We start from the raw sequence: 144,179 nt of genomic DNA, 5'->3' as shown, positions 1-144,179 counted from the left end.
AACTCACTCTGTTGACCAGACTGGCCTTGAACTTGAATCCAGACTTTGACTCCTGAGTTCTGGAATTAAAGGCATGCACTGCCACCTCCCAGCTAAGATTTTACTTTTTAATACACAGAATAATATCTTCTTATTGTGATATCATAGATTATTAGTAAAGTTATATAATCAATTTATAATAACCTTCCAGTTTTTTAAAAATAGCTTTTATTAAAGTCCCTACCTCTTGGCTGTCACTGGATTCACTTTGTAGTAGCAGGAGTCATGTACATTGAGCTTTGGATTATTACCGTATTTGGTTAGCTGGAGTACAGTAGAGGAAGAGAACTGATGGAATAAATATGTATCAAAGACAACTTATAATGTTGAATTACATCATACAGTCTAGATAGTCCAACAATAGCTGTCTTACAGGCTGAGAGTCTGTTATTTGCTCAATTCATAATCCTGGGCCATCAGCAGTTGAAGTCTGGCACTGAAAACCATTTCCTGGAGAAATGCCCATTTTTCAGTTCTCATTGGAAGTCTAAAGTTTTGTCTTAATATCTGTGAAGGAATGTAGAAGCAGCAGGCAAAATGTAGATGAATCTGCAAGTAAGAATGAAGTCAAGCAGGCAAATGTGAGAAAATTTCTTTTTCTACCTCCCTTATAACCTAGTGTCATTAGAGGGTATCACACACCCTTAAGGTAGGTATTTCCTTTCCAAATAATCTGCTCTAGAAAATTCCTCAAAATTGATTCCAGATCTTGTCAAGCTGATAACTAACATCAACCAGCACATATTGATTAGAATTTAAATGAGGTCTGAGGTGATTCTGGATTCCAGAAATGGATTGTTACATTATGGAAAATTGGTACTGGAGACATTTAAAGAATAATTAAGTGTAAGCCATCATAACATATAGAATCACACTAAATGGTAGTTTTGAGAGTTTATTTTCTGGCTTCAGCTGTGGTAGTTATAGCAGTGAGCCCTAACATAAAAAGGTACCTTTTGTCTGAGAATGGGACTCCGGGCCAGAATTTTGTTTGGCTTGATCTTGTGTAGGTCTTGTGAAGGTAAGCATAGCTGCAGATTGAATTCATGGTTGCAATACTAATGTCATTTCAGCAGTAGTAGCTGTCAGACGTTTGTATAAATGCAGTGAGATGATTGTGGAAATGAATATGATGGGTACACCTGGAGAGTGCTGCATGGGCTGAGTCTTCAGATAGGTACAGCAAAAAATCCAATGGGAAAGGAGGACACTGAGAGTATAAATGGGTTTTTATGTGTCAAATTACAAGCTTTTTGGTCTTTTATGAACATTAAATGCCAGACAAGAGCAGAATGTATTGAATTGGTGTAAAAGGCAGAGACTAAATTGGTCCTCAAGAAAGGAACTTAGAATTTACTTACTCATTTAATTTAGTAGGCATGTGATATATTCTGTTATATATAATTGTATATATTCTATTATATATTTCATTATATATTATATTCTAATATATATCTATTATATATTTTATTTACTGTTGGAAAGCTTTTTTCCCCTTCCAGTGAGATGAAATCTGACATCATGTAATTTCAGTCCATTCTTTCAGTTCTGGTCAAATATCAATGCATTGATATTTAAAGATAGACTGCATTTTCCATTGAGCCAGGCATCTTAGCTTTGTTCAACATGACTGCAAGACAACCAATTATACTTGTGTTCTCTAACAGCTACCATGACAGAGAAATTTGGAGAGGAATAGCATGTCAGTGTTGGAGAAAGGGAATAATTTAGTCTTGGGCACCAATAAGCTGGACTCATCACCTACACTATAAAAATCATCTTTGGGTAACTGGAACAAACATTTGATACAGGTTCCTTCAGGTTCCATATGAATTAAAGAGAGGTTTAGTTTGCTTCTAGAGGTTCAACCAAGTACAAGACCTGGTAGCCTCAATGTTTGGATCTCTGAATACAGTAAAATATCAAGATGGGAACATACATTAGAATGAAGGTTCACATCTATAGTCAAGATGTAGGTGGACAGGATGTGATGAGTAAAAAGAATCTTCTACTGAGTATCACTTAAAACACCATTTATGAATCAGCAATGACATTTTAATCTAGAAGAAACTGAGAGGCTCTTCCAATTGACCTGAGCCTATAGAAATGGCAAGAAGCCACTGGAACACCATCAGATGTTCTTTGGTGTGTTTCTCTCTATGAAGTCATGACAAATGATGATCAGCATAGAGTGTCAAGGTGAACCAATACCACACATTTTCACCACTGAAGATCAGAGTCAGCAAAGCCCAAATAAGACCAGCAAAGAATGGCAAGGTGAACCAATACCACAATGTGATCCATGGCTTGTCAGGTTATATTTATACCCTTTTCAAACATCACATGTTCTGTCAAGCATTTGCTCTAGCAAAACATCATGCACCTGCTTTACAGGCGGCTTCCAGAATCACATCATGTGTCTGTTCTCAGCAAAATAGACTCCCATGTGTCTGCTTCAGTAACACCGGCCTCTCATAAGAGTTTCTAGAAAATCGTCACATGATACAACTGAATCTTCAAAGAAACCAGATATGTCTACTTTAGGTGCAGCTCAAAAGTTTAGTATTCTGAAGGCCCTGAATGAAGAGTTGATCTGTCTAAGAAGGCATATGGCACAATCCTTGGAAAACTCTACTCATTGTGTTTTCTGAAAGTTGGATTTCAGATCATAGGCCCTCATGTTGTCCTGAACTTTTGTGAGGACCATAATCATACTTTGTTGCTTAAAGAAGAATAGGAATCTCATGCCTAGTGGCAGAAGCTCATGTCATTCCTAAATGCTTGAAATGAAATGCATTGGAATGAAAGCTTTTTTCTCTATTAACCTTTAGCAGCATAGCATAATGACTATGTTAAATCAAACCTCATTACAATGTAATGAGGCCTGACTGAAATACTGCAGGTATGATGCTGAGTAATTCCATAAATTATTAAATGGTAATTGAAAGTAATATGGTAGAATACATTTTACTCTTGAGGGGAAAATACATAAGCCTTTTGAGGGAAATCAAGTGGGCTAAAATAAATTTCAAAAGAAACAGAGACAGGGCAGAAAGTAGAAAAGAAAATTCCGAGTAAACTCATTAATATTGGGCATTAAGTTACAGCATTTTGATATTGAGAGCTTTCTGGAATGTTGAGTGTTATGTCCCTTTATTATGTAATGCAGACACATTGATTCTACTTATTTCCTGTATCTGGAGACAGGTCCCTAAGGCTCAAAGGTCAAATATCCGTTATTACATTTCATTTAGATTTTTTTCATATAATTGAAACATATTCTTTCTTACCCCCAACTCCTCCCAGGTCCTCCCTAACTTCTTATCCACCAAACTTTACAAAACTTTTATTTCTTTCTAAAAGACAGAAGACAAAACAGAAAATTAAAAAACCCAAATAAGACAGAAAAATACTAAATCCAAACATACGTGCACATGTGCACGTGTACACACACACACACACACACACACACACACATGAGTTTATTTTGCATTGGCCAACTACTTTTGGGTATGGGGTCTGCTCTGGAATGTGGTTGATATACTCAGTGTCATTGTAGAAAACTGACTTTCCCTTTCTCGACAGCTATTAATTGCAAATAACTTCTTGGTTAGAGGTGGGAAATTGTTTGCCTACTTCCCCTTCTTGGTGCTGGGATTTTGTCTGGTTTGAACTTGTGCAAATGTTGTGCAAGTGGCATAGTCTCTGAGTTCTGAATGTTTATCAGCCCTATTGTATCTGGAAGACACTTTTTCTTGGAGTCATCCATGGTCTCTGGTTCTTACAATCTTTTTACTCTCTCTTCTCTGAAGATTGCTGATCATCATGGAGAGGGCTTTTATAAAAACATCTTATTTAGGGTCAATTGCTCCTCTGGCTCTCATTCTCTGCATGTTGTCCAGTTGTGAGTCTCTACATTTACTACCATCTACTGCAAGAATACAGTGTTATAAAGAGACAAAGGGTAAACTAGAATAAAAGGATTAAGCAGGGAGGGGGATAGGAATATCGGGTAGAGGAGAAATTATGGTAAGAACCAACAAACATTAACAGGCAATTGAAAAGCAATATGGAAACCTACTACCAAACAACCATTCTGAAAAATAAGCATATATACAAGGAATTTATAATCACTATATAATGGAGAAAATGATCCTCCAACTAGACATATTGTGCCACCAGTAAATCTCCCTGCATCAGGAGTTATATTTTGAGTTGCTTGACAAAAAAGGTCTCATAGAGCCAGACTCCCAAACATCATAAGCTGTTATTAAAGGCTATTGGTTATCTGATGATAAGGTACTTTTGTTGAAGACATCACTTATGTCATGAAATTTGGGTAAATTGAGCTGGCCAACAATTAAGCCGTCATTTATATATTCAGTTGACTCCTGGTTTTGTTTGTTGGGTCGCTTGTTTTTGGCTTTTGTTTTATGTTTTGAGCCAAGGTCTCACTCTATAGCCCAGAATAGCCTTGAATTCACAGTGATCTTTCTTTCTTAGTATTCTAGGTGCTGGAATTATTGGTACGAGCCACACATTTGCCTCTTAGACTCTTAAAAAGGCATTTATTCTTTAAGAGTTTTATACCTGTTTTTAACAAATTTTCCTTATTTTTATTTATTACCCTTGCATATCTTTTACTGACGCACCTCTTACAAGTATCCTTATTTTCATGTCAGAGAGAGAGAGAGAGAGAGAGAGAGAGAGAGAGAGAGAGAGAGAGAGAGAGAGAGAGAGAATCCTATTCAGTTTAAGTGAATTTGCTTGTATGGCCATGAATGAATCATGGTTAATTTATCAGTGGTTACAGAGGGACTGGAGGGGCACCATCTGGGAAGTAATCAATTAATTGCAGAAGCAGCAGCAGAAGTAGAAAAGGAAGAAGAGGAAGAAGAAGGAGGAAGAGGAGGAGAAGGAGAAGGAGAAGGAGGAGAAGCCTCTCCCAGCTACCATTAACTACCAGTAACCCCCCAGGAAAGGGTTGGGCCTCATGAATTCTTGTTTCTGTAATGAAAGTGTGATAGCAGAGTTTCATTAAGTTTTTATGTAACCACAGATGCAATGAGTGTAACTGTATGTCATATCCTTAAGTTATACTTCAGAACTCACGCATCCTCTAGCTCAGTGGTTTTCAACTTTGCTAATGCTGCAAGCCTTTAATACATTTCCTTATGCCGTGGTGACCCCCAACCATAAAATTATTTTTGTTGCTACTTCATAACTGTATTTATTGTTGCCATTGTGAATTGTAAAGTAAATATCTGGAGTAATATAAATGTTTGACCCATGAGAGAACTGTTCACTCTCTGAAGGGTTACAACCCTCTGATTGAGAATCCCTACTCTAACTTTCTTATTCTTTTGATTTGTGGTATTTTTTGAGCCTTAGGGTATATGTGTTGTGATAGTGATATATTACTACGCTCTTAGGCTGTTGTTTTGAACTATCATGTATAGTGCTTTTATAAGCTTATATCAATATATTATATACATATAGTTGATTATATACATTTTCTGAAATTGAAAACATACCTTATTGATACTATCCACAGTTTTTTCCAAGGCAATTGCAGGTGATTTGTGTCTTTACAGACACTGATAAGGGAATCAATAGCTCTACATCTTTGTTTACAATTAGAATATAGCTTATTAGAAAGATTTAAAAGTTTAGTCAATTTTGTGAGATCTAGAATTGTGGCACTAGTTATTGCTTTCCTTATGAATAGAGATGTGGAACACCATTGCATCAATTTGAGATTCTTCTCTGAAAAATGTCCAGATGAGTCCAGCTTATCTGGATACTTTGATGCTGGATACTTTAGCATTCTGCTTAGGAAATGTTTATATTTACCAAAGACATTGTTATCTTGTATTGTCACTTGTATACTATTAATTTATATATCTTTAATAGATCTCTGATGAATCTGAAATTTTTTTCCTGTGTAGAATGTGAGGAAACAGATATAGGTATAGTTAATTTGATGCCTTTTGATGAAAGGCCAGTGCACTTCATGGAAAAATTCTGTGATCAGTCAAAAGTCTGTACATGCATGAATCTGGATCTGAAGTCTACTCTCCTTTCCTGCATCACATCAGTCCTACAGAGAAGGTAGTTTTCTTAAGAGTTGTTATCTGATAATATCAGTCATCCAGCTTTGGTTTTCTTCAGGGTTATACTCATGTTGGTTAACCCTTTCCATTTTCACATTTATTTTCTTCTTTAAAATAAAGATTTAAAAATTATGTGTATCTTTTATGAGTTTGTTTTTCATGTGTGTGAATGCCTATAGAGTCCAGAAGAGGGTGAGTATTTCAGGCAGTTGTGAGTTATCTGATTATGTGTGTTGGGAGTCAAACTTGTATCATATGGAAGAGCAAGATAAGATCTCAACCACTGAATTATCTTTCCAGCAACTACAAATTTATTTTCGTAAATATATAGTTATAAATTCAGAAAATTGCTACTACTAATTATTATTGTGTATTATGTGTATGCATGATATATTCATGTAGGCACAGCTGAAATGCTGCTGGTGGTCATGAGGTGTCAGTGGATGGAAAATTGCTTTAAGGGCAGAGAAATACTCCGCTAAGTTGAAGCGAAGGAATTCTTGATGAAGGTAAGCTACAGTGAACAGATATTATCTGGTGTGTGAGATTGTGTTTCATGTATTATAGATTGTCAGAACATGGTCCAGGAATGAAATCATATGAGGAGAATTCTCAATGCTTGTGAGAAAATTCCAAGAAAACAAGACAAGAGGCTAGTGATCTCAGCTTCTTAAAATCATGGAATGGTTCTTGAAATGTGCTTTTGTGCTTCTACCAGATGTAATGGATAGGAGTGAATTTAGTTCAGATTATCTATTACAACTATTGTTATTTGTTTACATGCCTCTTTGGAAAAACATTTTTGTTAGGTGCAGTGTGTCTGCTACATGTTGTTTGTCCCTATGATTGCACACTTTACTCATGAGTTCTTAACTCTCCTAATATGAAGAGCTTGGTGCTCCAAGTAAAGTTGGTGATTGCATGAGACTTTAGTCCCCTGCATTTGTCAGCTCCATTCTTCCAGGTCCCAAAATTGAGCCTGGGCAAGCAGAGGGTTCACAGGAACCTACAAAAAGTCTGATATGGAGAGAACCCCCCAGTGCTATCATTTCTTTTCTTTTTTCTTCTGTGCTGTTTCATACACACACACACACACACACACACACACACACACACACACACACACACAATCTTTGTTTACTTCCAAATGTTTTCCCCTAATAACAAGGAAAGCTCCTAGGATTCCATCTTTCATAACATGATCACTATAGACTTGTTTTAAAGAAAGGAATACTTTTTCAGTATAAGAGAGTTTATTTCTGTTTTTATCTTTCTAAAGCATTTTAAAAAACATAAATGCATAGTGACTTATTAATTTTTTATTGGATATTTTATTTATTTACGATCTTTATTCCTTTAAACCTGTATTTCTGGTTATGTTTGCATACATCTTTCATGAATTCCCTTATTTTTGAGACTAGCTATAGTTGTTCTCAGCTGAAGATCTGAGTTTCCTCCAAATCTTTAGCAGAGAATCTTTGTTGAACAATAGATGCCAGTTATAATAATGATCCACAACTAGTCACTATGTGGAGAATTAGGGAGTAAGGCACATCCCATTCTAAATGGGATCTCTGTATCACATTCCCTCCCTTTAAGGTTCAGGGATCATCATGGAAAGGGGACAGAAAGCTTGTAAGAGCCAGAAGTGACGATCTACAGAAAACAGGGTTACTGTGCACATGAACTCAGACAGGAAACCTCAGAATTGAGCTAGCCAAAATTCCGTTATTGGTTGGGGAAGACCTCATGATATTCCACCTCTGTATGAGATACTGAGGAGTGAGAGAGAGTTAGTTTTTTTCAGGGCTGTAGCTCCTGAACGTCTACCCATACTATGGTAGATGGTCTTGCACAGATTCATACACAGGTAGCATCAAATGGACTCTGTTGGTTTAACAGGGGGTAAATGGGCATGAAATTGGGAGAAAGAGGAAGGAAAGACAAAGAGGGTGGATTTGGTAAAGATATACTGCATGGAAGTATGAGATTCTTAAACAATAAAAAGCAAATCCTTAGCTTTCTCTCAGGAGTTTACTTTCTTCTCTTGTGGGCTCTGGACTGGACTTTTGAATTGTCTACCAACTAAGGATTGCCTAAATCTCTGCTTAGCTTTTTTTCTTTTAGGGGCTTAGCAGCTGATTTCTGCTTGATTTTTCTTCATGGACCTGTATGACTGCACAGTTTAGAAGTCAGAAAACAATTTTTGGGGGCAAATCACAAGTGTAATTTTCTTCTGTGACCAGGGTCCTTTCTGTCCTAGCTGCCATAATCATTATTAATTCTCATTTTCGCTCCCAGTCTAGTGAGATTTTGATACCATCTTCTCTGTGTTCCTGTGCTTCTTGCTGCAGATTGACAAGATCCCAAAGGAAAACAATGGCCTTGGCACTGGATTCATCTCAATATTTTTCCTGTTGAATTTCCTGTTGAATTCCTGTCTGGAATTTCCCATTGCCGCCTCCCTTTTTCCTTATATGTATTCCTATTCCTCAATGTCTTCAACAAGTGCAACTCACCCCCACCCTCACAAAATGAACAAAACAGAAACATCGGGTGGTTTAAAATTTACAGAAAGATATGCAGAATGCTCCCATGTTTCTGGAGCTTGCTGGAGAAGAATGATTGTAAGGACTGAAGAACCTATGATTTATCAGTGCACCAGGAGCCTGTGCTCACATTAGAACTTCCTGTTGGATTGCACATACCTTGGGGATTGATAAATGTACAAGGACACATATTCATTGTCTATGATCACAGAGAATGGTTTCTCTGATTTAGGAATTTTCTGTGCTCCACCTATCTTTCACTATTTAACTCATCTCTATCCTTTACTACTTAACCCCAGCGGTCACATATATCTTTCTGTTGTCTCTCCAGGTTTGACTTTTACCAAATATTATGTAGCTGGAATCATGGCGATTCTAGCCCTTTTAAATGGGCTCCTTTCACTTGGTAATGTGAACTTAATTTTTTCTGTTGTTTCCATAGATTGATAGCTTATTTATCCTTTAACCTAAATACATCATTCCACTGCATATATCTATATAATATTTTGTTTATCCACTGAGCTACTGTGGGACATCTTATTTCTACATTTTGACATTTATGAATAATGCTGCTATAAACACTGATGTGGAGGGTTTTGTGTAGACACATGTTTTTAACTTCTTTGCCCTCTTGATAAATGCCAAGAATTATAAAAACCTATCTGTAGAAAATATTTTGTCTGATTTACAATTGTACTTAACAGAAGGATTAGTGTGGGACAAACTGCTCAAAATAAATGGGTCTATTTTATTGATTTTGAAGAATACATAGATTAACATATTATTCTATATAATCTATGTATTCTATCTATTCTATATAGAATATAACACAATCATTTACTCCTTCTTGAACTTCAAGTATTTTTACAATCATGAATTATGTTGTATAGAGACTCTTCTAACATAATTCTATGAAAATAAAGCATAGAATTGCTTTATTTGGCAATGGTGAGAACTCAGTTCTGTGTCTTTAACTCCATTACAACATATCCTGCAAAATAGATTTTTGAGTGCATCAGCTGCGAAAATTCTGTGGTGAGCATAGTGCTGTGCTTAAGGAATTTCTGACTATTCTTTCTGTGTTCAATACCATTTGTTACGAGGCACCAGTGCATCAGATATAATGGAATATTGGTCTGTACAAATGTATTAGGTTATAGTAGCTTAAAGTAACGTAGTTTAGTATTTAAGTTACTTACATTTTTATTTACAACATGAGAGAGAGACAGATGTGTGTGTGTGTGTGTGTGTGTGTGTGTGTGTATGTGTGTGTGTGCGTGTGAGAGAGAGAGAGAGGGGGGGATATAAATCTTCACATTTCGTGCCTCAGGCTGGACAACTCTTTCTCCTCTAGCTTTATTTTGTTTAGAACCATTGAGCTCTGTCTCTGCAGAGGCAACAGATTCTTGAATGACAAGACTTGAAGTGCTAAGAGCCTCCTTAGCTCCCAGCCAGAAGTTCCAGGTTAGGGCTTCTCAAGTGGATCTCTTGAGAGTTGTTTGTTTTAATCCATTCTGAGAGGGAGGCCTGAGTGGGAGCCCCACAGCCTGGCGTTTCAACTCTCCTTTTCAGAGGAACAACGTCAAGTCCTCGTCTGGTTTTGTGTCAATCAGTTGTTTGTTCACACACTTGGAGTTAATAAGCCCAGGATCAGAGCCTTACTGTGGATATCACTCCTGTGTGACTTCTAGGAATTAATATCAAGTCAAACATAATAGGAGCCATTTCTGGTGTCAAATCTGACAACTATTTAAAAGTTTATACTAAGAAGCAAGCTGCTCAATTAGGATTCCATTTTTGCTATTTGTAATTCCGGGAACTAAGGAATGTTGGTTAAGTTATTGGCATATCAGTCTCCAAGTTCTTAAACTATAGAAGAACAATATTGTCCCTAGACATCTCTTGAGAATTAAATGAGATGATCAATGTGAGAAGTGGTTTTAATATTATCTGGCATGTTATGAGTCCTGTATGAATTTAGGTTAGCTTTGTAAAAATAATTATTTATTCATTCATTGAATCTATATAATATTTGAGGTATATAATAATCTTTTCAGATATTTTACTTTTTTTTTATAGATCAGAAAATTAAGGAAGAAGGAATGGTGACTCATTCTTTTTAACCACATATGTTTGGAATTCAGAACCAGGCATTTTGAATTAGTAGCACCAAATAATATGGAGAATGTAACACTTTGAACTAAGAAGAGTTAGATGACATTGATTGGATATCCCAGTATCATATGACTGCTTAACTTTCCAGATTTAGCGAAGTGTGGGTAACTGACAAAACCTACTTAATTTTGGGTATAATAGTCCAGGGTCTGTATTCAGACAGTTTTGGATATTATAATTATCAGATTATAATAATTCACTATTATTATAACTATTATCAGATTATAATAATTCACTATTAATTGTTTTGAATTTTGAACAGTTTAGGTTTAAATTTTTTGATCTTCAACATCCTCTAATCCTGTGTTATTCAGTGTGTGAACTATTTAGCAAAGGCCATGATGCATTATAAGCTCTCGAATGTTGGCTGCTACAGTAGATTGTTAAGTGGCCCCAATTCTGACATCTTTAACCATGTAAAATTATATTGCTTTGAACTCTAGTCTCAGCCATGCAACTGGTTAATAGGAAGTGGGTAGAAATGTCAAGATTCCAGTTGCAGCTTGGGAATTTGTACCATGTGGAAACTATTTGATCATTCCACTTCTTGAAAGAGAAGGAGGCTGGAGATTGAGACTGACTATATGTCATTGAATCATGCATATAAAGTTAATCACCATTAAACCTGGGACAGTGAGGCTCAGTGAACACATTGATGTAAGTTGGTGGTGGAACACATATTATTATGCCAGGAGAATGTCCTGAGTCTATAAGTAGAAGGCAGGGCAATTGTATTCAGGATTCTTGTAGATGTTCTATAGTATAAGAATAACACTTTTCTAAGTACTAGCAAACTTCAGGTATACCATAATAATTGCCTCGATTTGTAGCCAGCTGAGAAGTGCAGGTGGCCCAGAGATCCCTGGATTTGGCTGCTATCTGCTTGGAGAAAAGTTTGTTGGCCCTGATGGCTTTAACTATGAGGTTTGAGGACTGGTATTTTAGCTGCACAATGCTACTAAATGCACATGTGTATATATATATGTATAATTTTTTGTTAAAGATGAGGTTTTAAAGACTTAAGTATCTTTCATCCATCCTCCGAATTTAAGTTTCCTTCCTTTAAAAATAAACCATCTGCATACTTACCCTCTGCTCCTCACTCTTTTAAAATTTGTTTATGTACATAAGAATTCATGGCCGACACTGGTATTTTGTGTTTGCTTTTCTTTTGATATGAAAAGCAATATATTTTTACATTCATCAGACATTTGAGTTTTTCTTTTACTCAGAAATGCTTTCTGATCATCAAACATTTATAGTTACCTCATTAAAAATAGAATAACATCAACAACAGCAAAACCTTCTTTGCCTATCCAGTCCCCTCTTGATGGACATGGAGATTTCTTGCTAATTTTAGCCTCTGATTCAAATTGGGACGAACCAAGCATTAATACTTGTTTCTTAGACTATGCCGGAGAATGTTTCCAGGCAAAGTATCTGTAAACAAATCTGCTTTGTGCCTTTGAGAAATTTGGCTGACCTTTCAGTTATGTTTTGGCCCCATTGACAGTCATTTATTTCTAAGTGATAGTTTGCTGATTGGAATCAAAGCTGAGGAATTCTTTCAGTAGATAACCAGTAGGAGCAATTGAGACAGAGGTCACTGTCAATTTACCAGCAGGGATAGAAGTCTGTTTTTTAACTGGAAGAGAACATTTATTTAACTTATTGTAAGTTTAAAGAATGATTATTTTTAAGAAAATGAACAAAACTTTTGTGAGTTTTGTTATTTTATGAATTGCATTAAATTTTGCTTACATATTTATATGTGTGTGTGTGTGAGTGTGTGAGAGAGACAGAGAGAGACAGACAGACAGACAGAACACAATGGACTTATACACTCAAGAGAAGGATGGCAATTTGAAGACAAGGCTCTATAATTCTGCATTTCTTCCCTAATTCTTCACAGTAATAGTCATAAATATATGTTTAGACTGCTATAACAAAATTCTGGTGGTGTAACTTAAAGAAGAGATATTTACTTCTTTTTGTATTGAAATTAAAATACAATTGCATAATTTCTCCTTTCATACTTCTCTTTTTTCTCTTAAATTCATTACTTCCTTTTTATTAATTGCTGTTGTTTTACACACACAGGAATCTTTTTTTTTATTCGATATAATTTATTTACATTTCAAATGATTTCCCCTTTTCTAGCCCCCCCCCACTCCCCGAAAGTCCCGTAAGCCCCCTTCTCTTCCCCTGTCCTCCCTCCCACCCCTTCCCAGTTCCCCGTTCTGGTTTTGCCTAATACTGTTTCACTGAGTCTTTCCAGAACCAGGGACCACTCCTGCTTTCTTCTTGTATCTCATTTGATGTGTGGATTATGTTTTGGGTATTCCAGTTTTCTAGGTTAATAACCACTTACTAGTGAGTGCATACCATGATTCACCTTTTGAGTCTGGGTTACCTCACTTAGTATGATGTTCTCTAGCTCCATCCATTTGCCTAAGAATTTCATGAATTCATTGTTTCTAATGGCTGAATAGTACTCCATTGTGTAGATATACCACATTTTTTGCATCCACTCTTCTGTTGAGGGATACCTGGGTTCTTTCCAGCATCTGGCAATTATAAATAGGGCTGCTATGAACATAGTAGAGCATGTATCCTTATTACATAGTGGGGAATCCTCTGGGTATATGCCCAGGAGTGGTATAGCAGGATCTTCTGGAAGTGAGGTGCCCAGTTTTCGGAGGAACCGCCAGACTGCTTTCCAGAGTGGTTGTACCAATTTGCAACCCCACCAGCAGTGGAGGAGTGTTCCTCTTTCTCCACACCCTCTCCAACACCTGCTGTCTCCTGAATTTTTAATCTTAGCCATTCTGACTGGTGTAAGATGAAATCTTAGGGTTGTTTTGATTTGCATTTCCCTAATGACTAATGAAGTTGAGCATTTTTTAAGATGCTTCTCCGCCATCCGAAGTTCTTCAGGTGAGAATTCTTTGTTTAACTCTGTACCCCATTTTTTAATAGGGTTGTTCGGTTTTCTGGAGTTTAACTTCTTGAGTTCTTTATATATATTGGATATTAGCCCTCTATCTGATGTAGGATTGGTGAAGATCTTTTCCCAATTTGTTGGTTGCCGATCTGTCTTCTTGATGGTGTCCTTTGCCTTACAGAAACTCTGTAACCTTATGAGGTCCCATTTGTCAATTCTTGCTCTTAGAGCATACGCTATTGTTATTCTGTTCAGAAACTTTCTCCCTGTACCGATGTCCTCAAGGGTCTTCCCCAGTTTCTTTTCTATTAGCTCAGAGTGTCTGGCTTTATGTGGAGGTCCTTGATCCATTTGGATTTGAGCTTAGTACAAGGAGACAAGGATGGATCAATTCGCATTCTTCTGCATGCTGACCTCCAGTTGAACCAGCACCATTTGTTGAAAAGGCTATCTTTTTTCCATTGGATGTTTTCAGCCTCTTTGTCGAGGATCAAGTGGCCATAGGTGTGTGGGTTCATTTCTGGATCTTCAATCCTGTTCCATTGGTCCTCCTGTCTGTCACTGTACCAATACCATACAGTTTTTAACACTATTGCTCTGTAGTATTGCTTGAGGTCAGGGATACTGATTCCCCCAGATTTTCTTTTGTTGCTGAGAATAGTTTTAGCTATCCTGGGTTTTTTGTTGTTCCAGATGAATTTGATAATTGCTCTTTCTAACTCTGTGAAGAATTGAGTTGGGATTTTGATGGGTATTGCATTGAATCTGTATAGTGCTTTAGGCAAAATGGCCATTTTAACTATATTGATTCTACCGATCCATGAGCATGGGAGGTTTTCCCATTTTTTGAGGTCTTCTTCTATTTCCTTCTTCAGAGTCTTGAAGTTCTTGTCATACAGATCTTTCACATGTTTGGTAAGAGTCACCCCAAGATACTTTATACTGTTTGTGGCTATTGTGAAGGGGGTCATTTCCCTAATTTCTTTCTCAGCCTGCTTATCCTTTGAGTATAGGAAGGCCACTGATTTGCTTGAGTTGATTTTATAACCTGCCACTTTGCTGAAGTTGTTTATCAGCTGTAGGAGCTCTCTAGTGGAGTTTTTTGGGTCACTTAGGTAGACTATCATGTCGTCTGCAAATAATGATAGTTTGACTTCCTCCTTTGCAATTTGTATCCCTTTGACCTCCTTATGTTGTCGAATTGCCCGAGCTAGTTCCTCAAGTACAATATTGAAAAAATAAGGAGAAAGGTGGCAGCCTTGTCTGGTCCCTGATTTCAGTGGGATTGCTTCAAGTTTCTCTCCATTTAGTTTGATGCTGGCTACCGGTTTGCTGTATATTGCTTTTACTATGTTTAGGTATGGGCCTTGAATTCCTGTTCTCTCCAAGACTTTAAGCATGAAAGGATGCTGAATTTTGTCAAATGCTTTTTCAGCATCCAATGAAATGACCATGTGGTTTTGTTTTTTGAGTTTGTTTATGTAGTGGATTGTATTGATGGATTTCCGTATATTGAACCAACCCTGCATTCCCGGGATAAAGCCTACTTGATCATGGTGGATGATCGTTTTGATGTGTTCTTGGATTTGGTTGGCAAGAATTTTATTGAGTATTTTTGCATCGATGTTCATAAGGAAATTTGGTCTGAGGTTCTCTTTCTTTGTTGGATCTTTGTGTGGCTTTGGTATCAGCGTAATTGTGGCTTCGTAGAAGGAATTGGGTAGTGTTCCTTCTGTTTCTATTTTGTGGAATAGTTTGAAGAGTATTGGTGCTAACTCTTCTTTGAAGGTCTGGTAGAATTCTGCACTGAAACCATCTGGTCCTGTGCTTTTTTTGGTTGGAAGACTTTCTATGACTCCTTCTATTTCTTTAGGCTTTATGGGACTGTTCAGATGGTCTAGTTGGTCCTGATTTAATTTTGGTATTTGGTATCTGTCAAGGAAATTGTCCATTTCCTCCAGATTCTCCAGTTGTGTTGAGTACAGGCTCTTGTAGTAGGATCTGATGATTTTTTGGATTTCCTCAGTTTCCGTTGTTATGTCTCCCTTTTCATTTCTAAGTTTGTTAATTTGGATACTTTCTCTGTGCCCTTTGGTCAGTCTGGCTAAGGGTTTATCTATCTTGTTGATTTTCTCAAAGAACCAGCTCCTGGTTTTGTTGATTTTTTGTATGGTTCTCTTTGTTTCTACTTGATTGATTTCGGCCCTGAGTTTGATGATTTCCTGCCTTCTACTCCTCCTGGGTGAAATAGCTTCTTTTTGTTCTAGGGCTTTCAGGTGTGTCATTAAGTTGGTAATGTATGCTCTCTCCATTTTCTTTTTGGAGGCACTCAGGGCTATGAGTTTTCCTCTTAGCACTGCTTTCATTGTGTCCCATAGATTTGGGTATGTTGTGTTTTCATTTTCATTGTGTTCTAAAAAGTCTTTAATTTCTTTCTTTATTTCTTCCTTGACCAAGGTATCATTGAGTAGAGTATTGTTCAATTTCCACGTGTATGTGGGTTTTCTATTGTTTCTGTTGCTCTTGAAGACCACTTTTATTCCATAGTGATCAGATAGGAGGCATGGGATTAGTTCTATCTTCTTATATTTGTTGAGGTCTGTCTTGTGACCAATTATATGGTCGATTTTGGAGAAGGTACCATGAGGTGCTGAAAAAAAGGTATATTCTTTTGTTTTAGGATAGAATGTTCTATATATATCAGTTAAATCTAATTGGTCCAAAGCTTCAATTAGTTTCTTTGTGTCCTTGTTTAGTTTCTGTTTTCCACAGGAATCTTTTACACACACACACAAACACGCACACACATACACACATGCACACAAACTTTTTAAGTTTATTTCAGTTTATTTATTGTTATTTGTGTGTATTTGATTTCCGGCTTGAACACTTGGTATTGAATAACCAATCAGGGGTCTCATCCTTGGAAAAGACCTTTTCCCATTGTCAGTGCACCTTAGATGCCTGTCCTTTTTCTAGGTATTCTCCCTTTCCATGTTAATGTGTCTGTTGATGTTGTACCTGCTCAGGTCTGAGTTAGGAAGCCAAATTGTTGAAGTATCCTGAGTGAAACTCCCTTGTCTTTTCTGGGACACACACTTTCTCATAGCAGATTTCATGGTCCTCTGGCTTTTAGAATATACCTCCTTCTTCCAGATGTTTGCCAAGTTTTAGGTGTAAAGCTTCTATTGTAAATGTGAATGAATCAGATATTATGAATTTTGAGCAACTGTGATATTGTGGCTTTCTGTAATGGTCTCTATGTGTTGTGAAAGAAAACCAAAAACCTATTTTTTAAATGAGGGGTGAGAACTATACTTATATGTGTTATGAATGAAGATAAATATTTAGAATTTAGTTAGGAATTATGCTGGTTTAATAAAGTGGGAGAGGTAGGTTCTCCTCCAAAATTCATGACATCACTGGCCCTGGGTATTTGGCGCTATAGATTTTCAGTACTATACCTCTTGTTTAGTAGTGCTTAAATCCAATTAGACAGTGTTGGTTATTACCAATGTGAATGCCAACTCTGCTCACTTAGGAATATCTCACCAAGCTGGTCACTGTCGTGGTTCTTAGGCATCAGAGCTGGACAGGACTGTTGGTTGCTTCCTTCCCTGGAAAGTTTGCATAGCACTCTGTCTGATACTGTGAACACTAGTCCTCTGTGAGCAGACTTTCAGTTCAGGTGCCATTAGCTCCTGGTATTGGAGTTCCCTTTGATTGTTTATAGCTCTTTTGTGATCAAGGCAAACATATGTTTATTTAAATTATAAATGTATATAATATGTAAAATTTATATGTATTATGTAATTTTAGGTAAATAAAAATTAGCATAATTCCTCATGGCCTTTTTAAGTATTCTTATTGTTATTTTTTCCTCCTCCATCCTTTTCCTTCATATTGACTTCCCACCCACCTCCCCACTTAAAGGCCAGTGTTTTCCCCATCTCTAGTGCTACTCTCAGATACTTACTTCTATAGTAGTAAGCCTAGAAAGTCCAACACACTGGCAGCTGTTTGGCTCCTGGTGAGGGAGTCTTCTGTCTCTTTCTTATATGTCGTCTCTTGTAGACATCTGTCCTCCCATTGTATTCTCACATGGTAGAAAGAATATTTAGTGGTAGATTTTTCTTTCAAGAGCATATATATATAAAAGATATATATTATCTTATAATAATAATATATATATATATCTTATTATAAGAGAATGAATTCTACAGTGAGGTTATATTCTCAGGACTTCATTTAAACCAAATGGTTTTCTAAGAGCTCAATTTCTAAATGCCATATTGTGGGCTAGAATGTCAACATATGAACAAGGACTACAAACACTAACTTCAGAATTATGTACTTAGAGTCACTCCCAGCCATAGAAGGATAGCTGTAGTATTCCCTTTTGTAACATGTGCTCAACCATTTCCTCTCAGGTGATACACTGGCATGTGTTGGTGATTTCTCATCATCAAGTACCTTCTATCGACTCTCCTGTTCCAGGCATAATAAGTATTCTGCCTTTACTGTGTGTATGCATGTGAGCATGTATCATTTCTATGTGTGCATTTGTTTGTTCACATGTATGTGTGTGCATGTGTAGGCCCATGCTTACCACTGGGAATATTTCTCAATTGCTCTTCCATGTTACACATTTATCACCTCTCAATTGCTCCCTGAGCTAGCTGACATGGCTAGTCTTTCTAGATAGTTTGCTGCCTTCCCTGACCCCCAGGCTCAAATTCCGGGTGACTCAGCACATTTCTGTTATTACTGTGGATCCAAACTCTAGTCTTGCATGCCCAGCTAATACTTGAATCACCAAGTCTTACCTCCAGTTTCTCCTACCAGATTTCCTTCTTAAGTCTCCAAATGATGTCATCCTACAGATAGCTAAACATCATGATTCAGTCCCAGGGGAATTAATGCTTTTATTTCTAAGTTTACAGATAAGAATCATATAGCTTTTCAAGGCAGGGAAGGTTTTCTTATCTTAGCTTTAGAGTAACCACATTTGATAATAATGTTTCTACACAGTGCTTATTGCCAGACAAGGCTTCTTGTTTTATGGATTTTTATTCTTCTCTTTTATTTCTCAATATAATGATTTTTTTTTACCATCAGCTCTTTGCAATACACTTCTCTAATCTTATGTGATGAAAACAAGAGTCATGCTTAAGTCTACAGTCAGGAGAGGAGGTGCCATGTAAAGTCTGCAACATCTTCCTTTCAGAAAGGAGTGGGAAACTGAAGCTTGGTTGACAAAGACTACCCCCATGTTTGCTTCCTCTCAATTTTTTGATCCTCTGGCCACCTATTTTCTTTTTCACTGGCATATTTCTCATTTTTTGCAAATCTCTCTTCTTTCTTAGTAAACCCATTTCACGACTTTTGCCTCTGTGAAACCAAGATAAGATCAACCATCATGATTTATACTAATAATAACATTTACAAGTATCCCATAAATTAAGGAAACTACATATTTTCATTTAATTCTCACACTGATCCAAATCCTTCAAGGTTAAAATAATCAAGACAATTTTTCAACAAAATTATTTTACCCAGGGTCACCTACAACTGGAAGAGCCAGTAGCATCCTAGCGTCCTTACTGCTCTTCCTTAGCTTGAGTCTGCTTGCTGCGGTGGATTGAAGTCTTAAGGTCTTGTGTCTCAAACCAGAAAATGAGGTCTGAAATGCAGAATAAGATTGTTTCATTGACTTCATCTTCCTATTCTTATTTCTGTGACCTTTCAGGTTCTGTTACCACTACTCCTTCAATAGTGTGTACCTCAGTGTTGACCCAAGGTCTTCCTGTCCTTTGCATTTGACCACAAAATCCGTGGCCAGTCTGAATTTTAAAGTCATCTCAAAGCTATGTTCAAATCTCCAGAGTCCTTGCAGCTTTAAGAGTGCTGGATCTAATTCTGAAATGATTTATCGTTGCAATTTGTGCTAATATCATTATAAATCATAAATTTACATAGACTGGAAGATTTGATTAATTCAAATGTATTCATTTATTTTAGATTAGTATGCACCCACTGGCTAACATCGGTGTTCATTTACACACAGGATTAAAAACAGATTATTATATCCAAACAACTACCTACCACAGACTTGCCCATTTCCAATGACTGCAAAATACTTGAGTGAAAGTTATTACCATCTTACAGAGTGGAGGGGAAACGTGTTAGGCTTGGCTCAGCACTTTAACAGCAGGCTTTCAGCATCTTGTTTTGCACCATCATGGCTCCGCTCATGGTCTCTGGGTATACTGATACTTTCCCACAATTGGCTTTCAGTCTACAGAGAGATGGACAATCTCAGAAAACTTACTGCATGTCTGATCTGGAATAAAGGATGAGCCTTTATAGATATTAAATCATTCCATCTTTGCAGCATCCCTATGAGGCGAGTGCTAATGTTCCTTAACTTATTATGATTGTTTCATTTTTTTTTACTTTTATTTTCACCCAACTATCCTTTGAGACTTTCATACATGGATATAGTAGTGTTATGATCATATCTGCTCCCCCATTTTTCCCGCCTACACTTTCCTGCCTTCTCAACATATTTTCCCTCATTGTCACATCCTCCACCTTTTTATAAAGCCCTCAATGTGTCCATTGGTGCTGTCTCCATACAGAGTGTAGAGCCAGCCACTGGAGTATTGGTAACCGGTGGCTACATCCTCAAGTAAAAACAACTACCCATTCACAGAAGCTGTCACTTTTAATAGCTCCTCAGTTAGGACTGAAGCTCTGTGCACTACTTTTTCAGCCATGTTGAAGTTTTGACTGACATGATCTCGTACAGGTCTTGAACAAGGAGCCATGGCTATGGTAACACCCATGTCATGTCTAAAAGATGATATTTTACAGTATTCTTTCCCACCCTGAATCTCTTATATTCTTTCTACTCCATCTACTGTGATGTTCCATAAAACTTCATGGGTGCATGTGCCAGGCAGTTAATATAGATTTCCCATTTAGAAATGAGCACTAAAACAGTCATTTATTCTCAGCAATCTGATCAGTAATAAGCCACAGCCCATTACAGAAAGAAGCTTTCTCTGACTACAGTTGAAAACAACACAAATCTATAGGTAGGTATGTATGTGTGTGCATATATATATATATATATATATATATATATATATATATATATATATACATATATAAAGAAGCTTGACAAAATGTTTGTTTATTGAAGTGACAATAGTAGGTAGGGTGTATAACCACTCCATCTGTGGGCTTTGGCCAGGTTTAGAGTACTAGGTTAAAATCCTTCCTAGGGGGAAAGTCTCATATCCAATCAGAAAGTGGTAGACTACTCCTCAGTCATGCTACTGTATAGATAGCCTGGCAGGTCAGGATTATAGCATATAGAGTCCTGTGCTGGGTAAGACCATCAGTATCTTTTCTTCTCCAGAATATGCATAGTACTTTCTGGCACATGAAAGCTACCCAGCAAGGAAGAACATTTTCAGGTCAGTTCAAGACCAATTTCTTTTTTTTTCTTTTTCTTTTTCTTAGATATATTCTTTATTTATATTTCAAATGAGTTCTCCTTTTCTGCCCCCCCCCGAAAGTCCTATAAGCCATCTCCCCTCCCCCCATTCTCCAATCAACCCCCTCCTACCTCCCTGTCCTGGTATTCCCCTATACTGCTGCATCTTGAGCCTTTCCAAGACCAGGGACCTCTCCTCCCTTTGATGTCCAACAAGGCCACCTTCTGCTGCATATGCAGCTGAAATCATGGGTCCCTCCATGTGTACTCTTTGGTTCGTGGTTTAGTTCCTGGGAGCTCTGGGGGTACTGGGTGGCTCATATTGTTGATCCTCCTATGGTGCTACAAACCTCTTCAGTTCCTTGATTCCTTTCTCTAGATCCTCCATTGGGGGATCCTGTGCTCAGTTCAATGGCTGGCTGAGAATGTCCCCCTCTGTATTTGTCAAGACCAATTTCTTTATAGTGAACACAATGTATGGTGTCTTCAGCAGTAGGATCTTATCGTTTAGTTATGGTGGGCCACCAGGAGAAATGGCAATAATCTATGTTGATTTGGGAAACCCTCTACTGCTTTAACAGTAACAGGCAGTGGGATTTCTCATACTTGGCACTGAGATTTTTGTTGAGTAATCTATGTCCTCTGGAGCATTGTCCGCCTTTGCAGGGCACTTCCATATAAAGTCCTTTAAATTTTATCATGAAAATTTATTATATCACATAGAGATTTCCAAAATACTTGTTCATACCCAATTTGTTTTGGTTAACCAATCTCCTATCTCATCTTCACATTCCCTCACATTCATCCTTACTTCAACCTGTAACCCCTAAAATTACCCTTTCTTCTTTAAGATCACAGTTGTTCCATTTCTGTTAAATCTATTTTTAAGTTGGATTGCAAGGTATTGGGTTCATATTTCTTTGCCACAACCCTTCATTTTGTTTACCCCTGTACCTGCTGTGTGTGTGTGTGTGTGTGTGTGTGTGTGTGTGTGTGAGTGTGCCTATGTGCACAGAAGCTACAAGAGGATGTTACTCCTTTATTCTCCACTTTATTCTTTTGAGACAGGTAGGCTTTATTCTCTCTCTCTCTCTCTCTCTCTCTCTCTCTCTCTCTCTCTCTCTCTCTCTCTCATATTGATCTTTGAACTAGACTGGCTATCAAAAACTGTCCTGTCTCTGCTCTCTTTCCCCATGGTGCTAGGTTGCAGGCATAAAAACATTGGCCTTGGCTGGCTTCTGTGTGGGTTTTGGGGATTTGACCTCTGATGCTTGCACAACAAGCACTTTTACCTGAAGATTCATTTCCCAGCCCAATTACTTATTTTCAAGAAGAATGATTGCTCAGAGACTAAATAACTAATTCATCTTCAAGATCATGATTGTTTCCTGAATCTCTGAGGAGTTGAACTACGAAAATCTCTATCCGGGTTCCATTATTGTTCATTATTCTGCCAGACAGTATTAAATCTATCAGAATGAAGCAGGAATGAAAGGAAATTTGAAAATACATTTGTAACATTTCTTAAGCTAATAAGTGCAGGAAGTGATAAACACTTTTAAAATAGTAAGACACTTTACTTTATCCAAGCTGGGTGAAAGTCAACTGCTCCACCCAAGTAGGTAAGGAGAGACTGTTCTTACTGAGAGTAAGAACTGAGCTAAAGTCCTTACTTCATATTCTGGAATTGTGAAAAATGTGTCTGGTCTCCATTTCATTCAATTCTCTGTCCGGTCACTGTATGCGCGATCCCCAGAAAGCCCCTGTTTCCTGCTGAAATGGTAGTCTTGGTTCCCTGGCTGACTTCTTTAGGCTCAGCCTTTTGCACTTTAAGAACATCTGCTTGATTCCATGGTGAAGTTCATGGGCAGTCCAGGTCTTCATTAGCCTGGGCCAGAGGAACAAATCTGCTATTGCTTTTCCCCAAGTGCCTTGCTGTTGAAGGAGAGTCCAAGAAGCAGGTCACCTGTTTCCAATCTATTAAAAGTTTACAGATAAAGGCATTGAGTTGACTTTGAGCACAAAATATGATTAATGATTTGAAGTACTAATGGAATGTTGGCCCTGTAAAAATGCCTTTCACATATATTTCCTAAAAAACCTTTCAGACCTAAGACCTTGAGTTTTAAATTATATTTCTAGGTCCACTTTTTATATCCTGAACATGTCTGACAGCCACCTATTGTGTGAAAAACATTTTGCCTGCCGGGATGGGAATGATATTAACAATAATAAATACATCATGTGCTTGTAGAACAGAGGTCTTCACGTGCTTCATCATAACTTTGAAAGATCAGTGAAATGCACCCAAGGATTGAACCAAACTATGCCATGACTGATTGACCTTAGAGAGGTCACTGTCCCTTCTTTACTGCCAATATTCCGATGTAATTCAGGAGCACAACTGGTGAACCTGAAGTATAATTTTCTATGCCTTATTGCTACTTTGCTTTAGAGTAGTTATAGACTCTCAAGAATTAAACATCACATACAAGGGACTCAATCGAAACTATTTTAAATAATAGACCTTGGCATCAGGCTACTGGCACTTCTATCTTGGCCTGACTGTTTACTATTGGGCACATTCTTTGATCTTTGTCTTGACATCCTCAAACTAGAATTTTAATGGCAGCCATTTCACAGGTCAGGCTAAAGTAGACCAGCTAATTAACAGAGACTGATTGAACAATGCCTGTGTTTTCATATGTGCTTAGCAAACAGTTTCCACTATGGTTTGGGTAAGAAATTTGGAACTCATTCTCCACACAGAATGCAAAACCACCATGTGTGTGTATGGTTTTGAGACACTCGCTTCCAATGATGAAGTAGACATCAGAAGAAGATGGATCCTCTGAGCACATCACTGAGTTTAGGAGCCAGAAAAGAGCAACATGGTCAGGTTGCAACTTTATCATGGATATGAGCATTTTTGTAGGGCAGATTTTGGAGCTCAGAAGTCAAGCCCCTTACTCTTTTTTTTTTTATATTTTTTTATTTTTTATTTGATATAATTTTTTATTTACACTTCAAATGATTTCCCCTTTTCTAGCCCTCCACTCCCCGAAAGTCCAGTAAGCCCCCTTCTTTCCCCCTGTACTCCCACCCACCCCTTCCCACTTCCCCGTTCTGGTTTTGCCGAATACTGTTTCACTGAGTCTTTCCAGAACAAGTTTTTTTTTTTTTTTTTTTTTTTTTTTTTTTAAGATTTATTTATTGTTATATGTGAGTACACTGTAGCTGTCTTCAGACACACCGGAAGAGGGCATCAGATCTCATTACAGATGGTTGTGAGCCACCATGTGGTTGCTGGGATTTGAACTCGGGACCTTCAGAAGAGCAGTCAGGGCTCTTAACCGCTAAACCATCTCTCCAGCCCCCAAGCCCCTTACTCTTTCTTCACACATTGTTCCACTTCTGATGATACAAAATGTTAAATTTATTCATATGAAATTGATATATTTCTTCTTGTTAAAATATGTTTTATGGGGCTGGAGAGATCGCTCACCTGTAAAGAGCATGTACTACTCCTGCTGAGGTTCTTAACTTGGTTCCCAGAACCCAAGTCACATAGCTCTACCTCCAGGAAGTTCCAGTGCCTGTGGCCTCTGCAAGCATGTGCATGTGTGTCATGCACGCGCGCACACACACACACCCACCCACCCACACACACACACACACACACAACCCAGACATACACAGAGACAGACAAATAAGAAAGACAGAGAGACACAGAGAGAAAGGCATATACAAGGATATATGTGTATTTACATTTAAGAACCATATTTTCCAATGGCTTGATTTTTTTCAATACTTTACAAGTTTTTAACAGTTCTATTGTCATCTCTAATGGCCATTAGCATTGTTATACTTTCTCATATTTCAGCCTTTAGTAGGAAGTTTCATCATCACATGTCCAAGAAAACACTGAATCCTATGACTTCTCCCTTCCCCTGAGCACTTTCCTCTGTCTCCATGTTGTCAATTTCCCACTCCAGGTCAGGATCACTTTGCCCTGACTGAAACTGGTTCTCTCACCAACCTCTCTGCCTTTTGATGAGAACCTTTTATGATTTCAGATCTTGTATTCAGTAATTTTACAGTGTAATAGAAATCTGTGGTAGGTTTCCTGCATATCTGAGCCTTAGGTTCTTAGAATAAGTAACTCTCCTTGCTCAATTTTCTAATTCCTCCAATGTATAGCTCGAGAGTAATATCTTCTTCATAGCATTGCTGTGAAGATAGTTATCTATGCTAAGTTTTTAACACAGGATCTGAGGTCATCCTTAAAACTCAACTCTGCATTATTTGTAGTAATACTACCTCCTGGTGAACATCAACATTATGTAAAATGGCATAGGAGAGGATAGATTGTAGGTGTTATTTGCTTTGCTCTTTCCAGGGTCAGACAGTTGGAGGAGTATCAAGCCATTGCTACTGAATGTAAAGGCTATCAGCACCTGCAACTCAACAGATGAAATATATCAAAGAAGGAAAATGGGGAATCTGGAGAAGTGACCTGGAACATGTCCACATACTTACAAGCCTAGGGAAAGGGAATTGAGAATATTAATAGTAGCTAAAAACATTTATAGGTACAGAAAGTTAAGACTAGCTTTATTGCTACAACTACTGCTGTCACCACTGTGGGACCAGGCATTGTATGAGGTCATGGGTCATCAGTTTCCCCAAGAGCTGAGAAAGCTGAGCCAGCAGAAGGGACTATACCATACTGGATTTCTGTTTACCTTAGTCTTCCCAACAACTTTCCATTGTAGTATTTTACACCTCACAAAGTCAAACATGCCAGAACTCTTCTCAGACACCATGACCCCTTCCCTAGAATCACCTGGAGTTTTTTCTGATAATATATTAGATTGTACATTGGAGGAAATAAGCTGCCATAGAGTGTAAGTAGACTCACTTAGTAGAATAATTGAATCCCAAACAAAATCATAGGTAGAGTTTCAAACACTGAAGGGAGACAGAAATGGGCTTTATCATTATGGCCTAAGGCTGGGAATCCAAGGCTTTGTAAGATAATGCCTGTGGCTAACATTGTTGAAGTGCTTTGGGTTTGTTTTTATATAATTCTGTATTAAAAGAACTCTTCTTTGATTCTTAGAAGTTCTATGCCACACTCAAATAGAACCTTCAGTTGGTGAGTTCTTGCCCTGTAATATGCTTGATTTGTTAGTGACTATTACCTATAAATCCTCCTAATGAAAGTTCAGGGCATTTGACATCCACAAAACTCCACAGAGGGGCATTTTCTTTAGCTAAACTCTGAATTTTCTAACCTCCTGTAAATATTCGCTCACATGAAGCAGTTAATAGTTTTACTCATGCAGAACATTCTTGGCCACCAATGGGGGAAAAATATCTAAAAGATGGATTGCTTTCCCGTGGCTTCATGACAAGTGCTGATGGGAACCCTTATGCTGCCTGACACCCCCAGTTTATAAATATCAAGCCCCAGAACACCAATTCTCAAGATCATTGACAAGCGATCTGTAAGTGGCCCATTTTGTTGTCCTTGAGACCTCAGCTCTGCTAGCTGAGAATTAGAGGCACAGGTGATGTGCTGCAAGCCTTTCTTTGCAGTAGAACCAACAATCTTCCCAACTGCTGAATCCAGACTGTATTTCACCGATGCTTGTTACTACATTTTCCTGCAGGCAGTGTGACCACTGTTCATATTGGTTATATCCCAGATATCAACAGCATAGCTACTAGCAATTCAAATTTATCTCCAAGGCAACCAAAATTGCATAAAACCAAAAATTTGAAGTACTCACTGATCACACAAGCTTAGTGGACTTCTGGGCAGCGGGTTTTAGAACCCTCTTATGTCTTAAGACATTTATTTTTGACAGAATTGGCTTTGAAGGGTTTTTAAATGTAGAACTGGGGTTTAAACACAAACTCTTCAATATTCTTGAGTAGCACGGTGATTTGTGAAGCAAGCAAACAGTGTGCTGTTCACATTATATATCTCCACACCCTATGTAGCTGATAGATACTAGCAGGACATGCAGGGTGATTATAAATGCTGATGAACCAGAGCTGAAATAGGTCATCTGCTTCTGCCCAGATGTTACCACGGTTGCTGCAATGAATGTGTGTCAGGGATCAGATCTAGGTCTAAGTCCACATTCTCTCCCTTTATTACATGAGTCTGCTTATTCACTTGTCTTAGAAGTAGAGTCCTTCAAAATCATCTCAGCAAGATTATTCCAGAGAAACTGCCTATCCCTCAGTGGATCTTTTAAAAGAACTGCCTTCTTTATTTTGTAAACCACACAGTCACTCTGTGGGTCCTTACCAATGCAGTTCCTGAAAATGGTTCTGTCTATCTATCTACCTATCTATCTACCTATCTATCTATCTATCTATCTATCTACCTACCTACCTATCTATCTATCTATCTATCTATCTATCTATCTATCTATCTATCTATCTATCTGTCTGTCTGTGTCTCTGCCTCTCTGTCTCTCTGTCTCTCTATCTCTCTGTCTCTCTGTCTCTTTCTGTCTTTCTGTCTATCTCTCTGTCTCTCTCTGTCTCTCTCTGTCTCTCTCTCTCTCTCTCTCTCTCTCTCTCTCTCTCTCTCTCTCTCTCTCATGTGCAGGAGCACATGAGTTGGCTGGCAGAGCAGTCTCCAAACTGCATAAGAAAAGCAGACGGAATATTTAGTGCAGTTACTGGAGCCATAAAAGAGGAAAGAAAATTAAGCATGCTTATTAGGCTTCCTGTTTCTTCTCTCCCATAAAGTGAGCAATTGGTAATAAATGCCATTCTGCTTTTTAACAGATGAATGGCCTAGTTGTGATAAATCCACCAGCATTTTCTGGGGGAAATATATTTTACTCTAGACAGATTTAGTATGGGACTATATTTTTCAAATGAGTGTGAAGACATTTTAGTGAGGGTTAAACTTCCCACACTAGTGTGAGGGCCTGGCTAGGGGCGATCAGGTACCCTTGGGGTTAGATTCCATAGTCAAGGGGAAAGCCACTTAGTTTTCTGGCACAATATTTGCTTATACTACTTCCATACATTTATTCGGTCTCACATAGCCTACTACTACTACTACTACTACTACTACTACTACTATTACTGCTACTACTATTACTGCTACTACTACTACTATTATACACACACAGGGAGAGAGACACAGAGAGAGACAGAGACAGACAAAGACAGAGACAGAGAGACAGAGAGAGACAGAGAGAGACAGAGAGACAGGAGATACAACTGGTTTACTTAAAGTCATCTACCTCTGGGTTAGAATTCTAGGTGGCAGCATATTGCTTTTCTGTTCATTTTATTCCATTGAACTTTTGCCACACAGAGTGTGAAGAAAGTACAATGTTCTAGAAGTCTGGACTTTACCAACTGACTGGGCAAGGCTACTGTCTCACATGCTTTGTTTTACTCTCTATCACATGTGAGGCTCTGGCAGGCCTAGGACTGAATGGCAGCCTATGATATAGAATTTTCAGTCCTAAAACCATAAACATCCCATGCAAAGCTGAGAGGGATCACTTTCCAAAGTCTCAGATGGGAGATGCTTTCCTGTCTTAGGACTCTCTCATTCAACAGCCTCATCTTCTATTCTATTATTTTCAAGCACCACCATGGTCTTAGACATCCATTCTGTTTTCTTCCTCATGTGTCTTAGCTCCAGTCTATCTGCCAGGGCACACATCACAAAAATTTTATGTTCGTGTGTCTAGACTGCCTTTATCCCCATTTCTACCATCCATCCTTGTCCTATCTTCTCTAACTTCATCCTCTGTCACAGTGACACCACAATGTTCTATCGTCCAACTAGCTAGTAGAGAGATATTTCAATGTTTCTTTTTACTACCTTATCTAATTAGCTTGCAGGTAATGTGGATATTCTCTTCCATCTATTTCTTGAATCTTTCTTCTATATGTCTCCATTCTAGCAATATCTTCTTTAGTTCAGGCTCTTATAACCTCTTGCATGGATTATCTATCACATCTTGTTCTAAACCATGTTCATACCTTGTTCCCTACCCTATTTGATCAAATACTTCCATTTTTCCTCCTGAGTCATTAAGAATGACTGAATGTCTCCAAGCCAGTATCCTGCCCATCCAAAAGATATATTATGACTATCCTTTTGAAACCTTCCTCTTCTCCAGAAAGAAGCTGGTATTTGGTTTCACGACTGGTGTCTAGAACCCGGAATAGGGCTGGGGAGATGGTTTAATGGGTTAAGAATTTTCAGTGCAAGTACAATGGCCCGAACTTAGATCTCAGCATTTACATAAAGGCTCATGGCAATGTTCATCCATGAGTCTAGTGTTGGTGCAGAAGGCATAAATGAGCAGATCTTATAGCTCACTGGGCAGTTAGCCTATCCAGTTGGTGAGCTCTACAATCAGTGAGAGACCCATATACAATAACAAGATGAAGAATAACTAAGAAGACATAAAATTTCTAGCTTCCACACACTCATTCACATACATGCAGATAAATGTGCCCTTCCCTAAATAAAAGAACTCTAATGAACACACTATTCAGTAATTATTTGATCATTTGTTTCAAAGAAGGTTTTCAATAGGACAAAATCTGAAGGTGGAGGCTGAGGTTTGATCTTGCCATCTGGATGAACATCACAGGGCCAATATGAGACATAGATATGGCACAGCAGTGTCTTTAACTTGCTGAAGCTCTTTATTGAATCTGGAAGTGATCAAGCAACACTTCTAGTCGCATGTAATGTGTTATAGAGTCATGAGAACTTTTTTCTGACCTATTTGAGACACTTCAAATAAATAGTTTATTGGCAGATTAACTAATCTATCTAGCTCTAGTTATTCAGCCTGTACATGAGAAGATAATAGGTGTTAAGAAGCCATTCTTTATAGGGTGGGTGTAGAATTTCTTCACAGAGTCGCACTGCAGTCAATTATGCATTCTGAAGAGGCAAGTTGGGTGCAGAATTCATGCTTTATATATATTCAATGAGCTTTTGATGAGGAGGCAAAAAGCCCCAGGGTCTGCTTTGGAATGGAATTGTCTTAGGGTTTCTATTGTTGTAAAGTGACACCATGACCACAGGAACTCTTATAAAGGAAAGCATCCATTTAGAGTTGGCTTACAGTTCATAGTTTTAGTCCATTGTCTTCATGGTGGGAAGTATGCCACACATAGGCAAATATAGTACTGGAGAAGGAGCCTAGAGTTCTACATCTGGATTGTTAGGCAGTAAGAAGAGAGAGTGACACTGAGCCCAGCTTGAGCTTCAGAAACACCAAAGCCCATCCCCAGTGACACACTTTCTCCAACAAGGTCACACCTCCTAAAAGTGCCATTCTCTATGAAACTATGAGGGCCATTTTCATTCAAACCACCATAGGAGTGATTGATAAAAAGGATAATAAAATAATAGAGTTTTCAGCTTACTTTCTGGTTTCTGAGACACTCAAATGGTAGAGCACCAGTGATTGAGCTGAGGATGATGGTTGGAGCCTGGTTACTGAGACTGGATGAGATAACAGAGAGAAGATCAGTTTGAAGACTTCAGGTCTCAGCAACCTGATATGCGCTGTGCACTTCAGGAGAATGATGGCCTGGGAGAGTTGGGTGATGAGCTTTAGAAACAGCAAAGCATGCCTGAGAATATTTCTCTTCTGGCCTAAGCTGCATTCCTTTTTTTGTTGTTGTTGTTCTTGGAATCTTCAATTGAATCTGTCTCTCATTTTGGCATTGTGTTTGGGTACTCTGAGGAAAAAGGAAGAAGGCTTCATCCATTTGTGAGGTGAAGACAGAGGTGAGATAGAAAAGGAACTAGCTAGCATGAACATTTGAAGTGATAGAATCTAACCAGGAGTCTGAGCGCACCAAAAATTACTCCCTACACAGAATGTAGAGCTCAGGTGTATTCAAGAGGCCTTGCCTTTCCTCAAGTTGTGCACAGTAGAGCTTGAGTTACCTCATTTATGAATTTGGTCCTGTGAAGGCTTGATTCCCCAGAATAGGGGAAGGCAAGTGAGCAGGGGGATGGGGGATAGCATAGGGGGTTTTCGGAGTGGTAACTCAGAAAGGGGATACCATTTGAAATGTAAATAAAGTAAATAATAATAAAAAAACACTAAATTAAAAAAATGAGAAACTGAGTCCAGAAGGAGACATTCAAGTTTCATTTATGCCCGGATTACTGATCTGTTTACCAAAGAGTCTCATCTTCAGTTCATGTTAGATACTTTCTATGTCTCATTTCATGGGAGTTCTAGTGGCACAGGCAAGAGTTAGCTATGCAACAAACACCTGTCAGTAGAAAAAGCAGAACCGTGGAGAGCAACTGTCTAGGTCTGCTTCTCACAGGCAGGTGGGAGGAGGGGTATCTATCTACAAGACTCAACAAGAACGTTAATTTTCCTTCAGCTAAATAAGCTCAGTAAACTGCACCCTTTATTAAATGAATGGTGGATAATAAGATGATGTGTAGTTGCTGCTAGGGCCTTCAAAAATGCAAGGCCTTGTATCCATTGTTTTATTTTCTGGGCATCAAAAAAACCAAGGTAGAGGGAAGAATGACAAGGAGACTGTACCATTGCCTGGACAAGCTGGCTGTACTGCAAAACTGTGACGCCTTCACTTCTGCAACTGATTATAATTTGACTAAGTGCTTCCCAGATACTTTTGTTGAGTGGGGCTTGTCTGGCATGCCATCACTTACTTGAAATTGAACAGTTTTTTAAAAAGATTTATTTAATTATATGTAAATACACTGTAGCTGTCTTCCGACAAGACAGAAGAAGGCATCAGATCTCATTATGGATGGTTTTAAGCCACCATATGGCTGCTGAGATTTGAACTCAGGACCTTCAGAAGAGCAGTCAGTGCCCTTAACTGTTGAGCCATCTCTCCAGCCCAAAATTGAATAGTTTTAGGACTAGAAATTAATGTTCACTCAACCCATCCCTTCTATCTACTGCAGACATATTCTGTTCCTAAGAAGATATGTTGACCTTGCATTCCTTTTAGGCAGGAACAATTCTGGTTCACCAAACTTTGAAGGTAGGTTGGTGACCACATCCCTCCACTGGGGACCCTGTATGTCTACTAGAAGTGGTCCCTTTACGTTCCATTTCCCCACTGCAGAGATTAAAGAAAAGGCCATCCAGTGACTGGCCCAACTTGGGATCCATCCCATGAGTGGCACCAAATACTGCCACTATTTCTGAGGTCATGAAGAGCTTGCAGACAGGAGCCTAACATGCCTCTCCTATGAGAGGTTCTACTAGAAGCTCACTGAGACAGATGCCGATGCTTACAGCCAAGCATTGGACTGAGGTTGGGAACCCCTATGGGAGAGTTAGAAGAAGGATTGAAGGAGCAGAAGGGAATGGCAACTCTGTAGCAAGATCAACAATATCAACTAACCTGGACCCCTGGCAGCTCCCTGAGACTAGGCCACCAACCAAAGAGTATACATGGGCTGATCTATGACCCCTGGCACATATATAGCAGAGGACTGTCTTGTCTGGCCTCAGTGGGAGAGGATGAGCCTAATCCTGTAGAGACTTGATGCCCCAGAGAAGAGGGATGTAGAGGGTGGGTTGGGGGTAGGGAGGAGCATCCTCTCAGAAGCAAAGGGGAGAGGGGATGAGGTGAAGAAATGTTGAAGAGGGGGGGCCTGGGAAAAGAAGCCACATTTGGTATGTCAATAAAAAACAATTTAAAATTTTTAAAAAAGATATGTTCATCTTCTAGTCCTAAGCACTGGTTCCTGTGACCATGCTTGTTAGTAGTCTTTGCAGATATAGTTTGGGACACTGATCTAAGTTCATAGACTAGCCCTACTACAGCATGACTATTGTCCTTGTAAGAAGCAGAGATTTTTCAGGCTCATGGCAACAGAAACAGAGACTGAAGGGAAGGCAGATGGAAGCCCAGGGCCACAGAAGATGCTCAATTTTAGCAGGGAAGCATTCTGTCCTGAGTCTGCAAAAGAGGATGGCTTATCTGGCATCACTGCGAGGGAAACCTCTTGGTTCTGTGAGTCTTGATGACCCAGGATAAGGGAGCGCTAGTCCGATGAGGCTGGAGTGGGTGAGCACTGCAATAGAGGCAGGGGAAGGGAGGAGAGTGTAGGGGACTTTTGGAGGAAAAAGGGGGGAAGTAGGATAACGTTTGAAATGTAAATAAATAAAATAACCAATAAAAAATGAAAAGCAAAAGGCCAAGGCCATTAAAAAGTATTAAGTAAAAGAAAAAGAGGTCTTCTTTGAAGGTCTGATAGAATTCTGCACTAAAGCCATCTGGTCCTGTGCTTTTTTTTTTGGATGGAAGGCTTTCTATGACCCCTTCTATTACTTTAGGGGTTATGGGACTGTTTAGATGATCTATTTGGTCCTGATTTAATTTTGGTATTTGGTATCTGTCTAGGAAATTGTCCATTTCCTCCAGATTCTCCAGTTGTGTTGGGTATAGGCTTTTGTAGTAGGATTTGATGATTTTTTGAATTTCCTCAGTTTCTGTTGCTATATCCCCCTTTTCATTTCTAATTTTGTTAATTTGGATACTTTCTCTGTACCCTTTGGTCAGTCTGGCTAAGGGTTTATCTATCTTGTTGATTTTCTCAAAAATCAGGCTCCTGGACTCGTTGATTCTTTTTATGGTTCTCTAAGCAAATCAGTAGCTTTCCTATACTCAAAGGATAAGCAGGCTGAGAAAGAAATTAGGGAAATGACCCCCTTCACAATAGCCACAAAAAGTATAAAGTACCTTGGGGTTACTCTTACCAAACATGTGAAAGATCTGTATGACAAGAACTTCAAGACTCTGAAGAAGAAAATGGAAGAAGACCTCAAAAAAATGGAAAAACCTCCCATGCTCATTGATTGGCAGGATTAATATAGTTAAAATGGCCATTTTGCCAAAAGCAATATATAAATTCAATACAATACCCATCAAAATCCCAACTCAATTCTTCATAGAGTTAGAATTCTCAAATTCATCTGGAATAACAAAAAAACCCAGGATAGCTAAAACTATTCTCAACAACAAAAGAAATTCTGGGGGAATCAGTATCCCTGACCTCAAGCAATACTACAGAGCAATAGTGTTAAAAACTGCATGGTATTGGTACAGTGACAGGCAGGAGGATCAATGGAACAGGATTGAAGATCCAAAAATGAAGCCACATACCTATGGCCATTTGATCCTCGACAAAGGGGCTGAAAACATCCAATGGAAAAAAGATAGCCTTTTCAACAAATGGTGCTGGTTCAACTGGAGGTCAGCATGAAGAAGAATGCGAATTGATCCATCCTTGTCTCCTTGTACTAAGCTCAAATCCAAATGGATCAAGGACCTCCACATAAAGCCAGATACTTTGAAGCTAATAGAAAAGAAACTGGGGAAGACCCTTGAGGACATCGGTACAGGGGGAAAGTTCCTGAACAGAACACCAATAGCTTATGCTCTAAGATCAAGAATTGACAAATGGGACCTCCTAAAATTACAAAGTTTCTGTAAAGCAAAGGACACCATCAAAAGGACAAATCGGCAACCAACAAATTGGGAAAAGATCTTCACCAACCCTACATCAGATAGAGGGCTAATATCCAATATATACAAAGAACTCAAGAAGTTAGACCCCAGAAAACCAAATAACCCTATTAAAAAATGGGGTACAGAGTTAAACAAAGAATTCTCACCTGAAGAACTTTGGATGGCGGAGAAACATCTTTAAAAATGCTCAACTTCATTAGTCATCAGGGAAATGCAAATCAAAACAACCCTGAGATTTCACCTTACACCAGTCAGAATGGCTAAGATTAAAAATTCAGGAGACAGCAGGTGTTGGCGAGGATGTGGAGAAAGAGGAACACTCCTCCACTGCTGGTGGGGTTGCAAATTGGTACAACCACTCTGGAAATCAGTCTGGCGGTTCTTCAGAAAACTGGGCATGTCACTTCCAAAAGATCCTGCTATACCACTCCTGGGCATATACCCAGAGGATTCCCCAGCATGTAATAAGAATATATGCTCCACTGTGTTCATAGCAGCTCTATTTATAATAGCCAGAAGCTGGAAAGAACCCAGGTATCCCTCAGCAGAATAATGGATGCAAAAAAATGGTATATATACACAATGGAGTACTATTCAGCCATTAGAAACAATGAATTCATGAAATTCTTAGGCAAATGGATGGAGCTGGAGAACATCATACTAAGTGAGGTAACCCAGTCTCAAAAGATCAATCATGGTATGCACTCACTAATTAGTGGATATTAGCCTGGAAAACTGGAATACCCAAAACATAAAGCACACATCAAATGAGGTACAAGAAGAACGGAGGAGTGGCCCCTTGTTCTGGAAAGACTCAGTGTAGCAGTATATGGCAAAACCAGAACAGGGAATTGGGAAGGGGTGGGTGGGAGAACAGGGAGAGGGAAGGGGGCTTATGTGACTTTTGGGGAGTGGGGGATCAGAAAAGGGGAAATCATTTGAAATGTAAATAAAAAATATATCGAATAAAATTTAAAAAAAAGAAAAAGAAAAAGAGACAAAGCAGACCTAGTCCCTCCTCCCCCACAGAAAAGGCGTGGTATTGCTGACACCTTGCCCTAGGACTTGTGTCCTCCAGACATCCTAGTAGGCTTCCATCCAGGAGGCTTTCATGTGCTGCAGTGGAGTGCAACCTCTGCCTTCTCATTTCACACTCTGCAAGGATAGCTCATTCTCATCCTTTTCGTGTAGGTGCTGCTGTGCTAGGTGCCTTATGAGGGGTCCAGTGAACTCTAAAACTGGGTAAGAAGAAATGCACAGGAGTGCCTGAGATGGTAGCTAGAGTGATTATCTGGGTCAGTCTTCAGTATCAGATGTTTTTGTGTGATACCAAGTGGGGCAGTGGACACAAAAAACCCTAGAATAGCCTGACTGGGTAGAGCCTCTGCCTTATTGTACCTTTCCTTCGATCTCTCTGGAAGGGCTTTCCTCCAGCCTTCTGATACATTCTACTGTTTGCTTTCTTCATGGCTCTCAGATCCAGAAATGTTTGTATTTATTTTTTGTTCATTGGGCGTAGACCATCTCATTGTTCATGGGGTTGAGGTCTAGCTTCAGAGAAATTTGTGTGAGGCTGTCCTGGAAATTGTAGAAAGTATGTCAAGATACCTGGCCTCTTCCTACTAGATGCCAGTAGCACTATGCTCTTCATAATACTAGGTTTCTAGGGACTGCTAAGTATCCATTGAGGGGAAAGTCCTGCTCTGCTGAGAAATACTTATAACGGGGTTGTTTCTCAAAGCAAGCATTGTTTGTCTTTTTGTTTACTATCTTTCTAGCTCCTAGCATAGTTCTAAATAAACATGAGCTGTCAAGTCAAAGAAGTGCTGCCTAGGAGTTTAGATTGCTTTTCTATTAGAACTTAGAGGACAAATGTTCCATTTCTGGTCTGAAAACTTCCAAGGTAAGGCAGCACTAGGTGAGAATACTCCATATCAGCTTCCTTTATCCTAGCCAGACACAGGCACTGGGATGCTAGGCTGTTGGTCAGTTCTAGTAAAGGAGAGGCAGACCCTTTACTAGACTACTTTAGGAGACTAGATCATGGGATTTGGGTAAAATATTACATGGATGAAGGATAGAAAGAGGAAAAATTTATGGTGGGCACAGGGCATGTGATAGCATACTAAAGGCCTAGACTGAGGCTGCAAAAAAAGTAAAAGTTTCACTCTAAGATGTCTGCTTAGTGAACTTTCCTCTGAAGTCATTACTATGCCTGATTATTCCCTTGATTTGTGCTTCTTGCAGACAGATTAGAGCTTCATGAAATGCCATTATCCCTTTAGCTTATATTTCATTATCTTTACTTTTGCTCAACAACTATCACGTTTGATCATTTTTACATTAATTGTACACAATACTGCTTTGCTTTAAACATATTATTTTAAAACATTTTGCTTTACAGTTCACTTCCCAGCTAGAAATTCTGTAGACAGTGGCCATAAATCTCTCTTGAAAGAAAACGAAAGTTGTCTGTTTTAATTTCATATCAATTCCCTGCAGCTTGGGCAAAGAGATGGAGGACAGAAAAAAAAATCTCTCAAGCACTTGCAATTATCTACATTTATTCCCTACTAGTGGGTTGCTGTTTTTAAGCTGAATAGATTACTTTCAAAATGCATTCGTTTGAGGTTATGGTTTGAAAATGTATTTTGGGACAAGGTGAATGATTCTGAAAAGAAATAGCAATTGAATTTTGGGACGTGTCTGTGACCAAAAAGATAGTAGCAATGAGATTTATAAAACAGCACAGGGCCCTGCCAGATAGATTTTACTAAAATTCTACTTTCAGTGCCCTGGCATTCTACAACCCTGATGACAGGGAAGTGTGGTCAATCACTCCCAAAACTCAGTGCCATAAAAGAGAAACAACAATAAATTATTTTTCTCACAATATTTTTTTCATCTTGGGCAGGTATCAATATAGATGAGTTGCTTCTGGTTCTCATGGCAACAGATGCTAGGCTGAGCATCTTGGATAAGGACAGATTCATCCTGAGTTAAAGGAAGCATTTTGAACATGGTATGCTAACTCGGCTGATGAGTTGGCGTTGACTTGTTAGTGATCTCAGTTAAGTGCCAGCAAGCAGAATCTCTGAGTGTGGACCTCCCAAACTGTTGGCCCTCAATCATTGCATCGTTTTCATGATGTAACTTCTCTTGGAAGGATTAAAAAAAAGAGTCTGCCCAATTCCAGTGCAGGAATTTCACATCATGATAGGATCTGAACAAAGTCACATTTAGAACATATGAAATGAATGATGCTATAGTTATTGACAAAGGATGCAGAACACAAACATCTTTGTATATGATATGCTGAAACAAATGCTGTAATAGTCAGCAGTAATAATCCCCAATTCTGTGAATTAGGTTTTTTTGGTAATAATTTTATCTTTACTTACAGTTCAAAATATATTTCTTCAAGCCTAAGGATTGTCACCTATCATATGGAAGGCTTATGGGTCATCCTGTTACATTTATACACCCAGAAACCACCCTTAACTCAGGTCTGTTTTATCCACATTATAAATCAAATGCAACACAAACTTCCATTGTGTTTGCCTCTCCAAGAGTTCACAAATCTGTGCACATTCCTTTGTCTGGTTACTGCCCTAGACTAAGCTGTCACAATATGTTGCCTAACATATTGTCTGTCCAAGTCAGCCTTCCCCAAGTCAGCTCCCTATTGTAGCATCCGCCTAGAAGCAAGTCCAGTCATGTAGTCACAATTACCCAAAATAAAACCATGCCGATGATATCTGAGTCTCATCAGGATCAATCCCTAGATATAAGTGAGCTCCAGACACAGGAGCTGATTTCCTGTCTTTCAACCAAACCTGTGTCAGTACTCACCCCTCCTTCCTCCCTTTGAGATTCAGTCACGCTGGATTTCCTTTCTTTTCTAAGACTCCTGGACAGAAAGAACTCAGTGTCTGTTTTGCTACAAGGACTTTTTAGGTGCTGGTGTCTCAACTTGGATGCTATTTCTCTTGGTCTCTACAGTTAAGCAGGTTGCTTCTCTTTATTCCTTGGTGTAAGATGGGTTGTATAAGGACAATAATATTGTATATCATCTGGTATAGCAGTAAGCCAAGAGGCAGGGGAGGCTACAGAAATGCTTATATCAGTTGTTTAGCAATGCCATCAAAATCTTTCAGAAATGAAGATCTTTTAGGTCTCCCATTATTTACTCCTTACATTATGTTCAGCCTAAACAGACTCATGTGTACAGTATGGCTGCCAGCAGCAGTGGAGGCTATATACCTGGTTCTGTTTACCTCAATATGGTATACACATATTGTTTTTCAGCATGAGCGAATAGTTCATGACCAAAGCACTCTGAATGTCAACATGAGTCAGCTAGAAGATAACAGGGGTAATTTATTTGGAAGCATTTGTACTCACTAATAGTTGGTGAAGAGGCATTAGCAACTTCCGAGTCTTATAACAATGTGGAGAATAATTAAAACAAACACAATAATAAAATTTGGGTTACGTTAGGTAGAGAACAGTGGGGGTTAGATGTTGGGAGGAGGGTGCCAATGGTGGTTATGTTGAACACCTATGCCTCATCTTAGTATAAGTTACCATAAACTTTAATGCAAAAGTTTAAAAGCTGTGCTGAAGTACACAAAAACACATTTTGTTTTTTTTTTTTTTGAGTGTAGATGTAATGACATCACATATGTCAACATTGTAAACTCATACTCATGCATCTAAAAATGTATGGCTGTCATTGCAAATCACTGCAATACGTGCCCATCATCCCCACTCAACTAAAGAACTCTTCATATTGCCAAACAGAAACAATCTATTGTTCAGCATCCTCTCTCTACCCCACCTCTGGTAGGCATTGCTACTTTCTGTCTCTCTGAGCATCTTTACTCTAAATCCCTGATATGAGTGGAATCATGCACTGTTCATTTTTCCATTACTGGTTTATGCCACTTAACACAGTGGCCTCAAAGATCATCTGTTCATCCATCAGTATGTCGAGATGCTTTCCTTTGTAAATCTGAACACATCTCCTCACTCTGTGTATAGCACCTTTTCTGTATCTGTTCATTTATGGATGGACACTTGGGTTGCTCCCACCATCTGGCTGATGCAAGCAATGCTTCTGTGAGTTTGCTTTGTAGTTAGTTATTCTTGGGTGTCTTCAGCATGTGGTTTGCTTCTTTCAACTCCCCGTGCTGTAGTATCAGGTATGAACTGTGCCTTCTGCTTCTCCTTGGCACTGTCTGTCTATGACCCTGAATGATGTCTGTCAGGATACAGGTGTTCAGCCTTTTATATGAAAATACAACATTTAACTGGCTCTATGGAGAGATGGAAAAGGAAATTGAGTTACATGATAATACCATAACAAAGGGAGATTTACTTTCCTTTGTTTTGGGCAACCATGGCACTATAGGATCACATAGGTTAGGTATTAGCAATAATATTTGAGGTAGCTTTTAGATGTCAGATTTTTGGGATGTGATAGAAGGGCTTTCATTTTATTCAAACTCCATGAAGTAGAGGCATGTTCTAGTTCCAATTTCAGCTCATGCCCTGTCACGAAAACACTGGAAGAAAAACTTAGCCGTTCTCAAGGAGGAAATAATCAGATCGTTTAATATTTTGTCTAATTCTATTCATTTTAAGGTTAGTTAATATTTATAAAACTTATTATGGAACTTTTCAAAATAGTATTATAATAAACTCCTATGGACTCACGATCCCATTATAACCATGATCAACGCAGAGCTCATATTTTGTCTTCTGTTGCTCTGTCAACACTCCCTTTACCCAGATTATTTTGGAGTGAATCCCAGACACAATATAATTTAATCCATATGCATTTTTCTATGTATTTAATAAGCACCCATAAAGAAATATAAAAACAATGTTATTTTTTATAACAGTAATTTAAAGTAATTTCTTATGATAATGGGCCATTGAGTCTGCATTGGGATTTTTATAGTTATTTTATGTTTTCAAATAGATGGTTTTACCTGTAAGTGGCCTGTACTTCCTAACTTGTCTCCAGGCCTGGAGAATGACCCCCAGCCCCACTCCCTTAACCACCCTCTCACCAACACTGCAACTTACTTGTCAAATAAAATGGCTGATGTGGCTTGTAAGTGTTCCCGCATTTACAGTGGCATCATGCAACCCATTCTGCCATCCCTGCTTCCTGTAACTTGGAGGTTGGAGTTTGAAACTTGATAAATCTAGGGTGGAGTTTTGGGGGAAAAATCCAGAATATTCAAGATTTTTCCATCATGTTTAAAGAGGTCTTTCTTCATTATTAGAAACCTTTGTGGCCATGTCTAGAAAAATTCATCAGGACTTACAAATGTGCATTTCTAATTTCATCGCTTCCCCCCGCCCCCCAGTGACTCATATGTGCTTTGCAAAGCACAGTGAGGGCGTGTGCTTGGCTGTTTTTGCTCTCACTACATTTCAAAATTGTGAGCATGGCAATGCGTTTCCCCCTTCTCTCCTGTCCCTCCATGTCTTTCTGGACATTTCTACCTATTTTTTATTACCACATTAAAGATGACCATATGCCCTTAACAATCTTTATTAACCTGATCATATTTTATGCTCTCCACATGGCCTTCTGCCTTTTAAAGTGTATGTTGACAGGAGGAGGGGAGATGATGGCTTATGGGATCTTCTGGGGGGAAATCACAAAAGGGGACAACATTTGAAATGTCAATAAAGAATATATCTAATAAAAATAAATAAATAAAGTTTATGTTGATATTAGAAAAATGCTTATGGTTTCTGTTAACACTTTCCTTGTATGTTCTTTGTTCACTAATTGTTTGAAAATTGAGACTGACCGACCCTATACTGTGCCAGTTGATTTACTTAGTAAACATTTCATTGAATAAAGGCTTCCAAGGAAACATATTTTCCCCACAAAAGAAGATAAAATGGGCTGGGCAGTGGTGGTGCATGCCTGTAATCCCAGAACTTGGGAGGCAGAGGCAGGCAGATTTCTGAGTTCCAGGGCAGCTAGGGCTACACAGAGAAACCCTCTCTCAAAAAACCAAATCCAAAAAAGAAAACAAATTGTAATGCCTTCCTGCCTTTTTCTTTTCCTTCGTTCCTGGGATAAAGATGGGGCAAGTGGGGTAACAGTAACTATGCCACAGGGAGTATGGACACTATGTGCACACTCAGATCTCAGAATGGAAATAGTTTTTAGATGATGCCCTTAGCTAGTGACTCTTTCTTAAGCTCCCTCTGCCTGATTTCTTGTTATATGATGTCAAAACCCCTTTGCTTTTTAATCCATTATTTATGCAGCTGTCTTCATTGATACATTTTTCCAAAGTCAAACACCTAACAAGTGGGCCAGCTGGGTTTCACATCCAGATTTGGTAATATGTGATGGTTATGTCCTCTTGTTCAATAATGTAGAGAACCCATGGGCAAGAAATACAACTTAATCTCTAATACAGAGCATTCCCTCATTAACTCTCAAATTAGTCTCACCAGTTCTTTGTGCCTCAAGCCATGTTGTTCCTGTATTAACACACCTTTCAGCTTGTCCTCAGCAGGGGAAGGGATGCCTCTGGCCCACACAATGGGCTGATGAAGCACATAAATCTTTTCTTGCTTCTTGTCAGATTATGTAACCAAGCTTTCTATACCAAAGATATCTTTTAAAAGTTAATTTCTTGTATGACACAGTATTCTTATAAAGATTTGCTAAATAAATATTTGATAATAATAATTGATTCATCCTATTTTAATTTATTTAAATATAAGCTTGATTTCTGATCTACAGGAATGGTGTTCATCCCCTGAAATGGTTCTAATTTCAATTAGAAATAAGCAAACTCTGATTCACCAGTTCACCCTCAAATTCTACTAGCATTTTAAGACTGATATGACTATTCCGTGATTCCATGATCAGCTTTGTTGATGTTGATAGGTCTGGAGAATTTTCTAGGATCAAGGTTCACAGTCCTTCCTATAAAGCATGGTGGCAAATAGGCCAGCCCCCTGGCTGGGTCTCAGTGAAACCACAATAGATGTAGAAAAGCTTTCCAGGCAGAAAATGGATGTAATTGTGCTACATGTTCTCTCAATACCACAAACTTCTGAGCTGAGAACACTGTAATCCTCAACCATCCAAGGTCTCCAGACTCTTATGGTTCTTAACTCCATTTGGAGTCTCAAGCCAGACCAGGCCACTGAAAACAGAGTGACACTGTTTAGATATCCAGTCTGCTTGCTTTGTGCTCTAAGGGTGTTTTGACAATCCCCCCTCCTCTTTCTTATCATGTTGTCATATCCGTAATGCTTGACTTCTATTTGTAAAGCATTTACCCAGAACATGCATGAGGCAGCAGTGTTAGGTGCCAGGCTCTAAAAAAGTGAATAAGCTTCTGCAGGTTGATAACCAGGTTATCTACTTGAAAACTTAATCCACCCTTCAGTAGGGTTTATGAATAGCTAATGGTATTCTCCTCTATTTGTGGTTTAACACTCACTCACTGATGGGACCAACTGGAGTCCAGATAGTCTCCCATGACATTATCCTCAAGACTGTGACTCCCGCCTTTCTGTTAGCAGACACATTTTTGATGTATCTTTCTGACCCGGTTCAGATCTTATTTGTTCCTAATCTATATGGTTCTCACCAACCAGGTAAGGAGAAGAAATAGTAAGAAGACTTCAGGAGGAAAGCGTGTCTCTGGATAACTTAGTTGCAAAAATGAAAGCTTAATATTCTGGCTATATGAAACCCCAGATTACTACTTGGCCCATTGCAGTTACCCACCCCGCATATGCCCCTATACCTCAACAGCCAGTGTAGGAGCCCTGAGTGCATTTATTTTTGTTAGTCCCTCCCCATACTCTGTCACTCAGCCTTCTGGCCTTGATCTCATGCTTTGTCCTTCCCTTTTTATCTGCATTGCCCCTGTGTCCTCCATGCCCTTGGAAGGAGCCTTAGAAGACTGCTTCTGCAGCTCTTTGCATGGACTTAGCTACCTAGCTAGAGCTTCTACTTAATTTACTATTAACATTTCAAACTGATGAGTAGGGGTTCTCATTTGGGAGCCCCAAGTGGAACATTTGGGAGTACACATGCTTTGGAAGCATATGTGGAAGACAGAGGAAAGGGAAAAAGAAAGAGAATAAAATGAGAATTATTTCAGTCATGTAAGCCATGAAAGTGCTCACCAGGCTGTTCTGGTTTTGTTTGTTTTAAAAAATGACTAGAGGCCATAATGTTTGAACTTTCCATTGTCAAGTCTGCTGAGAATTCAAGCAGGGTTGACCCCCGGAGACTTCTCTTTCTTCAGTTCCTGAGATGGAAAAAATGAAAGCCTGAATCTTATTAAGCAGAGCCACAGGACTCGAGTAGAAAGAGAGATGAAAACACAATTCTGTGATCAAGCCTGGAAAGAAAAATAACTTCAGAGGGAGCCAGACATGCTTTGGAATTCTATACCTACATTGTCAGATGAAGACAGCTTATGTGTGTATAGTAGTGGTTGTGGTGATGGTGGTGGTGGTGGTGTGTGTATATGTGTTTGTGTGTGTGTGTGTGTGTGTGTATGTGTGCTTACAGGAGATGTTGTTTTCTAGAATGACTATAAACTATAAATAAATCACTTTTAAAAATGGAAAGGACACATTTGTGGACCCCCAAACCCTGGGAGGAATGCTTCTCTTCTCTTCCCTTCCCTGACCTCATAGTTCTACATCAGTAGGGCTTCCCCTAAGCCTTGTATCATTCTCTTTCTTTACTCAAGCTATACTAGTCTACCTAGAAATCCCTAACAAAATACCAAAGACAGTGTAGCTTACAGCCACAGAAATTTATTTTTCATGATTCTGGAAACTAGATATCAAGGACCAAGGCGTGAGGATGGGCAGGGGCTGATGCTAACCCTGCCTTCAGAGCCAGAGCACTGAAAAACAGACAGAGGATGATATACCTTAGTGGAGTTCTTTTTCCAAGGACACTAACGCCATTCGGGACAACTCCACTCTCATATCCTAACTACACCTTAATGGTTCCACCTCTTCATACTACAGTTTTCAGTGTCAAGGCTGGTTATAGTTTAGATATATGCACTGCCCCCACACAGGCTCATACTGTTCCTGCCTGGTGGCTGCTTAAAAGGCTGAGGAGGCTTTGTGACAGGAGATATAGTTGGTGTAGGCAGGTCATCAGGGGTGAACCTTTAGACATTATAATGTAGCATTGCTTCTGGCCTGAGCTTTCTTTTGCATGACTGTCCAAGTTCAGAATAAGGCACAAGTGCTCACCACTGTAGAACTACACACAACATCATGTTCTCTCTTTCATGATGGACTGTACATATTATTGGCTTGTGAAATGAGAAGGATTACAGTGTAGATGGACATAGATGGATAGGATATGGTCAGTTCTGGAAAGCTCAGCTCAAGTTCCCGAGCATGGGAGCCTTTATTTGTCTCCCAGATATGACACCCAAATATTTCACTCTTCTTACCGAGAGTGGCCTCAATATATGAATGCCTCTAAACTGTCATTCAAGTTCTTGATCTCTGAAGGTCTTGAAAGAAAATAACTGTGATTCCCTTGGAGCCCCCTGGCTTAGTCTAGACATATTTGCAACATACCTTGCATGCAAACAACTTATCTCTCCTTGTTTTCTGTCTCTGTGTTTTGGAGAAAGATCTTTACTTTTTCTAATTAAGATTCTCTCTAAGTATTTTTCTCTAAACCATGTCTTCCATCATAAAAGAATTTGAGTCTCTTCCTCAAAGAAAGAGAAACTGCTGGCAGCTTTCAGTTGTCAGGGGCATGTTTCTGCCTGTCAAGATTCCTAAACACACATGCGTGAGATGCTGCTGGTACGGCACAGAACATGTCAACAATCTTCTGCCTCTCTCGTTCCTGCACCATCACTAAGGCCTACATTAGCATGTTCTGCTGCATAAAACTGATGAACCGATTCTAACACAACTATTAATTGAAATCTGTTATTTACATCAGCTGACTCTATCTCACAGCTCATCAGATTTTGACAAATAAAAATGCATCTTATGTATCTGTCATTTTAGCATCAGAATACAAATCTTCCATACAAGCTCACATTGCCTTAGTGCAAATAAAATCTCACTAGAGATTAAAGGAAAGTACTTATCCAAAGATTGATTTCTACAGTCTCATCAGGAGCTCATTTATTAGATGCTTGAATATTGTCACAGTGAGTAGCTCCCTATCTCCCAAAAAAGCCCCTTGTGCTCCACATGTTTCATACCCTACACAACTGCCCTATTATGCTAATCATATAGTTTTAGCTTTCCAAGAATGTCGTAGGGATTGGATTTTTTTTTTCTAAAAGTACAGTCTTTGCAGTAACTTCAATTTAAAAAAATGTTAAAGTAATTCTGGAGCTTTGACAATGTTATTCATTCTTTTTGCTTTGTTCCTTGCCTTCAGTTGTTGTATGGTCTATTCTGAGTCTTTCATTTTTTTGTATAAAGTTTAGAACAAGTTCATAAATATCCAAAGAATAGCTTGTATTGGTGAGCACAGATACTTGTCAAAGAATAATTTGCTGATATTTTGAGTAGGGCAATGCTGATTCCATTGACATAGTTGAAAAGAATTGACCTTTTTACATTGTGGAATCAACTGATTCCAGGGATATGGAATGTTTTTCCATTTACTTTAATCTTCCTTGGTTCCTTTTGTTTGAATTATAAGTCTCCCCATGTGTAGATTGCATACATATTTTGTTAGATTTATACCTATGAATTTTTGGAAAATGCTAATGTGAATGGCATTCTATCTTTGATTTCAATTTCCAGTTGTTCATTGCTGGCAGGCAGATTTATTTATTTTTATCTGAAAAGAAAAAAAATCTTCCATACAAGCTCACATTGCCTTAGTGCAAATAAAATCTCACTAGAGATTAAAGGAAAGTACTTATCCAAAGATTGATTTCTACAGTCTCATCAGGAGCTCATTTATTAGATGCTTGAATATTGTCACAGTGAGTAGCTCCCTATCTCCCAAAGCTACTCAATGTATTTTCAACAACTTTACTTTTAGATCGTATTTCTCTATATTTGATTCTTCATGGGTGAGAGCTATCACTTAATTATAAAATGATAAAGGTGTTTGCCACTGAAGGTAAGCGCGTCACCCGCACTTTCAGCACTCAAATAACAATTGCAAAGGTTTGATGAATCCACGGAGCCCTGGAAGCTCTGGAGTCTGACTCTAGAGTACCAACTGAACACTTGACTTCAGGTTTGGATTTCCCACTTAGCTTAGTAACTTTAGGTAAATTCCCTCTCCTAGTTGCTTTATGCCTATGTCATATCCCCACAGTATAGCCATATAAGCAAATCAACAGGCACTGAACAGGAAAGCAGTTATGAATTCAACTGTTCAGTGGGTACATGATTTTGAACCCAGCATCTCCTACTTTCCTATTACTATCCAAGTTTCTAAATTATTATTTGTACATAGAGAAGCAGAGAGAGAAGCAGGTGTGGCATCCTCACACTGAGCCTCACTCTTCATTTTCAAGCTTTGAATGTCTTGGCTAAAAAACCATCAACCCGTAGCTTAGTTTAACTCTTTTATTTTACTGATGAGAAAGTCAAGACAGCACCTCCAGCTAAGGATACAGGCTATTTAGTTGCTAAAGTTAGAGAAGTCCTAGTCTGGCTCTTAATACCAAGGTCTTTCTCTTAACTCACTCAACAAAAAAGACATGTGGATATTCTCCACCAACTCTGGCACTACCCTTGGTTTCCTGGTTCCCTAATGCTGAGGTACTAGTTTTCAAGTTGCAGCTTTCATAATGAAGAACTAGTAATGGCTGCATGGGGAACATTTGCCTTACTCCATCTTGTACTGGTAACTGAATACCATAAGCTGGCTCCTACACAGGTAAAGGACCTTGTTTTACTCGTAGTCATGGGAACTAGGAATTCAAACATAATGTTGCACCTAGTCAGAGCTTTCTTTCTGTGTTGTCTTGGACAAGTGGCCAGAAGGACAGACTTCATAAGAGAAAGCAGGACAGCAAGAAGGAAGCAGGTAACTGGGATTTTATAACAAACCCACTTCCTTAGTAACCATCCCCTTTCCATAACACTAATCACTGCTGGAAAACACATTTAAATTATAGCAGCATTCCCTTCCTAGGATATGGGCATGAAAAAAGGTACATAGATGTTAACAGTTGAACAGAAAACTAAGAAGGAAGTGCACATGTCCCTACTGTTTATTGATACAGGTGCTGAAGACACACAAATGGCCTCGTCAACAACTGGTGCTCAGAACATCGGGCATATATCTGCAGAAGAACTCTAGTCTAGACTCCTGTCTTTTACAAGTCAGAGGTCTCTCATGAAAATAAAACCAAAATTCACTGGGATTTAAATATAAGACAAGGAGCTAGGAAACTCACAGAAGAAAACAACAGAAATGACTTAGGACACTGGCAGAGGTAAGGAGCTTTTGACAAATTATAAAAACAAATCATAGTGAGCAAAGGGAGATACGTTGAGATGATATATTTCACATTAAAAGGGTTTCTGTTCAGTGGCCCACAGTTGTTGGCGTGAAGAAACTTTTCAGATTAGAAAGATTTGTAAACTATACACCTGAGGGGGGTTGAATGTCCAAGCAATAGGAAAAGTCAACCTCAAGTGAAAGAACAACCTGATTTAAAATAGACAACATACCTAAGCACATGGAATGACAAATAGCCAATAAATAATATGCCTAAGATGACTAATGACCTGGGAAATAGAATGTAGAACCTCAACACCATTGCTTCATTTTGATAAGAATTATTGTTATCCTAAAGACTAAAGATGCTACCTGCCGGCAAGGATGAGCACACAAGGGAGAACTGGTGGGGATCATGCAAACTGGCTTGGCCATCACTGAAATGGGTAGGGAGTTTCCTAAGACAGTTAAATAGAAGTGACATTCCATCAAGCAATCCCACTCCTGTGTGTGTCTAGGGATGGGAGGGGACATGACAAGGCAAGGCCAGGAATGACCACTTTGTATTTATTTGTGTATAGAATCGTCAAAGAGCAAATTTTTACCAAAAACACACAAGAAAAATTATACAATCTGTTTTGTGTTAGCCAACTACATAACATATAGTAATGCAGAGGGTCTGTTCTAAGGTGTGGCTGAGTCACCCAGTGACACCCCATTTTGGAAAGATGATTTTATTTTTCCCAGCAGGTGTCAGTTGCAAATAGCTTTCAAAACACAAATTTAATTTAAAAAAATCAAGTAAATCCTTCACAGAGAGGTTTGAATTTCTGTGGTAATTTCAGGACTATTCACCATAGTGAAGAAATGAAAGTTACCTAAATGTTGATGGCTGAATAAAGAAAATGCTACATACTTATAAAATTAAATAGTATTAACTTCCCCAAATAATGAACCTTTGTCATGTCACTTGCAAATGATATACAGGAACTAGTGATGATTATGCTAAATTAAATAAGCCAGGCATAGAAAGAAAAATGTTACATGATCACACTCATTCATGAAACCTAAAAGTTAAATGTACAATGGGGACTTCGAGAGACTAGGGACAGGTGAGGTAGGTGGTGGTGCAGCAGCAGCAGGCAGAGGAAGAGGAGGGAAAGGAATGCTTGATCATTGGCTACAAGATTTATTAGTGATGTGTAACAAGGTGTGGTATGCTCTTGCAAAATAAAGTAACTATGGATGAAATATATTAAATATTTTTAAAATCTTAAAGAAATAATTTGAATGTTCCCATGATAAATGAAGGTATAGATATATTTAACCTGATTATACAACATACATGCATTGAAACGTCATATGATACTTCATAAATACCTCGATCTTTTTAAAGATAGGGTTTGCTGTGTATTGCTTTAACTGTGTATAGGTATGGGCCTTGAATTCCTGTTCTTTGCAAGGCTTTTAGCATGAAAGGTTGCTGAATTTTGTCAAATGCTTTTTCAGTATCTAATGAAATGATCATGTGGTTTTCTTCTTTGAGTTTGTTTATGTAGTGGGTTGCATTGATGGATTTCCTTATATTGAACTATCACTGCATCCCTGGGATGAAGCCTACTTGATCATGGTGGATGATTGCTTTGATGTGTTCTTGGATTCGGTTGGAGAGAATTTTATTTAGTATTTTTGCACTGATATTCATAAGGGAAATTGGCCTGAAATTCTCTTTCTTTGTTGGATCTTTGTGTGGTTTTGGTATCAGCGTAATTGTGGCATCATAGAACCAGTTGGGTAGTGTTCCTTCTGTTTCTATTTTGTGGAACAGTTTGAAGAGTATTGGTGTTAGGTCTTCTTTGAAGGTTTGATAGAATTCTGCACTAAAGCCATCTGGTCCTGTGCTTTTTTTGGTTGGGAGACTTTCTCTGACCCCTTTTATTTCTTTAGGGGTTATGGGACTGTTTAGATGATCTATTTGATCGTGATTTAATTTTGGTGTTTGGTATCTGTCTAGGAAACTATCGATTTCCTCCAGTTTCTCCAGTTGTGTTAAATATAGGCTTTTGTAGTAGGATCTGATGATTTTTTGAATTTCCTCAGTTTCTGTTGTAATATCTCCCTTTTCATTTCTAATTTTGTTAATCTGGATACTGCCTCTGTGGCTAAGGGTTTATCTATCTTGTTGATTTTTCTCAAAGAACCAGCTCCTGGTTTTGTTGATTCTTTTTATGGTTCTCTTTGTTTCTACTTGATTGATTTCAGCCCTGAGTTTGATGATTTCCTGTCTTCTACTCCTGCTGGGTGAATTACCTTCTTTTTGTTCCAGGGCTTTCAGGTGTGTCCTTAAGCTGTTAGTGTATGCTCTCTCCATTTTCTTTTTGGAGGCACTCAGGGCTATGAGCTCTTAGCACTGCTTTCATTGTGTCCCATAGATTTAGGTATGTTGTGTCTTTCTTTTCATTAAATTCTAAAAATTTTTTGATTTCTTTCTTTATTTCTTCCTTGACCAAGGTATCATTGAGTAGATTATTGTTCAGTTTCCACGTGTATGTGGGGTTTCTGTTGTTCTTGTTGCTATTGAAGACCACTTTTACTCCATAGTGATCTGATAGGAGGCATGGGATTAGTTCCATCTTCTTATATTTGTTGAGGTCTGTCTTGTGACCAATTATATGATCGATTTTGGAGAAGGTACCATGAGGTGCTGAGAAAAAGGTATATTCTTTTGCTTTAGTATGAAATGTTATATATATATATATATATATATATATATATATATATATATATATATATATACATATATTAAATCTAATTGGTCCAAAGCTTCAATTAGTTTCACTGTGTCCCTGTTTAGTTTCTGTTTTCTTGATTGGTCCATTGAGGAGTGTGGAGTGTTGATGTCACCCACAATTATTTTGTTAGGTGCAACGTATGCTTTGAGCTTTAGTAAAGTTTCTTTTAGGAATGAGGGTGCCCTTGCATTTGGATCATAGATGGTCAGGATTGAGAGTTCTTCTTGGTGTATTTTTCCTTTGACCAGTAAGAAGTGTTCCTCAGTGTCTCTTTTGATGACTTTAGGTTGAAAGTCAATTTTATCTGATATTAAAGTGGCTACTCTAGATTGTTTCCTGAGATCATTTGCTTGTAAAATTGTCTTCTAGCCTTTCATTTTAAGGTAGTGTTTGTCTCTGACACTGAGGTGTGTTTCCTGTATGCAGCAACATGTAGGGTCCTGTTTATGTATCCAGTCTGTTAGTCTATGTCTCTTTATTGGGGAATTGAGTCCATTGATGTTAAGAGATATTAGGGAATAGTGATTATTACTTCCTGTCATTTTTGATGTTATTTTTTATATTTGATTGGTTGTCTTCTTTTGGGTTTTATTGAAAGAAGGTTACTATCTTGATTTTTCCAGGGTGAAGTTTCCCTCCTTGTATTGCTGTTTTCTTCCTATTATCCTCTGTAGGGCTGTGTTTGTGGAAAGATATTGGGTAAACTTGGTTTTGTCATGGAATATCTTGGTTTCTTTATCTATGGTTATTGAGAGTTTTGCTGGGTATAGTAGTTTTGGCTGGCATTTGTGTTCTCTTAGAGTCTGCATGAGATCTGCCCAGGATCTTCTGGCTTTCATAGTCTCTGTTGAGAAATCTGGTGTGATTCTGATAGGTCTTCCTTTGTATGTTACTTGGCCTTTTTCTCTTACTGCCTTTAATATTCTTTCTTTGTTTAGTACATTTATGGTTAAGATTATTATGTGATGGGAGGTATTTCTGTTCTTGTCCAGTCTGTTTGGAGTTCTGTACACCTCTTGTATATTCATGGGAATCTCTCTCTTTGGGTTAGGGAAGTTTAATTCCATAATTTTGTTGAAGATATTTGCTGGCCCTTTAAGTTGTAAATCTTCACTCTCATCTATGCCTATAATCCTTAGGTTTGGCCTTCTCATTGTGTCCTGGATTTCTTGTATGTTTTGGGTTACAAGCTTTTTACATTTTGTATTATCTTTGACTGTTGAGTCCATGGTTTCTATGGTTTCCTCGGCATCTGAGATTCTTTCTTCCATCTCTTGTATTCTGCTGTTGATATTTGCATTTGTGGCCCCTGTCTTCTTCCCAAGGTTTTCTATCTCCAAAGTTGCCTCCCTTTGCGATTTCTTAGTTGTTTCTACTTCTGTTTTTAGATCCTGTATGGTTTTGCTCAGCTCCTTCACTTGCTTGTTTGTGTTTTTCTGTAATTCTTTAATAGATCTTTGTGTTTCCTCTTTCATGTCCTCTGCCTATTGACCCAAGTTCTCCTGTATTTCTTTAAGTGATTTTTGCATTTCCTCCTTATTGGCTTCTATCTTTTAACTCATATTCTCTTGAATTTCTTTAAATGATTTTTGTGTTTTCTTTGTACAGGCTTCTAACTTTTGGTCCATTTTCTCCTGCATTTCTTTAAGAGATTTATTTATGTCCTTCTTGTGTTTCTCTAACAGCATCATGACCAGTGAGTGATTTTAAATCCAAATCTTGTTTTTTCTGGTGTGTTGGGGTATCCCGGACTTGCTGTTGTTGCAGAACTGGGGTCAGATGCTGCCATATTGTCTTGATTTCTGTTTTTCTGTTGGTAAGGTTCCTATGTTTGCCTTTAGCCATCTGGTTATCTCTGGTGTTAGTTTGTCTTGTTGTCACTGGCTGGTGCTTGAACCTCCTGTTATCCCCTAAGGCTATTTCCACACCACTGGATGACTGGGTTTCCCCTGGCATAGATTGCTGATATGCTGCCCTCCTCTTGGGTGCTGTTGGAGCCATGGTGTGTCCTGCCCCAAGCAATGTTATACTTGGGTTGTCTCTGTAGACCAAACCTGATGCTGCCCATCTGCTTTCTCAGGGAGTGAAGATGGCAGCAAAGATCCTGCAGGGCACAGGACCCACGCCTGGCTGGCACACAGATGAACCGCTGCTCTGCCCAGGTCCTGGGCATAGGCGGCAGCCAGCAGTTCGGCTGTCTGCATCCCCAGAGGTCCTTGACTTGGGATAGATATCTCAGTACCTGGGGTCACCTCTCCCATCTGACTGGTGGCCAAGATGGCGTCTCCTGACTTCTCTGCTGGGCACAGGACTGCTTCTCTGTCCAGGTCCTGGTCTTAGGTGGCAGCCAGCAGCTTTGCAGTCTGCATCCCCAGATGTCCTAGACTCAGGATATCTCAGTACATGGGGTTACCTGTTCCATCTGACTGGGGCCCAAGATGGTGGCTGCTGACTTCTTGACTGGGACCAAGACCCACACCTGGCAGTCACACAGATGAACTGCCGCTCTGCCCAGGTCCTGGGCACAGGTGGTAGCCTGCAGCTTGGCAGTCTGCTTCCCCAGAGGTCTTAGACTTGGGATATCCCAGTACCTGGGGTTGCCTGTCCTGTCCTACTGGGATCTCCACATTAATTTCTATTGATCAAGAAAACTGAGTTCCATTTTGGTTAGCAAATCCTCCATGGAAACTAGGATTCAAATGTCCTCTAGAAAACCTACACTATGATTTTCTTGGAGGGAAAGATGAGGATGCCATTAAGCATTTTATGTACTACTGAGTATACAAGTATGATGTAGTCTGAAGCCTTAAGCAGCTCATAGCAATGTATCCTGACCTGTTACATTTTATACATACCAATCTTCAAGGGTTGTTCAACCTTTGACTTAATAGATCAGCTTTCATCATTTCTAAGACAGTCACGGTGAGTGTATACAATCTATCATACTCTACTGTGACAGTATGGATAGAAATCTCACAACTCAATACCTGCAGAGCAATAGGTGGGTGTTCAGACAAAGCTCAAGAGCTCCCAGACCTCAGGCTCTGGAGTCACACCCCACATCTAGGAGATTTGGAGATTTGTGTTTAGCCTGCTTTTCCTAGAGACATCAGTTTCTCTCTGTTCCCTCCTTCTTTCATCATGATCAGCTATTGCTTCTCCTCTATCCCTGTACTGCTCTGAGGCAGTAGGCATTGTGTTTGTTTCCCAATTTCTGCAGGGCTGGGTCTTGATGGATTTTCTAGGCATTTTTCACCTGTGGTCCATAGGCTCGATGCTTTGCATGGTAGCTATGAATGTGACCAATACTAAATTATAAATTTATTTAAGATATTATGTATGTCTTGTGTGTGCATGTGTGTGTATGTATGTGTATGCATGTGTGTGTGTGATGAGATGACCCAGTTTTGAAGAGTTTCAGGAGAGTTTCTAGATACTTAAATAAGAGAGTACTTGCAGAATTATTTTTCCTCCAGAAGAAATATTCAGTTATAACTTGAAGATCTGTGAAGGCAACTTTAACTGAAATAAGACTTACAGATGTAATTGCATTAAGATGGAATTATTACAAGGTAAGATGGTTCCTAAACCCAGGATGACTGAGAGGAAAAGAGACAGATTGTCCTGTACATTGATCACTTTCAAATTGAATTTCTTTTCTACTGAACAGAGAATGGAGATTGTAAGTCTCAGGATAAACAATACTTAGACATCTTGGAGAGATGGGAAGAAAAATATTTATAGGAGTTCTTCAACGTCATGCAAACCTAGTGATTGCTGGGGAGCGGCAGAGGAGGGAGAGACCCTTTCCAGCTTGTCAGTACATAATCCCTGCAAGGAGCTCCAAGGAATCCTACTTTGCAAGCCTGCTGGGGTGGGCTTTTTTGGTATTCATCAATGTTCTTACAAGCAATGCTTCACCCATACTCTTGTAACCCAGTAAACTCAAACATTTACTAAACTGACTTTGATTGAATAATTTCTTTTTGTCTGTTGCTGCTACCTTATTTGATGTATATAAATTTTGTTTTTCCATTTCTTGAAGAATAGGCAAGCAAGACAAACATACAAACAGAGAGACATACATACAGAAAAACAAAATAATTACTCAGAAACTGAAGTGATCAGCACAGATCACAGGCCTTCACCAGAAGGTTAGGAGAGCCAAAGAAGTGTCAGGTCTCAAACCATGGACAAATGACTGAGGTGCCTATTTAATATAGCAAAGTGAACCTGGAAGTTAGGTTCTCCCAGCATCCCTCAAGCCCTATGTGTGACAAGGTATGCCTGTCATACCTAGCCCTGTACCCTTAACATCTCCAGTCTAGGGGCTGGGCTGTCCTTCTCTTAGCTTCCCTTCCATATTTAATTCAAACATTTTGGTTATCTGTCCTTTTTATCTACCCTTTGACTCACCTAGCTGTCCTACCCTCTCTCACTTGGCCTGGCACATGGTCATATTCACTCTGGACTTTCCCAGTCATCTCTGTCCGGCTATGTTCTGTTTTATCTACAACAGGCTTTTTTCTACTATACCCAGAAGCAGAAGCAGAAACAGTCTTGCCACTCCCTTTTTTTCTTTTTTCTTTTTTTTCTTTTTTGTCATTCATCTGGTGCTGATGATACCTGAGATTGCAGGTGAGACTGCAGCTCCTGGGGAGGCAAGAGAAACCTAGAGAGAGACAAGAAAACAGGGGAAGGGGAGATGGAGGTGTTTTTAGTAGAGATATCTAGACTGGTATAGCAGGTCAGAGGCAAAAGACTGCAAATTAGTGCCACAGAGGACATCTTGGGAGAGCATAGAAGGCTCCAAGGCCTGGAGAGACACTTGTGGCATAGACAAGAAGAGGAATAGTTTGAGCCTGTCGGGGAGAGAAGTACCTGAGAAGGCAGACTCTAGAATTTGGGGTCAAATTTAATGGATGGCAGGAGCCAGGGGAAACCATAATTTGTACATACCTTAAGACACTCAGATCAGCAGCTTGGTTCAGAGAGGTTGAGTCTCTTGGAAGGGAACTTATGTATGCCAACCTGGAATTTGACACCAGATGAATGAAAAAAAAAAGAAGAAGAAAGGAAGGAAAGATATGACTGGTTCTAGGTATGCTGGAAGAAAAGATTTATTGAAGATATGAGGGAGACCATATCTAGAGGAAGGGATACCCAGGAGAGTCCAGAGTGAGAATGAACCTGAGTCAGGCCATGTGAGGAAAGTGTAGAGCCAGGAGACCAGGAGACTCATAGACCAAGAGGCCATGAGAGTAAAGGGCGGACAAAAAAGGGTAACCAAATGGCTGGACTATATAGGGTAGGGCAGCTGGAGACAGTAAGAAGCTGGGCTAGAGAAGTTAAGGGTATGGGGCTGGGTGTGCCAGGCATCCTTGTAACAGATAGAGATTAAGGGATGCAGGGAGAGCCTGGTGGTCGGGTCCATCTTGCTATATTAAATAGGCACCTCAGCCATTAGTCCTGAGTTTGAGATCAAACAATGTTGTTTTCTAGATCCACAGTCCTGATCTTAAGTTTTCCAGCTTCTAGAACTATGAGGCAATAAACTTTGGTCTCTTGGATTATGGCTCTTTGTCACCAGCTGTCCCATGATGTGTATATTACAGACAACAAGTAAAGATGTGGTCTTGCCCTCTCCCTTTGTACTGTTATGTCTGCATGAGTCTCTGGGAAACCTTTACAGCCTTGTTGCAGATTTCCAGTGTGAAATCTATGGGGCCTGGGGAACTTAAATCCAGAAGCTTCCACCTGTTTTCTTCAATTAGGTAATACATCTGACCCTCTGTTTAAGGCAACATGATTTGATTTTTCTTTTGTTTGCAAGTAAAATTATCCTAACGCATTCAAAAAGGCTTTCTCTCTTTCCTTGCCTTCTTCCACTGTGAATCCACATTATAGGATTTTTGTGAGGGCTTAATTAGGTAGAGAATGAGCCAGATTGTTTTCAGTTTGTCTGATTTTCATTAATTCCCTGTTAAATTCAGCTACTGTTATAATTATTCAGTGAACAGTCGGCAAATGCTCACTTCTGCATGGATGAATGAACAGGGTTACCCTAATTCAGAAAGGAACGAGAGGATGATCATCAGGGAGAAGAAAATGCAAAAGTATGGAGAGTCATTAGGCTCCAATTCTAAAACAAACAGGTAATGCTTAGGTCAGCCAGGACAAGGACTCAAAACCGGCAAGTATGGTGTTGAATGCAAGATATTTGACTCAAAGAATGCATTCAGGATGTTTGCTGATGTGTGAGGGTAGGACTGGCTGGAGATGTTATGCTCAGAGGCTGCATTCCAAATCTACAGGCCCACAGTGCCCAAGGATTAGGACAGGAGATGTGTGTGGGCTTTGTTAGGTGTCAGAGTTAAGGAAAGGGGCTTGCATTTTGCCTGAGGGAGAACAATTCACTGTTTCTCCCAAAGACCTTGTTTGAAATTGAAGTCTTGGAACACTGGATTCAATTAACTACCAGTTTAGGGACCTTGGGGATTCTAACTTGCTGTGTGCTTCATTTTCCCTTACAAATCATTCTCTGGCTTCTCGCTTCCTTGCTTCTCCCACCTACAAAAAAATCAGTCTGTGGGGCTGCATCAAAACTAGTTTCCCTCCTCTCCACGTTAAAGCGAGGAATAGAGGCCACACACATTTTGCCTTCAAAAATCAAGGTTGCCATCCATGTGGCCTAGAATAAAGATCTTGAGAATGCATACCAAAATGTAAGACAGTACACATAAGTATATGGCATGTGTGAGTGCTCACACATGTGTACATGTTTGTGTATGCCTCTGTCTGCATGCATACATCTAGACAGTATTTTGAAGAGTCTTACATATTCAATTTGCTACAACAAACACAAAGTCCCCATCTCCAACTCATCTCTGACTTCTCAGTCAGAGAGGCATGCAGTAGTATCTGTTTCTTTAGAAGCTTTCAGTCTATGGGAGTACTGATGATTGATGAGTGCCTGGATATGTGCAGGTGCTGCAAACAAGCACGGCATTAATGTCTGCAGGACAATCAATGGACTTTGAAGGGAGACAGGCTGACGGTACTGAATAGGGTAGAGTCAGAATAGCTTCTCAGAGGGGTCGTACTTGGCCACTTTCATTTGCAATGTGATTAGGACTTTGCCCTGTGCAGGTCTGGACAAGTCACAGGACAGCTGCTCTGCTCTATGAAGCACACAAAATATCTCTAGAGAAATTTGTATGAGGTGACAGTTGACCCATATCCCTTCACGCTTCCATGTGTGCTTGATGGCATGCAAATTCACCTTTCTCTTAACTTCTGAAATACATTCCTTACTTTGTGTTTGGAAACTGTCTTCTTTGCCAGTCACCAATACATTTTCATCCTCAACACAAAGGTTTTTGATCCCTTAAGACAGTATTAAGAAGCACAAGGAAGGGCATTTGGGATAGAAAGAGGGCTGAATATATTGCTGTATATCAGGGAGAGGGAAAAAAAAAAGCAGGGGCGGAGTGCCTGAGACTGAATAGAATAGCTGGAGAAGGGCCAGAATTATGATGGCAGAGAACATGTCCAAAAGTCTCAGGTCAGAGCATGGGCTTATTTCCTGGACATGTGTTATGTAACAGAAATTCCCCTCACCTTTTCAATGAAATGCTGAGCTGTGGACTAGATTCTATATTCTAACTGATATACTTACAAGAATATTTGCTTTTAAGTTCCATTTCTTCTCTCCCTCCCTCCCTGTGCCCTCTCTCTCTCTCTCTCTCTCTCTCTCTCTCTCTCTCTCTCTCTCTCTCTCTCTCTCTCTCCATTGCCTTCCCCCTCCCTTCCTCTCCCCTTTCTCCCTTCTCCTCTCTTCCTTTTGCTGAGACCAGGTTTGTAGTGGTCTGAATGAAAATGGCCCACATAGATTCACATGAAGTGGCATTATCAGAGGTGTGGCTTTTTTGGAGTAGATGTAGCCATGTGGGGAAAGAGTGTCATTGGGGGCTGGGTTTTGAAGTTTCAGAAGCTCAAAGCAGGCCTAGTAGCTCATTGTCTTTTTCTGTAGCCTGCTGATCCAGATGTAGAATGATCAGCTATCTCTTTAGTACCATGTCCACCTTCATGGTGCTATACTTCCCCACTAGAATGACAATGGATCAAAACTCTGCACTGTAAGCCAATCCCAATTAAATGATTTCCTGAGATTCTACCTTGCACAAATTAGAATGATTAAAATGCAAAACTCAAGTGATAGCACACGCTGGTGAGGATGTGGAGAAAGAGGCATACTACTCCATTGCTGGTGGGATTGCAAGCTGGTACAAGCACTCTGGAAATCAATCTGGAGGTTTCTCAGAAAATTAAAATAGTTCTATCTGGAAACCCTCCTTGGAGCTATACCACTTCTGGGCATATACCCAAAATGATGCTCCATCATACTACAAGGACACATGTTCCACTATGTTCTCAGCAGCCTTATTATTAATAGCCAGAAATTGGAAGCAATCCAGATGCCTGTCAACCAAAGAATGAATACAGGACTGTTCCATGAATGGATGTGGTCTGTTTACACAATAGAATTCCATTCCACTATTAAAAATAAGGACATCATGAATTTTGCATGCAAAAAGATGGAACTCGAAAATATCATCCTGAGTAAGGTAACCCAGATCCAAAAGTACATGCATGGTATGTACAAATAGGTAGATATTAGCCAAAAAGTAGAGAACACCCATAATATAAACTCTAGACCATAAGAAGTTTAACAAGAAGGAAGGTCCAAGTACAGATGCTTCAATCCTACTTAGAAGGAGGAATAACAGAGTCATAGGAGGCAGAGGGAGGGAGTGACCTACATGGGAGAGCAGGGGCAGGATCAGATATGTGTCAGACAGGAGAGAAGTCCTGACGACCAGAAGAATAAATGGAAATATGCAGTTGCCAGCGGTGGAGGTAGAAAATCCCATAGACCTGGATGTGAGAGGCTCCCCGGACTCAGTTGGGATGACTTTAGCCAAAACCCCAACAATGAGAACATGGAACCTGAAGAGTCCACCTCCAGTAGAGAGGCAGACCCCCCAGTGGAAGAATAGGATCACCAACACACCTCCAAAATTTTTTGACCCAAATGCTTTCCTTTATAAGAGTAACTCTAACTTAGATAAAGGCTAACCTGGAATTATATATTCCCCTGCCTCAGCTTTCTCAGTGCTACAATTATAGGCATGAACCATTCTGCCTGGCATAGGCTTTCTATTTAAAAAACTATATGTGTAGGGTGTATGTGTATGCTGACATACCCATATGTAGATGGTAAACTTGGGTGTCATCTTCATGCCACTGCCTATTTCTTTTAAAAGCAGGTCTTTCATTGGCCTGGAACTCATCAATTAGGCTAGGCAGGCTGGCTAGTGAGCTCCAGGTAAGCTCCTATTTCTGTTACCCAGCATTGGAATTACATGTGTGTGTGTCATTATGCCAAGCATTTTTCCATGGATTCTGTGGATTGAACTCAGGGTTTGTTCTGTCCAGATAAGATTTTGTTTTGTTTTTTCCAACAGAGCCCTTTTTCCAGACTAGGAGTTTTGTTTTCAGAAGAGAAGGGGATAGGGGATATGGAAGGCACTTTGAGAGTTATGGGCATCTGGGATGGAGAGCAGTGATTGAAATGAAAATCAATAAATAAATCAATTAATGGAAAAATACAACTACCCACAACCTAAAGAAGACTACATGCATTTGACCCTGTAGTGACTACTGAGTGTCTTCCCTCTACTGATGATAAATACTGAAAGAAATGTAAGAATATTAGCTTATAGGAAGTCCAACCATCTCATTTAAACAAGTGGAGAAATGGTCTGTGTAGAGGCCCTGAAGTTGTTGTCTTCCATTTGGTGTTTGTAGTAGATGGCTTTGCAGTGCTGAATGTAACAATGTGAATCCAGGTGAGTGGAATACAAGGATAGAAGATAGGCAGGAGCTGGGTCATTGTTTCCATGAATGGATGTAGAAAGATTTCTACTTATCCCTGGAAAGTCACATTGAAAGTCATATTGAGTTTAGAGAGCTACTGCAGGGGAATTGCTTGTATCATTTCAGATTTTGTAAGGAACATTTTGGGTCTAGAAAGTGAAGATAATTCTTTCCAAAGATTCTCAGTAAAGTCTGGCAGACTCCCTAATGTTGATTTCTTTCCCCTAGTTGCTTCCTGCTGTTCCCTGTAGTAATTAACAGAACTGCATCCTGAGGTGTTTTCTAATGAATGTGCCTCCTAGGTGGCTCACAGGCAGAGTGGGGCTGATGAATCTGTTTGGGTTCCAATTGCATCACTTGATAGCTGAGTGTAGGACATCTAGTGAATCTCCCAGTCTTCCTAAGACTCTTGACTAATACAGGTTTCTGAGACATTCTTAAGACATTTAACATTCAATAACAGTCGTGCAGACAAAACTTCCCCAGGCCAGCATTTGCCTCCTTATATCAGAGTGTCTTTCATCCCTGAAGGGCAATACAGCATGAGGTCAAGCCTGTGGCTCAGGTTCTGGCATACAGTCTCTGTTGTTCTACTAAGCAGCTCTGTGATCGTTGACAGTCTATGGCACACTAGAATCATTCACTTGTTATTTCTACTCTTCGTTGTACTCAGCCCAAAACATGCAATCTATCCTGTGCTTAGCAAATGTTTATTGAATGAATAAATGAAAAGGCAAATGAAAACTAGTTCATTGTTGAGTGTTTGTTGAATGCACAAATGAATAATTTAAAAGATTTGGAGAAAATTTGTCAAGCACAGTTCTTTTTGCTTATAGTTGATCTACATGTTTAACTTTCAGGCTTTTCTGAACTCTCAGTTCCCTGCCCTCTGTCATAGTCCTCGCTTAAAGCCTTCCACGACATAGGGCAATAACATGGTATCTGAGTAGAGTCCTGGTATGGATCCAGTATTGATGGTATAGCAGAAGTCAGAGGCATCGAGCAAGACCAAGGACTCATGGGAATGAACATTTGTAAGGAAAGATGTCTAGACGAAAGGGTAGACACACTGTGACACATAACAGCTTTTACAATAAGGAGGTTTTTATGTTTTATTTAGTTTTTACTTTTGTTTTTATTTTCCTTTGGGTGGGATGTTCCAAGGGTAGAGAGCAGATATGAAGGGACAAGGGATGGGCAGGCGAGTGGGATTCAAGTGTATGATGTGAAATCACAAAGAATAAATAAAAAGTGTTTTTTTTAAAAAAAATTCCACCCCAAATAACAAGGATTATATAAGACTTTCCATTTCAGAGGGATTCTTAAGCTGTGGGAGTGCCTCGAGATTTTTATGAACCAAATAGAGACTGTCTTGCTGGTCTATAGTGTTGATTGGCTGACCATAAGAGCATCCTGCAGTACTGTGGCATCTGAGTTGACAACACAGAATTCAGTTAGGGCACTAAGCATCGCTAGCATATTAGCTCTGCCTTCAGAAACAACTAGAGATGGCTAACGCTGTCTTCTGGAGGCTAGGGGACGCTGCCCTACCTCCCCTGTCCTCAGCAAGCAAGGGAGGTTCCACAAGCTGGATGGGCAGTTGGATCACAGCTTCTGCTGCCCCCAGGATACATCTTTCATCTTAATGTGCTTATTCAGCTGGGGGTACGAGTTGGTATCTAGCTGATTTTTGAAAAAGTGCAAAGGCACATTCAAAAACAGAAGCAAATTCTCCTTTTGAGATAGGGGCCTGGTATGGGGGTAGGGAGGGAAGGATAAGAAACATTTCCATCTTCTTTCTGATAGCCTTTGCTTTGTGACTGAACATTTACAGGGATGCCTGCAGGCTGTTCTCCAAACCCTCTCTTTGATCAGAATCAATAAATCTCTCAGTGTAGGAAGTTCTCTCTCACAACCAGCTTCATACTTTGTGCCTCCTTGTGGAGGTAAGTCATCTAAAAATCACATAGCCACGCCTCCATATCTGTCAGGGTCTGCTCACAGCAATGGTGGCAATTATCAGTCCATTAGCCATGAATGAAGTAATTTCTATTTGCTAAGCTCTGAACTCACTGCATTTTCAGGAGAAATGGATTCAAAAAAATTCATAGAAATAATAGCTATCATTCATTGTGTGTGTGTAGGGGTGTGTGTGCCTACTCACATTCTTTTGTGCATTCTTAGTAAGGAGAAGCATAGTACAAATTATGCTTGCTATTTTATGAAAATATGGAAACTCAAACTGTGCAAATGAAATAATTTGCCTGAAATCACAGTTTCCCAAAATGCATGGGATTAACAAGCAAAGACATCTAAAGAAGAAAAAATAGGTTTGAGAGAGGTAGGGGGAAGAAGGACCCATCAGGTTTTGGAAAAAGTGATGTGCTATTGTCTTCTGGACTCTCCTAAGAGGGTTTGAATAAGAAAGCAAGCTTGGGAAGATGAAGATGGCTTAGGAGAAAGGTATGGAATGCCACTGTGGTTTCTTTTTAAGCACCTGGCTTATTGCTGTTACCAGCTGTAATATGGATTAATTGTAGGTAGGGCTGAGGTAATAAGCATAATCAATCAAACAATCTATCAGTGACTTTATTGTGTTCCTACATTATAAATGCAATATATATTCATTATAAACATTTTGGAAAATGCCAAAAAGTAAAAGGCAAGAAACACTGGGCTTTAAGTCACTACCCAAGGCAAGTAACTACTACGCATTGGTAGATCTCCTTTTTTTTCTAGTGTTGCCTTATGCAATGATGCATATATTGTATATAAAATCTAGCTTCATGTTCACTTAGAACAGTGTAATGCAACTTTTATAGATATTATAAAGTCTGTAAAGATATATACAGTGAATTGGGATATAACAAAGGGTCCCAGTACTTGCCTACCATGTACAAGGGCCTGAATTTAATCCCTGGCCAAAAAGGTTTGTAAATATTATTGTGCCCCCTAATTGAATATATCAAATTTTATGTAAACAGGATCTTAGAATCAACATATTTGATACTTTTTATGTTAAATAAAGTTTTCTTGAGAATCTTGATATTTTAAGATTTTTTTCAAAGTCAAAGTAACACATTTTTTTAAATTTAAATTCAAAAGTGTGTGTGTGTGTGCACGCGTGCGCACACGTGCACACGCGCATACACACACAGACACAGACACACACACCAATGATTTGTGTCTATGACTAAATCAGTAAGAAAACACAACTTTCAATATTGGGAGGATGCCCAGGAAGACACCTGGCAAAACATTTTCCAGAACTCTAAACATATTAGCTGTTGGTCATTCTTAGCATAGATATTGTATATTTTCAAGATCTACTTTGGTCTAAGACTAGTCCTCCTAATGCAGAGAGGCAACCCAAACCACAAAAGGATGGTATGTGTTCCTGAAAGTCATAGTCATTTGATTCACAGAAGGCTGGACCAAGATTTCCAACAAGAAGAGTATTGTTTGTAGAAGGTTTAATTCCTTCTACTGGCAGGGGACACATCCTCTTCTCTTCAGGTCATACCAACTCAATTAGATTGCTCCAGTTTTCCCCAATAACATCTAAATGGAAACGTACTGGAGGAGGATTGTAGATGCTTTCTCTGTTCATAAGAAAGAACAATGTAGAAAGAAATGCCTTCTCTTCTGTTTATTCTTATGACTGCAAGTTTGCTTGGAACTGCAGCAGCAACTGTGACCAAGAAAGAGGCTATGAAAACTCGATAAGGATTTTAGAATGGAATGGCGGGCCTTGGATTGTGTTCTGAATCAGTAACTTGATTTTTGAGGCCTTATATGCATTTCTTGTTATGGGAGATAAACTTTGCTCATTGTTTAACTGAGTTGATGCTGTTTTTTTCTTTGTTGGAAGTTCAAATGGAGTGGATTCTTACCCCAAGGTCTGCGGCCATCACCAGGAACAATTTCCCCCATATGAGAGGCCCCTGTACTTCAAGAATAAAGCAGTCTAGAAAAAAGGTTGACAAAAATAGTAGCTATAGTTCTTTTCTGAATGTCTTCATATATGTCAGATGACTTTCTGATATCTTAAATATGAATGGAAGCCTCCACTATTGAGTGACCAATCTGGACAAGTTTATAAATTGACGAAACATAGCTTTGCTATCATTTTTACAAGAAAAAGAAATCATTTCCTGATTTCTGCTCACCCTTAAGCTTCATTTGGCTTACCTATCTCTTGAGTTCTCATAACAGACACTTTGATTTTATTGCATAAATAATGTTTCTGCCTCCCCACCAAGCTATCCATGCCTTGGGGATAGTTGGAGTCTAGCATTCATCTTTGTGGCTGCATACTTAGAGTTCAAAATGCAAAACAGAATGAACACACAGCTCAGGAGTTCACTGAAGCTTCCATTCCCATGAAGGCGCTTAAGTGATGAGCATTTATGATATTTTTAATGAAATTTCTTATCTGGAGGTATTGGTATGCCTCTTGCATTTTCTTCTGTGTTTTTCATATGGAGACTATTTCTCATAACCAAATAGAGTTGAGATGAAGCTCCTGTGCTTCCAGGGGGACGTATGGACTCAAAAGATCCTGCCTTGTTTGAGAGGCAAGTTAAAAAGCATGTGGGGAAAGGATTCCTGTTCACCGTGCTGAACAACTCTCCCAAAAGCTGCTGGCTGCAAGGTGCCTGTCTCTTAAAAAACCAGACTGTGTAGCTCTGGGGTGTGGCTGAAGCCATGCTAGCCCCTTGGTATTTGAAAAGTCACTTTCTACTTAGAAGCTTAGAAATTCGTGATCTGTAATTTTTATTGGATGACTAAGCTAGAGCATCCAGAAGCTCACTGATGACTAATAATTATTCTCATTCCACAGTGTATAGTTTGCAAAACAAAGAAAGCAGGGCCTCTGCCCTTTTGTCCTGTGACTCACTCTTATGAGAAAACTGATCATAAGGCTTTGAGGACACCAGCAATGCCCATGCTTGCTCTCTGCCACAGGCTTCATCTTCCCACCATCTGCAAGTCCAGTTTTCTAAAGATAGAAGAGAGGTGATGTGCTGTGGTTAAGAATCAGACTTTGCATTTTAACTTGTTAGTTTGTATACGTGTTGCTGCCATTTCCCAGATGTGTAGCCTTGGGCCAGAGGTTTAACTTTTCAGAGCCCCACTGGTTTTCACCTCTTAGGCAGAAGCAATGACAAAAGTTATAGGTTGTTATGGAAATGAGTGGCTATAAAGAACTTAGTACACAGTTGGTACAGGCAGAAAGATGAAGACATGGTAATTATTATCAAGATTAGCTGCAGGTTTTCTCCAGGCGATTTTCAAAGAGTGAGCTACACATACAGTTTGGAGACTTAAAAAAGAACTTTCTCTGTTCTGTTGTTTATTCATTTGAAAACCAATTACAAAAATTTTGACTTTTCAGCTTTTAAAGGGAGCAGAGCAGGATGCGCTGGTATGTTAGTGCTGTGTGCTTGCTTTAACATACATGTTCTTTACTTTCTCTGTAGTGTACTGAGCCACCATGGTATGTCCAACATTCTAATGTGCTTCCAGATCTTCATGGTAGAAGGTATTACTTTTTACTCTTAATCATAGTGTGTGTGCACATGTGTGTGTTTGTGTATGTGTGTACGCATGTGCCTATATGTCCATGTGTGCACATGCAAGCCAAAGGACAACCTTGGATTTCAGTCCTGGCCATCTGTCTTTTCTGAGATAGATGTTTATTAATTGATAGCTACTGCATTCACCAGGCTCCATGGCTTCCTTCACCTTCCATCTCATCATATGGACATCGAGGTTACAGTTTTGTGGCACTTAATCTGGCTTTGTGTGATCTTTGAAGATCTCAACTCAGATCCTTATGCTTTTGTGATTAACCCTCTACTCACTGTGGGATCTTCCAAGTTTGAAATGTTCACTTTTTTAAAAAATTTAGCCCAAAAGGATGATTTGAAATGCTAGCTTATAGATGGGCACTAGCTATTTTACCATCTTGAGTGAGAAGAGATAGAAATCCCTTCACAACCAATGACCATCAGAAGGGCTTCACGCCACTCTGTCCATTAGAGAATTATAAACCTCACTTGACTTAGATAAACAAAATTATGTGGCGTTTCTTGGATACTAACATGAAATAGATGCATAATGACTGTGTTTAGAAGAAACATGAAAAGTAAGGCTTCATTAGCAGGATTTAGAGGCTAGAAGCAGAGTGAACCAATGTGGTTCTGTCTGTCTGAGTGAGACATGGAGGCTTTAGGGCTCCAAACACCACAGTTACAAATTTTGGGGTGTGGAACCTGGACTGAGAGAATGATCAGAATTACCATCTTGAGACTTTAAAGCAGGTCAATTAATGTTTTAGGAGCAGTTTTTTCATCAATGAGGCATGGTAATTATAAGTATTTCTCAAAGTTTTTGATCAGAAGAGTCATGTGATAGTATCAGGTCTAGCTAGTATAACTGGTCAACCGACTGCAATTATTTTTTGTGTCACCATGACTGGGTAGCAGCACCGAAGAGGGATTTATATTCCCCTTGTTGCAGTTTTTAAAGGATGCATTAGAGGTAAGCTTGAAAACTCGTCAGTTCTACCCATACTATGCTTGTTAGCATTCAATCCAAATGTTTCTGGGGTATGGTATAGCCAATTATGCGCAGGCTTAGAAAGAATCCTTTGAGATTAGGCATGCATTTTCATAGAGACGCATTGAATACAATAAGTTCTGAGATGTAGAGAAAAATTGGAAGGACAAAAGTCAGGAGAAAGGCCGTTTGGAGGGAAAATATTAAGGTGTTTTCCTTAGGGGGTAGTGATGCAATGGGATGGAGAGTCAGCATTTTTGAAAACTAGAAACATTGAAGATTCATTTATAACACTCACTACAGATCAAAATACATTTTATTCTTTTACCAAAATAAGTCATGTTGCATACATTGTTTTGTTCCCGTTTTTCCTTTGAAGATATGAAGGCTCAGTTTAGAATAGGAGAAAAAATAAAAACAAACCTGTAAAGATTTGGAGGATTTTCTTTACTGCTTATTATGCTTTATTTTGAGAAAAAAATCCGTCTGCTTTGAAAACATTTCTAGCCACAGGTAGATTTGGGAAGGGGTGGGGTGGTGCTTCATGCTAGAGTTAGCATGGGTTAATAAGACACCTACCTTGTCTTCTGTCTATTTCAATTAAATATATTTTTATTTCACTGAAATTTGACATAACTCAATACAACCCATTCCTTATGCACTAAGTATACAAGCCCAGATAGGCTTTTTTTTTTTTTTTTTTTTTTTTTTTGGTCATAGCAGGGGCATGAAAGGAATAACTTCAGTGTTTGCTGGCTTTATGGTTCCTCTGGGTAGGACTGAGGCTCTGGCTATTAATGCGAGTATTCAGAGCAGCTGGGAAATCAAACAGATGCAGGTGTGAAGAGCCCGATGAGCATATTCTAGCTCTTCTCATAGTCTATTTTCTCATTTTCTCTCTGGTAATTTTTCAAAGTGATTGTATGAACAATGAAGAAAATGTAATAATGTGGAAAAATGTTAAAATATCTCTATAAGTCACAGAAATAGGTCAAATTCTACACGTTTAGTACCCTCTACATTTTTTTTTGTACATACCTATAAGGTAAGGCATGAATCATGGCTATTATTTGGCTCTAGTCCTCATACTGAACAATACATACTAAGTTTTCATTTTGTAAAAGTACATGCTAAACTATCTGCTAAGCATTTGCAAAGGAAGCAACATCCAGAGCGTTCTTTCATTATTAACTTGTTGTCCACCTCTATGCAAAGGATGCTAAGAATTATTGGGAGTTTGAGTATTTAGAAAAGTATTTTGGAGAGAATTATTGCAACTAAATACTCCATTCTTGTGTAAAGCAATGTGTACTAGTCAGCTTTTACAGTAATACCATGTAAGAAATCATACAATTTCATTAGTTTACAACAATAGATATTTATTTTAATAGACTTTCAAGTTGACTGCAATTCAATAGCTCTCTACGGGGATCATCTGGGACATTGGATTGCTCAGAATGATTTCTAATTACATATTGAGTTCAAGTATATCCTAGGAAACTCATCACTCTTGGATGGATGCAGTGGCACTCCAAAGCATTGTTTTATAGTCTCTCTAATCTGGAACCTCACAGAGATCAGACTCTGGAATGTAAGTTCTTGATTAGCTAAACTGATGCACTCTAAAGCCCTCATCTACTCTAATGTTTCAATGAAAAGCAAAGGACAAGAAGCAAGTCAGAATGGAAAAAAAAAAACCTGACCTTGAAGCCACTGCATCTTTGGTCACTCCAGTTCTCTAGCCTGGGCAGGTGTGTGGGATCAGGAGAGAAGGAGCTTCAAATGCCCAAAAGGATTCATGAAGCTTCACTGGACTTTGCCATCTGTGAAAGTGTGTACAGAAATCATTTCATCGAGATGCTGATGAGAGGGGTTCATGGAGAGACATCAGCGTGTGCAAAAATATGCTTTTGGTCCAATTTTTATTTTGCTCAGATTACTTACTTGCTCATATATAGTTCTATGCTGCTCTGTGTGTTTAGGTTTATTGAAGCATATCAGGTTGCTGGGTTACAAACATCAAAGACTTCTCATCCCACCCACTGTTCTCAATAATGATGCATTAAACTTCATTTGCCTGTGGTGCAGCATGCTCCATATTTTCACATTGCTTTTTGTTTAAAGCAACTTCTTCCAGTTTAAGAGATGAAATTTGTCTTCTCTTTCTCCAGTGCTGTCAGGGCTTGGGAGAGGGGAGGGGAAGGAAGAGGGGAGCCTCAGCATTCTCCTCTCTTTCCTTCTCTTCTTGCTCATCTAAGTGTCAGATGCCCTGCCTGTAGGGAGGGGAAGGGAGGAGGGTAGGCAGGCACCAACATCACTTATTAAGGTAGCCATTACTGCAGTGAACTCTGTTGGTTGTCACTGCTTCTATGAGTCCCACTGATGGGACTTTAAGTGTCTCTCTGCAGCAGATTGTCATCTTTGTGGCTTCCTTACATGTTGTCTTAGTTGTCTTTCCATGTTGTTATAACAACATATCCCCTTAAAAGCATCTTAAGAGAGAAAGGGCTTATTCAGGCTCAGAGTTCAATGGCACCCTCCTTCATCCCCAGAGTGGGGAGTCAAGGCAGCAAGTGCTTGACATAGCTGCTCTCACTGGATCCGCAATCAAGAAGCAGAAAATGGTGACAGTTGTCGCTCAGCTTCCTTTCTCCACAGGCATAGTCCAAGAGCCCATCCAGGAAATAGTGCCTTGGGAAGAGAGTAGGCCTCTATACTTCAATTAATGGAATCAATTTAATCTCTAACAGGCATGACTTGAGGTCCATTTCCCAGCTGTTTCTCACGTTTGTCAAGGTGTCAGTGACCACTACCCATCACCGATGCATGGATCCTTTCCTAAGGTTTTTCTTAAGATGTCTTCTAATGATAAGAACTCTTCCTCCACTCAAACCCCCCAGTTGGTAAATTCCATGCTTCCCTCAGATACTCTGTAGTGGGTTATTTGCAGCTTCAGGCTGCTCAGCTCACCCCACTCTTTAGCCATGTAATGTCTTGAATGGCGTCAAGACTTTCTGCCCGTGTCTCCTGAACCTCCAGGAGGCTGCTCCATCTCTACCAAAAACAATTAGGGGAAGACACTATCGCAGGAGTGTCTGTACTCTTTGCACCCCAAGGATGTGCTTTCCTATTGAGGCAGGAACAAAGCAAATCAACAAAGGTGCTGCCCAATCAATTGCACAGCCAGGGTACATAGAGCCAGCATTCAGTTCTTGAAAAGTTCTCCAGTATTTTTTTCTGTTATTTTATTTTTTGGACACATTACAGAGGTATATGAGATATTCACATCTCAAATGTCACTGATCCCCATTTGGCTCTTGTGCATGCCTTAGAGAAGCATTACCCCTCAACCTCCATAGGGGGCTAGTTTTTCCTCTCTTTGATCTGTTTTGAAAAAAGAATAACATGAGCTGGTATAGCTAGATAATGGTTGAGGTTAGCAGTGAAGTCCATCTACCTTTTAACTTATTAACTTCTTCCTAAAACCTCATTCTTGATTGAGGTTATGATTGGCATATACAGACAGATTTATTGAAAACAACTTGATGCATTTTGTAATAATTGTATATCCATGATTTCTACTACTGGGATAAAACACCATGAACAAAAGCATCTTAGGGGAGGTATGGGTTTATTTAAACATGCAGGTTAACAATCCATCATTGAGTTAAGACAGAATAGACCCTCAGTCAAGACCTTTGTGCATAAACCATGGAGGAATAATGCTTGCAGGCTTACTGAAAAGCTTGTGCTCAGAAAACTTTCTTGTACAGATATGGAATGCGGCCACCTACAGTGAGCTAGGTCCCCCTATAGGAATCAATAGTTAAGACTATCCACCATAGTTTGCATATAGGACAATATGATCCAAGCACCACTCAATTGAGACTAACTTCTTAGATGACCCTATGCTGTGCCAAACTGACAAATTGAAGACAAGCTCATAAACATGCCTATGACTCCCAACATTTCAATTTGCTGTCATTACTACTAATACTACTACTACCACCACCACCACCACCACCATCAGTAACCAGTAATACTATTACTACTACCACCACCACCACCATTACTACTACTATTGTACTAGAACTGTTTACACAAAATTTATTCTTGCAGAAAATTTAAAAAAATGTAATACCCCCAGTGCTGGCTGTAGTTACTCAGCCAGAGGTCAGACCTTTGGATCTCGTTTTGTTTTCATAACTGAATCCTCATGCCATTTTACCAACATCTCTCGTTTTCTCTTTTCCAGAGCCCTGGTAAGGGCCAAATAACCCTGTACTTTCATGTGTTTAACTGGTTTGCTAGCTTATACCATATAAAAGTGTGATTGTAAGGGATTTGTATTTCTGTGCCTGGTTTTGTGATGTACTTAGTACAATATGCTACCGTTTCTTTTATTTTGTCACAGGCTGAAGAAGAGTACTCAATGCTAGGTTTTTATTTTTCCCATCCATTTAGTTATCCATTGTGGAATGTTGAGACTCTTTCTATGTGCTGCCCAATAAACAATACTGCAATATACACGGAAGTAAAGATTCCTCCCTAAGGCACTGATTTTCATTTCCTTTAATAACTACCCAGAAGAGGGGTTGCTAGATCATATACCTGTTATTAAGGTTTGAGGAAGAAGCTAGTTATATTTAGGTTTATCGTACTTACTTAATATCTCCTTATTCAAAACTTTGTTAATTCTGGAATATCAGCTTCCACATTTTATATAATTATAACACACTGTACATACCCAGACAGACAACAACAGAGAACACACACACACACACACACATTCTCTCTCTCTCTCTCTCTCTCTCTCTCTCTCTCTCTCTCTCTCTCTCTCTCTCTTCTCTCTCCCACATTTACAGTTCATGGGGTGGGGGACAGAAGAGGAAGAAAGAAATATTCATAATGAAATGCTCACAGTGACTACCACTAGGTAAAAAGATTAGAAAATGCATTTTGTGCTACATGTCCCTCCTTTTCTCCAAGGAAAGCACACATCTCTCAAAATAAGGAGATGAAGTACAATAAACATGATTTTCAAAATAGTTCTGAGCTATGGTACATTCCACTGATGGGCCAGATGTGAGGGGCAGGGGCTTGGGTTTGCTGACCTCCTGGGGCTCTCTGCAGGCTCAGGATTTTATGAAGCCTCAGCTGTTCTGCATTCCTGCAGCACCTGCCACAACAAAGGGAGGCCTTCTGCTGAGCATACTAATGTGGTTGTACATGCCTTCAGAGAACAAAGAAACCCAGATGAGCAGGTCATTAGCCTCCCTTGGACAGTGTCCATCTTATCCTTGCCTGAGCCCTCTGGAGGAGGCCCAAATCCACCTGCAAGGGAGGATGTCTCTTATTGAGTCCCCAGCACTTCCCTTTGTCCTCTCTGGTGGTCTCATCCTTCCTTGTTTTGGTCTCTGTTTCTCATTTGGCTTATATCATGCTTCTATCTTGTTCTGAGACCTGGTTAGCATCTGTCCCTCTGGCCTTGCCTCTGTATTCTCTCTAGAGCACCGATGTAGCCCCACACATCAAGGCTATGTCTAAATGACAGGCTGGCTCCTCAGGGGGCCAAGGACAGAATGAATGGGCTCCTCTTCAGTCCTTATAGCTTCTTCCTTCTCATCTTCCCTACTGCTGAGTTCTCTCACATTCGAACTGATCTGCCCCTTTCTTGGCTCCCTCCAGAGAAGCCACAGTGAGGTCTTCATATTAAAGTTTCCTTTCAAACTCTACCCAATTCCTGCCATTTTTCCCAAATGGTGATTGTTAAGGAAAGAGAGTAGATTCCTCATCCTCTCCCCACCTCTTTGGGTCAAAAAGAGGAATGATTGTTTGGATGTTCTCAGCTGAATATCTACCTGAGATGTGTTTTATACGCGGATGAGATTACAGGGCATATTAGAAATAAGGTAGAAAAGGGAAAATCTATACTCTTCTCTGTGCTTCAACACAGTGGTTTCTCTTTTGTTTCTGCCTTCCGTGTTGTTACTGCTCTCTCATGAGGATCCTGTCCTTACCCAAGAGAACTTGGTGCACAGTGAGCCATAACTTACTTTTCCTTTTGACTGTGAGGTAAGGCAGGATGGTTATTCTTACCTGTGTAATTGCTTGGCAACATGCACAAAAAGAGTGGTGTACAAATATAAGGGTGTACACATGAGTATATGTATTTGATTTCATTTGCTTTGCTGAGTTTGTGAGACAGGGCATTATGTAGCCTAGATGGGCTTTGAAACTTATATGTAGCCAAGGCTGGCCTTGAACTTGTGGTGCTCTGGCAATTTGCTTCTTCAGTGCTAGAATGACACTGTGGGCTACCACAACTGCATGTTAAAAATCTTTAATTTATTTTCTAGTACATTTGAACTTGTTATTCTCATGATTTGAAACCTAAGCAACTCACTTAAATCCAGCCTTGACCCAAACCCAACACTGGAGCTCTAGTCTGAAAACCTAGGGACTAAGTGGTCCCTAAACTAAGTGGTAAGTTTTCTGTTGGCCACTGTGCCTTTAGTGCAAGCATAATGTGCAGGTGAGAGAGAGGGGGAAGGCAGAAGGGAGGGGGGAGAGGGTAGAAGAGAGGGAGGAAGAAGGAGAATGGGAGGGGAAGGGAGGAAGAAGGGGAGAGAGGAAGAGAGAGAGAGCATGACTGTGCTGCTTAGTTGAGGGGATGAGGCAGATTACTGTCCACAGGAATGCATTATCTTCCCCTAAGTTGATTGTGGACCAAGTTGCCCTCATTCTGCTCGGTCTCCCATTCATCCATGGGAAAACGCCACTGTAGAGACTTGGTTCTTTTGCAGTAGTGTCTGAGACTCTCACACTTTCTCCGTGCTCTGGGACCAGCTTCTTTCCTGACAAACAGCAGGATTTATATGAAGACATACGGGTGCTGTCGTAAGTAAATGAATCACACCATATGCTGTGTTGAATCCAGTGTGCCCAATGAAGAATAGAATCTGTGGTCTCCTCTGAATGTTCTGTAGTGAACTAAGCTTGAAATGGTTTGGTGGGAAGTGAGGAAGGTTATAAAAAACCTAGCCATATACCCTCACTATGAGTCACTGAAGGAAAGCAAAGCCAGGTCTTTTAGGAAGCTTGGATCCTTCTAGAATCCTCTTGGAAGTATGATAAAAGAGTGTGATATTTTTCATTAAGAAAGGTATGCTTCATTACCAACAAGGAGCATCATGGTTATAGATGCAAAAACCCAGGATTAAAGAAGAGGACAAGTAGTAAGAGATTAGAAATTGGGCTCTGGATCCACATGAGATAGGTCTGAAAACAGATTTGTTTAGTATCACTGCAAACTTGGCCAAGTGACTCAACCTCTCTTATTATTTCTGTTACCATTATCATCATGTCGTGATAAATGAGAGATATTTATGAATAGCCTATGAAGTTGTTTAAAGGATAAAATAACTAGATAACATATTCAAAGTTATTCAGCATAAGCCTGGACATACTGTAATCATCAAATACTGTGAGCTAGAATTGTGGCTCATTATTTTATTATAAGCCCATTCCATTTTCTCTTTATAGGTTAAAAATGGAATGCAAAGAATAAGTTAATGTTTCAAAAGCAAGGGATCAGAAATGGAAGCCAACGGTAGGTCAGTGTGGTCTGGGTAGATGCTTGTGGTCAAAGGTGAGAAGATATTCAGGACATTGAACTGTTTTTAGTGCATCCTCTTTGATCTTACCAGGAAGTTTTGTAGAGGTTCTGGGTAGTAGATTTACCTGGAAGCAGGAAGAGGCAGTAGACATTCCCTTGAGAGGTTGCATTAAGCTAAGCTTTTTCCCTAGCATGCTTGGTTCCTAGGGTGTATTGGAGTGGTGGCTTTGGTTCCTAATCCATTTAGCTTTGCAGAGATCCTCTGATAAAAGATGGAGTCTTTGTTCATGTCTCAGATCTGGGATGGCTTTGTGACTGGTTTCCCAGTTCAAATCTAGACATCAAGAGAGCTATGTATTTCTATTTCTCAACTCTTCCGCCATGCTGAGAAGAACAGGCACAGTTGTTACTACACTGAGTATGAGAGACACATAGACTAGGACTGAGTCACTGAATTTGAAGTCTGGAACAAGAGCTATCTTCAGGCTGTATGAGTCAGGCAAGTGAAGGGGGGGAGGTGGGAAGAGTCATCCACAGAGACAGCCTGAACACAAGCATAATAAATGCTTCTGGCACAGGAGGTTGGCTGCATTTTTTTCAAATGTCCCATTACTATGTAGAAAGATAAATTAAAAGTGACCTTGGTAATAGACTTTCATGTTAGTCCTCACCTTTCCTTTACTCACTCATTCACATGCACTGACTATATACCATGTGTTAGCTTGTACTAAGCATTGTTGTACAATCTAAGAGGCAGCATTGTCTTTAGCAGGAAAATGTGGGTAGAGACTACGCTGCGAGAAGAGAGATATTTCTACTTTATTCACCAAAGCATTTTGATGACCAAGAGCAGAGAGCTGTAACTTAGTGGGTATTTGGTAAATATTCGTTTTCTTAGGCTAACACAATACATATGCATTGTCACGTATGAATGTGTGTACATGTGTGTGTGCGTGCGTGCGTGTGTGTGTGTGTGTGTGTGTGTGTGTGTGTATGTGTGTGTAAGTGTGTGTTCCAGGAAACTAATTTACTGTTTGACAAGAATAGGTAGCTCCATTTCTCCTGTTCTGATCTGCGATGGTAGGAATGACTTGCCCTATCCTTTTATCCACTCATTTTTTTCTTCCTACAGTGTCACAGGAGAAACTGCGCTGTACTATAAAAGTACCTCCATAATAGAGTATAGATGCATAAATCAAAACAGCTTCTAACGGTTGTCTGCAGTAATAAATGCTATGGAGGCCGCCCAACTGGCAATGTAAGGGAGATCATATAAACCACTGACTGCAGAAAACACAGCATCGTGAATAAACTCAGTCTTGAATTATTTATATATTTTAGGCTCTATTTTCTCTCCTCTATTCTGAATGCATGAGCATGATTTTCAATGAGAGCTGGGAATGTCTGGGCTTGGCTCTAAAATAAAAACAACTACAGATAATTGGGGGCTTAGCGTCAGGGTGTGGATGACTATGTTCTGTGGAGAACAGGGCAGGCAGTGTGGAGCAGTGGGTGGCTACTTCAAAGTTGTCAGGAGTGGTCCACTCTTAGCAATATGGATATCATCAGAGCTTTGTGAACCACCTAAGGAATGTGCTGGTGTGGGAAGAGCCGCAGGACCTGTCTCCTCTTTCCTCCTTTTCCTCCTCCTCCCCCTCCCCTCCCTTTCCTCCTCCTCTTCTTCCTCCTCCTCCTCTTCCTCCTCTCTCCCTCTCTCTCTCTCTCTCTCTTGCTCTCTCTCTCTCTCTCTTGCTCTCTCTCTCTCTCTCTCTCTCTCTCTCTCCTATAGTGCTGTGGTCTAGTTCACTTTCATGCAGTAGGTTTCAACTTAAGATTTTACTATATGCTAAAAAGAAAATAAAAACAAACAGGAAAACCCACAATGATTTTATGTAAAAAGAAAATTTGTAAAGCACTAGCCTTCCTGATCTCTGAGGCTTTTCAAGTGAGCCTCTTGTCATGCAGGCCACTCAAGTCTTTCAGAGCCATTCAAAATGTCAGTACCAGAACCTTGCTCTGGATCCAGTGCATGGTTAATGTAGATGTGTCTCAACATCAAGACTTTTGTTATAGTTTCCTGGTGCATTGTTTACTCTTCATGACAAGGTACCACCAACTGGCTTATCACAAAGAAAAGAGTTCTATTTTGGGTCATGGTTTATGTTCAAAGCTTAGGAGTCTGCACTTGGGAACTGCTTCTTGATAGTAGCACCCTTAGGAGGCTCAGGATGTCACTTGTTAAGAGGACCAGGGGAGTGACCCAGTGTTTCCCCCTTTTTCATAGAGAGCCAGCAAAAGTCAGTCTCTGGATTATGAGGTATTACTCGGATGATCTGATCTAATCTTAATTATTCCTAGAAGGCTCCACCTCTCAATACTATCTTCTAACTGCCTCCCTTGGGTTTTAATTTGAATATAAGCACTCAGCAGAGATCAGGTAACAAAGAGGGAATGAGACAGGCTTTATCTTAATAAAATTTGCTGTTTACCAGTAAGGTCCATGAAATAAATACTTAAATGAAATCTGGGAAATGCATGTTGATACAGAAAAGTGAAATGCTGTGGGGTATATGTCAATGATGATAACAAAATGGATGCTGTTTATGACTAGGATAACATCATCTAAGTCAATTAGACTGAGGCACTGTGTTAAATAGCTCACACAAAATCCACCAAACTCGCACCACAATTTTGAACATATATTCTCTAGAGTGGAGAAATGACTTATCCAAGGTTGCCCAGTGCATAGAGGAAGAATGGGAGGTGTATACTTTACTCACTGAGTCACAGTGATATTTTCATGCTTCAGATCTCTCTGGGTGCTCTGCAGAGCTGCAGAGACTGGGAACTGTAGGAGCACATACCAAGGAAAGAAATTTTCCTAAGAATTGCAGCTGCCAAAGGTGAAGCCTTGTGTATACACACACACATGTGCATGTGCACACACACACACACACACACACACATTTACACATATACACATACATTCACAAACTGTAATAGGTAGAAATGATTGAGCAGTCATGCACATAGACAGCTGATGGTACAGGCCATGCCATCCTGACATGAGAATACCATTTCTGATTCTCCCTCAAAGAGTCTTTTTCTTGTGTGTGTGTGTGTGTGTGTGTGTGTGTGTGTGTGTGTGTCCTGGTAAAAGCCAGAATAAGGAGTCAGGACCCTTGGAGGTGGAGTTACAGGCATTTGTACACCACTGATTACTGGAATCTGAACTCTGGTTCTCATGAGCCATCTCTCCATCTCCTCTCTCAAGGAGTCTTTCCTCACACAGCTTTCACTGAATGACCTTGATTACAATTTCATAAATTCAAAGCTAGCTGAATAAATGCTGTCTGGTCTTGAAGTGCATTACTCTGCAGGGACCATGATCCACCAAACTTTCATTTCAAATTTTAGAGGCCCCCTTTCTTTCCATCAGTAGATGAAAGAAAAAATTTCGCAAGGCATTCATCCCTTCTTCTTGTTTGGAATTGGTACTCTCTTCAAAGATTTTTAGCAGTCATTCTCAGTAGTTCTGCAAGAATTCTCTCAGGTTGATAGAGATATTGCTACTGTTAAAGCATTTGAAATACCTACATAGTTTCAGGACTGATGGGATACTCTAGGATCTCAGTGGCATGCTCATAATTGTGGGATGCTAGAGACTGCTGATGAGCTCCAAGGTGCCTGCTACCTCCTCTCAGATGATGTCTTCAACAGTTCTATCCAGAGTTCTCCAGTTGTACCTATTGTTAAGCTCAGTAATCTTCTTCCATTCCAAGCTAAGTTTATCTAGAGAACCTAGACACATGAGTTAGGACTCTCTCTCTCTCTCTCTCTCTCTCTGTCTCTCTCTCTCTCTCTCTTCCTCTTTCTATTTCTGCGCGCGCGCGCGCGCGCACACACACACACACACACACCCATATACATCAGAAAAGGAGAATTTGATTTAGAATAGCTGCTGCTGATGATCCTTCATCACTACACAGTTTTATTTATATTCTGTCTCTTCAATGCTTGACACTCTGCCCTTTGAACTCTCACCAACACTTTATCCTAGGCAATATAATACAACAATTTTGAGGACACAGGTGAATTCTCAGCTCATATTGTCTGTAAGACCTTAACGATGTTTTGCAGACAGGCAACAGCTTTAGGGACACCCTATACTCCAGTTGTCAGGGGACCTACATAAAGATTATGCTGCACAACTCCTACATATAGACATGACCTTGGTCCAGACTGTGAATGTTCTGTGGTTGGTGGCTTAGTCTCTGGAAACTGAGAAATTTTAAATATGGTTTTGAGCAGTATACTGGCATGAATGAAACACACTTATTACATAAATGGGATAACATGAGTGATGAAACCTTCCATTGAAGTCATTGATAAACAAGATTTAGATATGTTTTCCCATTCTTTGGCACAGCTTGATTGGAAGAAGACAGTTCAGAGAATCAGAGATAAATCTTTGAATTTTCAGTTGTTGCAACTTTGAACAAACACTTTTTGCTATTCCTTCCAGGGATAGAGTGCAGATTTTGTAATAGTACCTGTAGGAACTGCAGGCCTAGCATTGTGTATGATACTCTAAGAATCAAACAGAGGCTGGACCTCTGTCATAAAGCTCCCTGGGTGGTGACACAAGGTACTCTAAAGCCAGAACCCTAAGGAAAACAATGTTTTCTGGGGAAGAGAGGATGGGGAGCCTTTGCTACTTCCAATAGATGATTTTCCTACACTGGGAATCAGATGAGACTAAAAGACCATCATGATCATTTATTGGTTTTATGCAAACGAGAAGCTGTTTCTGCAACCAGAGCGTCCAATGTTTGAAATAAATGATACTGTTGAGAAGTATGCCTGCTGGTAATAATAAAATAAACATATTTTACAATGCTATTTTGGAAAGTCATATCTGCTGTTCTCTATTTCGTATTGAGGGACTTATATTGTACTTGGAATTTCTGCTGCCTTTTCTCTCCTGTTTTCAAGAACATAAAAGCTGTGATTCCTGCTGGTCTGTTCCTGATGCCTCCAGATCATGTTCTCAGTCTCTTGAGTCTGAAAATCCTTTCATGATCTTCAGCCAGGGAACTGGGAACAGTACACATGACAACTGGTACTAATCTGCCTTTTTTGAAAGGGACCTGGACTGAAACCTCCAGTTGTATGTAGACTTTCATATAGCCATGCTGGGGAAGTAATATGTTACTCTACCAGCTTGCTCAGGCTGCCGTAATAAGTATCCACATGGGAGGTAATTTTAATTGTAAAATTTACCCTCTCACAGCTATGGAGGCCAGTTATTAGCCATACTATGATCCCTCCCCAAGCACCAGAGAGATATGTCTCTTTTCTGTTTTCTGCTGGCTGCCCACCAACCTTAGTACATCTTGAAGATGTGCCACTCTAACATCTGTCTTCAATGCCACAAAATGCTCTCCCATGTATCTTTGTGCATGTATTTATAACCAACTTTCCCCCTTCTTACAAGAGGTAATGATATCTGTAATTACTCCTTTTCCAAATATGGTCACATTGGCAATGGAGTTTTAGAATTGAAAGTATCTCTCTGAGAGATACAATCCACCGTAATTTATGATAAATAGTGGAAGTGTCATCTAGCTTTATTCTCTACAGACAGCCATATTAAATGTTAGCTCATTCAATATTTTTCCAGGTTAAATTTGCCAAAAAGCAATACTTTGCAAGCAGAGCCTGGGCACAAGGGTAGGGCATTCAGGCAATGAGTGTTAGTTACCAAGATGCTTTATGCTGTGGCTGGTGTCTTCTTTGTCTGAGGCAGGTGGCTCCTGTCTCTGCAGTTGGTAGGCTGCCTACTCACTTCTGCTCAGTTGTGGGGTTTTCCTTTGGACTCACAAGGCTTGATAGCACTTCATAGTGGCTTACTAACTCCAGTCTGCTCCAGTGGCCTTGTCATCAACTTCTCATTGGAAGAGATGAGAAGAATGTTTGTCTTCTTATTTATTGGCACATATATGTGTTTGTGTAATTGTTTTATTATTCTTTTGGGTTCTTATACCATTACTATAATTCCAAAGCTTATTCCACCCCAATCCCTTCCAACACCCCACCCCAATCACTAGGAAGAATACAAAGAAAGTTCGAGTGGAAAGGGGATATAGAACTTTATAGGATACTTCCTGATTATTAGGGTCATTTGGTTCCTTGCGGGCAAGTCCAATTATTGTCATCAGAATATCCAGCTGACAAGCAAATCAGCAAACCAGCAAACCAGCCATCCAACAATAGAAGATGTGCTGTTCATTTCTAGAAAAGGATATGGTATCTGGAATGTATTCCTGTAGAGGTCGTGACTCTTTATTCGTAATCAGATATTACCTCTGATGCCAATACCTTCATCTATTCAGCAATAAGGCAATGATGCTATGTGATGATAACATTATAGCCTCTTGAGGGAGCTCAAGGCCTTTTACCACCTTCTGCATCCACTCTGCAAAGAAAGAGGCAATCTGTGAGATTAAGGATTAAGTGACAGACATATACAGAAAACTACATGCAAGATATATGGGAATATTTAATGAGAAAGAAAAAGAAAAAGCTTAGATTTTCTTGTAAGGAGAATAGTTCATCTTTAAAGAGGTCATCTTTAAAGGGCCAGAGAATGGTGTTTTTCCTATTTGTCAAGCAGGAATCTATAGATCAGATGTCTACCTATAGAGGGGTAGGAGGCAGTTGAAGTCTGTTTTCCCCTAGTTTGGCACAATGACAGGAGAGGAGTTTTGATCTTTTTTTTTTTCTATTTCTTGGAGTAGAAAGATCTGAGGTCAGACACAGGGTTCAAGCTTAAAGTCATAGTATTAGTGAGAATCCCTATGGCTAGTCTGTCCCTGTGTTACAAATTTTTCCAGAACTTGTGTGAATTTGATGGGACCTAGGTCCTAATCAACTCTCAGCCCTATGAGAATACAAAACAGAGGCATGAGAACATGCAAAATGAATCAGTCCGTTTTGTCACAGACTGTAGCTTTGCAGAATTTGAGTTTCTCCAACTATAATGTAAATATTATACCCAGCTAAAAAACTATAAGTAGATTTATAAGAACACTGGGATGTGTTAGGAAACACCTAATCTGCTGCACACACATGGGCACATGCACACATGTACACGAGTGCACACACACACACACACACAGAGAGACACACACACACAGACACACACACACACACACAGTGTAGTTGCTCATCAGGTGTTGGGTACAATAACAGGCATGGGTCTGGATACCTAATGATATTGGCCGCTCTTGATGAGCCCTATGTGACAAGATGATTAATACCATGTTCTTTCCTTTTATCACTTCAGAAGTTTCACTAAGTGTATCCCATGTTCTCCAAATGCTGTCACAGATGCCAGAGAGGCTGAGGGACATTGTGGGATCACACAACTAGTAGATGTTTGAGCTGGAATTTGAATTTGCATGTTGATCTGTTATGCTGTGCCAATGCTTTCCATGTCCAGAGTCCATCAGTGGCAAATTCTAGCTCCTTTACAGAGGCTACCATTGAACCTTGTATGCTAAGTGTCCCATAGGGAAGTAGGGTCTGGACTGAGGGTATGGTGGTGGCCAGCCTTAGAGCATTCCAGAGATGCATGCCTCTGCTGCAAGCGTCAGCTGTTGAATTGTTCTCTTCTCCATGCACTCAGAAGATGCTGATGTATCTGAGTGCCACTTTTTAATCAAGGAGACTATCCATCTCCTGTTGTCATTTGATCTTTCTTGAAACAACAGTCACAAATCTCCAGGCAACACAGACGTGATGCAGGCAAAATGAAAGAGGAGGTGGTAGCATCTTGCTCTCATTAAGGGTTGAGGAGAAAACACACAGCCCTGCCTCAAGTGTTTGGGGGAATGTGTTATTTTTAGAAAAGAACATTTTGTGATTTTAGTTGTTTGATTTCTGAGAAGGCTCTCTTTTCAACTTTTCAGTAAGTTGCAGGATCAAAAAGGGATGATACATTGAGCAAAAACAATCAATCAGCAAACACCGATTGAGACTCTTGTGTGTGCAAGCACAGAGGTAGAAACAGGAAGTTATTAGGCTTTGTCCTTGCTCTCTTGGGTGCTTCAGACTTACTAAAAAAGATCACTGTTATGCCATAATGTGTATGCATAGAGTCCAGGTAAAGCAATTGAATTGACTCTGTTCATTGCAAGAATAATATCCAGAAAGGTAAAAACTGTAGAGCCTTGAAAAATGGTTGGAGTTGTTTATTCATGTGTCCTTCCAATGAGTATGCATTGAACATCTTCTCTGTGTATAGCAGAAAAGAGAAAAAGGAAGGCGAATAAGACCTTGCTCCTACTCTTGAAAAGTTTGTATAGCAGTGACAGACAGAATCATAAACCAAGATTGCCATGAGATACAGAACTGAAATTTGCATAGGTATTAAGGGTCCTCAGTGATTGAGCAAAAACAGTCAGTCAGTAAACACATAGTGAAGCCCTTCTGTGTGCAGAGCATAGAAGTAAAAACAGAAAGTGGTGAGGCTTTGCCTTTGCTCTCTGGGGTGCTGAAGTGGAAGACACAATATGGTCCACCTAGGAAAAGGAGGGCCCAGAGAGACTTTATGGAAGAGAGACAGCATGATGGATATTGAAAATGAAAACTGACCAGAAAGAAGAAATACTGGTTAGACAAAAGAAACAACACATGCAAATATCCATGAACCCAGAGCCATGTGGCTATGTTTGGGATGCCCAGATCTTAGAATGGAGAAGCAAGAATAAAGAGGCAACTGGACAGTCCCAAGTCTGGATAAACTTGGGATATTTAAAGGATAAACACGATGAGTGACTTGGTCAAATACATGTTTTGAGAAATAACAGTCACACAGTTTGGGAGCAATGCCTAATTAAGCCACCAAAAAGTGAATGTACACCTCAGGATAAGGGTTTGGATGCTGGTACAGTTTTTAAAACATATATAGTTTTGGATACAGGATTTAGCTGGTAGAATTAGGGCCATAGGGGTGGGACTTAAGAGTTCCAGGTTGTTTCATTTTCTATTTCCTAGTTATCTACTGAGGTGGGAGCAGGCTGCATCACATGTTCTAGCCACTATAGACTCCATCATGCTTTTTGCTGCCTTGGTGGGCTTTATGCTCCCAAACTTTCAGCCAAAATGCTTCTTTATCCTTGTCTCTTAGGTATTTTGTCTTAGCAATGAGAAAGCACAAGACTGGTTTGAATTACTGCAGGAATTCAGAAGAAAAAGAAAAAACCCTTTCCAGCCCTAGTCTGGTTACTGAGGACTTTTCAGAAAAGGTGACTCCTGAGGGAGTTAGCCTGGAGGGGCAGGAATGAGTCAGAAGAATGTAGCTTTACAAGGAAGGAGAGAGATTTGGAGACAAGTTCTATGTGACTGGAAGATGGGGTGCGTGTACAGTTTGGGGGTCACCAGGAAGGAGGGATAGGACTCTGTCACAGCTTAGAAAGCCCTTGTTACCAGCCTGAAAGAGCTCGAAGGGTTTTAGGTAGCACCAAACTAAGAAGGCCTTCTGGTTTGTATGCAGGAATACAAGGGGCTTGGGCTGATGTGGAAGAACAGGGAAAGGGATTTTTTGCATGGGTGAGGGTTGGCCAAGGCTTACATCCGAGCTAAGATAGGAGATATAAAGAACCAGGATAGTGAAATGCATTTAAGAGCAGGTGTTTTAGGGGTAAGAAGAAATGAAATGATATTGTTGGCATGGATTGGGATTCTGGGAAAAGGCAGAAAACTAGGGATGGAGAGAATTTCATGAAAACTGGGAAAGGGGTAGAGATGGTAGCATTTATCATAGAGATATAGTTCACAAGATGAGGCAAAGTATTATTAACAAAGACAACTGGTGGTGTTGAGGATTGAAGGGGAATTAACAGTTTTAAATAAGCAAGCAAGGCAGGAATTATGTCCCCATCCAATGCACATTATTTGAGTCATCATCATACCCAGGTATCAGGCTACCTTCGGCATGAAACCCCACTAAAGACATTTTTAAGAAATCCTGTAATATAAGAGGATATGTAACATAACAACTGAAGAGTCCAGTTGCTATGAGAAAATAATCTAGAAGAATGGTTAATCAGAGATGATTTCCTGGAAATCAAACCTGCAACCAGAGCACAATGAAAACCCATCTATATGAAAATCATGAAAAAGAGCAAGGGGTAGATCCCATGGTGATATCTGAGGGTCACTCAGAAGACCAGAGAAGCTTGGCTGTAATCATAAGAGACTGGTAGCAACTATAGACAGGGAGTGGTAATTGGAGTTTTGTAGGTCTTTAAAAACAGCTCAGAACATATCATGTTTCCAAAGTGAAACAAGGAAAGAAGTAATGCTGAGGGCATATGACCTGACATGTTTACCAAGACCTGTACCAAGTGTCTGCTCTGTGGAACATGTGTGTAGGTTTTCAGGAGTGTAAATGGGTAAGTTGATGATAACTGATAGTTGATGTTGTCAGGGCACACTGGACCCTCTTGGAGGTGTCTGGGAGTAGACAGGACTGGCATGGTAAGCAGAGGCTTTCTGGAAGGGAGGCCATCAGAACGTAGCCTTAAAGGGGTGAGCTTTTAGGGAAACTGCAGAATGGAAATGACATTAGTAGCTCTGAGAATGGAGGAACAATGGGGGGGGGGGGGGCATTTTCTAAAATTGTTTCAGTAAAACACCGAGCCAAAGCAGCTTTTAATTTAGAACCTTTTATGGGATAGACCATGGTTCAGAAGAAACCAAGGACATTGGCAGGTGAAAAGTACTTAAATCAGAAAGACATCACAGTTAGGGAAAAGGGATCAACCATCGCTTGCTTAATGGCAGGGCCATTAACTGGATACTTCAGAGACTGGGGCACATAAATGAAGAGAACATAGACTTCTGCTTTGTATCCAAACTGGAGTCATACTGTGCTCTATTCTGCACTTGGAGACTCGGGGAAAGTGTTGTTTGGATGGTCTTAACACTTGTTTTTCAGAACCTGCTGTTTGAAAGTTCTTCTTATGCTGAAAAGCAAAACACCAAGCCTCCACATTCACAACAAGGACACCAATAACTAAAGCATAGCCCAGAGCCCCAAACACCTGGCAAGGCCATTCCATCCACCACCCAGCAGGTCTATTGTTAACAGCAATTTCCTTTCTTGTATTTGTCTTGGGTTTATACCTTTGAAATACATTTCTGCCTCCAGACTCTTAAATTTATACACAGGTCAAGTACAAAAACAATATGTTGCTGTGTAAACACAGCCCACAGGAGGATTTTTGGACTTTCCAAATTAAAAATACCAGGCAGTTTCGTATGAAAGTACATATTTCCTGTTTCTCTTGAAAATTCAAGTGACTCAACCACTCTGGCTCACAAAGAACAACAAAGAGGTAAAGATGAGCGTGGTTTCAATTTATTATACCTTAATGTCCATATTATCATTTTATTTCCCTTTCTTGCTACTTGCCTGAGCCAGGAGGTTTCCAAATTAGAACATATGCAACATCATTTTTCTAAGACACAAATATGATTGTTTCAGATTTTTCTTTAAAGTTCTTCATTAGCCTGCTAGCCCAGAAAAATCAAAGTCTTTTAATGACTGTAGGCTTAAAGGGTCTCTGTAATTTTATATCATTGACTCTGTCAGCTCTCTCCCTCCTCCCTTCCCTCTCTCCTTCCCTCCATTTCTCCATCCCTCCTTCATTTCTTCCTTCCTTCCTCTCTCCCTCCTTCCTGTTCACCACTGAGCTAAATTCCTTGCACCCTCCATGGGTCTTTCTAACCAGACCCTTCTCAGAAGCCATGTTGGAATTCTGTACCCAGTTGTATACTCTGTCCTCCACATATGATAACTCTCCTCATAAAGGAAAAAATGTTGCTTTCTTCTCTACCCACTTGAACATCTACCCTTCATCTTTAGCTCAGTCTTAACTCCTATGATTGCTACTTTAAGGTTACCTGATTCTCTGTATCCTTGCCACCTTGGTAGCAGCTGTTATATCTGTCCGCTGTCCTGCCAGTTACAGTTCCTTCTCCTGTCTTGGCCCATAGGTTTATAGCCATTTTTACCTTTGAAGTTCTAAGGCAAGACAAATGAGTAATATTCACAATGGAATGGAGCAATAGTTCTCTTGGCAGAGGGTGACAAAGATAGTGGCAACCAAGTGACATCTTTCATAAAACTGTTGACAAAGCAAACTATAAGGTAATATATGAATTAGCCAAATAATACAGGAAGGATACATTCTTAACTTGCTTCAAATGATTTATTACATTATTGCCATGGAAAAGAGCAACTCAAAAGTCAGGGTGCCCAGGTTATACATCCAATTTCACTGCCAATTACCTGAGTGGCTTAGGGTGAATTGTTCTCGCTTTCTAAACCTCTCTGCAGAGCTGCACTTTGGAAGCGCTGCAGTATTTCTTTTCTCATCTATACACTGCTCTAGGAGTAAGGGAATTATTCTTCCTTTTTATTTCTTTTGTTTTTGAAGACATTTATTCTCTCATTTTCCGGGAATGTTATCTGTAATTCAATAATGAATATACAGTAATCAGGGTTTTTTCCACTAAATATACAAATCAATGGCAACAGCGTGTGTGCATGGCTAATTAGCAACATTTTCATAAGCTGGCATTGTTCTTATTATCTAATCAACATGAATTCAGAGTACGGAGAGTACAGAACCCGGGGATCTCAGCCCTGCAATATGAAGTCCCTCTCACTCTACTCCAGCCTCTTGTTCTGTGGGCATGTGGCAACTCCATATTACCTTCCCCATCTGTCTGATGTCACCCATGTGATTGACAGATTTGCAAGAGTTGATGAAAACAGGGAAACTGAAAAGATACAAGGCCTTTGCTTCTTAAAATTTCTACTTTCCTTCTTGTTTTCTAAAATTAATTCACTCACTGCTGCTTTAAGATAAAGTCAGCTATAGGCTCAAGCATAGATTCCCAGGAATGCACAGTAAAGTACCTGTGAAGGCTTAGAGGAAGACGTGAATGCAGAAAACAGCTACAAAACTATGCCTGCTAGTCACCTATATCTTTATCTGGATAAGTATTTTCAAACCATGCCAGTAGGTTATATGAAGTGGGCACATCTAACAGATGATGAGAAGGTTCTCTGTGAGGCAGTAGTAGGAAGTCACTAGTCATTTTTCTTTGGGTTTCTGCTAGGCGTGCTGTCCCTACACTTTACATGCCTGCACTGATGTACGGGTGGAAAATCATGGCAGACGAAACCTCAGTGCCTGACCTCACTTGGAAATGGATTCTCTAAAGCAGTAATCAAGGAAGGCTCAAGATGAGGCCATACTGGATTGAGGTGTGTCCTAAGTCAAATAGGAGTGTCCTTAGAGGATACAAGGAAGCTTGAGATGTGTGGAACATGATGGGCATGTAAACACAAGCATAGAGACTGAAGTGGTGAAGAACCAAGCCACAGAATGCCAAGAACTGACAAAGCTTAGAGACAGAGATGGGGATGCGTTGCCTGTATATTCTTAACTACATCAGCGATGGTCATTCTTCAATGGTCAGTGGTCAGAGTCTGGAGGGCAACAACAGGGAAGGTAGGGATAATGGTAATGGCAGAGTGACAAGGTGGAAAAATGAAGTTCTTGTACCCTTGGCAGTGGAATGAAATAGAGACTCTGCCTGTATTGGTAGATGAGAAGGACAGTTCATCTCAATAGAGTTCTAATAGGCAATAGGATAGAGTTTTATTGTCCAAGTACAATAGAATATGAAGCTTGCCTAGGATGTGCAGATGGTTATACATGGCAGAGTAAGGGTCAAGCAGAAGCAATAGGGCTAGCCAACGATTTCTCCCTGAGATCTCCCTGCAAACTCTGGACTTGAATACTTTGTTTTATTTTAAATTTGGAGATGGGAAAGCTATAAAACATGAAGGAAATTAGCTTTGACCTTCCATAATTGTCTAGTGAAAGAAATTGATTTGGTTTAGAAAAGTCTTTAGTGTCTTAAAACGAAGTGCAAGGCAAGATAAGCCTCTCAAAAACAGGATGTCATGAAGCGAGAAGAAAGAACAACCTGATGGGATGGAGAAAGAACTGGGCAAGGGGAGGAGGAAAGGTAAAGGCACAACAGCAAAATTCCATTAGCACTGAGATGGTCAAGGAGATAATTGGGCTGAGGGGAAATCACACCATGGGGTGCGTGTTAGGCATCTTTTACAAAGTGTGCTACACACATGAAAAATGGCAAGAGACTGGGCATTTTCTGAGAAAGTTTAAAACAGGAACTTTAATGAGGAACTATAAGCCTGTTCTACTTGACAGAGAAAAGAAAAAAGATATATTTAAAGAAAATTTGCTGCTTAAAAAAGTTGATGTAGAAGCTATTTGCAACTGATACTAGCTGAAAGAGAGAAAAAAATCAGTTTTTTTTCAATAGAGTGACAGTTGGTGTGTTAGCTGCACCCTGGGGCATGCTTCATGCTTACAAGCAGTTGCTTAATACACGCATGACTCCATTATTTTTGGTATGAATTTTTTTTTAAAGAGAAAAAGACCATAAACTTGGGTGGGTGGGAAGAGATGGCTATTTGGGAGGAGATTGGGGAAAGGAAAGAACATCATCAGAATGTACTGTATGAAAAAAAAAATCCCTTTTTCTTAATGTAAAAAAGATCCATTTATGTGTAGCACAAATCTTACTAACTGCATCAAGCTTCCAAAGCCAGAGGCCAAAGAAGAAATCTACTTAGTAACTTGGTCTCCATTAGAGATTATCCAACCTTTAACAATGAACCATATAAAATCATTTAATGTCTTTGTGTACATGTGCATGACTATGTTTCTGTATGGGGTGGGCATAGATTCTAGAGCTTTATACTTGCTGGACCAGTACTCCAGCACAGAGATACTCCTGTGGTCCAGTTCCAGGAGTTTTAAAATGACTTTTGACTTTAAAATGAATGTGCAAGACCTCTCATCTTAAAGTCGAATAGAAATGATCAAAAAAAAAAGACAAAAGAAAGAAAGAAAAGTGGTCTTTAGAATTTATTTATTTATTTATTTATTTATTTATTTATGTTTACATTACCAACATTAACAGTGAAAGGAACAACAAAGAAAATGAAGAAATGAAAAATCACCCAGACATAATTACATTAATTTCCTACTTGTCTTAATTACAAATTATAAAATGTACACACATCCTAGAAGAAAGTAACATAAAGAACACAAGGTGATCCCTTACCAAAGGTATGGGTATTAAGGAATGACCAGCACCCTTAAGCATCTTTATCGTGAATCAGCTGTCCCTCCAAACATTGTTGGTTTAAAAGGAAAAGGTTCTTGCACCGAACACCCATCTGTGCTGTGTCTTTCACCCTTTTCATGTTGCAGTGCATCATGGGCGTCTACTGTCAGAACATAGTACTCCTCTGACCCATATCTGAAGCCAAGAGGAGCATCCTTATGGCCATTTGTGCTGTAGCTCCTTCCACTATTAATAAGCAGTTTCTCTCATTTTCAACTCCAAACAATAATGTGCGAGTATTCTTTCCTTTGCACATTATTTACAGTTAGGCTTTGCTCAACAGTCCAGAAAAGTTTCTCTAATACAAAATTACCCTGATATTTAAGTTTTACTTAAAGATATAAACAAAGGAATTTTGCAGTGATACAGGGTAGGCATGAAATGAGGCAGATAAGCTGAAGTTACCAAACAGATTACTTACAAAGAAGCAGAAATCAAGGCTTTCCTTTGGAAGCAGTGAAGGTCAGAATGTGAATAGACTCACCATCTACAGCAATTTCAAGAGGAAAATCAGTATTGTGTACAAAGGATATGGTTTTCCTCCAAGTAGTCTTTTGTATAGAAAAAAATATCACTCTCTGATAGCTGTGTGCTGCCTGATGGGGTGACCAAAGGGAATGACTGAGGGCTTGTCTTTTCCCATTATCAATAGCTAATTACAAATGAAGAATCAAGGATAGGAAAGGCAGGGCAGATGATGATGATGATGATGTTGGCAGCTTCCTTTCCTCAGATTGGGCCACACTCCGGAGACAGCTGTGGCATGGAGCTGTGCACTGGGGAGCATCCAGTCGCTGTGTTGTATTGCCCTCACTGGCTCATCTTTTTCTCCTATTTCCCAAGACACATGTACCCAGAATCCTAATTTTCATCAATTCAGGTAGAATCTTTGTCTGTGACTGATGCCCACTTGGGACAATAATTCTCACTATTTTACCGAAGCCCTTGGAAATGATTGCTAAAATATGAAGACACTTAAAACACCACTGAGAAAATTAATAAACAACAAAACAATCCATTTCTTCTCTATAAAATTTGAGCTGCAGAGTGGCATATAACTACCCTCACTGCCACGGAACAGGAATAATGACTTCCTCCTTCTTTAGAATGTATTCTGGAACTAGGAAGAGCCTACATTTTTTTTTTGAAAAGAAATAAACCACCCACTGGCAGATATTATCTGTCATTAAGCCACTCTTTATTTTATTTTCCATCCAGGAACTGTGGAACTGTGAACATGTCTGAGTTCTTTATGCTTAAAAGCAGTATTATGCCATTATTTCAAGCACATTAAAACACGCAGAAAAACTGTAGGACAAACACAACTGGCTATTTTTGGTTACCATTAGTTACACAGTTGATTATCACTTTTTCTAAAAAGTCATATTGTTCATTTTATCCTTTGCATTTTAAATTATTTTTCTACACAAAGAAATTTGCTCTATTCTAATGAAAGTTAAGTGGACACTATCAAAAATAACTTTAATTTTAACATACAATGATATGGTGACTAAAAACATCATCATTCAGGCATGAATATTAATATGTGAATATTAACAGTAATTGTCTGAATAATGAAAAGGGGAACTTTTATTATTTCACAGATTATCAAGAGCCTTGCTACTTTAGATTGTGGAAAATGTTTAAAGTTCTCTCTATATTAAGGTGCACTCAGCAAGAATTTTTGTAGACACCTATTGTGAGATCATCTTTTCAGTTAAACAGGTAAATGAAGCATGCTACATTGTTCTAGGACTTCCTATTGTCATGGGCTATTCATTTCTTAATTGTCCATGTTGAAAGGTGAGAAGGGATGAAATACCATTCATTGATGGAGAAAGGCCTCATAATGGGTTTTCATGTCTAGCTGAGTTGGCCTGGAATAATCCACTAAGCATATCCTAGTAGGAAACATCATGAAGTGTAGAAACCATGGTCTGTAGTATCAGGCCTATTTGGATTAGAATTTTCTTTCTTTGCAGGCTCAGCATGTGACCCTAGATTTGGTTTCCCCATATCTAAAATGCAGAGACTAAAACTGAAATTTTTGGTCAGGTCATTGAGAATGAAATAAATGTAAGAAATTGTGCATCACAATGATGAGGGGTTTTTGATATCTGACAAAATCATATCTTTTGTACTTTAAGGTTTAAAATGGTAGAAAGCATTGAATCCAGTGCTTTACTGTTTGCAGCTGAATGCCACATCCAGTCCTCAGTCTACAAGTAGCAGGGACCACAGTAGATTGCATGGAGATTTGGTGAGGTTAGACAATAGCACATCAAGTTGAAGGATAGGCTTCCAAGAGAGATGCGCAGGCTTTGTCTCCAGGTTCAGAGGACCATGTCAAAGGCAAACATGGGTGTACATTTTCCTAAGCAAAGAGTCTAAGTGTGTTCTTTTAATTAAAAAATACTGCATATTTTTTAGTTCTATGTATAGAGTGGGCCTGTTTGACATTTTATGTGTTTTGACATGGGAATTTTGTAGGCTTTCTGAAACACCCAGAGCTTATTGTAGCTGGAACAGAGGAGAGGGTTTTGGGAAAGGGTGTCAAGGTGTCCAGTCCTGAATTTCCTTGTGGTCCATGACTCTAGTTTTCATTCTGGGTGAGATGGAAACCTGAGTTTCCAGGCAACTCACAGGCAAACACTGAGTGAATAGGCTGTAACTCATACTAACAGGATCACCATGACAGATGTGCTTGAACCAAGGCAGAATAATTGTCACAAGTAAGTAGATAGAGAGAGCTCCCATCCTTGTTTGATCCTGGCCAAGTTGTGGGATATAGACTTGGGATTCTGATTGGGCCATAGTCTTTATATGGCCAAGGCATCTGTTAGAGAACAGGCCTCAGAAGTCGATCCTTTTGGGGAGAGTGCAACTGTTTTTCCAGTTGACATTTTCCATGCCAGTCAGGCACTTTCCCTGGAGACACCTAGGCACTGTGGATGTAAACATAGCCCTCAAAGCTGTTCCTGATGACCTTGAACGAATCTTTTTATGTGAATCCCTGAAAGAAGTGCCAGCATTGCCAAGCAACTTTGCATGAATATCCAAAAACATCTGCCCTCCCATGAGCTAAGACTGAGAAACCTTTAGCTACGCATTATTTCGAGTTTGAAGAACAGCTTTTAGGCAAAGTTTCTCAACCATCCTTGATTGTTTTTACAATAAGCCTGAATTTTTTTCTTTTTATTTAAAGGTTTTCTAGACTTTACCAGTTATTTTACTTTTTATTTAACTAAACAGTTGTTATGTGCTTCTAATATTCCAGGCACTCTGGAAGGAAGGAAGTGAAAAGGAAAATATGGACTAGTGGCTGACCAAGATGGCTACACAACAGTCATTGGCTTTAATTTCAAGGGTAAATACGCCATGCTTGAAGGTGATTTATTCTCCCAAGTGCCTTGTCTCACACCTTATTCTCTTATTTCCCTCAAGGAACTACCTTTTATTAAGTGTTAATATTCACAAGATGTAAAACTGATGGTAGGACTCAATCTTGTTTCTACATGGCATGTTCAAGAAACTCCAAAGACTTTGCTTTTCCTAGGTGATGATATCTGTGTAAGATTATCAAGTTCAGTACAGACCACTTAAATCACTTTCAATTTCAGATAAACAAAGTAATTTTTAAAACTACAGTGCACCTACATGTCATATGGGACATGTACACACAAAACATTATTTGGATGTTATTATTATTTTTTTTTTTGCTAAATCTCAAAGTAGTCCCTATAAGATAATCTTGAGAAATTTTGACCCATATTAGAACACTTTCTAAACTCTCCTAAGGAATCTTCCTGTTTTGTTGCTGATATCAAGGAATAATTAAGATATGCGTGTTAGAAAAGAAAACTCTCAGATTTGGAACTTACAAAGCTAATTGTGGCTACAGTGGGAATAGCTGAGAGACAGAGCAGAGGTACCAGAACACATGGCCTGTTTTGTTGACTAGTCATCCCTCGTCCCTTTCTGTTTTATTTCCAAGAATTTAATAGCCTTCATTTTCTATTGGATATTTTATATATTTACATTTCAGATGTTAGCCCCTTTCCCAGTTTCCCCCCAGAAATCACCTATCCCATCCCCTCTCCTCCTGATTCTATGGGAGTGTGCCCCCAACAGCCCATCTACTCGTGCCTCCCCACCTTTGCATTCCCCTACACTGGGGCATCAAGCCTTCATAGGACCAAGGGCCTCTCCTCCCATTGATTCCCAACAAGCCCATCCTCTGCTACATATACAGCTGTAGCCATGGTTCCCTCCATGTGTACTCCTTGGTTGGTGGTTTAGACCCAGGGAGATCAGGTTGGTTCATATTGTTCTTCCTATGGGGTGGCAAACCCCTTCAGCTCCTTCAGTCCTTTCTCTAATTTATCCATTGGGGACCCCATGATCAGTTCAATGGTTGGCTGTGAGCATCCACCTCTGTAGATCAATGGAATAGAACTAAAGACCCATAAATGAACCCACACATCTATGGTCACTTGATCTTTGACAAAGGAGCTAAAACTATCCAGTGGATAAAAGATTGCCTTTTCAACAAATGGTGCTGGTTCAACTCAAGGTTAGCATGCAGAAAAATGCAAATCGATCCATTCTTATCTCCTTGTACAATGCTCAAGTCCAAGTGGATCAAGGACCTCCACATAAAACCAGACACACTGAAACTAATAGAAAAGAAACTGGGGAAAAGCCTTAAGCACATGGGAACAGGGGAAAATTTCCTGAACAGAACACCAATAGCTTATGCTCTAAGATCAAGAATTGACAAAGGGGACCTCATAAAAATAGAAAGTTTTCTGAAAGGACACTATCAATAGGACAAAACGGCAACCAACAAATTGGGAAAAGATCTTTACCAACCCTACATCCGTCAGAGGGTTAATATCCAATATATACAAAGAACTCAAGAAGTTAGACTCTAGAGAGTCAAATAACCCTATTAAAAATGGGGTACAGAGCTAAACAAAGAATTTTTACCTGAAGAATTTTGAATGGCTGAGAAGCACCTTAAGAAATGTTCAGCATCATTAGTCATTAGGGAAATGTCAATCAAAACAAAATGCAAATCAACAGCAAAAACTATGAAACCAAACCAAACTATACCAAAGTATGAAGTCTGTTTGTGCTGCTCAATAACTTGAGGGCATGGGGCTTGTCCTGACTGTGGTTGATACACCCAGATTAACAGTTCATTGGAGCAACTATTCTAGCTGTTATCAATGGTTAGTAGCTTCTTGGATAGGGGTTGGTCTCTTGACATGTACTCCAGATAGTTCTGAGCAACTCTGGGAATCCTTAAGTATTCAAAGTTCAACTCTTAGCCCTCCAATCAGAGTATTTTCTGTTTTGTTCTTTTGTATCAGTATTTTGGGCTACTAAGTTCTAAGTTTTGCTTTATTTTTAGCTGGTTTAGTCTTGACACATGAAGGCAGACTGGTAATTATAGAGAAAATATATAATTATTTTCTCACAGTTTTGGAGATTTGGAAGTTCAGGGTCATACAGTTGTACCTGGCAACAGCATGCTTGTTGCCACTTCTTATGGTAGAGGGCATTACAAGGCAAGAGTGAGCATATTAGAGAGATATCGAAGGGTACAGGACTTGCTCTTCTGGCAAGCCAGTTTCCTTATAGTTAACAAATCTACTTCGACAATTGCAATGCCAATTGACCCACAGGGACTAAGACTACCTAGCCATCATTTCCCAATGCCTTTGCAATGACAGTTAAATATCTCCCTGAGTTTTGGAGGACACAAACATTCATACTGGGATGGACTTCAATAAAAGATCAACCATAAAAGTAAGGATTCATGGATTCAGTTTTTATTACATACTGCAAATGAATTTTTTTTAAAAAAAGAGTCAAAACTTGCTAAAAGACCAAGTCCTATTTGATCAACCTTAATGATTAGATAAGAAGCAATGAGCAGTCATAAGAATAAGAGGAGTTTGGCACCAAAGCATAGTTTTTATCATGGCTGAAAATATCTGAATATCTTAAATATATTAATGAAATTATCTAATATTATATTTGCTATCAATATATTTATTTAGAAAGAATACTTATATACCAAACTAAAATTTTAGAAGCATAGAAAAATAGGTGTGTGATATGTGTGCGTAAATACATGTACTCACATATTTGCACACACATATATAGCACTAAGTTTTTTAAATTGCATCAGTGGCTACACCTGGATAAAGAAAAAGAACAGATGCAAACTGGTGCTAGATGACTGATAAGTGCTGCTCTACGAGTGTGATTGATTTGTACCTGTGGGAGACTGCTGTTATTAGATGATAAATACTAATACTAAAAAAGAACTAACTCATGACTTTGCAGCAAGGTGAGAAGAGAGCAGGAGTTAAGCAGTGTAGACAATGTAACAATTCAACAGAAAACGGTACGTTGGAAAAAGGATGAAGATATGGTAGGCACGATACCAATAATATAATTCTGCGTCTGAGCAGGAGCAATAAAACTCTCATTTATTAGCAGCAGAAATGGATGGTCTCTTGGAGGACAGCAAAATGGTCTTGTTTTATGTGCAGTCTGGGAAAGGAGACTGGGAAGCAGAGCCATGAACATTTATAGAGTGCACACTGAGCTTAGATGAGGTTACGATCATTCATCAGCTCCCAGGTCCAGCTCATTGAAGCCTTTCCTCCAATCACTCTTTAAGGACAGAGTTTGGTCATCTCTGCTTCATGCCTGAAGACACCGATATTTAGAAAGTTTGGAAAACTTTGTCCTTCTTCAAAAATGAAGGAGGAAAACTGACTGTATTTGGAATCTTGTCTTAAAAATCTATGCATTTTCTTCTTTTCCAAACAATAACCTAGAGTGCATGCTTAATATTATTTTTTTTCCTGCTGCCCTTGGTCTATGAGGGCAAAGAAGAAACATTTTTAGAATTCTATTATTGTTACATTGTTGTTGTTGTTGTTGCTGTTGTTGTGAAAGACAATGAATTACTGACTTCACAGATGTCCCCGGAGAGCCAAGCCTTAGCTTATCAGTACTGTCTCTACTTACCATAGGATATCTGTACCTTGAAGATCATGGTCTTCATAAACTTGTGCACACACAGCAGTTACTGGGAGGACTCTTTCCTTTTGAATTTATTTGTGGTGCTGAACCTTAAACTCAGGGCCTTATGCATGCTGCGCAAACACTATGACAATGGTACATTTCCCAACTTTTCACATCTGAGATGGAATACCCCTGAAATCTTACAAAATGTCTAGGGATCAAATAGGGATTAAATTCTTTAAGGAGATAAGGGTATATATATATATATATGTATATGTATATATGAACATATGTAACATATGAATTTATATAACACATGTGAATATAATTATATTACATATATGTGTGATATATCACATATATATTACACATATTATATCACAGATATACATATATATATATACAAGCATATATGCTTACATATATGTTCATAAGACATTTCTACATCTATTATCTATCTGTAAGTATGTATACATGTATGTATATATATCTATGTGTGTGTTCATATACAGGCCTTATACATGAAAAGTTCCATTTTCCTTATGTCATTATTCAGCATTATCTACTATGCATTGACGATTGTTTTACGCTTTACATTTTCAAGCTTGAAATAATTTTGTCTACTTTTTTATTTTGAAAACTGAAAAAGCTGAAATATATCTAATACAATTTCAATTTTATAACATCTGAATTGGTTTATCTGGGGGCAGGGCAGTTGGTTTTCCCTAGCAAGCTCTTGGATCAAGTCCAGGCCATTAGGTGTCTATCTAACATAAGTTTTATTGGAATACTGATATTTACTGTTCACACAACATCATCTGCTTCTGGACTGGACAGATGGCTTAGCAGTTAAGGGGCTGTGCTACTCTTGCAGAGGACGTGAGATTGGTTTTCCTCAGGTTTGTTGCATGGCTTATGACTACCTGCAACCGCAGCTGCAGGGGATCTGCCACCCTCTTCTGGCATCCAAAGACACTGCACTTACTTGCATAAACCAAGACTCATGCCAATATATACACATAAGTTTTAAAAAACTTTTTAAAAAACCACATTGTTTATATTTATGTTTGTGATTAATGACAGTGATGGTGTTGTAACAAAGACAGAACTGTCTGCCTGCCTGCCAATATTTACTTCTGACCCTTTTGGTTATATGCTGCCATCTGGCCTATGACAATAGTAGATACTTCAGTGTAATTTCCATTGAGGCTTTACACCTGACTTTTAATTCTCTCTCTTGCCAGAGAAACCATAATGTCAGAGACAAAACCTGTGACAACAGCTTAGTTATGTCGGCGATTTCTTCATCAGAAAATATGTATTTATTTTTGTAGGTTTTGTTTTAGTCAGGGAAAATATTTCTATAAAATGCTTACAAAACACTGTGGTGTGGTTATTATCTCCATTTTGGCGTGAAAAAAATATTTATGCATAAAGGCAACATTCATTTTTAAAAGTTCAAGCAAAGCATAACTGGGCAGAGATTCTGTACACATTCCTCATTCGATGAGCAGGGCGGAGGGAAGCCGAATGCCTTTCTTTGGAGAGATGACTTTGGGTCATTTCATTTGCCCCAATCCATTCACAGGAAGCAAGAGTCAGCCTATGAACCCAGATTTACATGGTGCCAAAATGTCTTCAAATGGGCTTTGTGCATGGAAATGTCTGAGGCCCTTTCCTCAGAGCATTCGCTCATTATGGGCTAAGGACAGACAGATATAGCAGTGTGTCCTCGGTTTTACTGGAAGAAATACAACTTTAACTTTTTAATGTTAAGATCAGTTTGTCTGAAGGAGATCACAAATTTCAAAGGAATTTTAAAGATAAAACAAAGACTTTAAATAAATTAAAGCTCACAGAGCCTCTAAGAATGAAGCATTATCTCTGGGATACTCTTCTTGAAAGAAGAAAAGAGAGAAAGAATCACGTCCTTGGGGGGAAATGCACAAAGGGAGCCCCACACTAGCTAGTATCTAAGTAGAAAGATGAGAGAGAAAGTTTGAAGAGAGGCCTCAGATACAAACTTGAAAATGACTTTCTCACAAGTGTCTTTGGTCGCTCTGCCACCGAGAAGCCTAATTAAGACATCTGCTAGGAGTTACCAATCGATGACGGTGGTCTTCCTGCCACGCCATTTTAATTGACATGCTGTGATTTTGTTCCAGATTAACTTCATAAGTGGCCTCCTAATAGAAAGATCACTTAAATTAAAAGTGGGCTGTAAATGGGGATTTGTGATGGTAATAGGCCAGTGTAACCTCTGTGTCATTTACATACATTTCCATTTTTTCCCAGTGCTTATTTGCATATATTGGAGGAAGTCACTGAAGCTTTTATGTGGGCAATATTAGTATGGTAATGAGCATCCAACTGGCACAGGGTCCAAGGAGTCAGTTTTTTGACCTTCCTTCAGCACTAATTTTGGAGATGCCTTTGAGCTTGCAACATTAATAATATTAAATCTATGTTCCAAAAAAAGTGTTCAGGCTATTTAACCAGGTACAATAAACGTTAAGAAGACTAAAGAGAACTGAAGCATGGAATGTTTCTAACACTTGTAGAGCTGCTCAATACATTAAGGATGCCAAAAACATCTCCAAACACCTTTGCTCTGAGTTAGCGCATTAGTATCGTTCAGTGTGGTGGTCCAACACAGCATGCCTTCGAAATATGGCAGTTAGGTTTCAAAGGTTCAGAATACAAGTTTTGCAGTAAGGGCAATGGAGTGGGAGACTCTCAGACATTGTTCTAGCCAGTCTCTGATTTTTACCAGGCTGAATCTCAGTTCTCCATTTATAAATGCCACATAATAATGACTTTCTGTTTGTGGTTGTGACAACAGATGTCAAAGTACTTTATGTCAGGTTGACTGTATGAATTCAGAATCTAGCTCCAGGTAAACAAAGCGAAGATGAACACAGTAGACTGTGTAATTAGTTTACCTTGATCAATCAGGAACTAAAGATGGGGAAGAGGAAGGGAGGGAAGGAGGGGATGGTTACAGGAAAGGAGGGAGAAGAAAAGAGGTCATTTTAGTGGGATTTCCAATGTGTAGTCTGAAAACTAAGTTAATCAGGTGCATTGTAACTATGCAATTAATTTCTCACTTTTCCTTGTCTTTTCTATCATTGAGCTATCCTGTCTCAACAGAGGAAATCTTTAGGACCAGAGAAGCTTGAGTTGAAAATTGCTGTCAGGATACAAAGGATAGGCTAGATTGTGCTTTCTTATGCAATTCTATTAACTATTATTTCTTTTGGGGGACATCAAGCTTCATGCTTTAAATATTACAGATGGCAGTGAAGACTGGAAGGGGCAGGAGTCAGAATGGCATTAGATTGCCACCTGGATGTATTGGTGCTATATAGAAGGTACATGATTTTGTAGTGTCAATACCCTTTAGAGATTTAGGAGGCATATTATTTAACATAATACATTATTATTTAGTGTTAATCTTATCTTATTTGTGTGCATCAATTTTTTTAATGCCTTTTCTTCTCGTTGCTTTGAAGAATACCTCTATAATCCATACCACCTCCATAGAATATGGAAATTGTTCTTTCCTTACTGCAAGGTGGTAGGACATGTGGGCCAGACTGGGCTAACTATGCTATCCTTGCCTGAGTGTCTAACTGCTTGTGTGCATATGAGCCAAGCACACTCAGTCAGGGGATTTTCTGGAAGGAGCAGAGTTCTTTTTCCATTGGAAATATGAAACTAAGAAATGTGGATTTAGAAATGAGGGTAGACCTGGGGCAACAGGATGAAGACAGCTGGGGCTAAGACCTAGAGAGGGAGGAGAATATGCCAACAGCTTTGTGCCAGAACCTTCCACTTATATAGACCATGGAATTCCTCCCCCCCCCACATTAACTGTTCAGAGCTAGGAGTCTGACATGTAACTTAAAGCCAATTAAGACTCAAAAGGGGAGGAAATGATAGATGTGCAACAAAACTAATGAAGTAGGAAATCAAGTGTTAATGGAAGATATCAGACCCAAGGGCCTGTAAGAGGTCAGGCTGTGTTTGGCATTGAAATAAAGCTTGTTCTGCTTTTCATTAACCTTTTCTTGCTTTTCTTCTGTGAATATCATGTCATGATTTTTATCACTGAGTTCTCTACTTGGTATGTAAAAAAAAAAAAAAGAAAAAAGAAAAAGAAAAAAACCTGCTGTTGCCAGACAGGGCTCTTGCTCCCACCTTCAAGTCTTCTTCAAACAATGTGACGCTGGAGAGAGCAAATCTAAAATCAATGTGCTATCACAGCAATTAAACTGGCTGAGATTGGAATAAACATTTTGACACCAACTTAGAGGGCACTTATTGTGGCTCAGACCCTTTATGTTTCTAAAATGAAATTTAAGGTGATATGAGTAGTCATTCTTATCACACATGTTCTTCATGTGAATACTGTGTGAATATGTGGGTAACTTTCATCTTAGGCTGTCTTAGTTTTCTAGGGTCATAGCATGATGCGTGATTGTATTCTGTCTTTCCAGAGGAGAAATGAACTCACAGACATAATCAGTTTGGTGCGTAATTCATGCCAGGATATCCCAGATATCAATTAACCAGAAGCTTCCAAATACTCAGCCTAAGTTGATTAATTTAATCTCTCTACTCACACAAAGGACAATAGATAGTGTTAATACTTATTTCTATAAAGGAAAGTTAAAGTTTTGAGACATGGAGGCATTTTCTGAGGACTTTGGACAAAAGTGAAACCAAGGTACCCAGCACAGTGATGTGCATTGAATTCTACCAAGTGAAAAATGTTGGTATGTATAATGAAACCCAAGGCAAGAGCCTGATTTACAATCTACACAGAGAGAATGGAGCATTGAGATCTGACTATCCTTCCTTATTCTACTTGAGAGGTTGGCGTTGAAGGAATTCAGTGGGTTCAGGGAGTAGAGTGGTTGCCAAGGGGAGAAGTCAAGTTTGCAGCCCTGGAAACACAAACCTGGGACATTCATTTTCAGGCTCTGCTGGAGCTTGGCTGCTGGCTTTGCCTTCCTGGGAGACCTGTCAATAAGCCATTTGCATGACCCTTTACAAAGTTAAGCCTATTATTTGGACTTCCATGCTGCTTTTATACAAAAATCTGTGACAGACACAGTAGGAATAAAATAATAAATGTCCCCATGCTGGGTGCCTGCTTAGAAATTAAAAGTTTAAACCAGAGAAACTTTACAGCCAAAAGTGGTGTCTGGCCACAGCATACTAAATATTAATATAGTCCAGGCTTCATCTCGTTTCTCATGGCTGCCTCTCTGCCAGTGGGTCTGGCTAGAGTTTCTACCCAGCAGATCAAAGTAGGAGGTCCAATTAAACGTAGGATTGGCCATAGGAGTGTAACAGACTATTTTACCAGGTAAGAAACCTTGAGAACTCATGAATGGCTTAAGGTAACATTGGCAAGTAGAGATGACAATTCTCTCTATATATACAGTCATGAGCAATGATCACAAATACTCTCCAAGATACACCTGAAGTTGTTATCTGCCTGTATTAGTTTGGGATCTCTAGAGTCACAGAACGTATGGGTAGTCTTTATATAGTTAGGGAATTTGTTGATAACTTACAGTTTATAGTCCAACTCCCCAACAATGGTCAGCAGCAGCTGTGGATGTCCAAGGATCTAGCAGTTTCTCAATCCCATGAGACAAGCAGGCAAGTAAGAGTGAGTAAATTTTCCTTCTTCCAATGTTCTTATATAGATCTCCAGCAGAGGGTGTAGCCCAGATTAAAGGCTGTAGGTCTCCAACAGAGGGTGTGGCCCAGATTAAAGGCATGTGCCTCCATGTCTTTAATCCCAGATGATCTTGAACTCAGAGATCTCCTTGTCTTAATCTTCTGGAATTCATAGCCACTATGCTTCAAGATCTTCATGCCAAGATCCAGGTCAGAAACTTATATCTCTGAGCCTCCACATTATGATCATAGGTGAGCCTTCCAATTATAGATTGTAGTTCATTCCAGATATAGTCAAATTGACAACCAGGAATAGCCACTACACTGCCTGACCAGGTTCCCAAAGCAGAAGGGGAAAGATATGAATATATTTAAAAAATGGCAGAGATTTAGATGAGCTAGCAAACTAGAAGCTGATATATATATATGACATTTTTGCAAGATTGTCCTTGGAGTCCTCATCTTTAGAAGAGAAGGAAGCCAGTGGGCAGAAGGAGAAGTTGAGCTGTAGCATGAGCATAGGACCGATGTTGACCAGAACAAAGGTCTACTCTTTTGAGAGTAGCTTATCAAGGCTGTCTCTTGTTGGGATGACATCGTCAGGCATTTATTTTCCCTTATCAGTTATAAAAAGTAGGCAACAAAAGTATGGCTTCAGGCGAGATGACAGTGTGCCTTGGAAGCTATGGTGCAGTTGGATGACCATTGGAGACCATCTATTTCAGCAGCTGGGAGAAGACCTGGAGCCAGATCAAAAGGTCAAATGTCACTGACCTGTGCTCTCTACTTCAGCTTGGCATTGCTCCGACTTGAAAGGCCGCTTTGGGGTTGAAAAGAACATAAGAGCTGGCTCAGAAGGCTTCTGGGGTTGCCCTCAAGTTCACTAATTACTTGGATATTCAATAAGAACTGTCACTTCCCTGTCCTTAAACAAAGAGATATGCTAAAGGCTGAGGTGAGTGCATTAGACATTGCAGAGCTAAAGCAAGGCTTAGAGTTTTGTAAAACTTCCTTCAGTTGCTTTAAGAACCCAGGTATCCCTTAACAGAAGAATGGATACAAAAAATGTCATATATATACACAATGGAGTACTATTCAGCCATTAGAAACAATGAATTCATGAAATTCTTAGACAAATGGATGGAGCTGGAGAACATCATACTAAGTGAGGTAACCCAGTCTCAAAAGATCAATCACAGTATGCACTCACTAATAAGTGGATATTAGCCTAGAAAATTGGAATACCCAAAACATAATCCACACATCAAATAATGTCCAAGAAGAATGGAGGAGTGGCCCCTGGTTCTGGAAAGACTCAGTGTAGCAGTATAGGGCAAAACCAGGACAGGGAAGTGGGAAGGGGTGGATGGGGGAATAGGGGGAGGGAAGAGGGCTTATGGGACTTTTGGGGAGTGGGGGAGCCTGAAAAGGGGAAATCATTTGAAATGTAAATAAAAAATATATCGAATAAAAAAAGAATGGTGTACATTTTCAATAAACATAGTCGCCTGCACTTAGGTTATCTATTTGGTCTCAGTGGGAATTACAGTTGGAACCCAGATATAGTCTTTTAGAGCTGAGCTTAGAGGTTCTTACACATGGTTTTTACATTAAAAGAGTGCTTACAAATCCCCGGAGGAATTCTAATTTAATTTGAGGTCATTCCTAGGTTCTAAGAGCTCCCTTGGGAAGTCTAAGGTACAGTCATGACAGAGAATATGGATCTAATTTAGCCTTTAATTTTTCAGCTCAGGAAACTAGGATTTGGGGTACAAAGGTGAGTTGTCCAAAGACACATACCTGCTCCTCAGGGAGGGAGAATTAGTGCCCATTCTTCTGAATAAAGTCTGGACCATTTCCCTGCATCTCATACAGTATTTAAGTTTGTGTGGGAAAAATATGAAGCAGTTGAAAGTTGAAAGTGCTGACATAAATTCTAACTTTGTGTTTGTTCTCTGAAAAACATTTATTGCTTCTAACTCATTTATACTACCCGATGCTGCCTTCTCTTTCCTTATTTCTGTAATTGAGATTGCAGGGAATTCAGGAAACAAATGGTAGAAGGGAAAGGAGACCTCACATATAGCTAGGAAATTCTTCATGACATTGCTTTCCAGACTTTACTGTTTCTCAGTGTACGTAGTAGTAGTCATACAGTTAATGGCTGTTAATGACTGACTTTCTTTCTTTCTTTCTTTCTTTCTTTTTTCTTTCTTTCTTTCTTTCTTTCTTTCTTTCTTTCTTTCTTTCTTTCTTTCTTCCTTCCTTTCTTTCTTTCTTTTAATTTTTATTTTCTATATTCTTCGTTTACATTCCAAATGATTTCCTCTTTCCCGGATCCCCCCTCCCCATATGTCCCATAAACCTTCTCTCCATCCATTCTCCAATCACCTCCCTCCTTTTTCTCTGTCCTTATATTCCCCTCCAATGCAAGATCCATCCTTTCCAGGATCAGGACTCTCTCCATACTTCTTCATGGGAGTCATTTATTATACAATTTGTGCCTTGGGTATCTTTCTTTCTTTCTTGAATTTTTTTGAATTTGCTAGTATTTTTCTTTTTAATTTTTTAATTAGATATATTCTTTATTTACATTTCAAATATTGTCCCCTCTCCTGGTTCCCCTCCTCCACCCCCTGAAAATCCCATAAGCCATCTCCCCTCCCCTGTTCCCCAATAAACCACCTCCTGATTCCCATTCCTGGTGTTCCTCTACAGTGCTACATGGAGCCTTCCCAGGACAAAGGGCTTCTTCTCCCTTAGATGTCCAACAAGGCCATCCTCTGCTGTCTATGCACCTGGAGCCATGTGTAACGCCATGTCTACTCTTTGGTTGATGGTTTAGTCCCTGGGAGCTCTGGGGGTACTGGTTGGTGTTGCTCCTCCTATGAGGCTGCAATTCCTTCAGCTCCTTCGGTCCTTTCTCTAGCTCCTCCATTGGGGACCCTGTGTTCAGTTCAATGGCTGGCTGAGAGTGTCTCCCTTTGTATTTGAATGCCTGACTTTCAAAATGAAAAGAGTTTCAGGTGAGTTTGGTCAAGTGCTTGGGAGCTCACAGGTGGTAAGTGTTATGGTTTAATAGGAAGTGTCTCACAAAAGTACTGTGGGAGTGAATGTTACTCTGTTGTGAGGACACTGACCTTGACAATGGGTGAACCCTTTGAGGGTCTCACAGTTAAAGTTCTTTTAGGGAGGAGGTCCAAGTGGGCAAAAATAGGTTACAGGGGTTATGGTTTAAAGGAGGCTCCTTGTCCCCAAACCTTCATCCCTTTTCATCTCTGGCCTGGCTGCCATGAGAAATATTCTTCATGTCCACATCTGCCTTTCTGTGGTATTCTGTAGATCCAAGCCCACAGCAATATGGCTATGGCAGTAAGCACTGAAATTTTGAGACAAAAATAATATGTTTCCCCCTTCAGGTTACTTTACAATAAGTGACGTGGGCTTGGTTCCTATCTTTCTTTTTTCTTTTTTTTTTTATGATTTCTTTTTTTTTATTATTCGATATAATTTATTTACATTTCAAATGATTTCCCCTTTTCTAGCCCCCCCACTCCCCAAAAGTCCCGCAAGCCCCTTCTCTTCCCCTGTCCTCCCACCCACCCCTTCCCACTTCCCCGTTCTGGTTTTGCTGAATACTGTTTCACTGAGTCTTTCCAGAACCAGGGGCCACTCCTCCTTTCTTCTTGTACCTCATTTGATGTGTGGATTATGTTTTGGGTATTCCAGTTTTCTAGGTTAATATCCACTTATTAGTGAGTGCATACCATGATTCACCTTTTGAGTCTGGGTTACCTCACTTAGTATGATATTCTCTAGCTCCATCCATTTGCCTAAGAATTTCATGAATTCATTGTTTCTAATGGCTGAATAGTACTCCATTGTGTAGATATACCACATTTTTTGCATCCACTCTTCTGTTGAGGGATACCTGGGTTCTTTCCAGCATCTGGCAATTACAAATAGGGCTGCTATGAACATAGTAGAACATGTATCCTTATTACATGGTGGGGAGTCTTCTGGGTATATGCCCAGGAGTGGTATAGCAGGATCTTCTGGAAGTAAGGTGCCCAGTTTTCGGAGGAACTGCCAGACTGATTTCCAGAGTGGTTGTACCAATTTGCAACCCCACCAGCAGTGGAGGAGTGTTCCTCTTTCTCCACACCCTCTCCAACACCTGCTGTCTCCTGAATTTTTAATCTTAGCCATTCTGACTGGTGTAAGATGAAATCTTAGGGTTGTTTTGATTTGCATTTCCCTAATGACTAATGAAGTTGAGCATTTTTTAAGATGCTTCTCCGCCATCCGAAGTTCTTCAGGTGAGAATTCTTTGTTTAACTCTGTACCCCCATTTTTTAATAGGGTTGTTTGGTTTTCTGGAGTCTAACTTCTTGAGTTCTTTATATATATTGGATATTAGCCCTCTATCTGATGTAGGATTGGTGAAGATCTTTTCCCAATTTGTTGGTTGCCGATTTGTCCTCTTGATGGTGTCCTTTGCCTTACAGAAACTTTGTAATTTTATGAGGTCCCATTTGTCAATTCTTGCTCTTAGAGCATACGTTATTGGTGTTCTGTTCAGAAACTTTCTCCCTGTACCGATGTCCTCAAGGGTCTTCCCCAGTTTCTTTTCTATTAGCTTCAGAGTGTCTGGCTTTATGTGGAGGTCCTTGATCCATTTGGATTTGAGCTTAGTACAAGGAGACAAGGATGGATCAATTCGCATTCTTCTGCATGCTGCCCTCCAGTTGAACCAGCACCATTTGTTGAAAAGGCTATCTTTTTTCCATTGGATGTTTTCAGCCTCTTTGTCGAGGATCAAGTGGCCATAGGTGTGTGGGTTCATTTCTGGATCTTCAATCCTGTTCCATTGATCCTCCTGCCTGTCACTGTACCAATACCATGCAGTTTTTAACACTATTGCTCTGTAGTATTGCTTGAGGTCAGGGATACTGATTCCCCCAGATTTCCTTTTGTTGCTGAGAATAGTTTTTAGCTATCCTGGGTTTTTTGGTTCCAGATGAATTTGATAATTGCTCTTTCTAACTCTGTGAAGAATTGAGTTGGGATTTTGATGGGTATTGCATTGAATCTGTATAGTGCTTTAGGCAAAATGGCCATTTTAACTATATTGATCCTGCTGATCCATGAGCATGGGAGGATTTCCCATTTTTTGAGGTCTTCTTCCATTTCCTTCTTCAGAGTCTTGAAGTTCTTGTCATACAGATCTTTCACATGTTTGGTAAGAGTCACCCCAAGATACTTTATACTGTTTGTGGCTATTGTGAAGGGGGTCATTTCCCTAATTTCTTTCTCAGCCTGCTTATCCTTTGAGTTTAGGAAGGCCACTGATTTGCTTGAGTTGATTTTATAACCTGCCACTTTGCTGAAGTTGTTTATCAGCTGTAGGAGTTCTCTAGTGGAGTTCTTTGGGTCACTTAGGTAGACGATCATGTCGTCTGCAAATAATGATAGTTTGACTTCTTCCTTTCCAATTTGTATCCCTTTGACCTCCTTATGTTGTCGAATTGCCCGAGCTAGTACCTCAAGTACAATATTGAAAAGATAAGGAGAAAGGGGGCAGCCTTGTCTGGTCCCTGATTTCAGTGGGATTGCTTCAAGTTTCTCTCCATTTAGTTTGATGCTGGCTACCGGTTTGCTGTATATTGCTTTTACTATGTTTAGGTATGGGCCTTGAATTCCTGTTCTCTCCAAGACTTTAAGCATGAAGGGATGCTGAATTTTGTCAAATGCTTTTTCAGCATCCAATGAAATGACCATGTGGTTTTGTTCTTTGAGTTTGTTTATGTAGTGGATTGTATTGATGGATTTCCGTATATTGAACCAACCCTGCATTCCCCGGGATAAAGCCTACTTGATCGTGGTGGATGATCGTTTTGATGTGTTCTTGGATTCGGTTGGCAAGAATTTTATTGAGTATTTTTGCATCGATGTTCATAAGGGAAATTGGTCTGAAGTTCTCTTTCTTTGTTGGATCTTTGTGTGGCTTTGGTATCAGCGTAATTGTGGCTTCCTAGAAGGAATTGGGTAGTGTTCCTTCTGTTTCTATTTTGTGGAATAGTTTGAAGAGTATTGGTGTTAACTCTTCTTTGAAGGTCTGGTAGAATTCTGCACTGAAGCCATCTGGTCCTGTGCTTTTTTTGGTTGGAAGACTCTCTATGACTCCTTCTATTTCTTTAGGCATTATGGGACTGTTTAGATGGTCTAGTTGGTCCTGATTTTATTTTGGTATTTGGTATCTGTCAAGGAAATTGTCCATTTCCTCCAGATTCTCCAGTTGTGTTGAGTATAGGCTCTTGTAGTAGGATCTGATGATTTTTTGGATTTCCTCAGTTTCCGTTGTTATATCTCCCTTTTCATTTCTAAGTTTGTTAATTTGGATACTTTCTCTGTGCCCTTTGGTCATTCTGGCTAAGGGTTTATCTATCTTGTTGATTTTCTCAAAGAACCAGCTCCTGGTATTGTTGATTTTTTGTATGGTTCTCTTTGTTTCTACTTGATTGATTTCGGCCCTGAGTTTGATGATTTCCTGCCTTCTACTCCTCCTGGGCGAAATAGCTTCTTTTTGTTCTAGGGCTTTCAGGTGTGTCATTAAGCTGGTAATGTATGCTCTCTCCATTTTCTTTTTGGAGGCACTCAGGGCTATGAGTTTTCCTCTTAGCACTGCTTTCATTGTGTCCCATAGATTTGGGCATGTTGTGTTTTCATTTTCATTGTGTTCTAAAAAGTCTTTAATTTCTTTCTTTATTTCTTCCTTGACCAAGGTATCATTGAGTAGAGTATTGTTCAGTTTCCTCGTGTATGTGGGCATTCTGTTGTTTCTGTTGCTATTGAAGACCACTTTTACTCCATAGTGATCAGATAGGAGGCATGGGATTAGTTCTATCTTCTTATATTTGTTGAGGTCTGTCTTGTGACCAATTATAGGGTCGATTTTCGAGAAGGTACCATGAGGTGCTGAGAAAAAGGTATATTCTTTTGTTTTAGGATAGAATGTTCTATATATATCTGTTAAATCTAATTGGTCCAAAGCTTCAATTAGTTTCATTGTGTCCCTGTTTAGTTTCTGTTTTCCTGATCGGTCCATTGAGGAAAGTGCAGTGTTGAAGTCACCCACAATTATTGTGTTAGGTGCAATGTGTGCTTTTAGTTTTAATAAAGTTTCTTTTACGAAAGAGGGTGCCCTTGCATTTGGGGCATAGATGTTCAGGATTGACAGTTCTTCTTTTTGTATTTTTCCTTTGACCAGCAAGAAGTGTCCCTCAGGGTCTCTTTTGATGACTTTGGGTTGAAAGTCAATTTTATCTGATATTAAAATGGCTACTCCAGCTTGTTTCCTGAGACCATTTGCTTGTAAAATTGTCTTCCAGCCTTTTACTCTAAGGTAGTGTTTGTCTTTGACCCTGAGGTGTGTTTCCTGTAAGCAGCAAAATGTAGGGTCCTGTTTACGTATCCATTCAGTTAGTCTGTGTCTTTTTATTGGGGCATTAAGTCCATTGATGTTAAGAGATATTAAGGAATAGTGATTGTTACTTCCTATCATTTTTGACGTTATTTTTTAAATTTGAATGCTTAACTTCTTTTGGGTTTGATGAAAGGTTACTATCTTGCTTTTTTCAGGGTGAAGTTTCCCTCCTTGTATTGGTGTTGTCCTCCTATTATCCTTTTTAGGGCCGGGTTTGTGGATAGATATTGGGTAAACTTGGTTTTGTCATGAAATATCTTAGTTTCTCCATCTATGGTGATTGAGAGTTTTGCTGGATATAGTAGTTTTGGTTGGCATTTGTGTTCTCTTAGAGTCTGCATGAGATCTGCCCAGGACCTTCTAGCCTTCATAGTCTCAGGTGAAAAGTCTACTGTGATTCTGATAGGTCTTCCTTTATATGTTACTTGGCCTTTTTCTCTTACTGCCTTTAGTATTCTTTCTTTGTTTAGAACATTTGGTGTTTTGATTATTATGTGACGGGAAGTATTTCTGCTCTGGTCCAGTCTGTTTGGAGTTCTGTAGGCTTCTTGTATATTCATGGGCATCTCTCTCTTTAGGTTAGGGAAGTTTTCTTCCATAATTTTATTGAAGATGTTTGCTGGCCCTTTAAGTTGTAAATCTTCACTCTCATCTATGCCTATAATCCTTAGGTTTGGTCTTCTCATTGTGTCCTGGATTTCCTGGATATTTTGGGTTACAAGCTTTTTGCATTTTGCATTTTCTTTAACTGTTGAGTCCATGGTTTCTATGGAATCTTCAGCATCTGAGATTCTTTCTTCTATCTCTTGTATTCTGTTGTTGATATTTGCATCTCTGTCCCCTGATTTCTTCCCAAGGCTTTCTATCTCCAAAGTTGTCTCCCTTTGAGTTTTCTTAGTTGTTTCTACTTCTGATTTTAGATCCTGGATGGTTTTGCTTAGCTCCTTCACTTGCATGTTTGTGTTTTCCTGTAATTCTTTAAGAGATTTTTGTGTTTCGTCTTTCATGACCTCAGCCTGTTGACCAAAGTTCTCCTGTATTTCTTTAAGAGATTTTTGTGTTTCGTCTTTCATGACCTCAGCCTGTTGAGCAAAGTTCTCCTGTATTTCTTTAAGTGTTTTTTGCATCTCCTCCTTGTTGGCTTTTGTATTCTCCTGGATTTCTTTCAATGATTTTTGTGTTTCCCTTGCAAGGGCTTCTAACTTTTGATCCATTTTCTCCTGAATTTCTTTATGTATGGCCTTCATGTGTTCCTGTACCAGCATCATGACCAGTGATTTTAAATCCAAATCTTGTTTTACTGGTGTGATGGGGTATCCAGGACATGTTGGTAGAGGAGAATTGGGTTCAGATGTTGCCATATTGCCTTGATTTCTGTTAGTGACGTTCCTGCGTTTGCCTTTTGCCATCTAGTTCTCACTGGTGTTAGTTTATCTTGTCAGTGCTGGACTCACCAGTGCAAGCTGCCCCTTCCCAGTTGGCCTCTGGTGCACAGCTTACCTCCTGCACTGCTTGTAGACAGTGTGCTGCTGCCCAGGCTGTTCCGATCCCAAAGCAGGCACCCGAAGGCTCCCGCTGGGGCCCGCTGGATTCACTGGAGCACACTGACTTCTCCCAGCTGGCCGCCCGGAAGCCCAGCTAGCCACTTGCAGGACTTGGAGATGTAATGCTGCCGCCCAGACTGATCTGGATCCGGAAGCGGAGAGAGTAGAGCTAAGGGCTTCTGCCTGAGGCCTTGCCCCAGATTGTGTCTGTGGACCAGATGGAGCCTGTGTGCACCCCCAGGGAGTGCCAACAGTGTATGCTACTGTGACCTCCCCTGTGTTCCGCTCACTCCGCTGGGCAGCCGATCTGCCAACCGGGCTGTCGCACACAAGGTTAGCCTGGCCGCCCAGTCCCTGAGTCCAGGCAAAAGCCTGGGAGGCCAAGGTCCAAGCAAAGTTCCCCTAGGGCTATGACTGTTAATTGGGTCTGCCAGGTGACTAGGATGGCAGGCGTGCGAGCAGGCGCTCCCTGAAAGTGCCGGGAGAGTCTGCTTTGCTAACAATCAGCTGGGCGGGTTGACTCACAGATGGCCCACCAAGCCGCCCAGTTCTTGGGGTCAGTCCTGTGCCTTTTGGGGCCTGGACCCCCGCTTTGTTAGCCTTAGGCTATGCCTGTTACAGGTCTGCCCGCCTGAGCTCTCTGTCGTCCTGCAGGCAAAATGGCGGTGGCGCGCTCGCAGGCCTGGGCAAAAAACCTCCTGGCTGGGTTGGCACCCCGATGGCCCCCCGACCCGCCCAGGGCCTGGGTGCAGGCCAACGCCTGTCGGGCTCAGACCACCGCGGTGTTGGCCTCGGATTATGTTTGTGTACCTCAGTCTGTCCGATCCCTGGAGTACGGAACCAAGATGGATGCACCTCTCCTGACTGGTGGGAGGCCGAGTTCTGAAGTGGCCTCCGTGCAGGACAGGCGCAGCACAACTGCAGCTGCTTGCTGCCCGGCTGGTCAGCGAAGGTCAGTGGTCGTGGGCGCAGGGCCTAACTGGTCCCTGTGACGCCTTGGTTCCACTGCTGATGGCCCTTCAGCTGGAGCAGCCACTGCTGCCGCTGCCGCTGCTGCCGCCGCCGCCGCCGCCGCCGCCGCCGCCGCCCCGATTTCTTTTATAATATGTTTTATCACTTGATGTCCTGTTGCAGAGGCTGAGTAGGGGGCGATAGCAGCAGCAGACACTTTTCAGGGTGACTTTCCTGCGTTCCCCAGTGAAATCCTGTACACCCAAGCAGAAGCTGGAACCTGCTATTTATAGAGGCCAGCTCAGCACCCGGGGCTGGGAACCCGGAGGGTGGTAGCGTGCAGGGCAGGAGCTGAGTCTCCCAGCTCACAGCTCAGGGCTCCTGGCTCCTGGCTCCTGGCTAGCAGCTCATGCTCTGCCCGCCACTCCTCAGCCGGTTCCTATCTTTCTAAGGGCAATATTCTATCAAAGCCTATGTGCAGTATGTTCCAATAAGTTAGGGGGTTTAAAATACTGGTTTTTCTCATTGATGATTTTTCCTACTTACTATAACACTGACAGCTAAAAAGCAGCCTCCTAGTAAAACTCAGTTGGATTAATGTTTAGTATCACTGAACTGCACAGGCTGTACTGCTCAGGGAACAGAGATTTTTTTTTTTGCAAGTTTAATGAGACATACATAATTTTAAGAAAATCTTCATGTTAACACTTTCTAGAGTCCAATAGTTTTCAAAGCATCTGTAAGGAGAACATCATATTTAAAGTTCCTTCTCCCATTGGTTTATTTTATAAACTACTTGTTGAGCTTCATCCTTTTAAGGACTGTGGCATTCTTTTCTGGGCTACTGGGAAACTCGTTTCTGAAGCTTCAGCATACCAGTGATAAAACAGTCACAGCCATAACCCAACCATGACTTCCAAGTTTTTTCATATGTTCTGTGAAGAAAACTTTGTTAATGATATTCAGTGAGTTTACAACCAGGCACGTTAATGTTCCTAGCAGCCAAATCTCACTCCCTTCCATCGGAAGGTATATCCCAGCACAGGGCTGAAGCAAGCAAAAGGATCTGTTGGAGGCCAACAGTGGCTTTCCTAAAGACTGGGAAGGCTTCAGACATTGCTATTGGACACACACATGGCTATATGGCACATTGTTATTGGAATAGCAGGCAAAATTGAGACATCTCCTAAGCAACAAATATCTCAGGCTTATAAGAGAACAACCAAGAGATGCTGAAGAGCAGAGTGATGGAGAAATGTGCTAATCAAATACCCTGGCAGGTTTGCCTATACGTCATATGGACTCCTACATTGGCAAGGTTTGCCTATACCTCCTATGGGATGCTACGGAGAATTCTAGAGTGGAGAATGAGTGTGGCAAAAAAAAAATGTAGGCTGTTTATTTCTGCTGAAATGCCATACATCCTGGGAGGAAGCATGCTAGGACAGACTTTCACAGAAGTACTTGTAAATAACCCGTACATGACCATGATAATGATCTCTGTGACATATTTCTATTCGCAAACTTCTTTTACTTTTGGTGCCAGAGACCTCTTCTTACCTTGTCATCAGAAATTTATAAGAAATCTACCCAATAGATTGGCTGCCAATTCCTGGGGATGAGATGGGAAAGAAAGGAAGTGTCAAAGGTTTTGTTTTCGGTGCTATAATAAAAATGGTATTAAGACCATGCTTATCATTGAAATTATTATATAGAGACTATAGTTATTAACAATAAACTGTATTCTTTAACTGTACTGAGAGAAGTCTTTATACTCTCAACATTCACACATACCCCTCACCCCAACTTTCCTTATTCTGTTCCCCTAAACACTATTCAGTTTGTAACCTTTTTTTGTTCATTAACCTTCCCTGGGAGATTTTCCAAAGTCCTATGTTCCATTCCTTCTCCAGAAAATTTAATTTATTATTTCAGTGAACTCTATTAATTCCCATAAGCCTGTCAAGGGACCCTATATACATTCTGGTTTGAGACACTTCCTTTTGAATAGTCTTGTCCCATGGCTAGCCCCAGCACCGGCACTAGCCCAAGCACCCACCAGTCCATGTCTATACAGTCCTTTTTGCTGGTGTCCCATTTCCTTTATATGTTGGTGTAGTGAGCTTTGATTCACCCTTAGCCACTTAACTCATGTGTTAACCTTTTAAATCCATTAGGCAGTCCCATGCCAGACACAGAATCCTCCCTATCTGTTTCCTTAACCCTTTCTGCACACTCTGATTATAGTAACCCCACAGAAATACAAGCTTTTTTATTTTTAATATCTGTTCCCTGGAGAATCAGGATCTTGTATTAGTCACCTTTGTCTCTTGCACCTGGTAGAATCAGCCTGTTGTGTGGAAGAAGCCTTTGGTGCATAATTAGTGGGATTAAATCTAGGCCCTCAGAGCTGCTATTGTGTGCAGAGGAAGAAATCTCCATCCGTTATGATGCTGGCTTCATTGTCTCACTGCTCAGGTTACTGGTTACTGCCTGGCATACCAATGTGCCTCATTCGTGCAAGTATTGTATTCCCACTAGAGTGCTGAAGTATTTTCCTAATTGTAGGATTGCTTGTGACTACCATGTACTGTTTTGCACAAAGCGTGCCAATCCACAGTTTAAAAGCAAGGTTGTGAGGGCATATAGTCAGTGGACTTTAACAAGTCTTGTATCTATGCATGCTAAAACAAGTCTATGGAGGCTGTAGATATAATTAAAAGTTCAGAAGATGTATTAGTCTAGTATTCCTTCCTATAGTTTCACAAGATTTGAAGTTTAATTAAGGACAATATCCATCTCCTAATGACCACATCTCTTTTATTCTATTTATAGTGAGTATCTAGCTCACAGTTTGTACACAAAACATGTGAGCAGACCAAGGGGCACAAGTCATCCTCAACAGTCAGCAGGTACACACTGGCTGCCTAGCTGAAAGGAGTGGCTAAAGTTGCTGCATGTGATGGTATCCATTCTGATTGCTCATTTCCTGGGAGTTGGAATTGCAAATATTTTCACTGGTATTCCTGCTAATTTGTCATATTAGGTCCTGTTATAAGCATAAGAAGCATAAGCACAAATTGCTAACTAGTACAAGGTTTTTTTAAGATATGTCTATTTTTTGTTTAAATGATTCATCTGCATTTTTTCTGTTCACTGTGTATATGAAGCACCTGCAGAAGCCAGAAGCAGCAGAACTGTTGCATCTGGAGTTATAGGTGGTCGAGAACCACTGGGTCAGGGGGACTGAATGGGATCTTTTGGAAGAACAACTAATGTTTTCAGCCACTGAGCCATCTCTTTAGCCCCTAACAAAAGACTAAAAAATATTTTCATTAATTTTTTGAGAATTTCATACAATGTATTTTGCTCTTATTTATACAAAATCCTTCTCTTAATATCCCCCAAGGACCACCTCTATTTTCTTATACCCTTCCAATTAGTGCCCACCTATAAAAAAATAATTCCTGGACTCGGATTTGTGCTAACGATATACTCCTCAGTATGTCACTGGCATGGTTGGCTTCCTTGAAGCCACACTTTTAAAGAAAATTGACTAATCTCTGGAAGCCATCAACTGTCCACAGCTCATCAGTTAGGGATAGGATTTTTTGACTGCCTTCCTATCCCATAATAGACTGTTGACCATCCTGATCTGATCGATCCAGGACTGATGCAGGCAACCACAGCTGCTGAAAGTTTGTGAGTGCAGCCATGCTGTTGCATCAAGAAGACATTGTCTCACTTGGTCATCCCTGACCTCTGGCTCTATCAGTCTTTCTGCCTTCTCTTCTTCAATGGTCCTTGAGGACCCTAGGAGGAGGAATGTTATAGAGATGCCCCCAAATCAAGTCAAAAGTGACTAGGAAGCATCCCTGCTGATTAGCGCTCATAGTTCTGGAAGGGGCCATGCAGTTTGCTGGGAGATAAAAGGTCTTATTCATCTGTGAACTCTGTGGGCTGCAATAATAAGCAGCAGGGCACACTATGCCTGTGCATGCGGTTATTAATATGAATGGTTTTGGAGTAACTAACAAGTTTTTTACCATAGGAGGAAACATATGCCAGGTACTACAAATCTGTCCCAGAAACATGGTTGAGTTGCTCAAAGGCCCCAATGATGAATGGTCATAGAATCAAACTGTCCCCTAAATTCCTAGCTCTTTAATTGTTCCTATTTCAAGAAGGCTCATAGTGGTTATCATAGAAAAATCATAACTGATCAAAATAGAGAGAATAATTAGCAGAAGAAAGTTTTTAGAAGTACCTTCTTTCTGAGAAATCTAAGAGGAGGTAGAGTATGAATTGGTTGCAGTGCATTCCATGGAAGCATCACTGACTGGCCAGTCTGTGCTTCCTGGAAGATGAAAAGATAATAACCCAGAGTTCAATGTATCAAGGGAAGTCAAGTACTAGATAATATCTGGTGACCTGTACTGTAAAATTCCCTTTGGTTATATTAACTCAGCTAAGCTATACACAAGACTTTTTCTGGAGGTAGTCATTTCATAGCCAAGCAGACAAACATGCCAGGTTAACTTGGTAAGGATTTTCTTACCATTTTGAATTGTGATTCTTCTGTATTTGGTAGTGTCCCCTAAATATTTGTTCACTGAAAGCTTGGTCTTCATGGTATGATACAAATCTAGGTGATACGACATGTCACCATTAGAAAACATTGAAATAGTTCTCAAGAAAGCTTTATTAATTTTCATGGAAGGGATGTTATAGTTAAAGATGCAAGACTGTTATGTCATTGCTTTCTGGTTTCTTGTCTAGACATAGAACTCTTTTTTCTATATACATAACCATTCCCATCATGATGCCATATGCCATAAGGTATTCCACCCAATCAGGGAGTCATGTAAATGCCCTAGGCTCTTAAACCTCAGAAACCATGTATTAAATAAAACCAGTTTCTTTATACATTACACACCATTAAGTATTGTCTTCTAGCAGAAAGAAGATAAATACTCTGTCATCCTCAGCATGCTGCTTTCATCCAAGGGTATAAAATGACTGCTTTAGCTTCCGTTATCACAGAAGCATAAATGCTAATAAGAAGCAGAGTAGAGAAAAGGACCATGTGCTCTTTGTAACTTCTGACAAGTTACAAGCTAACACTTCCACTCATTTGCTTAGCATATAGTCACTTACTTCACAGGAGTTTGGGAAACATACATTTGCCTTCTACTCCAGTTTTCTATGTTAAAATTGTTACTTACTGGAAGAAGAGGAGAAAAGATACTAAGCAAATAACCAGCCATCTTTCTCTCATAGAAGATGTTTTCCTGGTCACTATTGAAACTCAGCACAAATCTGGAAGATCTTGGAGAACACATGGAAAGAGATTCATCTGAAAGTCTTACATGTTTTCTTTGAACAAGGAATCAACCATTGAGGTTGAACATATCAGAATTAAGAGATTGCCGCCATGCTGTGGGAGAAGCCTAGAGTGCAAAAAGAGGCTTCAGCTTATGTTTTGGCTCTACTACTAGGCAAGGTCACAGGTGATATACAAGGACATATCATCCTAATGACTCTAGAACAAGTCAGTATCTGACTACAGGAACTGCCTGAGGAAGTCTGAGTGAGGGCATGCCACTGAGAAGAGTCTCACTGTGAGCTGGAAAACACAGGAAATGATCACTGCTGTACAGCACTGAGACCTGAGTGATTTGTTTCACAGCAATAAAAAGTAAATTGATTTGGAGATTCAGAAATAGTAGAAGATGTGCAATCCCAGTACAGATGTTTACAGGCTATAATGATGGGAGAGTTACCAACTTGCTCCATAGAATGGGGCTAATGGTGGGCATAGAGGTAGGAGGAGAAAATGCATCAGTGCCTTGCAATCCCTTTGTAATCTTTGAAAGTGTTAGCAATAGCATTGTGATTTGATCAAGGTTGCACAGCTGGTCTCACGGTACCCAAACTAGGGTTTGAGGCTTTGCATTATGGGATTTTGTTCAGATTCCTCACTTATCTTCCTGAGCAGCTACTGAAAACCTGAGCTCACTCTAGCTATTGGGACAATTCAAAATGATAGTGGTTATTAAAGTAACAACAAATACTGAAAACTTGGTGTTGATAATGAATATATTCTCACAACCCATGCCCTGTACATGTGCATACTCCCATTTGTGTTATTCTTTATTTCAGGATAGATAACTATTAAGGTCCTGGAAATACCAGGAACTGTGTTGATTTATCCATATATATGAGATCACATTTTTCTTCTAGGGCAGAAGAGAACCCACAGGTTCTTGTTTCCTTTCTCAGCATCCTGTTCCTCAGCGTGCCTGGTTTTCTGTGATTAGCCACGTTTTCTTCATTACTTCTGGATGTGTACATGATGACATTTTTCATCCAGGGTCTGTACAGTATACCTGCCATTGCCCAACACTAGCCAAGGTGTTGGGTCCATCAGACTTTCTTAGTGGAGCATACATACAAAGGCAGTTACTAGGATGTTAGTACCCAGTAGTTGTGTCTTAGAAATTCCATCTTCCATCTCTAGATTAATAAATCATGCGAGAGGTCGCATTGTCTTTGCTTCAGTTCTGATTTCTGGCTTTCTTACCCAGATTTCCCTCGCTGATGGACTGTTACATGAAAGTATAAGGTAAAGCAAACCTCTTCCTTCTCAAATTGCTTTTGCCTTCTAGTATTTGTTATCACATTTAAAAATCTATCTCTAGTACATTTTTCTGACGTGACAGTAATTTCAAGTTAAACAGGTGGTCAGAATGATTTTTGGCACAAATAACTGGAGAAAAAAGGAATGCATAGTCTATCCCTGGTTGAAGTATTGTTCAAATCCCGCTCCTTCTCAGTTTCCTTTTACTCTCTGGGCTTCTGGAGTATTTGCATTACAGGAGACAGAAGACTTCACATGGCCATGCATGGCTTCTTCTGAGAGTCCTATCTTTTGGTAGAAGAATGTGTAGGTGTGCATGCTACTATTATTTATATGAACTACTGCTTGTATACCTTCATTTGTTCATCTTTGTGGTATTTTGCACTCCTGTATCACATCTATCATTAATGTGATATAACTCATTCCAAGGAATCAAAGTCAACATAAAATTGAAAATGAAAATATCCTGGTTTCATCAAGCACATACCATCTAAAAAACATGGAGCTGTACTTGACTTGGTTGACTCAGTGATCTAGGGATGATCACACTGGTATTTGACCTTCCAATTTCTACCCTGTTCTATTTGAAGTAAGTGGAAGAAAGGTTGCAAAGACAGAATGGATGCTAGGAATTCTTTGAGAAAGGGATCTTCTGAAGAAGTTTCATTCCACTTGATCTATAGTAAGCTTAGACCCAGGTTGTAGTAATGGGAGCTGAGAATATGTTCAGTGGGTAATGTCCTTGCTGTACAAGCCATAAAGACCTGAGTTTAGATGCCCAGGATTCATGAAATGTATGGTGGCATGTATCTATGATCCCTGTGACTGGGGGCAAAGACAGAAGAGTCCTGAGGGAGCTTTATACTAGCCAGTTTATCCAATTGATGAGCTTGAGATGTAAGGGGGAAAATGTGTTTCAAGAAATAAGGAAGAGAAGCATCCAATGCTGGCCTCTACATGTGCACATACAGGCACAATATCCATGTACACACACATAGAGACATGTGCATAAACAGACTTTGTGATGAAATTCAGTCCATTTTAAAATACCTCTTTAGACAGACTGGATTTCTTGGTGCCTCCAAAGGTATTATTCACACTGATCAATACTACCATATTCTTCAAGCTTTCTTCATACTCTTTTCTATGTCTTTTGGGTGCTGGTATGAGCATGTCTGGTGGTGAGGGCCTGTAACTCCCAGAAGCTCAAAGATCTGTGTCTGAAAGCTGCAAATTCAAGGACTACTTGGACTATATGAGCAACATAGTGAGACCATGCTCAAAAATAAAGTGAAAAGAGGGTTGGGGGTCTAGCACAGGAGAACACTGTTTGCCTAATGTGCTCAAGACTCTAGATTTTACTCCTATCCCACACTAAAGGAAAAACAACAATTCAAAACAAAACAAGAACACAAAAATTTATAATTGTCTGTCTCTTGCTTTCTGAGACGTTGGGTCACATACTATAGAGCAGTGGACAAAGGCTAGAGATTTGGGAATAAGACAGGCATTGTTATGAGAGTTTTAGTACTTTAGCAGCTATGGACACTGTTAACTTTCCTGTGATCTCCATTTCTCTAAAATGGGGATGATGGTGATAACATTCTTGATACCCTGCCAAGAGAAAAGCAGGGGGAGAGAGAAGACATGCATAGTAACTGTTGTTTGTTGGGACCTCAGCAATCCATAGGATTTTATACCCCTAAGTATGTCCACTGTAGCCTCCTTCCACAGAATTACTGATTTCTTTTATATCTGAACTCTGTCCTTTGATGCCTATGTGTCTCAATTTCTACTCAGACTAAAGTCATAACTATAACCATATCTGTACTAGTTTAGTTTTCCAAATTTCTGGAAGACAGGGATTTGGGTTTTTCTTAATATTAAAGAAAGGTACTGGGCTGGAGAGATGCCTGAGAGGTTAAGAGCACTGACTGCTCTTCCGAAGGTCCTGAGTTCAAATCCCGGCAACCACATGGTGGCTCACAGCCATCCGTAATGAGATCTGACGCCCTCTTCTGGTATGTCTAAAGACAGCTACAGTGCATTTACATATAATAATAAATAAATCTTTTTTTTTTTAAAAAAAGAAAGGTACTAATTGAATACATGATAATGAAGACATACATATAAAGACCATTTTAAAATTATGCTAGCAATACTTGGACTCTGTCTTTAAAGTTTTATCAGGCAAATTCATGCCCACTTTAAACATTTTATCATGAAGCAGGAAGGGGCTTTGGAGACTCCTTGGCAGCTAATGAGTCCTGGAAAGGAGGGGAAGGAGTCATTTTCTACAGTGATTTAACTACTCCTTGCCTGTCCATGCTCACTCAAGCAGCCATAATTAAGTTCAGTGGGTCACCAGAAACAAAACCATGAGGGTAGGAGTTGAATTTATTGAGGAGAAGGGATTCAGGGCAAGCAGGAAAGAGATATGGGAGAAAAGCAGTAGGTATTTGCAATGAAAATATATTATATATACATACAGATTTGTCAAATAATAAATAAAATTTTGATCATGTAGACTCTTCCTGATAGCTTTTTTGAAAAAAAAAATAAAGATATCTAATCATAGCCTCATTTGACCTACTCATGCTTTTACAAGACAGATAGTGACATTTCCTAATTATAGGCAGTAAACTGAGATTCCTCCTAGAGGCAACAATGAGGTGCCCCTAAGGAAGTTGTTCAATGGAAGTAGATGTGCAAAGTCAGCCTGAAGGGCTTCTGAGCTTTTCCCTCTCCTCTGTGCAGCATGCACTCCCCGGAGGACATCCTGAGAGATAATGGATGTGAAAACTCTCTGCAGACTTCAGAGAGGAATATGAATGTCGGGGATTATTGCTATTATTTCTAGGGCAGAAGAGCTATAACCTCTTGTGGAATCATCCATCAACCAGGAAATCCTGTTTCTGTTCTCTGAACTGTACCCCTGTGACCCAAAAGATAATGTATTTCCCAATGTACTTAACTTAATACTATGGGCTGACCTGGACCTTGAACTGAGCTTGGTGAAGAATATTTAAATACAGAGCCTGACAACTTATAACCCACAGCGATGAACTTCTCTCTGCAGCAGCTGCCAGGAAGGGAGGGAAGGACTTATGTGTAAAATGACTATCCAACTTCATTCCTCTGCAAAGAACCCATGGCACGGATATGTTTTTGATAGCTTGGTAAAAAAGACATCTCAGTTCATTTTGATTATCCAGAATGTTCCTGGGGCCACCTCCCACAGACGCCCATGGACTGTTCATTTCAGTTGCTTCCCCACAGGGACAGAACCACTGCAGGGTGATTAAAAATCCCACCAGGAGAGATCATCTGACTGAAGTTTGATATCAGGATTCACTGGCCTGCTGGATCTCACATAAGGAGCAAAACCAACACTTCTGATCAGACCTGCTGCTGGACAGTCAATGGGAGAAAGCAAAGTACTTCAACATGAATGTCTCAAATGCCTGGCTGAAAATACAACAAACCACATAATTGAGAATGTATATGAAATAGAGGGGAACTATGGACATTGACACAAAGACCCTGACTTTACACACCAGGAAATCGAAGTTCATAAAGGCAATTGACTTCCCATGTGATTGACATCCAAATATATCACATTGAGATTAATATCTCACTTATAAATTAGTTACGTGAGACATTTCTTAACCAGGTTCTTGTTGTTTGTACCTTACTAAGTTGTTATCCACTGAAGAGGGTATAAGTAAAATATGATTGGAACAAGGCTGAGGATGTAAATCAGTTGGAAAAAATGTTTGTCTAGGAGGCAAGAAGACTTGGCTTTGATCCTCGGAACTGAAAATCCAAATGTGATGTTACAAACCTGTAACCCCAGCACTCTGGATACTGATTCAGAAGAAAACACTCATGATCATCTTCAGCTATCCAGAAAGTTTAAGGTCAGCCTAGGATACATGAGATCCTACTCCCATTCCCCCAAACCCTCACCCAAGAAATATCTATTAAGATTGTTTATCTCTCTTGTTCTTAACAAAGGGAAACTAGGTCCAGTCTGCAGGTAATGTTGAGTTTGGAGCTGTTAGAAAGTCCTAAAATGTCTTTTGTTGAGCTGACAACTTCAAATTGTGTTAAGATTCTAGCATTACTAATCCATGCTTGATGGAACACACACTACTATTTAGAGGCCAGCTTGTGCACTGATTTTCATGTTATTCAAAGTAGACAAGCAAAAGTTCCATGTGCCTCTGGACCTTTGGGGGGCAATTTAAGAATCCCAATCAACACAGATTCTCTTCTGTGGTCTCTGAACCCTTTGAAAAGAGGACCAGAGCCAGATAAAGGTTCTAAGGAGGCCAGTCTTATCATTAAAATGAACAAAGACACTTATCACTGGAAAGTCATATGCTATAGGGAAAGATTTGGTGAATAGCTTGGAAGTCATACATATCTCAGTGGACTTAGAGAAGACAGAGCTAGAGTTTGGGATGTGGAAAGGGGAGAAAGGAAGGGGTAGGGAGATAGTCATTGTTCTCTCCTTCTAGCAAGTTCCACCTCTGGGTGAAACTGGAGAAGAAGAGATGTAGAGGCTAAAACTTTGTCCTTTAGGACAAAGGGAAGATGGTGAAGATGGTAAGAGATGATCTGTGGTCATCACTGAGGAACAGAAGCTGATGATGTCATGATATATGCACATTTTTAAAGCTTACTATGCACCTCAATTCCATACAATAGCACATCAGTTAAAAACAAAATGGGTAAAATAGAAAGAGATAGAAAAAATACAAACATTCAAGTAGCTGCTGGAATCTGCTGCAGAGACAGAGGCTGTGGAACCTTAGGACTCTCTCTCTCTCTCTCTCTGTGTGTGTGTGTGTGTGTGTGTGTGTGTCTTTCCTGGCAAAATTAAATAGAAATGGTATACAGGAAATTACACATCTGTAGATTCAGTATTTATCCCTGACTATTTTTCTCTAGATTCATAACACTTTAGTGTGGGATTTTTCTCCTACAACAAAATACTTTCCAGTTCTTTGCAGACATCAAACTGGTATCTTATAATTTGATTAATCTAGTACTATGTACCCGGTAGTAATGTTTGATTATATAGATGAAGCCTTCCACCTTATGAAGTCTCCCTTCATATCTGATGACAATTGCTAATAGTGAGTGTTCAGATTACTCATAGCTCCTTTTTGAATCAGTAAGCACTTGAAGGCTCCCATGAGGATATGCAAGAAGAGCTTACTGATTTCAAAATAAAACTATGTAGTGGGTGTGTGGGTGTGTGCGCACGTGTACACATACGTGCACATTATCAGTTTAATGTTAAAATCTATAATACAGGAATTGCCAAGTGTAAGAGATATATAAAGCAAGATATATCAAAGACATTGTGTTTCCATGCTTCTCCGACCGTATCCCTTTCCCTCTACCCCATGCATTTGCAAGTACAGAAACTGCCTGGCTCTTGTCTTTCTTGGATCATATGGAAATTGATGACATAGCTACGAATGAGCACTAGTTCTTAACTCATTCTCTAGTCCCTTGCCTCTTCCCTGAAATCTGTGGTTGTGTCTGTGGTTTCCAGTCCTCTAATAAGGTTGGTTTCCCATAGCAACCAGTCTCCATCCTGTGGTTGTTTGGTTGCTTTCCAAAAGTTAGTTTATTAATATAAACTCAGGTGTGTTTTAAAGGTATTTATTACACATAACAAAATTTTCTTCACTCTTCTTAATTATTCTTATTTAGGGAATCCAAGACTTCTTGAAGCTGATGCAGGAATAAGGACATAAAAAAATCATATTTGTTATTGCAAATTCTAATATCATAGGGAATGCAGGGGCTAGGCAACAGAATTGCTTTAAGGCATATCTGGGTTTCAATCTCCCTTCTACCACCTACTATGAAGATTTGAACACATGACTTAATTCCACTAGGCTATTGCTTCACTGCTATAGTAGAGATGTTTGGAATAGGGCCTTGTCAGAGACCTTCTGAATGGCTTGGGACAGTGCTGGGACCCAGGTTTCAATGCAAGGGGGTGGCAGTACTGACAATGCACTCTGCTCTCCAAAGGTATTCCCAGAACCTTCAAGGGCAACAGTACCTTAGAAGGGGAAACTAAGGTAATCCATTGTATATACCCAGTCTTGTCTACACATTAGGAAACTAAGGAAGGAACTTACTTGCAGCATGGAAATGAAACCATTTTTGATCTTTAAGGCAGGCAAGTTACAGAGGACACGAACAACATAAATTATAGCTGAAGAAAAGCCAACAGTAGAAATATGGGACATTGCTGATCTCATAAAGGGACCCAAGGTATTTTATGAGCTATCAGATAATATTGATAGTCAATCCAAAAGCAAATGGACAGCAGGTTCAAATCTACTAATCACCTGCAAGTGGCCTATTGAGATAAAGCACATGACTTATTTGAGCCTTGAGTTCCTAATCTGTACATCTGATAAAATATTATTTCCCATAATGTTCCTGGCCTTTAGTATAATAAAGTCTATACAAGCTCTTTGCACACTATCAGACCCTACACAGATTTCAGGTTGTTATTCTGTTCCTGACTTGTCTGTGGTCCTGTACATATTAGTTTCTTGAGAAATTGCTCTAGCTCACGCTCTAAGTGGTGACATTTTTGAAATTCATGTTCTCACTCATCAAACACCTTAAAATGTGGACACACCTGGAATGGCAGAAACAGAAGAACCTATCAGCTAACTCAAGAATCTTTTCTCATAGGCTTCCTGCAAGTGCAATGAAAAGCTTTTCCTTTGCTGGGCTTGCTTAATTCAAGAGGGAAAAGAACTGTGAATTAAAAATGCAAGTAGAAAACAATAAGCACAGTGTGACTTGCTTCAGTAATTGTTCAAATAAGAATATCTAATCTTCATCCATATGTCTCCATGCATTCACTCATATTTTCAGAGACCACGTATTTTTTTTTGTTTTTTGTTTTTTGTTTTTTGTTTTTTGTTTTTTTTTGTTAAATGTCACTGGATCAAAGATCCATGTCAAATCTGGTCACACTTTTGTGCTTATTTCTTCCTCACATTTTACCACTGTTTATCTTAATTTATTCACACTGCTAGAACTAAGTGCTATAACACTAATGGCTTATAAACAGCACAAATAGATTGTATGCAGCTCTAGGGGCAGGAAAACCCCAAATAAAGATACTGTCAAATTTGGTGTTTAAAGAGGGTCTGTTTTCCGGTTCATAGACGACTTTCTTCCTTTAGCCTCATTATGGTAGAAAAGCAAAGGAACTATCTTGGATCTTTCAAAAGGAATAAAATTCTCTCCATAAGGATGGAATCAATTTGCTCCCCGTGCTGGTTAGTTTTATGTCAACTTGACACAAGTCAGAGAGGAGGGAGCCTCTGAGAAAATGTTTCCATAAGATTGAGCTATAGTCAAGCCTGGGGGACATTTGCTTAATTAATGATTAATGTGGGAGGGCCTAGTCCAATGTTGGTGGACAGGTCGTCCTGGCTCTGTAATAATGTAGGCTGAGCATATCATGAGGAGTAAGCCAGTAAAGAGCACCCCTGCATGGCTTCTGCATCAGTTTCTGTCTCCAGGTTTCTGCCCTGTTTGAGTTCCTGCCCTGACTTCCTTCAGTGATGAGTTTTGATGTAGAAGTGTAAGACAAAGAAACCCTTTCCTTCCCAACTTGCTTTGGATTATGATGTTTTGTTGCAGTACAAGAAAACCTAAAAAGGCCACACCCCAACTTCATTAAAAAAAAAAAACTACCATATTTAGAATTGCACAAATGAGGAGGGGACATATTTATTAACTATTTGAAATCATCCTTTTATTTTTCATTATTCACTGAAATAAGACAAATTTCTAGTTCAATGTCTGGGTTAAAATGGAAACATAATATTTAAATGTTTTGGAGTGAATGAATGAATGAATGAATATACTTTCAAACACTGGAGATAATAGACAGGGGCAATGATAATAGAGCAGTCACTGAGTTCAGAGTGATAGAGTAGTCTGGACCGGGAAGGGCTGACAGGCTGGTTATGCAGGAGACCAGTATCTTCAGAGACCCAGAACAGCACAAGTTCTGGCAGTGGGGATGTGGCATGATGCCTGAAGTGGGGAGGAGGATGGCTGAGAAGAAGCAGAATGGAGAAGGGATGCTGGAACACCACATTGATTCTTCTCATACAAAGATCATTCAGTGGTCTTTTTCTCAGTAGGTGGCCTGGGGATCAGTTCTTACTGTAGGCATGGAAGAAATCTTAAAAACACAAACTGACCAAGTGTCTCCCCTTTGACCAAATTTCCAAAAACCTCTGACACTTCTTAAATTTTAAAGGGTATATATCTTAGGCACTAGGCTAAGCAATTTACCCATGTCATTTAATTTAGTCTTCACAAAATGTTCTTCCCATTACATTCTTATTATATAAACAGGGAAGTTGAGGCTAATAGAAGTGACCTAATATTCCCAGGTAGAAAGTGGTAGAGACAGGACTGGACATCACTCCATTTGACTCAAGGCTTCAATTTGTTTAAAATCCCCCACTGGCATTGTGCATGAGTCATGCGCTTTTGACACTGGTTACTTAGCAGGACGTAATAAAAATGCTAGCTTGTTTCAGGGTTCTGTCTTGAGCCCATTTCACTAATCTTTTGTTTTTCTTAACTGACCAGTTATGAGGCTATTTGTCTCAGTCATTTCCTTTGTGCTAACCTGCATATCATCTGTTTCTAAGCTTCACTCTATCTAGCCAGCCATCTGCTGACACCTTTACTTAGTTGTCCCATAGATTCTACAACTCAAATGCCCCTGTTTCCTGCTCCACTCATAACAGTGGCCTCACACAACATCACTCCAGTGGAAAATCTGTGAGCTACTCCTAAAGTGCTCTCTTCCTTCCTTGAATTACCTTCTTCTAGGGTTTTGCTCCAGCATATTTGGCTCATCACAGTACATACTCCAGGTTATGTTTGGTTGTTGTACCTGTCTTCCTTTTAAACTGTTTTTCCTATGTCTGTAGTGAGCATTCACTAACAGACCTTCACTGTTTACATTAAAAATCAATAATGAAGTGAAATCTGATTCTGCAATACCCTCTTCTTCTACCTTGAGTATTTATAGTCTATCAGCCCATGGTAGCTATTTTACTGTTTTATTTTTTTTCAAAAGGCTCTCTATATATCTCTTTCCTCTATTTTATTTTGCATGGGTCCCTTAATTTGTTGGGGGGGGTTTCCTTTTGTTTTATTTTCATAATCTAAAACATAAAACATCTCACATATATTATATATTGTCTCACTCCTCACAACTTCTTGACAGGAAGAGAGAGTTATTCCTATCATGGCAAAATAATGACCTTGGCACACATAAGCCAGTGCTTTGTGCAAATGCATAGAACCAGGGAGTGCTGTGCTGTCTGGGTCCTGGGCTCTCCCTCCATCATTACTCTGATCTGTAATATCTCTCTCTGTAGGTAGGTGCTTTCACCATTCCAATGTATCCTAACACCTTATCAGCACATAGCACCCTCTGGCTCAGTCTAGTTAGGACAAGTATTCAATCAGAAGCTGGCAGGGGCAGAAAGAGAGCCTACAATAAAGAGGAGTCTTTTGGCAGCAAATAGTCTCATTTCTGAGACAGCAAGTGTACTTCACTGAGTAAAGGAACCTTTCCATTTCCTGGTTATTTTCCTGGCCAAGTGGAGGTCATGACCTTAGCTCCCTTATAGCTCCCTGTGACTTTGTTTGACTGCTAAACATGAATGCAGAAGCCAACACAGCTTTTCTTTCTTTGTGCCTCTAATATACAGCACAGAGATGACCCCTTAATATTTATCTATTAATATTATGGATATCAATGCTGAGGAGTTTAGAGATAGAAGGGAACTTAGAGAGCAATTTCATGTTCCAGAGGTCCCCAAACATCATTCTCCTGTGTGATGGAGGAACAGAATAGAGCTGTATAATACATTGCCAGGGTTTTCCAACTCACTCTTATTTATTGTTTATTCATTCTTTATTTTCCAGTGGCTATTATTATCATCTCCAATCTCATAAGTAAATTGAAGCTTAGAGAGATTAGAGGGCTCAACCTGTCCTTTGAAATTGGAATGGGTTAGGAATTAGTGTTAGAGATGAAATGGAGCATTAGCAGTTAGATTCCATATTCTAAAGTATTCTTAGCCAGCCCTACTTGCCTCCATATCTAAAGTTCTCTGTGCTTCTTCCGCAAAGGAGACAGGCTGTGTAAGGAGACTGTGAATGGGGAGATAACCAGAAGCCTGCAGTCATCCGTGAGGTGAATGCAAGAAGCTCTGTGGGGGAAGCTTTTCAGTACTTTCCAGGCAGATGGAGAGAGCTCACGAGAGAGAGGGGGGAGGGAGAGAGCAAGAGAGAGAGGCAGGGAAAGAGGAGTAGGAGAGGGAGAGGGAAAGGAAGAGGTGTCTCTAGGGAGGTGATCTTGGATAATGGGGGAGAATAAACCAGTTCTATCTACACTGACATTTGAGCACTGGCTACACATATGGAGTTCAGGAGTTCACATTTTGAGAGGAAAAGGTAGAATGCCCTCCTTAAAACTCTTCTCTTTTTCATTCCCAAATGAAGGTCAGCAGGAGACAAGGCACATCAGAGATGCTAATAAGAGAAAACCCTGATGACTGCAGAAGCAATTTAAAGATTTGCTAGGATTTGTCAAAGCCCCTGTGGCTGTGCCTTCTACTTGCAATTCCTCCTCAGCAGTCTGGATGGGGAGATAAATACATTTTTTAAAAGTCCAACATCCACACACTTTTGAAAGTAGGGAAAGCAGAACCTGGGAGGCTTAAAATATTAATCATGTATCCAGGCTTGCCAGAGAAAAAAGGATGGAGTTTTGCAGGTATAACACAGGAGAAAAATCCCCTCCAGGAATGGGTGATACAGAGTTGAATTTTATGTACCTGTGCACTAGACTCAGAGAGAAAGCTTGATTTATCCTCAACATGGAGCTGGATCCCAAGGCTGCTTCCTTAAAGAGGAAGTAACAGCCACTGGCTTATTTCCTTCAGGACACAAGTAGATCTGATTAGATTCTCACCACACAATCCACAAAATTATGATTTGGTAATAATGTTGGTCCAGACACAGTGATGAAAGGCATCGGGAGGTCAGCATAGGAAACAATGAGGATTCTGAGTAGGGATTAGTGGCTAATATCCGTGTCCTCAGCTTGAAGTTTTGTGAGGACATCACTAGAGCATTGTCAGAGTGATTCCATATTGTGTTTCCTCTGAGCACTTGCTCCAGGAAGCAGTCTGGGAAGCAAATATTTTGGTTGCCCAAGAGCCCCTATGCCTATCCTCTGAAGATTCCAGAAAAGCCCTTCTTATTCATGTCTGTCCTGTTAGCATCTGTCCTCTTTCCTCATCCTCTCTAAGATGGTTACCAAGATCAAGTTTTCTTTGCAAACTGGTCTACATTATTCCTTGTGTTGTTGTGGTTAATGATTTGAAATTCAGTGAAAGCTCTTGGAATCTTTATTGAATTAAACATTTTTACAATGGTGGGCACAGTGAGAATTCCAGCAGTGGGGAATTAATCAAGGGTCCAGAGTTTAGAATTTGTCTAATTCTTGTTCATTATAATGTCTCTAGGAAGTTCCCAGTAGTCTGTAGGACTAGTCATTCTTGTCTTTGTTCCTAAATCTGTGAGATAGAATTGTGTCTCAGTGGTATAGCACTTGTCTAGCATATGCTAGATCCTCCTTGGTCCAATCTACAGAATTTCCAAAATAAAACAAAAGCTCTGAAAACCCACACATTCTTCTACCCCACCTCTGAGATATATACTTTAGTCTTTAAACAGTCTGAGAAAAAGTTGACAATGTGTGAGTGTGTGTGTGTGTGTGTGTGTGTGTATGTATTTGAATTACTCTTCTCCCCTTACTATATCTTATCTCCCTCTCATTCCTCTCAGTCCTTCTTTTTGCCTTTCTCTAATTCATGGATATTGGTTTTACTTAGTGAGCCATTTTGTTTTACCAGGGCCATCTGTGTGATTAGTGAGTTGGAAGTGTCCTTTGGAACCTAGTAGGGTCATTACAGATGCATAATAGAAAACATGGACTTCCTCACTCATTGCATCTGCCAATAGCAAATATAGTTCAGCAGTAAGGCGTTCCATTCCCCAGTCACCTCCATTCTTGGCTGACTGTCAATGGGATTATTATTTTGTGGACTCAGTACTGTGAGTTCATGATGGTGGTATCTGTGCCTTGTCCAACCGACATTTTGGAGCCCTCCTTCTTATCTTCTGGCTCTAATGTTCTTATACCTCTGCTATCTTCTTATGTGTTTCTTGAGCTTCTCCCTTCCTTCTTTCCTTCTTTCCTTCTTTCCTTCTTTCCTTCTTCCTTCCTTTGTCCCTACCTTTCCTCCTCCTCCTCCTCCTCCTCCTCCTCCTCCTCCTTCTTCTTCTCCTCCTCCTCCTCCTCCCCCTCCTCCTCTTCCTCCCCCTCCTCTTTTTCCTCCTCTTCCTTGTCCTCCTCCTCCTCCTCCATCTCTCTCTCCCTTTCTCTCTTCTCTCTCTCTCTCTCTCTCTCTCTCTCTCTCTCTCTCTCTCTCTCTCTCTCTCTCTCTCTCTCTCTCTCTCTCCAGCACATTTTGCCATTACTAGAATATGTGTTCCTTAGATTCTGATTCTAAGATCCACTATGATTGTTTTTATGTATGGAGATAATGTGACTTAGTTAAGGTTTCATTGCTGTAAGGAGACACCATGACCAAGCCAATTATTATAAAGGCAAATATTTAACTGGAGGCTGGCTTAAAGTTTTAGAGGTTTAGTTTGGTATCATCATTGCAGGAAGCAAGGCAGTATGCAGACAGGTATGAAAGAGCTGAAATTTCTACATTTTGATCCAAAGACAGTCCTTACTGAGTAGATCCTGAGCATAGAAAACCAAAATGCCCATTCCCATAATGAAACAGTTCCTCCAGCAAGGCCAAAACTTCCAATAATGCTACTGCCTGTGGTTGAGCATTCAGACACATCAATCTATTGGGGCTAAACCTATGCAAACCACTACATTCCACTCCTTTGCTCCCATAAGCTTATAGCCATAAGATAATGCAAAATACATTTAGTCTAGCGCCAAAAGTCACCATAGTCTATCACAATTTCAACAATGTTTAAAATTCCGAAGTTCAAAGTTTTTTTCTGTGATTCATGTAATCTATTAACCGTAATCCCCTATAAAATTAAAATAAAAAAGCAGATCACATACTTTCAACATCACAAGATATATATTACCATTTCAAACCATCATAGTAAGAAAATACTACACCAAAGTCAGACCAAAAACCAGTTGGGCAAACTCCAAACTCTGCATCTCCATGTCTTTGTTTACTGTAACACAAGTCTTTCTCTTGGACTGGTTCTACTCTCTGTTAGCAGCTTTCTTTGTCAGGTATTACATGACTCTGGCATTTTTAATATCTTGGGGTCTTCAAGGCAACTTCAACTCCAGAGACTCTTGTTCCAGTGTCTGGGATCCACACATGATCTTCTAGGTGCCAGCCATCAAAGGGATTGGGGTCAAGTCTCCAGCTTTGCCCTCTGTAGCACTCTAGGTTCTGGCTGACTCCACTCCACTGCTGCTGCTGTTATTGGTGGTCATCCCATGGTATTGGCAGCTCCAATATTCTGGGGTCTTCTGCTGCAATCATGCTGCACTTTCACCAATTGCCTCCCATAGGCTCTCTTCATGGTGCCAAGTCTCTAGTTTGCATGACTCTTCTGTCTTGGCCTTCAACTACCACCAAGGCTACCCTTTCATCAATGGCATTGTCTGGCCTCTCACAGTGCCAAGCCTCAGCTGCTCTCCATGATCACTTTATGCCTTAAAAACTGGTACCCCCCTGGATGTTTCTTACATATTACAAAGTCCAGTCTCTAGGACTGGATTATCTCTAGAACACAGCTTCTTTGTACCCTCAATACACTCACTTTCCAGAAGATTTCACCTCAGTGATGCTGGTCTCTTCTAAATCACTGCTATTTTCCTAGGTCAAGCTAACCAACATCAATTATTCTAGTGACCCCTTCTATTCGTGACTCTAAAACCAGAGCCTTGCGGCCATGATGCCAAGTTATGCAGCTTGTGGGACTGGAGCATGACCTTCTTATTACATCTTCACCAGTTTTCTGTTTTTAAAATTTTCCTTCACTGCATAAACTTGACTGTCCTGGAACTTGCTCAGTAGACTAACTTTAAGCTCAAAGATCTACATGATTCTGTCTCCTGAGTGCTGGAATCTACCATGGCTCCTGGACATAAATTTTTCTTTAATTTCTTTCCACAATAATTTTTATAGGCATAACCACTATGCCTCAAGATCAAAATCAAAACCCTGTGTCTTCCAGCCTCAAGATTTGAATCATAGGTGTGACTTCCATGTCAGGATTGTAGTTCATTATAGTCAAGCAGATAACTGAGAGTAGGCTTCATAATCTATCTCTTGTCAATTTGACACACAATCATATCTCCTTATGTCCAAATAATAACTAGGTCATAATAACGCCTAACCTGATATAACTATTCCTTGTTCAATTGCAAATGAATAAACGATTAGTTTAGCTACATGGGATCTTTCCCTGAGGTCACCACTCCCTTAATTGCATTTACTATCCTTGAACATAGGACTTAGCACCATTCTATTTCCTGGTGCCCCTTTAATCTTTAGATCTTAAATTTTGTATTTTTCCTTTCTAAGCTTGTTATGATTGATCAAAATGCCCTTCATAAGAGTAAATGACTAGAGAGAATCTAAACTAGCATGTTTTGAGATTTCCTTTGCCAAGAAAATTAATCTAAATCTCTTCACCTTAGCTTCAGGCAGACTCTTTGGACAAAGGTAAATAGTAGCTACATTTTTTCACCAAAACATCGCAAAAATGATCTTATGGCAATATACTAAATATAAACTAAAATTCGTCTCCTCTGAAACCTCTTGAGACAGGAGACTACAACTTACATCCCCCCGCCCCCAGCACCACTGTCTGACATGTTCCTAATAGCATGGCTCATTAAGCCCTGCTTAGACTATTCTCATGCTTTTCTAATCCAAAGTTCCCAGATCTACATTCTTCCAAAGAAAAACATCTTTAGGCCTTTTGCAGCAATATACCACAGTGCAGAGTTCAATATTCCTCCAAACAAAAGCATGGTTAGGTCTATCACACAATACCTCAGTCCCTGGTACAAACTTCTTTTTTTTTTTTAATTCGATATAATTTATTTACATTTCAAATGATTTCCCCTTTTCTAGCCCCCCCACTCCCCGAAAGTCCCGTAAGCCCCCTTCTCTTCCCCTGTCCTCCCACCCACCCCTTCCCACTTCCCCGTTCTGGTTTTGCTGAATACTGTTTCACTGAGTCTTTCCAGAACCAGGGGCCACTCCTCCTTTCTTCTTGTACCTCATTTGATGTGTGGATTATGTTTGGGTATTCCAGTTTTCTAGGTTAATATCCACTTATTAGTGAGTACATACCATGATTCACCTTTTGAGTCTGGGTTACCTCACTTAGTATGATGTTCTCTAGCTCCATCCATTTGCCTAAGAATTTCATGAATTCATTGTTTCTAATGGCTGAATAGTACTCCATTGTGTAGATATACCACATTTTTTGCATCGACTCTTCTGTTGAGGGATACCTGGGTTCTTTCCAGCATCTGGCAATTACAAATAGGGCTGCTATGAACATAGTAGAACATGTATCCTTATTACATGGTGGGGAGTCTTCTGGGTATATGCCCAGGAGTGGTATAGCAGGATCTTCTGGAAGTGAGGTGCCCAGTTTTCGGAGGAACTGCCAGACTGATTTCCAGAGTGGTTGTACCAATTTGCAACCCCACCAGCAGTGGAGGAGTGTTCCTCTTTCTCCACACCCTCTCCAACACCTGCTGTCTCCTGAATTTTTAATCTTAGCCATTCTGACTGGTGTAAGATGAAATCTTAGGGTTGTTTTGATTTGCATTTCCCTAATGACTAATGAAGTTGAGCATTTTTTTAAGATGCTTCTCCGCCATCCGAAGTTCTTCAGGTGAGAATTCTTTGTTTAACTCTGTACCCCATTTTTTAATAGGGTTGTTGGGTTTTCTGGAGTCTAACTTCTTGAGTTCTTTATATATATTGGATATTAGCCCTTGCTCATGGATCGGTAGAATCAATATAGTTAAAATGGCCATTTTGCCTAAAGCACTATACAGATTCAATGCAATACCCATCAAAATCCCAACTCAATTCTTCACAGAGTTAGAAAGAGTAATTATCAAATTCATCTGGAACAACAAAAAACCCAGGATAGCTAAAACTATTCTCAGCAACAAAAGAAAATCTGGGGGAATCAGTATCCCTGACCTCAAGCAATACTACAGAGCAATAGTGTTAAAAACTGCATGGTATTGGTACAGTGACAGACAGGAGGATCAATGGAACAGGATTGAAGATCCAGAAATGAACCCACACACCTATGGCCACTTGATCCTCGACAAAAAGGCTGAAAACATCCAATGGAAAAAAGATAGCCTTTTCAACAAATGGTGCTGGTTCAACTGGAGGTCAGCATGCAGAAGAATGCGAATTGATCCATCCTTGTCTCCTTGTACTAAGCTCAAATCCAAATGGATCAAGGACCTCCACATAAAGCCAGACACTCTGAAGCTAATAGAAAAGAAACTGGGGAAGACCCTTGAGGACATCGGTACAGGGAGAAAGTTTCTGAACAGAACACCAATAGCGTATGCTCTAAGAGCAAGAATTGACAAATGGGACCTCATAAAATTACAAAGTTTCTGTAAGGCAAAGGACACCATCAAGAGGACAAATCGGCAACCAACAAATTGGGAAAAGATCTTCACCAATCCTACATCAGATAGAGGGCTAATATCCAATATATGGTACAAACTTCTATCTTAGGGTTTTATTGCTGTGAAGAGACATCATGACCAAGCAACTCTTATAAAGGAAACCATCTAATTGATGCTGGTTTACAGTTTCAGAGGTTTATTCCATTATCATGGAGGGAAGAATGGCAGTTTTCAGGCAGACATGGTATTGGTGGAGTCGAGAATTTTACATCTTCATCTGAAGGCAGCATAGGGAGACTCTGTCATAACTGGCCAGAGTTGGGCATATATATGAGACCTCAAAGCCCCACCTCCACAGTGACACACTTTCTCTAACAAGGCCAAACCTCTTCCAATAAGACCATATCCCGAAATAGTGCCACATCCTATGGGCCAAGCATATTCGAATTATGAGTTTATGGGGGCAAAACCTATTCAAAATACCACATCCTGTAAGATTCTAGATGATAATCTATTACTGTTTGTTGACATTTCTCACAGCGAGTTTCAAGTTTCTCCATCATGGTTTTCTCTGGTTCTTCAGCTTTTAATTCCTTTGTTTGCAATGCATATCCTTCTTTTTTGAAAAATTTTTACCCTCTTTATTTTCTTCCTCTCTTACTTGAAGGATGATAAGTCAGAATGGCCTGGCTTTTGCTCATCTGCACTCCAGAAACATTATACTCTTACAGATTGGGCTTCAATCTGCAGATCTTGTGTGAGTATCCAGTTTTGAAATAATAAATGAGTTATGCTTTTCTTTAATTGCCAAGTGATCCTGGCTTCTATGTGGTTTGATATAGTGATTTATAAATTTGGGTTTGTGAATTACTTGGCTGTGAACTACTAGCTGAGCAGTGATAGATACTTAATGGATTTTTTAAAACCTCATCTTGCTCACTTAAAAAGGCCAGGATGATATGATATTTGTTTTATATTTTAGTTTTATATGTTGAAATATTTGTGTGATGTGCCTTTTATGTACCTCTTTTCAGACTAGAAGCTCTACCAAGAGAATAGCAAATAATTTTGGGAAGATATTTGTAGAAACAACACTTACCTATATTAATTCTAAAGAAGAGATCACATCATACTTGGGGTATCTGTAAAGTCTGGGCTGAAGTTGATAAGATGGCTTCTCAGTCTTGGTCTTGATTGATTCAGGGAAAGACTAGATTGTCCACAGCTGAGTAAGGGCCAAGATCTAAAATGTTTCCACACCACTTCAAAAAGGTGTTCAAGTCTTCAGGATGCTCCGTCTCCTCCGTGTGGCTCTTTAAACTTTTAGCATGAACCTTGTTAGAGTCTTGTGGCATTTGCAAGGACCGTGTCTTCATCATTTGGACCAAATTTATCAAGATGTGTCTTAGACTTTATTGAACAAGTGTACCTCTTACTGTCATTCTTCAAACTAAACTCCTTCAGAGGCTGTCCATAGATTACCCTTTTCCTTCTAAAGCTTCAGGAGAATCATAAAGACTCTACTTTATTCTACTCCTTACCCAAACTCTGGCTACCCAAAGAAAACTCCAGAATATCAGAATGCATATCTCCCCTACCCTCATATTTTATATTGTTCATATTTCCCCCTATTAGATCTACATTGCCATTAGAAAAGTTCTCTTGGTTGCACAAGTGTCCCTAGGGTAATTAATAGAAGCTGATGATCAAAGAAAATTTATCCTACTCTCTGTGATTTCATGAGTCATAGACATGTTGCTTCCAGCTTTGTCAGGGAAGTCAGGGAAGTTTTTCGGTACTGAACTAAATACACACACACACACACACACACACACACACGGGAGGGGGGAGAGGGAGAGAGAGAAGGGAATAGATACATATACTACGCACATTCATAAATACAAACAAGTCATTTGTGTTGTATGTGGTCAATAGTGAGACATGCATTCAACACAGGAAGTCGGAAGTCCATTATCATGTTTCCTCTGTTCCCTAGCATAGCTACCTGGAAAACCAAGTTATAACCAGAACATTCTCTGGTAAGAATGAAATCAGAGCTGAGGGCATTTATTGGATTTGAGAGTGAATGTAGTGGTGTCATGGGATAGGCTCATATCTCCATTCTCCATTGGGGACACCTTTGCCAAATGGGAATGAAGCAGGGTTATTGCTTTTCTTCCTCAAAGATCTATGATTTCATAAACCTCCATTGCTAAAAATCAAGGTCTCCTAAAATGAGAGTCTAGAAAAAAATAATTTAAAAGTTTCACTAAATGCATTTAAGAGATAGAGCGAATAAATATTCTAAAATGTATTCTCTTGCTTTAGTCAGGCAGATTCATAGCTGTGAAACCTCTTTCGCATACTAAGTGCCTTCTGGAGAGCTCTCTTGGTCACAAAAAATTGCTGCAGCACTGCAGTCTACTGGGACTGAGAATTTCACCAGCTTTATGTTGTGCAGAACCAACCTCTTGTTCAGTGTGTGTGTGTGTGTGTGTGTGTGTGAGAGAGAGAGAGAGAGAGAGAGAGAGAGAGAGAGAGAGAGAGAGAAAGAGAGAAAGAGAGAGAGAGAGTTCACAAAGAATGGAACACAGGGCCATGAGGATGATAAATTACTTACTCCAGAGATATATACATAATCTTTCAGGTTTTGAGCGAGCTTCTATTTCCTGGTAATATATTTGTTGGTTTTGTATGCACACATTGCCACATAGAGATACATATACAAATACACAAGGATACACATTCACATAAAGACACACAATTACATAAATGCAGAACACACAGACACACATGCATATAGGCATATACACACACACAGGCACACACATAAAAAAACACAAAGACACCTACTCACAAACACATACACAGGATTTTTTTCCTCTCTAGTTCTTAGGACTATGTTCCATCACTTAAGAAACAAGCAGGCTGTTTACCTCTGGTTCTCTGTTGAACCGTTTTTCAGTGTGGTTGTCTGAGAAGACTGAGTTAAAACTGCACAATGAAATGAGAGGATGCAAAATTTGGTAAGTGAGAATCTCATTTCTAGAGGGTGGCTGTTGTAAATGTAGTAAGAAGAAGATTAGAGCTGAAGAGGTTTGTGTAGGAACTCTGAGGAAAGAAAGTATACTGCTACTTAATGAAAGATTCTACAAAAATCTTGGAGCTTGTCTTAAGGTGGGCAAGGACCACCATACAGTCTGGCTTGTTGGATAAATGATGTGACCTAAGACAGTACTTGCTTTACTCATTCCCTCTGTTCTATTTTGTGTATTTTATTGCTTCCTTCTGACCAAAGTAGCATTTTCTCTAGATACCTCAATATCTTTATTAAGATTCACCTTCATCCAACAAAACAGGAACTAGCTCTGTACCTCCACCCCGGGGAGGGGGCTGTTTTGCATGCCTTATTCCTGGCTTATCACTTGGGAAGACAATCTTTGTGCATTTCTTTGTTCTTGGGGAACACACCACTACTGCCTTCCTACAAGTCTATCAAAAATATAATCATGTACACAGTTGCTTTAGGGAACCAGGCCAACAGCAATAACAAAGATTTAAAAAGAATGCTGTTTGGAATCCAGGTGTGTTGGGAGTGCTAAAATCAGAAGCCAGACTGAAAACACTCAGCATTCTCAAAAGAAGGAGCTAGAAATAAACACTGACGTCATCCTTTCTTTCCAGGGCATTGATGCAGTCCAGACGGATGATGGCCCAGCATTTTGGATTCATCTGGTTTCCTCATTAATTCTCCTCTCAATTCTGCTTTTATTATCTTCAATGACAACAGAGCTCTATCCCTAGGCAGCTTCTAAAGTCATCTAACTGTCATTAAAGCAATAAAGACTCATATCTTTCTACACAGTAAACAAGTTAAACTGCTTTCTGATATCTGAACTTTCTGATTAGAAAATTATCACGATTGTTATAATTTCTGATGTGCTTTGCAAACCTACTATGTGACTGCTGTAGTTAGTCATTTTATGTTTAGTATTTTTTGAACCTTTGCAACAATGTCATCAAGTTAAGAATCACTTGCCAATAAACAGAAAGAAGTATGAGAGTGGCCACATTTTGGATTCTAATCAAAACCTATATATGGTTGACTATTGAGTCTAATGAAGACCATCACAATGATACATCCCAAGCTCTACCTATTGATCTTCATGCTGCCTTTGGCTTTAGAGATTCATCATACCCTTCAGTAACACCCTTGACAGTATAACAGCAGTGAACTTACTGCATGGTATGGCAGCAAAGATGCTGATGCTCCTCTTGGCTCACCATGCAGACATCGACTAATCATCAATCAGCCACTTATTATCCCTAATAAGGCCCCGAAAAGCTCTCTGTCATTTGACTGTGCTGAGGTCACAAATCTTAAGAGCTTTGAACTAGAGATAATCTAAGTGTTGAGCTTCAACATTCTAGAATATTCTTTTTACCACTCTCTTCTCCAGATTTGTCTTTGTTGAGATGCTATCTATGATCGAAAAGCACTGGAGGAGGACTCTGATTCCTGTATCCATTGTATCTTGAGTTCTATACCTCTGCAAAGTTCAGATATGGTTAACCACTGTTTCTCTTTCACTTCAGCAGGATTTGGAGTCCTAGTAGGAAGAGTTGATATTTTACTCTTTTTACCATCAATGTCTACCTTTTCATTACAATTCATAGGAGATATGAAACAAGAGGGATGCATGAATGAATACATTAGACAAGAACAACATTTCAAGAACAACACCCTTCTTTCCCACATATTCACAGGGACTTTTGTGTATAGCATTGCAGACTTTTTCCTGTGTCTTCTCTAAGTCAATTTACTAACCACCCAATGTATCTTCTCTTTTTATCATGACGGTAGAGTGTGCAAAGCTGAGAAGGAAAGCAAGTACTGTGAGGGGAGTGAGTGACATGAAAGAGTAACCAGGCATGAGACAATCTCACAGCAGAATGCATAGCTTCATCTCATAGATGAGGAAACAGAGACTGGAGGGATGGTTCCCTGATAGCTGACCCTGTGTCCTTCTGCTAGACTGTGGATCTCACAACAGTAATATCTGTAACAAGTAGGTGACAATATCCTGGCTCATTTCCAAAGGCAATATCTCATTATTAGAGTGAAGGAGTCATGGGTAGAAATTAAGAAAACAAAATAAAAATAAGAAATAAAAAATTCCTGATTTCAACTCAGCCTCTCACTTGAGGGAGTGACTCAGGCTAATTTTACACACAGCATGTTTTCCTTTCAGACCTCTCATCCGATCTGTTCCCTGTTCTCCTAGATTGCATAAGGGAATGATGAATTCTATGACTAGATCCTAACTTCCCTAGGCCTAAAATAATCACTGTTCTGTTTTCCACAGGAGATGAAGATATATATTAGGAATTTAACATTCTTTGAACATCCACTTTAAAAAACAGGAGACATCCGCGCAGCAGGTGGGGCTTGCAAATGAAATTTCTAATCAGATGTTCACACAGAAAGTAATTAACTTTAGGAAAAGTGTCTTCCCTGTAAGGCCCGAGAGGCTTCAAAAAAGACTTCCTTGCACTGAACTCTCCAGGAGTATGCTTTGTCTATACCTCCTGGTGGGTTTCAGAGCCTAAAGAGAAGACAGGAAACAAGTCCAGCTGTCAGTGTGGCTCACAGCTTGGTGACTGAGCGCTGTGGCGCAAAAGGTCCTCTCCATGGCTCTGCTCAATCCCCTGAAGGGTTGGTTTCTTGTGTCTTCACTTGGCTGTGGGTTCTGCCCACTTGTTCATGTGGGCAGAAACCTTACTTGATTTACTAGTCACTCCTTTTAGGAAACCTGAGTTGGAGAAAAGCTGACAATTCGTGTTGAAGTTAAAGTGACATGGACCCATGACTCCAGCCACTTAGGTAACAAAGGATGGCCTGGATGAGAGGAGAGGCCCTTGGACCTGTGAAGGCTCATTGCCCCAGGGTAGAGGAATGCCAGGTCAGGGGAGTGGGGAGTGGGGAGTGGGGAGTGTGTGGGTTAGTGAGCAAGGGGAGAGGGAATGGGATAGGGGGTTTTCAGAGAGGAAATGAGGGGGGAAAGTGACATGCCCAGACTCTGTGGTTCTAAGACTGCCTCCTTGTGCAGCTTTGGACAAGAGACAAGCTCTTTCAGAATCTTAGCTTTTTGGGCATCCCTTGGATGCTACTAAATGTGCTAGATTCTTCATTGAAAAACAGACTCTGCTTACTGTCTGCTTTCTCCTTCTAAGCAGACTATTTATTTTATTGAATTTATTGTGAGTTGGGAGTTCAGACAGGTCGTTTCTGTATAGCCCTGACTTTTCTGAAACTCATTATCCTACTGGGCTCAAACTCACAGAGATCTATGTGCTTCTGCCTCCCGAGTGCTGGGGTTCAAGGCGTTTGTCACCTCATATAGCTCAGCAGACCGTTTACATTATGTCCTATGTCCATCCAGTCTGTTCTTAGCAAAAGTGTGTTTTGATACAGTTTCATTAGTGTATCAGCTTCCTAGGGCTGCAGTAACAAAAAATGTGGATGGATAACTCCAAGTGATAGAACTCTATTGACTCACTCTTTATGCTAGAAGCTGTCCATCAAAATGATGACTCTGCCAATGCCAAGGCAAAGGAATTAGTTCTTTTCCCAGCTTCCAGTGGCTTTCCAGTAACCTTCTTGCAGTTGCATAATTCTAATCCTAGCTTTCCTTGTCACGTGGAGTTCCCCATGCCTGTCTGACTGCCTGTGACTGTATTCTTTTAAAAATACTAGTCATAAGACCTAAAGTCCATCACACACTGCCCTGCCTTCATTTTAACTAGTTGCATATATCTTGACTCTCCTTCCAAATCAGACCTTGTATATTAAGGTCATGAGCATGGGTTCAATGTTTACTTTTTATTTGAGGCAGGGACACAGGGTAACCTGTAAGAGATAGCTAACAAATCTTTGTCTAGTTTTAAATCTGTTTAGTCAACTTGTGGTATAGACTTCTGCACTGGGTAGATTTCAGTTTTGGAATCATGACCTTCAAAGTAAAGGGAAACATAATTTATTCCATTTTCCTTCTTCTCTGTTTCTCTTTCCAGTCTTCATTCTGAGGCATAGAACTGTTGTCAGGATCTTCAATTTATCCCTCAGTTTCCTTCTATATATCATGTCTTTCTGAACAATTATCAGTCTAGGATAAACTCTTGACTTCTACACAGATCTTGTTCAGTTCCTGGCTTTTATTTACCCATGGTGAAAGACCTGTTTCAGTCCACCCTGATAGCTTGATTTTAGCATTAACATTTGTACATCCCAAGAAATCCCCCAGTCCTGAGCAAAACGAGGTTCCTGAGCTGCAAATATTCTTGTTTATCCCAGATCAGATCCCCTCTTCTTAACTGTCTTCTCTGGCATTAGCTGTTGATTC

Source organism: Apodemus sylvaticus, chromosome 11 (assembly GCF_947179515.1).
Source record: "Apodemus sylvaticus chromosome 11, mApoSyl1.1, whole genome shotgun sequence".
In the NCBI taxonomy this organism is placed as follows: domain Eukaryota; kingdom Metazoa; phylum Chordata; class Mammalia; order Rodentia; family Muridae; genus Apodemus; species Apodemus sylvaticus.
This window is presented reverse-complemented; position numbering follows the sequence as displayed.